This window comes from Anas acuta, chromosome Z (assembly GCF_963932015.1).
Source record: "Anas acuta chromosome Z, bAnaAcu1.1, whole genome shotgun sequence".
Taxonomy (NCBI): domain Eukaryota; kingdom Metazoa; phylum Chordata; class Aves; order Anseriformes; family Anatidae; genus Anas; species Anas acuta.
The window spans coordinates 30,781,678-30,925,856 of NC_089017.1; the positions used below are offsets into that span (position 1 = coordinate 30,781,678).

A 144,179-nucleotide genomic window follows, 5' to 3' on the forward strand; every position below is an offset into this window, starting at 1 on the left:
AGTGGGCAGGCCACTAGGGAGGACTATCAGGATGTTGCGAGGCTGTGCAGGGACAAAATTAGAAAGGCCAAAGCTCATCTGGAGCTCAATCTGGCTACTGCCGTTAAAGATAAAAAAAATGTTTTTATAAATACATCAACGTAAAATGGAGGACTAAGGAGAATATTCATCCTTTACTAGATGCGGGGGAAACTTAGGTACAAGAGAAGAGGAAAAGGCGGAGGTGCTTAATGCCTTCTTCGCCTCAGTCTTTAGCGGCAATACCGGTTGTTCTCTGGATACCCAGTACCCTGAGCTGGTGGAAGGGGATGGGGAGCAGGATGTGGCCCTCACTATCCATGAAGAAATGTTTGGCAACCTGCTACAGCACTTGGATGTGTGTAAGTCGATGGGGCCGGATGGGATCCACCCAAGGGTACTGAGAGAACTGACAGAGGAGCTGGCCAAGTCGCTTACCAACATTTATCAGCAGTCCTGGCTATCGGGGGAGGTCCCAGCTGACTGGTGGCTAGCAAACATGACGCCCATCTACAAGAAGGGCTGGAGGGCAGACCGGGGAAACTACAGGCCTGTCACTTTGACCTCAGTGCCAGGGAAGTTCATGGAGCAGATTATCTTGAGTGTCATCACGCGGCACTTGCAGGGCAAGCAGGCGATCAGGCCCAGCCAGCATGGGTTTATGAAAGGCAGGTCCTGCTTGACAAACCTGATCTCCTTCTATGACAGAGACACGCTTGGTGGATGCGGGATAGGCTGTGGATGTGGTCTACCTTGACTTCAGCAAGGCTTTTGACACCGTTTCCCACAGCATTCTCCTCAAGAAACTGGCTGCTCGTGGCTTGGACTGGCGCACGCTTCATTGGGTTAGAAACTGGCTGGATAGACGGGCCCAAAGAGTCGTGGTAAATGGAGTCAAATCCAGTTGGAGGCCGGTTACAAGTGGTATTCCCCAGGGCTCGGTGCTGGGGCTGGTCCTCTTTAATATCTTCATTGATGATCTCGATGAGGGGATTGAGTGCACCCTCAGTAAGTTTGCAGATGACACCAAGTTAGGTGCATGTGTCGATATGCTTGAGGGTAGGAGGGCTCTGCAGGAGGATCTGGATAGGCTGCACTGATGGGCTGAGGTCAACTGCATGAAGTTCAAGAAGGCCAAGTGCCGGGTCCTGCACCTGGGGCGCAATAACCCCAAGCAGAGCTACAGACTGGGAGATGAGTGGTTGGAAAGCTGCCAGGCAGAGAAGGACCTGGGAGTGATGGTTGATAGTCGGCTGAATATGAGCCAGCAGTGTGCTCAGGTGGCCAAGAAGGCCAACAGCATCCTGGCTTGTATAAGAAGCAGTGTGGCCAGCAGGGCTAGGGAGGTGATCGTCCCCCTGTACTCGGCTCTGGTGAGGCCGCACCTCGAGTACTGTGTTCAGTTTTGGGCCCCTCGCTACAAGAAGGACATCGAGGTGCTTGAGCGAGTCCAGAGAAGGGCAACAAAGCTGGTGAGGGGCCTGGAGAACAAGTCCTACGAGGAGCGGCTGAGGGAGCTGGGCTTGTTGAGCCTGGAGAAGAGGAGGCTCAGGGGCGACCTTATTGCTCTCTACAGGTACCTCAAAGGAGGCTGTAGCGAGGTGGGGGTTGGCCTGTTCTCCCACGTGCCTGGTGACAGGATGAGGGAGAATGGGCTTAAGTTGGGCCAGGGGAGTTTTAGGTTGGATGTTAGGAAGAACTTCTTTACCGAAAGGGTTGGAACAGGCTGCCCAGGGAAGTGGTGGAGTCACCATCCCTGGAAGTCTTTAAAAGACGTTTAGATGTAGAGCTTAGGGATATGGTTTAGTATGGACTGTTAGTGTTAGGTCAGAGGTTGGACTCGATGATCTTGAGGTCTCTTCCAACCTAGAAATTCTGTGATTCTGTGATTATTACTGCAAGTTTTTTATGGAAACTGATAATCTTTACATAAGCAGTGAAAATTAGAAACAAAACAAATGAACCAACGAGCCAACCAAATGAACACAACCAACCAAGAAAACAAACAAAAAACAACAAAGCTTGATAAGGAGAGAGAGAGATTTGGGAGCTTCATTCATATTAATAACTATCCAATGCGGCAGGTTAAAATCAAGACCAGGTCTTTTTTCAGATGAAGAGTTTGAATACTTCAATTACTCTTTTATTGCCTCTGCTGTCCCATGCATGACCTATCTGATCTACACAAAAATCTCAGAAGCAGTCTTTCTGTACAAAGACTAAAACATTGTAAAATTTGACGCTTGTGGAGTCTTATGTTTGCATGAATGTTGTAACATAATTCTTGCATTAAGAAGCTCATAGGAGAATAGGTCATAACATCTGTGAACTTCATGACTAATCTCGGTCATGAATGGCAGATAATTTTTCTCAGGGAACCAAACAGGCACAGATGGGATAGCCTCTGAAACTGTGGACAAAAATACAAACAGTTGGACAAAAAATGCTATCTGATCACAGTTATTATTAGACATTCAACAGGACAGAATGACCAGTCTGTACCCAAACCTCACATGGTAATGCTATGAAACATAAATATATGGGTAAAAAGTTGTGCATTTTGTTCTGATGGAGGTTAAGAGCTAATGGCACCTTACTGCACCAGAATTTACTGATTCAGCTGTGGCTGCAAAGCTGGAACTGCTGTTTGTTCTTTAAAGTGCGTGTTCTTATATCAATTGATATGAAACTGTGGTTGTTTCATGCTGACTGCAATGGTAATTTGAATCCCTGAAGATGTTTTCACCTTAACAATGTCTGCCAAAAAATTACCTTGGATGTTCTGCAGTTTCATCTTGTATTTCTATATCTCTCTCTCACTTCACCTGTCTGGAACATTTTGTTCTCTATTAGCCAACCCATGCTTCCACAAAATAAATTTTAAAGGTGAGCAGAAAGTCAAGAAAAACTGGGTAGTCATTGATTCTCAGGCCTTGAAGTTTGAAAATCTAGACATTTCTTTGGATGGCTTACGTTAGTTTGTATCAGCTCCATGTGTGACACAGGGACACAAAGATAATATGATGACAGTTTCTAAAGATTAAAATATTAAAAACATCCACAATGCAATAAAAGCATGAGCAAAAATAGAATGGTCACTTAGGTAAAACAGAATTATAGCACAGGAATGAAAAACTGAGTAAGAATTTTGCAACATAAGTATGCACGCAGTCTGATGAGTTCCCACTTTGCACTCTGATCAAATTTTATTTATCTACATGTAATGTAATCTGTAATGCACCAAGCGATGGAATAGCTCACTGTATAGATTAAATTAATATAAATTATCAGAAATAAGACTATGCTGGCTGCAGAGCTTTATTTATGGCAGGCCTGCTGATACAGTACAGTGAGGGGCTGCCCACAAGCACACAGATGAAAAGGAACACTCATTAGTTTTGGCAAGAACAAATGATGCTTACCTTTTTGCTGTTCTCTGCCTCCTGGGAGCTGGTGATGTGGACATGCTAACATCTGCTCCATGTAGTAGCTGATAGCATGCTACAAATAGGCGAGGGAGAGAATCTGAGAAATTAAGCCACGCTACTCTGCTGATTAAATTTTGGAATGCAACAGCAGTCATTTAAAAACCCAAGCTAGCTGCACACCTAAAGCAGGTGTCTTGTTCTACTACACACACATAAATGCATGCATATTTATGCCTCTTGGCTGCAGGAGAAACATCTTGAAGATATCCAAAATGCTAATCCCGGGACTTCTGGACTACTAAGACACCTTTATCTAGGCAATGCAGCAAGTACATGAGAAGAGCTCCAGCATCTCTGTAGTTGATCTAGGTTACTCTGTGCTGCTAGCTGTCCTAGCTATGACTAAGTTATAATGTTGGATCTAAGCTATTACGTTAGATCAAACAGGAAAAAGGGCTGTTGGTGGGCAAAGGACTCTGTCTTCTCTGCATGCATTCTTCTGGTATTCCATAGCTGCTATGGTGGAATACATACATGGCGGCTGCTACAAAGCATGGCTAAAAAAATGCTAGTCAGTGATGTTAGATGGTGACTGACAATTAATTTTATTTGTGTGTCTTAAAGATCTATTTATTATCCAGACTAGCCAGCATCCTGTGAATGAGGGGTCTAACTACTTATTTAAGTTCTGGCTAAACTGGCATTAACGGAGACTTGAAGCTTGAGAAGAACACATCTTTCTCTTAATAACCAGTGGAGCAGTTCACACAAACGTATTAGCTTATTGCTGGAGGTAAACCACAATGACAAGATTCATGATTGCTTGAGCCTGCATTTTTCCAGTATAGGATTAAAATGGATAAGGGAAGACATGCAGAATAGCAGGAGTAAGAGCAGACCTCATTTAACACGGCAGAGAACTATTTAAGTATCTTTGGGAAAAGCACAGTGCTCTGCAATAGCTTTATAAGAAACATGCTGTCATAAAAGGCTCTCATCACCTAAGAGAAGCAAAAAATGCTTGCTTGCAAGGTATTATGGAAAAGATACATACCTTGTTTTCTGTTGAGCATGGTGACAAAAAAAAATCTGCAGTGGTTTGATAAACACATGTCGAAGAAGTGTCATATCAGAGTATTGTGTTCAATTAAGCTTTGTACCCTTTTATAAATAAGAAATCTTTATAGGAAACATCATCTGTCAATCATGTACCAAGAAAGAAAATTGAAGTTTTAAATCCATAAGACTGGAATTGGAGGATTTGAAAGGGTAGATCTGTTGGGACTAAATCTGGATAATTTATATAATGCTTGAAACAAACACCAAAATTCAGATATTTACTTTCTCTACAATGTTGTTAGGAAGAATAATAACACTTCAATGATAGAAAAAAAACCCTGCTAATCCTGTTTTATTTTTTGTTTGTTTTCTGAAAAATGAAATGGCTGCTGTAATTCCAAAAAGAGGATGTGGTTTATGGACATTTTTCTGTCCTGCTTCTTTTGTTCTTAGATGTTTCCATCTTCCTTCCTTGGGACTAGCTGCCTACATCTTGTGTACCATCTTAGCTGCCAAGATATTTCCCAATCAATGTAGGAATACATTTTTTTAAGAGATTAGGGGATAATGGAATTTCTTTTTGTTTCCTTTATGTCTTACTTACATGCTTACATGCTCAATTGCTGTGATGATGGACACAGTAACACAATGTATTTGTATCTATTTTTTTCACTCTTTTGATAAACTGACCAATTAAATAATTGGTTTTATTTTCATAAGATCATTCAGTTCCTGCTGATTTACCTTCTTTGAATTCACCTGTCTTTGCTAGCTGATTTATAGAAGAGTAGCTGAATGGATTAGGTTTTGAACAAGGACTTTGATATGCAAGGTAGAGTTTCTTGTTTAATTTCTGGTTGACCTACACAGTTTCTGAGCAACTGTGGGTAATTGACTGAACCTTCCCTGGAGTTTGGATTCCCATTTGTAAGGTTGTTTTATACTTTTCTGTCTTACACAAGCAAAGTGAGTATAATATCAACAAAGTTTTCATATAAGATCATCAACGGGACACTGTAAGTACCTTTATAAATATCCAGATATTTCCCCAGTGAAGTGTGAGTGAACTGCAAGTACATTCTGGTGTTTCCATGTTATCTATTTTGAAAGAGTTGAGTTCATAATGCTTGATGGTTTCATCGTGTTTGATTACATTGACCTGTGGTCTTTCAATGTGCCTTTATTACTTTGTAACTGCTGGAACGGAGTGAATTGCTTCCAATGCACATTCTTCAAGAACCTCTAATATGTAGCCACAACATTCTCTCCTGGAATTTATTTTTGAATTCTTTGGCTCAAGTAACTCTTCCTAATGTTTTTCTTTTATTCTTAGCATTTTATTTCATTTTGGTGGGCAAACTGTCAAGGGATTTTATTATACTTTACATCCCCTTGTGCTGTTGGAAATACTAGTTAACTGAGTTAAACAAACAAACAAACAAACAAACAAACAAAAAATGGGATCAGATTCTTCAGGGTCTATTGAAATGAATCATGTTTTTTCCACTTTTCTCACATAATGACTTTCAGAATGAAAATAGCTGTTTGATCGTTACTGGCTTTAGAGCTGTGCAGTAAATTGCATCTTTAAAACATCTTGCTTATAAAAGGAGCATGGGGGCTGTCTCATACCGCTGCTAGAAGATGCCTAGACTTCTGTTGCAGTAGAGGCTGAAGTCTTCTGGAGCTCTGCTATGCATCTTGATCTCCTGACAATGGGAATTATATCAAACTCCAATTCCCTGAAAGTGATCTACTTGTGCTTCCCCTTTAATCTCTCTGTAAAATGAATTTCAGTTCCTTGGAGTAAAATACGAGGCATAATTTGAGAATTAAGCTAAGAATGGCCAAACAACATAAGTGAAACACCACTGCAAAATAATTAAATGAGGATTTTGAGAAAAAATGGGCATGTTAGTGTGTTTGTGCCCAAAAGAATTAAGAAAAACTTAAAACTGAAATCAAGGTGCAGAGTAAATGGGAACAAGCCTTTTACGTGTGTTAAGGAAGATCATGTTCAAACATTAATGGAAAACTCTTTCTGCCATCAGGCTTTAGCTTATTACTGTACTGATCTGGACATTGCTATATTTTATAAAGAATTCATGCTACTATCTAGGTAGCCGCAAAAGACATTTCCACCTTATTTTTCTGAATAATGCAGTTTAAATTACTTATATTTTGAAAAAGATTATGAGATTTTGTTCACTCTTCTAGAAAAAGAGAGGGTATTTTTTTCAGCAATGTTCTGTCCCAATTAGTCTGACAATGTTTACTTGTAAGGGTTCCAAAAATCATACAACTTGAGTCAGGAGCTTAACATACCAACTACCTCAAATTAATTCCTGCTTTAATCATCCAGATTTTATTTTAAATTAATTTAATTCAATTTTATTTTATTTTATTTTATTATTTTATTGTCTTCTTCTTTGCCTTCTTTACAAAAAAAGAAAAAAGCTATTTATTAATTTATTAATTAATGTGTGGGCAAATGGTGAAATAGGGAAGATTCTTGCCATTCTAAATTCTCTGAAATGAAATTATCATATAGATAAGTAAAAGTGTTTCTTGCATGATCTTTACCATACTATCAGTGCTTACAAGTTCACAATACAGCTCTTGGGTAGTTGAAAACTCAATTTTTCCTGTGATATATGAAATACTTTCTAAGTATTACTATCAATTATACTTGCATAGCATTTTTAAGTTAGTAGTCATCAAAGTCATCACATAATGCAAATATTGCTAGAAGTAGCACGCAGTTCTAAATCTACAAAATCAACAACGTGTTATATGAGAAAACATATGAGAAAACATATGAGAAAAAACAACATGAGAAAAAAGTTGTAACAGTGTGAACGAAAGACAGGATTAGGGTTGCCTGTAACAAAGTACTTACTGCATTTGGTTATTGCTTGGGTATGCAACAATGATATTTTCTTAATTCATTTTGCCTGCATATATATATATATATATATTTCAGAATGAGATGTGATGTTATAAGCAAACACCTTGTTATTGTTCATTACAGTTTATTATCTATGATTCTATGATTCTATTGGAAAAATCTAGGTGAATAATGCTCTGAAGTCCACTTCAGTGCAATGACTTATGTTTTTAATAAACTGTAAAGAATAATAAAAAGAGCCACAGATGATGTGATATACTGAAAAGCGCATACCAATCAAAGTTTTCTTTTGCCGACAAACTTCACCATTTAATTTAGTCAAAGTAGTTGTAAGTCCATCGATGCTGACAGGCATGAATTGTATTTTAGTAAAGGAAATACTTCCAGCTTCCAGGAATAAAGGTGTTCTTTGAAATAGAGCAGCATTGGTTTGCCATTCTTCATTATGAACAATGTTGGTAATGCTTCAGAAAGCAGAGATGTGACTTGTAATCATGATCCTTTCCCTCATTGCAAGTCCCTTTGTAGAACTATGCTTCTGGGTCAGCGGCATGGGGTCTTGGTGCTTTTCCATGCTTCAGAGAGCTGAGATGTATCATAAGGTATCATAGAGTCACTGAATGGCTTGGGTTAGAAGGCACCTTCTAATTCCAATCGCCCTGCCATGTGCAGGGACACCTCCCACCAGACAAGGCTGCCCAAAGCCCCATCCAGCCTGGCCTTGAGCACCTCCAGGGATGGGGCACCCACAGCTTCTCTGGGCAGCCTGTGCCAGCGGTGGGATGTGGGCCTGCACAGGGCAGCGCTGCAGCTTTGCTGGGTGCACCAAGCATCTGTGGTACACCACGGCAAGTCCATGTGCAGTTTAGAAACATCTTCAGGTAGTTCTGAAAATATTTTCATCCCATCTAGTGTGAATCATCCTATCTAGTTTGTGTTGAGTGTTTGTTGTGACGGTGTTACAAAGCCAACGTAGCATGGCTGCTTCCAGCCAGCTGGCTGAGCCTTGTGTGAACACACATCTCGGCTGTGCTAACTCGCGGCACACATGCACAGCGATGGGTCCAGCCTGCAGAGAAGGATCATCACGCCTGGATCACTCACGCTGCTCTCACATTGCTTAGGCTTTTGCTGGCAGCGCCAAATAATCGTTAATTACTTTTCCGCGGGTGTTTAAAACCCATCTGACTGAGCTGCGAGAGAACTTGCTATCGACGTTTATCGATACCAAGCGCAGTAAAAAGCCCAGATACCAACCGAGGCTTTTTACCTTGAAGCCAACAGCCCTGCCCGCAGGACTTGGCTTCCCACCGGTGTCACTGGCACATGGACTGGGGGGGGGGGGGCGGAGAACAGAGCTGCGCGTCGGGGGAACCCCTGAGGCAAACCGGGGGCCTGAGCGCACCTCAAGGGCTGCAGGGGTCCCTCAGGCACCGGGACTGCCCCGCTGGGGCTGCGACCCGGGGGGCTGCGTGCGGGCACAGGGCGCTGCGTGAGGCGGGGGAGCCCCTTAGCGCCCAGCGTTGTGGCGGCTGGCGGAGGGGGGGGCAGGGGGCGGTGCGACCGGCCCTGACGTCACGGCGCCCCCGCAGCGCCGCGCGGCCGCCGCCTGGCGCCTCCTCCCCGTCCGGCAGCGCGGGGCTGCGGGCAGCGGCAGCGGCAGCGGCACGCGCGCACCCCTCGGCCCCGCTCGGCTCCGCTCGGCCCCGCTCGGCCCCGCTCGGCCGCCTGGCGCCATGTCGGTGGCCGGCCTGAAGAAGCAGTTCCACAAAGCCACCCAGGTGCCCGCGCCGCAGGGGGCGTGCGGGGACGTGCGGGGCGCTCGCCGGGGTGTGCGTGTGCGTGTGTGTGTGCGTGTGTGTGTGTGTGTGTGTGTGTGCGTGCGTGTGTGTGTGTGTGTGTGTGCACGGGGAGGGGGCGCGAGGGGAGCGGGTTTGCACGGGTGTGCGTGGTGCACGGATCTGTGAGTGTGCACGGGTGTGCATGGGCATGCACGGGTGTGCATAGTGCACGGGTGTGTGAGTGTGTACAGATCTGTGAGGATGCACTGGTGTGCATGGTGCACGGGTGTACATGGTGCACAGGTGTGTGAGCGTGCACAGGTATGCGTGGGCATGCACGGGTGTGCATGGTGCACGGGTGTGCGTGGTGCATGGGTGTGTGTGAGTATGCACGGGTGTGCATGGTGCACGGGTGTGCGTGGTGCACGGGTGTGCATGGTGCACGGGTGTGTGTGAGTATGCACGGGTGTGCATGGTGCACAGGTGTGTGAGTGTGCACAGGCGTGTGTAGGCATGCACAGGTGTGCACGGTGCACGGGTGTGTGGGTATGCATGGCTGTGCATAGTGCACAGCTGTGTGAGCGTGCACAGGTGTGTGAGTATTCGCAGGCATGTGTAGGCATGCATGGGTGTGCATGGTGCACAGGCGTGCATGGGTGTGCACAGGCATGGATGGTGCATGAGTGGGTGAGCATGCACAGGTGTGTGAGTGTGCAAGGGTTCACACAGTGTCTGAGTGTGCAGGGCTGTTCATGGGCATGCACAGGTGTCCATGGGTCTGTGGGGCTCATGTGTGTGCAGGGGCAGGGGCTGCCTCCCCCTGTGTGGACCTTGGAGCTCCCGTTCCGAGGACTGGGGTTCTGCCGGCATTTGCTTGGTCTGACTTTCTAAATCCGTGGTACAGTGACCTTTTTTTTCAATTTTCTTTACCCCCTCTCCCCCTTCCCCCGAGTACAGCCAAAATCTGAATAATGAGATTTGGCCGCGTTGCTCTAGGCACGGTGTGTTATTGCGGAAGGTCAGGGTGGCCGTTTCACCAGGCTTCGATCCGTTTCATAATACAAAATCCTGCATGTTGTGCTCTGTAAGGGTGCAGTTCCTGAACCAAGGGCTGACTTAACATGCTTCAGGGATAAATGTAAAATGCTTTCACAGAAGTCAGGGGAATTTCCTTGGATTTAGAGATTTGAGACTGAGACCTGTGTTGATGCTCCTTCATTTTATGTGCAACTCTGTGCAAAACTCCTGGTTACAACCCACTAATTGTCCTTGCAGGCGTCTTCAGGTAGCAGTTTAGGTCGCTGTAAGCAATTTGTAGGTGCAAACACGCAAGATGCAGCAGCCGTTAGGCTTCTCAGCACCTGTGCTTTTCCCTTTCTCATTTGTCTTATCTTTTCATCTCATCTCTTGTTGCACTGTGGAGAAATTTGCCCAGAAGGAGGATTTCTAATACGGGTAGTCCCAGTTCTCATTCTTGCAGTCTTTATACCATACCCATTTTGACTACAAGTGCAGTGGGGTATGTCAAGTCCTGCATAGGCCCACGCAGGAACGGGGTGACATTGTGTCTCACCTTTCTTACCAAATTATGCTGCATCACTGGTAAAACAGCCCTCACAGAAACCTGCTGTACTCTGGCAGATGCGGCAAGGAGTAGTTCAGCGTTACTGAGCCCATGCTGCAGTGTCCATCTGCTGCTGCTACTTCGTTTTATCCCCCTCCTGCTACCTACGGCGCTGGCAGGAGCCCGGAGAACCATCAAGCCGTCACCGCTGCACTGTGTTCTGGTGCCAAAACATGCAAATTGCAGTGTCTGTCTCACCTGGGCAAGCTGCAGTTCACTTTTGAATAATGTGTCTTGATTCACCATTACTGTAAGTTAATGAGTGTGCCTCTGCATCAGCAGGGGTAAACATCTTTTTCGTAAACATCTTTTTCGTGGGGAGCGTGGTGTGAAAGGTCTGTGAACACTGCTCTGTCCTTCAGATGACACTCTCACACTGATTGTCAGCAGTACTTGTCATTTGGGAGGAAGGAAGAGTTTTAGCTGGCTGGAACCAAAATAGTAAATTTCTGATGCCAGATTTAGCAGCCTGATATCAGATGACCCAGGGATTTTTTGGGCCCAGCCTTGACTTTCACAGATAGTATGCAGGGCATGAAGACACATTCATGTGTGAGAATGACTCACAAGTAGATTGCAAGACAGATCTATTTATTGTCTTTCTTTCAGTAGGAGTGAGAAATCCAGGACTTGGTCATGCTGACCTTACTCCTGGGAGTAATCCTTTTGATCAGGGATTAATCCCCAGGTGGAATATGGGTTGGCATTGCCACTATGAATAAAGCTTCCCAGACATGATCAAAAAACAATTTTGAAGTTTTAAAGTTTCTGACTCATTTCCTTGGTTCTTATTCACGTAAGATCCTGTGTATGGTATGCAGTCATATTAGAGTTCTAAATCATACCAGGAACGATTTCAAGTTATTTCTGAGGTTGCGGTGTCCTTTAATCCCGTTAAGCATTTTCAAGTCTTTGGTTTAGTTTCTTTCTATCTTTAATGTTGTAAAATTAGTAGCCTTTATACACACAGGTGCATTATGACCATACAATGTTATTATTACAAAATACAGTTCCAATTGCAAGTATAAAGATTTGTGGCACAATTTATTATAAAAATATTTTTCTTTCATCAGTAACATTCTAGCAGAACTTGCAGTCGTGCAATTTCCATGTTTTTTTTTTTCTAAGTATTTTTGTTTTCATTCATCATTTTTTGACTTGTGAAAGATTAAACTCACCTGTATTAAATACTGACACTCTGTTTTTTTAACAAGAAGTCATGCTGAAGAACTTCAGGTCTGTCAAATTCCTTGCACCAGCTGCAGCAACAGTAAGTCATTAAAAAGCAGGTGGGAACTTTACTCCTTTTAGAATGAATGTAGAGTTCACCCTTTTGCCTTTCAGAAAAAAAAAAAAAATAATAACGGTTTTACCTCTGGCAGCATCATAAAGTTCAGAAGAAGTATTCTTGAGTTTGTAAAAACCAGGTTGAGTCTGGAACTCTTGACATTTATTCAGAATTACAAGAAGTTAAATTGATGGGTGGAGAGCAGGCTAGACTATTCATTTATGTCAATTATCCACAGAGTGCTGAAGGAAGAAAAATAAACACATTTGGATGTTAACTGTGCTGCTGCAGATCTGTTGGACATCCTGGAGCTAAGAAGATTGCTCCAAGTCCTTTTTTTTTTTTTTTCCCCAGAAATAGGTAACTAAATGCTTTGCCACTAAATGGTCTCCTTTCATTTAGACGTGCAGACTCCGCTGCCATTAGCACTATCCCAGCACGAGGGAGAGACTATTGTGGCCTGCAGGTTTCTGTATGGCTTTAAAACCACCAGCATGGATTTGGCACGTAGGTTCATCCGCAAGAAGACCACATTAGAGATGAGGCAGTGTTAGGAAACACTGAACATCTGCATTGAATGTGTCCTGGAAGAATGTCTGCTTATTAGGAAAGATCGAGTGTCTGCTTATTATGCAGAATCCAGCAAAAGTGAGTGTGTGTAACCCCATAAACTTGTAAGAGGTTCCATTGAAATCAGTGGGAATATGAGAATGACAAAAATTTATCTTTTCAAGTGCTTTCTATGTTGTGGTTCATCTAGCTAATTTATTTGTTTATTTTTAGTTCCTTGGTCAGGAATGTGTGAAATATTTTTCACTGCAGTGGGTAAAGCAATCTTTCTTTAGACACAACGTGTTTTCTACACTTGCTTTGCTCTCAAACTTCAACTAATTTTTAGTGTTTCTTTTGTACTGATACAGGACATGGAAAGTGACATACTGATAGCAGTATTTTCCTAAATACCCATCCAGCCCCATCTTCTGTAATATACATGTGACTGTCCCACTGTGTTCAGTGGAACCTATGCGTGCTTGCCAACCTCAACCTTTCCAGGCAAAGCACTTCACCTGCCTTTTCCTGACTTTGACTGAAACTGCACTCAAACGGTGTCTGCTGATCTCCCTCCATGTTTGCTCTCAGCACTACCCACCAAATTCTTGTCCGTTCCCATAGATGTAGAGGTATGTGGGCTAGTTTGGGAGGTTGAACAATTCTATATCGTTCCTAGTGGGGCTGTTGCACTTTGGATTGCTTACGTTGGACTTAGGAAGCCTCCACCTCCCATGGCGTGGAAGGTTCTGAGCAGGTGGAGGTAAGACAAAAAGGGCCATTTGCAAGGTGGCTGGCTGAGGACAGTGCCCGAACTAGCTGTTAAAAACCTCTCTGAGGGCTGTGTGCCACCATCAGTCTGTTGTTTTCTCTCCGTGCAGAGTGTTATAATTTTAGGTCAGGGAAAGGGAGCAAATTTTTGATCTGTGAGTAAAGACAGTTTTTGAGAAAGTTATTTACTTGAATGTGGAGGGAATATTTTCAGCCTCAGGTAGGGAAATTCCTTCTATTTGTGCACTTTAGTTTGTGTGCCAGATACAGTATTCATAGTTGGCATCATTCCCATATGTCCTTTTATCAATATTACATAATTGAAAGGGTGAAAAAATTGACCTTAATCTGAATAGCCCATTACTTGGATATTGTGTAACCCTTCTGAATTGTTGATGGCTTAAACAATCTGCTCCAATTTCCATCTGTTTCTAAATCTAACAAAAAGAACAACTGCTTAGTATGTAAGAAAGATAATGGCTCCTTTTTTTTTCTTATTTTTGCAGTATTTCTTAGGCATTTATCACTTCACTATGTTTCCACCTGATATATGCAGTTCCCATTCTTTGTATGTATGTATGCAAATAAAAATAAAGCTGAACTATTGATTGACACACATTTGCAATTTTTCTCCCAGTGATCTTTGGAGGCAAAGGACATCTGTGGTTGCTATGTTCAAAGCACAACTAGGATCAGAGTTTTGTTTTTTGTCTTGATTTCATCACCATTTCACAGCAAAAAAATAGGAAGAATGAGGTGCTCCTGGTCATTCCTGTACAACAGTGTCTAAGATTTAAACATGCCCTCATGACTGTCACGCTAATGGCATTTCTAAATGAAGCGGCATACACGGATTTAGCAGAAACGGACTCTGCAGAGGTTACTCTGCAGAATATTATGCTGTGTAACTGTGAAGTGCACATTTAAATGAGGTGCTGGGATGACTATACACATTTGTTGTGGAGGCTGAAGGAGCTTGAACACTGACTGTTTGACCTAGTAATCTGCTGGTGACATCTTTGTCTTTAAAAGATGAAAAGGACAGACAGCATTGAAAATATGTTTTGGAGGCCATGGGGAACTGTTTTAGCTCTGTGAGTAAATCTGAAGAGAAGTAGTGAATGGACAGCACGTGGTGGGAAGTGAGAGGAATTATGTAGACCCATGGCCCTCTTCTTAGTGGGGGTCTGTAGTACCCTCATAGGCAACCAGAGCTGCCTTCCAACACCCTTTTCTACAAGTTCTTGCTTTGTGCTGCCTTCTGGCAACTTCTTGGACTCTGGTCCTCATTGTCTTTGTACTGGTCCCTGGTGGACAACCATGGTGCTGACACTCTTTTAATATGTCTTTGCAGAGGAAGGAGCACCAATCTAAAGCACAGTATTCCTATGATGGTCTTTGCCACAGCAGAATTGCCTAGAACTGCCTCACCTTCCAGTGTTTATCTAATCTTGCACTTAATCTTGGACTTAATCTTGGAGAAGAAAGAGTACGTTTTTTAAATCTGAGGTTATAGCAGATGTTAGAGGAATCTATCTGACCTGTCACAGAAATGACAGAAATTAACTTTTTGTTTTGTTTTGTTTTTGTCCTGAAGAAGGGAAAAAAAAAGAAAAGAATTGTACTTTTCCTGTACTAATGTTTATCATAAGCTTTCCCTTTATGGAATCCCTGTAGACTTTTCATGGAAGAAAATAAAAAATAAGTGGCTATTTTGAAGTTCAGGGTAATTCTAATTTGTCTGAAAATGGAAACTGCCGTGGCAGTCTCAGACGGGATGATTTGTGGGTTTGTCATAATAATTGATGTGATGCTGTTTTGCCCATGCTGGAGGCCATGTCTTTATAATTAAATAGCATTTGAAAAAGAATCCTCTTACTTAGACTGAAACTGGCTGAAGTAGTTGCTGTAGCATTGTATGGGTCACAGCAAGCGGCAATGGTTTGCCTCGTCTCCATTCACCCACCAGTGAAGGGGTGTTATTTGATCCCAGCAGAGGTGCTGCTGAGGCAGCAGCAAGTGTAACCTTACTAGCAGCAGCCTGTAAAGGTGGCTTGACATTTTGCCAGAGGGCCTCCTGAAAGAATGAGAAATTAAAGCACTGGTTCTGGTTCAGGTAACAGGCACGCCACTTGGGAGAGGGCTGGTGAAGTGAATCCATGCATATTTCAAAACAGATAGGTGCCACTCATTGAGTTCATGGGACACAAAACAGCTGGAATTGTACTTCTGTAATTTCAGTTGGGCTCTGTTTTGGTCATATCTACCTTGGATTTGTAACCTGTCTGTCCAAGTGGGAAATTATACTGAATTCTTGCAAGCTGAAGTTCTAAACAGAGAAAAATGTTGACTTTCTCCACCATTTCCCCCTACTCTGGTGACAGAAAAGCTACTTATACCCCATTTTAGTAAAATGCTGATACTGTTCTGTCTTCCTCATCTTTTTATGGGTTGCAGTTTGATTTTTGAACATACATGTTATTTATTTATATAGATTGCCTAGTTATTCTACTGGCTGAGAAAAATCTTTAAATGTGAAACCTAAACATTTAGAAATAGGGCTTACTTTTCACTTTTGTGTTAATAAATTTAGGTAGTGTTAAAATTCACTAGCACTGAGGACACACTTCATTTTTCTTTGACTCTAAAATATCAACACTGAGCATCACTTCTGTTCTGCTTCTGTGGGCAAAAGTGCCACAACAACAAAATAGGGTGATGCAAAACACATTCCAAAATAGATGCTCTGTGGATGCATCAAGCATGGTGCTGCTTGCTGATTGAGGGAAGGGACTGTCCTGCTGGGGTCCCTTGCTTTGCTCAGCCCCGAGCAGAGCAGGCTGAGGGGAGGCCTCATGGCGGCCTGCAGCTCCCTCACGAGGGGAGCGGAGGGGCAGGTGCTGAGCTCTGCTCTCTGGGGACAGCGACAGGACCTGAGGGAACGGCATGGAGCTGGGACAGGGGAGGGTCAGGCTGGGGGTTAGGGAAAGGTTCTGCACCCAGGGAGGGGTTGGGCACTGGGACAGGCTGCCCAGGGCAGTGGTCATAGCAGTGAGCCTATGGGAGTTCAAGAAGTGTTTGGACAACACTGTCAGATACACAGTCTGATTTTCGGGTGGTTCTGGGTGGAGCCTGGAGTTAGACTCGATGATCCTTGTGGGTACTTTCCAACTCAGTATACTCTATGGTTCTGTGATTCTGTGAAATTAAAGTTGGTGGTTTGTTGGTTTGTTTGTTGGGGGGGTTGTTTGTTTTTCCCTAGAGAGAATGTTTCCCTGAAAACTGTTCTTGATTTCATCTTTTATGACTTTATGTAAACTAACAGGACTTTGAAACAGCAGTAGCTGATTATATAATTTTTGCTGAGTTCTTTTGTAGTCTGCAATTTTCAGCCTGCAAGAATGTGCCAAGAATTCCTTTTCATGCAAAATCAATGTAGATGCAGTAAACCAGTTAATAATTCAAAAGACGTAAATGTCAAAGATAGTGTTTGTCTTACCAGATGAGTCACTTAGAGCTTGTCTGTCTTGGAAAGTTATGGCATCATAATCGGAGGACTGAATTTAAAGTGCTGCAATTTTTAGAAGTATAACTCTAGGATGGATGGAGTTCCTTCTGTCAGTATAGCTTTTCAAGTAGCTTTTCCACTTAATTGATATTGTTTGAAAAAGTATCTGAGGACAGTGAATGAAGCACCGTCCTTTCCACTGGAATCAGAGTATTTGCACAGAACTGTTCATGGCATTAGAGATGATCAGTTGGTATATTTTTCTCAGTGAATTCACTGGCTGAATTTTTTTTTTTTTTTTTTCTCTAGGATGCTATTTTTGACACTGAAACAGAGTTAGTTAAAGGTCTCTATTTCTCCAGTTGGAGTAAGAGGAGATTTTAGTACTTAGGAGCAGGTCTTAACTGAGTTTTCTGGTGGTTGCTTCATCCCATTTCTTGCTGTGGCGAAGAACAGAAAGGATTTGATTTTACTTCCTACAGTTATTAAAGGAAGTAAGAACTTTTAAAACAGCTCCAGCATGAGGAACGTTCAGCGATATGCAAATATTTTTTAGGAACCAAAAAGTTTGAATGTAGAAGTGTACTTTGAAATGCAGAACAAGCATATATGCACATGGTTGACTGACTAGAATGGAGTCTAATCCAGGGAGCCTTGTGCTAACACTAAAAAATAAAAGTTTGTCTTTCAGGAAGAGTGGCTGTATCTTATGGTACTTTTATGGTCTCTATTATATATGTTCTAAATTTGTTTCTAAAATAGGACTATTTGTTTCTGAGACTGAGGGGAAATCTCCTTCCCTTTCCACAAAAGTGCTGAAAAACATTTTACTGTATATTGGGCATATTCATTGCTGTCAGAATGCGACTGTTGCAGGCAGTAGGCATAATGTGCTGTACATCTTGCCTGTCTTAAGTATAGACAGGGAAAATGTGAATTTCTGGAGGAGAGGAAGACTTAATTATTGAAAAATACACAAGCTTAGAAACTTCTGAAATAAGTAATGTAGATCTTTAACTTTTGTTTTCATACAGAAAAATACCTTTTCCTCTGTTAGTTTTGACCAGTTTGTCTTGCCTCTGTAAACAAAGGGCGCATGAAAGCAAAAGTTAAGCTTTGGTGAGAACTGGATTCTTGTATTAAAGTAAGAAACACAAATGCCTGATATCAAAAGGCAGATAACTTCACTTTGTTTTGCAATGTCTTAATTCAAAATAATTTCATTTTGGAACCTGTGATTTTCACAATTGTCAAATCTGTCTGCAAAGGCCTGGTTGGCTTGTTTCAGAATGGCTGCATTTTTATAGACAAAACAAAACAAACAACAACAACAACAACAAAACTACTCTGTGATAAGTGAAATAGATTGTAGAGCTTTTGGTGTTCTCTTCAGAGTACTGTAGTTTTTATTTAACTGTAAAGGTGGGTGGGAGTAAGATTTACTAAAATGAAGATGAATGAGGATGAAAGAGTAGGAAAGTTCTCAGAAGAAAGCCTCAGAACCAGAACAGAGGCAAATTCTGTGCTCATGTTTGTATGGATAACTCTGATTATCAGAGCCAGGAGAAATGGCAGGCATTGGTGAATGAAGCTCCCGCTTCGTATTTTCTGCTCCATTAGTGCACTGTATCCAGGATCCTCAATTCCTGATCTGGACACTATTACAGTATGTGTAGGTCCAGCAGAGGAGACAAGATGGCCAGCATTCCCAAAATACACAGAACCTCAATAAAACCAGTGGTTATAGAGGTCAATGTGCATTTAGCGGTATCCATCAGTGTACGTGGAATCGAACATGACTAAGGAGGAAAAAGCTGACATTATTTCTGTGATGATAAGCCCATCTGTTGCAAATTTCCTGTCTCACTGGGGAGAAAGAATAAGGAAAAGGGAAAAGAGTCAGCTGATCTAACTCATGAACAATCTTTTAACAAAAGTTTCCAGACGGTGTCTGCAAAATAAGCCACTTGTGACTTGGGTGCTTGTGCCTTCCCATAGTTTGAGCTTGGGTAGCAAACAGGGTGGCAGTCCTTAAGTATGTGAAAATTTTCCTCAACATTGACTGCCAAAAGCTCTGCAAGCTTGTGATGAACAAAGCACCTATTTTAAATCTTTTACTCATTCTAATAGGTAACAGTGAAGTTCAGAAGTGTTCTGGGCAGAAGCTGAACTCTGCATTAGCATATTCCTGCGTCTCTGAAATGCCGTGGCATCTGTGCTGGGTCCGCTGGTACAGCCAGTGACGGAAAGTATCTGGATAAGTTGCAAACATGAGATGCAGTATCTTGTTTGCTAACTATACTGCTGCATGGCTTCATGTGATTCAAGACAAGACAGTCTCAGTTTTTCATGCTTCTTCCTAACTAGGGAGAAAACTGTGTTATTTTAATGCAAAGAAGTGCTGGTGCAACTCTAGGACAAAAGTTGTAGAGTGTCTTCAGAAAATGAGTTATCCTTCTGTTTTGTGCTGATAAGTGTGTAGCAAAAATGACTGAATTTGTTTGCCTCCTTGCTCATATTCCTGTTTAATCTTTGGACCTATGAGAGGTTGTGATGCTAAGGTCTAGAAAACCTCAACTCCAGGAGCTAGGGTTTTGTCTTTCCTGATGCGCATTGCCAATGTACTGACCAAGAAAGCAGCTGGGCATGCTTGGGTTCAGTTTCTGATTGATACCTATGAGTACCGTAGAATACATTTTAATAATAAAATAAATTCCTAAGTTAAAAACAAAGTAGAATGTAGGTGGTCTTAAATCTAAAAATACTGCCGTTGTGCAGGAGAAAATTCAGTGCTGTCTCATTTCTTTTGCTTTAATTATGGGCTCTGTAAAGGTAATTGCTGATTTACTCCTCTCATCTTGAGAACAAGACCACTACCAAAATCATACATTAAAATCAGTTATGTGGGATTTGTAGCAACTTTTATAAAAAACAGACAGTCTTCTGAGCAGATTTGGAAAGTTCTCTAGAGACATGCTGCCATGGTGCTGTTATATCTTGTTCACTTTCATTCTGTGAAGGACTTTTTTCTCTCTTCTCATTTAGGGCACTGGAGAATTGAAAATTTAATGAAGCCGCAATAAAACAGACTATTCTAGTTTCATATTTTGCTCATTTGTGTTTGCAGATTAACTATGCTTGTGTCCAGGGGAACTTCTTCATCTACATGAATTTAAGCAGATTCACTGCTGTAGACTTTTTTCCCCGGATTTCCTCCTGATATTTCTTTCAAACGTTTGTAAAATATTATTACTGAGAATTGTATTTCCTTTAATTGCTTAATTCATTTTCTTGCAATAAAATTAAATTTAAGAAGGTAAATTAAGCACCTGGGAGAGAAGCCACACATATCAAATGAGTTCTTTTGTTAAAGAGTGAAGACCAGATAGGAGCGTGAGAAACAAACCTGTGCCATGTCTGAGCCAGCGGCAAAGCCTCCTTGAATCCTAGAGCTTTTGAGAGGATGCGAAGGAGCAGGTGGCAGTGGGCCAGCAAGATGGGAGAGTGGGACCAGGCCTTGCCTTTGTTTTCTGTGCTTGAGGAAGTTTGTTAGCACTACACTGTTGGAGAAGAGCTTATGAGGAAGGCTATGACCCTTCTACTGGGTTTTCTGTTCTCTAGTGCACCATCATGCAAGTAGTCGTGGTAAGGCAGCAGAGTGTGGCTGTATCTCTGTAAGAAGTAGCAGTAGCTTGCGTGCCCATTTTCTGGCTCAAGGTCTCTCCTGTTGCCCTAGAGAGTGACTGTGCTTTTGTGGTTATAAGACATGCAATGTTGAAACAGCATGGTTGAGGTAATGCCACAGTATTGAGATATATGAGACAATTGACCCACGGTATTCCCAGCTGAGGGTTAGGAGTGCTTCGAAGTGTTGTTGCCCCTTTTTCAGTTGCATGGGCTGCCCTTGGAGGTTATCTTCTGTATGATGAGGAAAAGAGTAGCAGCCATTTCTGGCTGCCCTGTGCTCTGCTGTGGGCAGCCTTGAGGGAAGGAGACAGGGACTTGGTCTTGACCCACCTCCCTGGCTCAAAAGGCCAGGGATGAGCGGGGAGAAAAACAAGAAACAAAAAAGAAACCGAAATATAGTTAGATCAAATTTCTTTCCTGCAGCAACTCTCATCAGCCTCAACCAACAGGGAAAACTTCTCTGCAGTGCACTATTCTGCCCCCGTTTCCCTTCCCAAGTGATCCATTTCATCCAGGTCTTTGCTGCAAAGTGACCAGCAGGGAGGGAAGAGTTGCTTTTGTCTCTTTCTCAGTACCATCCTTTGAAATTTAAAGAATTTTTGGCAGGGTTTATGGACCTGTTTTCCTCTACAACCATCTCAGTGTCACCAAGGAGCTGGAACTTAAGCAATTAATTCATTGTATCCCCTTGGCTCTTCTGAAATCGTGTGTTTGGTTTGCAGGCTGGAAAGGTTGGAGTTTGTTCTGATACCTTATTTATTATTTAAAAGCAAGGGTTCTGTCTTTAACAACTGCTCTAAGTTATAAAACAGAATAGTATCGCTCTTAATTTTTAAATACTATATTTAAAAGATAGATAAATCAGTTCACAGAAGCAGGTGATGTTGTAACTTCAAAGAACATGGGAGCAAACATTACATACTGAAAAAGTTCAGAAATGTTACCATAATTTTGTCTCTTAAGACTCAGAAGTGAACAATGGAGTTGACCAGGTAGGTGAGAGCTAATCACTAATGTTTGTGCTATATACCTTTACTCAGCAGCAAAAAAACAAACAAAAAGCCAAAACATTCTGCTGACTGTTCTGCTAATTTGGATTATTTTGCTTATTTTACATAAGTGTTTGCTTATTTTACATAGGTGTTCAGTGGTCACTTTTAGCATAACTTTTTTTTTTTTGAATCACGTTTTTTTTCAGCATATATTCCCAAACCGTAAGAAATCGTTAGAGAATCAAGACATTTTAAAATTAATAGTGCTAAATTAATAGTGCTGTCTTCTATCTCTTTTCTAGATTCCCTTGATTTCAGGGTTTAAGTTAATTCTTTTTAGTTCAGTTTAGTTCTTCTTAGTTCAGTTCTTTCAAGGGTAAGAGATTTTCATATAATCATATGATTATAAGACTTAAGACTTTTGAAGCAGATGACAGCTTTTGCAAAGACCTGGCAATAATTCCTTTGAGTCATTTTGTCTTCTAGCAACCTGTCTCCTCTGGGAGCTGTTCTAGTTCAGAATGCATGCCAGATCTTTGACTGTGAGGCGTGGTTATACCCCTCCCTCTTGTTTTTTTTTCATATTGAGTGATGTATCAGCTGATCTGAAATTCTGAGGCTATGTCTGTGTTGGAAAGTCACACAGTGCAATAGGCACGGGTCTGCAGAACAGAACAACCGGTGCAGATGACCCAGTGTTACCCAGCAGAGGTCACATTTTGGGCATATTGATGAGATAAAAGTAATGCAAAAGAGGGAGGGGAACTCACAGCAAAGCTTGCACTGCCACTGGGCATCCCTTAGGAGTGTCTACAGCCCATCTTGTATCTAGTTGTACAGAAAAGGAGTGATTAAACATCCTTTACTTAGTCCAACTAAGGCAGGTATCAGTGCTCATGCACATCTGCCAGACCTGTGACACTGAAAGATCAAGTGAAAGCCAGTGAAAACACTCTGTGAATTCTTGGTGTGCCAGGAAGGATTGCTATTGTAAATAAGGCCCTAAGGACAAATGCCTGTATCCTGACTTTTACTCCTGTTACACATCTCCGTGTTTATCTCTGTTTGGAGCCATTGCACATACACAACCGCAGTATTCGCCCAGTGAGTACAGTGGAGTATGATCTTGCTGTATACTGCTCTGTCTGCAGAGGGCTGGCATGTAATTCCTGATTTGCTAAATTGCTCAAATGTGCAATGTTAATGGGCAATAATACTGCCATTCCTGTCTCTTGCCAGTGGTTTGAAATATATTGCTGTAAAAATAAGGGTTATCAGCCAGAGGTTAGCCTACTATTTCTCCATGAGATGTTAGGTGAGATTTTGCCATTGATGAAGTATTCAGTGGGGCTGGAAGACCTGGTGGATTTAATCTATGCTAGATAGGCAAAGTTCCTTATGAAACAGGAGTATCTCAGGTAAGTATAGGAAGTCCCTGGACTCCACGTCCCTCTGAGGAGTGGAGAGTGTGCCTCTTAGAAGCTGTGTAGCTCTTAGGAGCCTTATAAATACATTACTTGCATTTGTTTTTTTAATCTACAAATGTATTTGTTTTTATACCAATTCTACTGCATATATACTCATTGTCTTCCCAGCTAATTCCACCTCTGTGTGCTCTGCGGAAATGCCTGTGAGTCAGTCTTTGCTTCTCTGCATTTGGAGATGGATTTAAAATTCTGGGATCCAATTAGTGTCTCCCTGTAGTCATACAAGTCTTTTTGATTTCAAGTTCCTCTACTTCACTTGTCCTTGTGGAACTAGCAGTGAAATGACTGCAATGCATCCCCTGTTTGTAGAACTTTATATGATTATGTATCAAGCACTCCCAGCCATGAGGATGAACACATTGTTTATACATACTCAAGTTTATCGATGACACTAAGCTGTTTGGTGCGGTCAGCATGCTGAAGGGAAGGGATGTCATCCAGAGGGACTGTGATGGGACTGAGAGGTGGGCCTGTGCAAACCTCATGAGGTTCAACAAGGCCAAATGCAAGGTCCTGCACCTGGGCCAGGGCAATCCCAAGCACAGATACAAGCTAGGTGGAGAATGGATTGAAAGCAGCCCTGAGGAATAAATTCTTCACTCAGAGGGTGGTGAGGCCCTGGCACAGGTTGCCCAGAGAAACTGTGGATGCCCCATCCCTGGAGGTGCTCAAGGCCAGGCTGGATGGGGCTTTGAGCAACCTGGTCTGGTGGGAGGTGTCCCTGCCCATGGCAGGGGGTTGGAACTGGATAGTCTGTAAGGTCCCTTCCAACCAAACCATTCTGTGATTCCATGATTATACTCAGACAAAGGAGATACATTATTTTGTGTATGTTTCAAATTTTTCACATGCGGCATAGGAGATCTTTAGATATATATTTCCCACCTCTGGCAATCGGCAGACTGCAAATTGAGCAGACTTTAGAATTAAGAGGTAGGTCAGGGGAAATTTCAAGCTACTGCCACTATCTGACCATCACAAAATATCTGAGATGTAACGCATTATTCAGATATTTAGTGGAAGAGTGGTGTTTCCATTGTAAATGTGTCCACTGCAAACACAAAAAGAAAAAGCGTGGATAGTGACTGAAAGGACATTAGCAGGCTTTTTGAAGCAGATTTAAGGAGAACATTATCCTATTACAAATTAATGGATGAAAGTGGCTTCTGCAGTGGTGATTAATATTTTATGTCGCATATCCAGGTTGTTAATTATGGCCATTTAATGAGACAAACAGTGTTATTTTGGTATAGCATAGACAACTGTGAACATTTTAAAATCATGAAGTGTGCCGTTATAATAGAGAGAGGTTGCATTAAAAGATTAAAAAAATACTTCTGGACTTATTTTGCATTACTCTTGATTTGAACCTTTACATTTTCATGTTTAAAAACCTTTTTATGAGTTCAGGCATCGAAGGCTTACTTCATAGGTGTATGAAGCAGGTATTTCCAAACCATCATTTGCATTCAGGATCTGGAGCTTTTAGGAAAATACTAAATAAAATTGCAAGATTTAAAAGTAGTGAAAGCTCAGAACTTACAGTAAAGTAAATTCCCCGTAGTGTAACTATACTGTATGGCCTTTTCTTTCCACTGTTGTTGTTGGGATAATACTCTTCCAAATATAAACAGGTTTTGCTTTGCTGTGAAAAAGTGATGGATAGTGGATGCCTTAACTAAGTGTTAGACAACCCTCCATGGCATACTACATTTTTATTTATAATATTTTTATTTATATATATTTACATTTATACACCAGCAATGCTTCAAACTTCTTTAACGAATCCTTACGACTGTCATGAAAATTCTTACTGGGTCTCCTCACTTTAGTTCTCACCTCATCTCCTCCAGTTCCCCTTTGTGCATTGATTCACCGTGTATACAACTACAGTGGTGACTCATTTATGCTGGGTGATATATTGACCCCAGTGGAGTAGTTCTATAACAACAGCAGGATTGCAACTCAGTTCTGTAGAGTGTAGAGGGAGTCAGCTCCAGGTAAATTTCACAAAATGAGCTTTGTGTGCTAGAGATCCTGCCCGTAGGGTGCTGTTCAGTGGCAGTGGGAAAGGAAAGCTCTACCTGAATGAGGATTACTGTACCAATATACAAATAATAGTATACTCATAGTGTGATTGTTGTATTAACAGTACTATCATGACAAGCTATAAAGTCAATAAAGCCACTATAAATCCCATTCAAGTAAAACAAACTACAGCAGAGAAATGGCTTTGGCACTTTGCAAATGGCTTCTCTTGGCACTGCTGGTCTTGTTCTCAGTCCACTTCTCTTGGCCAGCAGGTTGGGAGTCAAGTGAGTGATAACTGCACTGGGGCAAATGCAGTCTAGATCTGCGTGGGATGGTGTGTGTGAAAATGGAAGGACAGGAGGGTGGTTGTGCAGTATCACTCACTGACCACAGAGTCCGAAACAGTAATGAGCTGTGGCTAGCCTGGGAGACAGGCCAGGATGCAGAAAGCCACACAGGAATACAGATACAGGGTGCTTCTTAGAGGTCAACCCAAATCTCCAGATTCTCTGAGGATGTAGAGCCTGGTTTGCAGGCACTGTGCAGATCCTGAAAATGTGATGCATCTTGAAACATTCAGTTGTACTTTCAGATCCTCTATTTAGGCTCAAAGTTTCAGTTTAAGACTATGAGGACAGATGCTTGAAGTAAACAGGAGCTTGTGATAGATAGATAGATGGATGGATGGATGGATGTAACATATGAAACATTTTTGTGTAGGTAGTTTCTGTAACTTACTCCATTCCAACTACTGAAGCTGCATGGAAATTTGTAAGCTCTTAAAATCCTAATGCTTAGCATTACATTTTAATTTATTATAGGTTTCTTGCTTTGTATTTTGGGAAGAAAATAGATCATTTTTCTATTTCAAGTCCTGCACAGTGATTTTTTTTTAACCTGAATTCTCAAGTAAATTGTTTTTTGAGCTACTCCTAGTGTATTGAAGAATACTGAAAACACAAATGCCGTAAAAGTCTGGTGTGGACATAAATAATACACCCAGGGGTGATGCCTGCTACTGTGGTGGTAGTGGGAAAAGCTGTCTGTATTTCTGAGGTAAGAGGCAAGTCAAACTGTGAGAGTTACAGCATCTTCTTTTACAAGTAAACAATAACACCAATTAGAGCCCAGTTTGGCTTGTGATACACTGGAAGTGGAAATACTTACTTGGGAATAAGAATTCACTGTATGAGTAAATGAAGTAAAAGGAGATACACGGTGCTTTGGACCTTGCAATAACCTCTTTATAATTTTCCTTCCTGATTCTCACTGATAAGTTCCAAATCTAGTATTTCTGTGGTGAGGCTGCTGGTCTTAATGCTGCCCCAGTCAGTAAAGTCAGTTTAGAGTCAGATGACTGAGTGTTGGTTCTTCAGCATCAGGGATGCAAGTGGTTCCAGAGTTAGTGTTGCAAGAAAAAAAGCAGAAGGATTATGTGAAGCATCAGTCTGGAAAACACTGTATCCAGGAAAAAAATAACAGGTTGTAGATGAGCACAGCAGTGAAGATTAGTGGGGGAGACTGGTAGAAGCAGCCTCACGGGTGTTTTAAATCAAATAGGAGTATTTATTATACTTTTTTTTTTCAGGCCTTCTGTGAAAACTCTCTGGTTGTGTGGGTATGAAAGGGGATTTAATTTTCCTAAGTAAGGGATATTAAGTCCTTTCACTTAAATAATGGCTTTTTCATTGGAAGAGGAAAAAAGAACTGTTGCACATTTAAGTTTCCATTGTAAGTAGTCTAAGAGGAAAAAATACAAATGTTCAAACCACAAATGCTGGGGTTAAAAATACTTGTTTTTAGAATTGGTCCGAGGGAGGAAAAATGCTGATGCATGCTTCCAGATGGAGATGCAGTCTGTATAATATAGGCTGAAACAGCACAGTAATCCCCTTAATGTTCACACACACACACACACACACACACACACACACACAAAACAACAACTGTAGAAAATGGTGATAATTGCTTAGTTAAGAAATTATTCATGCATGGTAGTACATAAATATGTTTGACCATACTGTCCAGATGATAGTAGCAACCACTGGTGTTTTAGTCCATTTTGTGCAGATGGAAGCATCTTTGTCACATGACGATGCCTAAAGTTCTGACACATCTCAGGATCTGACGTATTTTGTAATGTTCATTACAAAAGTGCCACAGCACAACAAAGCCATATTAACTATTGTATTGAATGCTTTTAGTCTGCAGCAAGCACAAATGCAACTTCTCCCACTATATTTAGAGCTTTGCCTTGAGCATTACATGCAGGTCTGTGCCCCAGAGCACAGAAAGGGTGTTCAGGCACTTGAAGGCACGTGGAGGAGTGCAGCAGGGCCGGCAGGAGGCCTGAAGGGCATGCCCCCTGAGGAGAGGCTGCACACACTCGGGCTGTCCAGCCTGGAGAAGAGAAGGCCGAGAGGCAACCCCACGGCTCCCTGCAGCTCCCTGGGGAGGGAAAGCAGCAGGGAGGTGCCGGTCTCTGCTCCTGGTCACCCATGGCAGGGTGCACAGGCACAGCACAGAGCTGCACCAGGGGAGCTCTGGTTTCCTAATGTTTCCTAATGCCCAGGCTGGGCATTAGGAAACATTTCTGTGCTGTGAGGGTGGTCAGGCACTGGCACAGGCTTCCTAGCAGGGTGGTTGGTGCCCTGTGCCTCTCAGTGTTCACGAGGCATTTGGACAATGCCCTCAATAACATGTTTTGGCTGTTGGAGAGCCCTGTGGAGGTCAGGCAGTTGGACTCCGTGGTCTTTGAGGGCTTCTTCCAACTGAACTATTCTGTTATGTTCCGTTCTGTTCTATTATTCTTTAGTAAATAATGTTAAACTCCTTTTGAGTGTTAACCTTTACAGAGTCAAGGACTATCACAGGGATTATTCATTGTTCAAGGATTTTAAGCCTATTGTCTTTTTTTTTCTCCCCAAATATATATATATATTGCTACATAGGCCACCTGAAGAAATCTGATTTCTGTGTAAGAATCAAGATAACTGTGTTTTATAGGAACAACATATCTGATCAAAACAAAAGAGAAACAACTGGAAGGATGTTGTGTAAGTTCAACATTGTGTAAGTTCAACATAATTTAAAAAAAAAAAAAACAACAACCCACACAGTGTTGCCATTTAACTTTATATAGAAATACATATTTCTATATAGAAAAATATATATATATTATGTAATATATGTATATATTTCTATATAATTCTATACAGAAATATATATTTCTATATAAATTTAATGTTCAGAATACTGAAATCTTGGTACAAGTGCTTCAGATGTTGTTACTTGCTATGCACAGTGGATGAATTATTAGTGAACTAAGGGTTAAATGAGTTCTGATTTAATCACTCCTTAGCTGGAGAAAGAAGTTTACTACATTTGTCAAGAGTGTTTTCAAATGAGACAGTAAAAATAGATACATTGATTTGTTGGCTTTATGGATGACGCTACGTAAATGCATTTATTTTGAGCTTTGGCATTCAGGAATCACAGAAGATACTCAGCTGAAAGCCAGTACTGACCTGAAATTCACATCAGGATGTTAATGATGCCTGTCTGTCGGATGTTACAAGGTCACATTTCTTTTCAGCATTCCCAGAACACTGCTGATATGAAAACTGAGTCTTCCACTGCTCTTTCCTTTGTGCTTATTTGTGCAGAGACCAGTGAAATTGGAACAGTGATGCCTGTTTTGGCTTGGAGCACTTTTATTCAAGTTTGTGGTTTCCAGCATAGGGCAAGCTATGTGGCAGTGTCCGATAGCATAATGCTCCTGTGTGACCTCCCCTTAAGGGGAAGCTGCCTATATTCTCAGCTCTGGCTTTTGTTTTATTTCAGCCTAAGGAAAATCTGTCTGGGGGGTATTTTGTCTGCTCTTATGTTTCTTCCACCAGAACTTTTTTTCCATTCAGAAGTGTATTAAATGTCTACTGCAAGATAGAGACTGGAAGAACTGGTCTTATATTTCTGTGTTCTCTTTCCTGTGTAACTCTCTTGACATTGGTCTTGCACAGCTACTGAAAAAAAAAAGGTAGGAACTAACAGCACTTGCAAAGAAAGAAAAGAAGTTCAGACTTTTTGGGAAGTCTGTCTTGGCTTACAAACACTGCAGTAAGCTGTTGGAATACAAATCTGATTCTGTTTGTGTAGCCAGTTTCATGGTGTGTGAAGACACAAGCATACGTGAAAGTATGGTTTTTGCAGAAGTAACAACATAAAATCCATAAAATCATAGAATGGTTAGAGCTGGAAGGGATTCTAAAGATCATCTAATTCCACCCGCCTGCTATGGGCATGGATGCCTCCCACTAGAACGAAGGTTCAACTTTCTTCTTACTCAAAGCCCCATCCAGCCTGGCCTTGAACACCTCCAGGGATGGGGCACATCCACAGCTTCTGTGGGCAGCCTGTTCCAGTGCCTCACCACCCTCACAGTGCAGAATTTCTTTCTAATGTCAAATCTAAATCTACTCTTCTCTAGTTTGAAGCTGTTCCACCTTGTCTTATCACTACACTTCCTGACAAAGAGTCCCTCCCCAGCTTTCCTGTAGGCCCCATTTAGGTACTGGAAGGCTGGTCTAAGGTCTTCATGAAGCCTTTTATTCTGTAGGATTAGCAGCCCCAACTCAGTCTGCCTTCACAGGAGAGGTGCTCTGGCCCTCTGACAACATTCGTGGCCCTCCTCTGGACATGCTGTAATAGGCCCACATCTTGCTTGTGCTGGGGGCCCCTGAGCTGGACACAGTACTCCAGATGGACCCTATGACATCAGCTTGTCTCTGAAAACATGTAATAGTAACCTTGTTGAAATAAGCTGGTCGTGGTAACAGTTTGCAGTATTAGTATTGCCATTTTAGATTAATTCTTGCCGTGGTGGTGAAGTCCAGCGAAATTTAATGGGAACCAGAATTCCTTCTATCAACTTGGCATTCGCTGTTCGGTTCTTCAGTCTTTTTATAGTACCTTCTGTAGAGCTAATTTTCACTTCTGATGGAGTCATAAATTCTCATAAACCAAGTACTTGGATGTATCGTTTAATTTTAACAACAAAACAGGCCAACTCAGCTAATTTGTACTGTTGAACTAGTGGAAAATAGTCATCATTTTCATCAGACGATTAAAAAAAGATTATTTTTTTACTACAAGATTTATTTTTTAAAAATAGCACTATTGGTTGTCTACAAAATGATCTATGTTTCCAAAGATGACAAACACTTGTTTCAGTGGGGAAAACGATAGCTTCAGCCAAGTGCTTGTGGGTTTAATTTTTACTTTTGCAGATTAAACAGGGAACAGAATTGAAACAAAAATTTGCTTAATTGTTTATCCTTTGTTTCTGGTCTGGAATGTGATCACAGGCAGATTTGGAAGCTAGGAAGGACATTGTCATAGCCAGACCAAAGGCCTGACAGAGTTCAAATAACAGCAGTGTTCTTTAGCTTTTAGCATCTTTCGCTAGGAAGGAGGTGAAACTGCTGTTACAGCAAAGGACCTGCTAAATTACTTTGACAAAGATAAGTTGTCATTAGGACTTACAAAGTACTTAGAGCCAGGAATGGTGTGCTGCTGAAACGGATTTTAGACTGTTGATGGGTTGAAGTGGAAGGAGAGAGCAGTGAGAATTTCTTACTTGTGGAATTCACAGAATCACAGAACTGTAGGGGTTGGAAGGGACCTCGAAAGATCATCGGGTCCAACCCCCCTGCCAAAGCAGGTTCCTCAGAGCAGGCTGCCCAGGTAGGCATCCAGACAGGCCTTGAATATCTCCAGAGAAGGAGACTCCACAGCCTCCCTGGGCAGCCTGTTCCAGTGCTCCGTCACCCTCACCGTGAAGAAGTTCCTTCACATGTCAGTGCGGAACTTCCTGTGCTCTAACTTGCAGCCATTGCCCCTTGTCCTATCCCCACAAACCACTGAGAAGAGGTTGGCTACATCCTTCTGTCCCCCACCCCTCAGATATTTATATACATTGAGGAGATCCCCTCTCAGTCTTCTTTTCTCCAGGCTGAACAGACCCAGGTCTCTCAGCCTTTCTTCATAGGGAAAATGCTCCAGGCCCCGTATCATCTTTGTGGCCCTCCGCTGGACTCTTTCCAGGAGGTGCCTGTCTTTCTTGTACCGGGGAGCCCAGAACTGGACACAGTACTCCAGGTGAGGCCTGACCAGGGCAGAGTAGAGGGGGAGGATCACCTCCCTTGACGTGCTGGCCACGCTCCTTTTAATGCACGCCAAGATCCCATTAGCCCTCTTGGCCACAAGGGCACAGTGCTGGTTCATGGTCAACCTGTCATCCACCAGGACCCTCAGGTCCTTTTCATCAGAGAAGTTCAGTGAGCACAGATTTCTGTGCTCACTGAACAGATTCCTGTGCTCACACACGCTGTGCAAGTTATCGGAACAGGTTTTTGTAGGTGGCCCTGAGAAAGGTGTTCATTTGGCTCAGCATAATCACATATGGTACCTTAGAATAATTTATACTTAAGCTTGTGCTGTGATTCTGAAAGACTTTGAGTTATCAGCCCTCTTTGCTCATAAACTTTACTTCTTTTTGAGATGTCAGTAGTATGATTGCTGTCATTTCAGTGTGTTCTTGGAACAAAGTAACCTAGGATCATCAGCTGACTTCTTGAAGGTCACAATAGCCAGGAAATTGAAATGACTTTGTTTCTGTCATCTAGGGCTTCTGTAGTTGAAAGCAGTGTGGAAAATTGCATTTGACTTGAGTGACAGGGAGATCAATCTTAAACTGAGTATGAAATGGTTAGAAATGAAGGAATTTCTGTTTCAGTACCAGCTTTCCAAACATCTCATGGTACAGTCTGTTTCTGTTGTAACTTGAGAGCTTGGTAACAGACACATGTTGTGGAGATCGGAATATCCACTGGTAGCTGGAAAATGGCTCTCACGTCTATATAAACTCTCACGTCTATATAAAATAATAAAATATTAATAATACTGTCCTGTTCTGCCGTGGCATTTTGGGGGTACAATGTTTCTTATGCATGCAATTCCTTCACCTTCTCACTATTAATAGCTTGGAAGCAGAAGTCCTTGGGAATTTACAGTCAGGAGAAGACTGGCTCCTGCAAGTCCATGTTCTTCCTTCACCAAGGAAAATGGGGATGTCTGTGGTACTACTTTGCTCCTCATTGCACTTCTGGCTATGAATGAATGCCCTTCCCATTCAAGACTGTCTCTTAAAATGAAAACTTCACTTTTTCATTGTAAAGAAATTAATTCAATTTTTACATGCACATGAAAGTAGGAACAAAGTCTCACTTATTACAGTCTCAGTCAGAGACTCTGGTCCCTGCTTGATGGTGATTGCTATTGTGGCTGACTGTTCAGTGCTAAATGAGGAACATCCATGACTAAAAATGCAGGATGGTTCAGGTTAATCTTGGATCCCAGTCCACCCTGGCTGGGGTTATGGCAGGTTTATATTCTACAGAGATAGAGGATAGAAAGAAACTGTTGTTAGTGAATCAGAGCTGAATCATTATGTCCATCCCTGTGAAAAAAAGTCATACTCTTTATCGGTAGTTAGTTCAAACTGGGATAATGGATAAAATCCTCCACTGTTTTTCTAAGAGACACAAGTCAATCAATATGTGATGAGCTGTATTTAGAACATGCTTTTGCTGTAGAGGTTTTGTCCTCATCCTCATCTACAAATAATCAAATACACTGCAGGAGCTGCATTGGCTGCACAGGTTAATACCTTCTTTCCTGGTAGGATTGTAAGCAGCCATGCCAACCTCTTTTATCCTCGTTCTTCAAAGAACCGCATTGGTTGTTTGCAGGGGCCTCTCTCCAGGCTGTAGAGTGGTCAGAGCAATACTCCCACTTGAGAAGCGGTTACAGAGTTATGAAGCCCACCATTGATGCTCGCAGCAGTGGGAGGCCCGAGGGAACCCAAGCCCAGGCAGCCTGCTGGGGGCTGAAGCATGGCCTGAGGCCAGGCCCTCACGCGGCACATCTCAGATAAGGGAGCACGATATCCGTGCTTTGCCCTGTGCCCGGCCCTCTCCCGTTGATTTAAGAGCATTAGGTGCTTACATAACGCCGTTATTAAAGTGTCTCAAGATCTCATGTCTGAGGCCAACTGATCGGAGAAATTATGGTTTACTGCGCCTGGTTGGACCTCCTTGCCCCCTACCCTCCTAAACTGATTATTGCCAGCTAATAAAGTGGTACAACCTACTTGCGTTCTGTTTGCCTGATACAAAGTAAAGCTGTGTTTAGTCACAGGGACTGATAATCTGTATGGCTTATGTGTACGTTACATAACATCTCACGAATGCAGGCTGGGGGCTCACTTTGTCTTGGGCTGGCTCTTCACTGCTAGGCAGGAAACATTTTGCTGTGGTGCTATTGTCAGGACCCATATTTATGCATTTATTTAGAAATGGGTCTTCCTTTTCATGTGGCCTTTTATAAAGGATGTTGTGGTCAACTCTTACCAGGATAAAGCATCTAGGAAAAGGTCTTAAGCAATAATAAAAGTCATAAGCAATGATAGAGCAGTGGTCCTCCTATAACCATTTATGGTTGATGGTGAATAAAATGTCAAAAGCTTCAAAAGTATAAATTATGTTCATCATGTTTTGACATAAAAACTTTTGATGTCTGTAATACTAACGTGCATTGGGAGAGCAAAATATTTAAGTGGATATGGGCTACTTATCTTTAAGGGCTTACCTTCAGGCTTTAACTGGTATAAAATTAAGTGCTTATTTACATCAGGGATATTCTTGCTGCCGTATAGAAGATTTTATTGTTGTTGTTTTGGAAAGCTAGGAATTTGTTACTTTAGTGACACAAAGGCTATTAAACATGTTGCATTTCTAGGGGAATGCCACTAGAGCTCAATCATGAAAATTAAGAATATACTACAAAAAATCGCTATCACACTGATTTAAATTAAGTTCAGACCCAGAAACTAACCAATGCTGAAAAAAGTATTTGTTTCGATCCTTGAATATGCAGAAACTTTGTAAGTCACAGTGTTGCATTGAAGTTTTTTAACTTTTGAAGACATTTAACTTGTCTTGGATACTTATGGCACACAGATTCTCAGGGTATTGATACTCTTTGATGCTCAAGGTTATTGATACTCTTAATACATTTCATAAGCATGGAGATACATAGTTTACAGATAAGATATTCCAAAAGTGACTATTGCAATTGCATGAAGAAATAAAAGATGAGTAGTAAATGAGTGGAGATTTGCCATGAATAGGATTAGTCAGACACTCCAAAATTCATTAATGTTTTCTTTAAATAAATAAATCATAGACAGCAGTTGGATACTCTTGCAGCAGTATTGGTCATTTTCATCTCTGCCTTGTCAAGAGTTTCTGAAGACATACCTTTGAAAAGATGAAGTCTATACCCTAAAATAGATTATAGAAAAATTAAGTAGTGAGGTTGTGTTAGCCACATGGGAAGTTCTTGTGGTCAAATGTGAGTGTTCAACAATTACATTTCACCATAATCTGTCTTCAAATACTTCAACAGAAATTAGTATCACATTTACCATATGTGGATGGAAAAAATATATCAGTAAAACCAGAAATTAATTTGTGCTAAAAAATAGGTAGCGATTTTGCCTTTGAGCCTATGTGGAATCATATGAAATCCTAGGCCATGTGTTTTGAATACATATTTTTCCAAAGATCCTATGGAAAATACGACAGAGAATATTTTAGTGCCTTTGTTTATGTAGGCCAGTGTATAACCAACAGAGAATTTTGTCAGAAAATGAGTAGATAGAAATTGAAATTGAGATAGTTGGAAAATGAAGGTAGGTAGACTGAGATATTACACACACACTTGATTCACTGCACTACCTCCTATAAGGTATTTATGAGCTGAATAGTAAAAATGAATTTTACCATTATCTGTAACAATAGTTCTTCTCCAGAGTCTTTCCCCCTGTACAAAGATTATAGGCAGAAAATGACAAATCAATTGCACAGTAAAATACAGCACATGATTGTTCTCAAATAAGCTGAAAATTTCAAATACCTATGTTTATAATCTCTTCAGTTTATACTGATTTGGGGTGTTAAGAATAGTAGTTATTTTAAGAAGAAATAATTATTGTTTAGAAATGAAATGCACGTCTTTTTTTTTTTTTGTAAAAAAAAAAATAAAAAAAAGAAAAAATGTAGTATTTTAGAAATATTTCCTTAATGTACTAAGTAGAAAAAAGCTGGACATTGCAACTGAGTTCATTAATAGCAGTGCTGGCTTTACTGGCGTAACAGCATTTATCTTTTTGACTCAATGAGTAATCCTCAACCTAAATTGAACCCAGCTGTCTTAGCCTGTTATTTAACTGATGCAGCTTCTGGAATAAGCATGTGTTCAGCAGAAGCTTCCTGGAGATTATCCATTCCAGTGAACAGGACATTGTAAAACTCTGATGTGTGTAACTGTACTGGAAGTATTCATTTGTAGTCTGATGATCTGGGACAGATATCTAAAGTTGATTCAACTGCATTCTAATTTTGGTGTATTATGATAATGTCATTAGTCTTAAGACCTTTTTGTTGCAGGTCATATTAGAATTTTGATCAGTCTCTTTGAGAAAGTAAACATTCATGACTCTTTGTGAAGAAGATGGAAAGTGACAGAAATACTGGTCAGTATTTCTGAACCTTTAGCAAAGTTTATGCAAATCCATCCTTCTGAAACCGATGTTTACTTCTGAAATAATAATGTATGTTAATTTTCATGTCTCTGGGGCTAAATGAAATGAACAATCCCCAGAAAACTGACATGGCTCTGTTACTGCTCTGGTTTTCTGTGTAAACTTGTATAAAAATGGCAAAACACCAGTAGCATCCATTCTGAAGGATCTCTGTGAAATGGTTTTAAATTAATTTAGTTCTGGGGAACTGTGGTGGTTTCAACCAGATGGCCAACTGAATTCCATGACATGTCTGAGGAGGGGCAAATATGAGGAAAAAGAGCTCAAATATTGAGATGAGGACAGGAACATTGCTCACCAATTACCATTATGGGCAAACAAACTTCATTTGTGAAAAATAATATAATATGTTGTCAATTAATAATAGCATAGAGTAGTGAGAACTAAAAGCAAACAAAAAAAAACATTCCCCCATCCACCTTCTTCCACCTCCTCTCCCCGAGGCGTGCAGGGCAATGGGGAATGGGGACTGCGGTCAGTCTCTATCATTTCATCACCGCTCCCTCACGGTCTCTCTCTGCCCCTGCTCCACGTGCGGTCCCTCCCACGGGATGCCGTCCTTCCCAAACTGAACCTGCGGGGGCTGCCCACAGGCAGCAGCTCTCCAGGCACTGCTCCCACACGGGTCCGTCCCACGGGGTCCATCCATCCCCCAGGAGCAAACTGCTCCAGCACGGGTCCCCCACGGGTGGGCGGCAGCTCCCCCCAGACCCCCTGCTCCTGCGTGGGCTCCTCTCCACGGGCTGCAGCTCCGGCCCGGGGCCTGCTCCTGCAGGGGCTCTCCATGGGCCGCAGCCTCCTCCAGGCCACATCCACCTGCTCCACCGGGGGCTCCTCCACCCATGGGGGGGCTGCAGTGTGGAGATCTGCTCCATGTGGGACCCATGGGCTGCAGGGGGACAGCCTGCTCCACTGGGGACCTCTCCACAGGCCGCAGGGGAACTGCTGCTGTGCCTGGAGCACCTCCTGCCCTCCTGCTGGATTGACCCTGGGGGCTGCAGGGTTGCTTCTCTCACATTTTCTCACTCCTCTCTCCCAGCTGCTGTTGCACAGCAGTTTTTTCCCCCTTTCTTTAATCCTTTAATCTACTGTCACAGGGGCCCAACCAGCATCTCTCACAGCCTTGGCTCTGGCCAGTGACAGGTCTGTTTTGGAGCCATCTGGAGCTCGCTCTGGTCTGACATGGGGCAGCTGCTGGGCTCTGCTCACAGAGGCTAACCCCCTCTAGCCTACCCCCTATCTAAACCTTGACAGGTAAATCCAATAGAGAAACATGAGAAGGTCCATACTTGGAATAAGTTGATGTGCTTTGTAGATTTTTAGAGGTCTAAGCTGTGTTTTTTTTTTTTTTTTTAATTTGTTTTTTTGTTTTTTTTTTTTAATTTGCAAATTTGTGAAAAATCTAATTATTTTTCTACTTATTGAATGAGATATGCAATTATATGATTATTTGAATGACTTTGATATGAGATTATTTGAATGACTTTTGTATTCCTGCAAGCCTTTATATATTTATTTCCTAAAGCAAAATTATTCCCAATGGTTACTCTCCTTACTAAATAATTTCTCTATGCAGCTTCATTCTGAATTTTATTTTATTTAACTTATTTATATGGCAGAAACTAGATGGATGAATCCCTTATCAGTTACTGATTACTTCTTAACAAAAGTCTTATTTTTCCATTCTCCTATTTAATTTACAGCTTGCATATGATTCAGAGCCCCAAGAGAATGATTTTCCTTCTCATTTTTTTGGATCCTGAGGGGATTTTCATCTTAATTAAAACCATAATAAAAGGAAGAGTTTGGAGAAGGAGACTCATACAGGGTTGTCACTTCACACTGATACACTCCAGTGCTTTCTCCTATGGCAGTAGTTGTCACTTTTTACTTGATGAAAATATATAATTATGATGAAGCTTGGTATATGTCTCTTGTCCAATCACAATGAACTGCATCCAAGAGAGCCTGAGTTTTTTTTTATTTTTTTTCTTTCAAATTTGGGAGGGGGTTGTAGTTTTGCTTTTTTTTAATTAATTAATTAATTTATTTATTTTTTTCTCCAAGTGCATGTTATTCACTGAAAACTAATTCACAGATCTTGCCAAACCCATCTTTAGTCTCTGCCTGGCAGAGAAGGACCTGGGAGTATTGGTTGATAGTCAGCTGAATATGAGCCAGCAGTGTGCTCAGGTGGCCAAGATGGCCAACAGCATCCTGGCTTGTATAAGAAGCAGTGTGGCCAGCAGGTCTAGGGAAGTGATTGTCCCCCCTGTACTTGGCTCTGTTGAGGCCACACCTCGAGTACTGTGTTCAGTTTTGGGCCCCTTGCTACAAGAAGGACATCGAGGTGCTCGAGCGAGTCCAGAAGGGCGACGAAGCTGGTGAGGGGCCTGGAGAACAAGTCCTATGAGGAGCGGCTGAGGGAGCTGGGCTTGTTCAGCCTGGAGAAAAGGAGGCTCAGGGGTGACCTTATCACTCTCTATAGATATCTTAAAGGAGGCTGTAGTGAGGTGGGGGTTGGTCTGTTCTCCCATGTGCCTGGTGACAGGACGAGGGGGAATGGGCTAAAGTTGCGCCAGGGGAGTTTTATGTTGGATGTTAGGAAGAACTTCTTTACCAAGAGGGTTGTGAGGCATTGGAATGGGTTGCCCAGCGAAGTGGTGGAGTCACCATCCCTGGAGGTCTTTAAAAGATGTTTAGATGTTGAATTTAGTGATATGGTTTAGTGGAGGATGAGTTAGTGTTAGGTCAGATGTTGGAATCAATGATCTTGAGGTCTCTTCCAACCTAGACAATTCTGTGATTCTGTAGTGGAGCCTGTACATGGAAAGTAGGCAGGCAGGGTTAAAGTGTTTTCAGTAACATTTCAGTTCAGCTTATGTTTTTTCTTTTCATAAAAATCAATCTTTCAGGTAAACTTCACTTTCACAAGAATTATCAGTTGATTGAATTTTAGACTTATGTTAAATCCAGAAAAGTATAATTAGGGGATGTATTTTGGGTGTCTTTTCCCTTTTATGGGCTGAGCTTTAAAGGCGGCTTTCAGATGCGCAAAAAGTGTGATGGTCTATTATCTATGAGTTACGTTATTTATAAAGACTTCTACAGAAGGTTTGACTTCAGGAGGATCATAGATTTTTATGCTTAAAAGGAATGCAATACCATTTCTGAGTCCTAGTTTTCAATCCAGTAAAGCTTGGCGGATGGGTAAAGATAATATATTTTGACTGTATTTAATTTTTTGTATGCTGTTAAGAACAGTTCAACATGACTATCAGGTAATAAAACTAGCTTCATTCAGCAATTCTGCTAGCTCTGTTGAATTCAAGAAAGATGAAAATGATACTTTGAAAATTGAATGTGTAAATGTTATTTCTTAAAGTAGTCCTTTGAGTTTAAGTATTAATGAAATATTTGAATTTTTCTGTGTAGTGCAAATTCTGATGCTTATATTCAGTCCTAACACAAGGAATATATCCACAGTCTTCATTAAGGCTTCACTTGACTAGTAACAGTAAAAGTGTGGACATTTTACTCAGATGATGGTAGGCAGCTCCAAGTTTAAATCAGCTGGTGAAGTGAAGGAGACAGCACTTTTGTGACATGGCATTTTACCTATATTTTTCTTTTCTAACTGCTGATTTGTTTCTCAACATATACAGAGAGAAAAGGATGATCTTGTCAGCTGTGCTTTTCCACAGCATAATAGCTGCTAAATTAGTATGTGTTGTAGACATATTTAGTGACAGCCACTCTAATATTTCTGCCCTTATCTTTTTTTTTTTTTTTTTTTCCCCATAAACAGGAACAGAGATTGAAAAAAAGACTCACCAGCCCACTTTATTCCATGGTGGTTTTAGATCTCCCACCTAAAGCCACAAAGTCAATTTGTGTCATTGTCATCTTGCTGGCTTCATAGTTAGGTCAGTGGTGTTCCAGTACTTTAAAATATGTTTGTCGGAACTGGGATATTTTGAAGTAATTGTTATTTTTGAACACAGAATTACGTAAAGTGCCCAAATTCCAGAGACTTAAAATCTACTCATATTCCACATTTTACACAGTCTACATATCTCTATTGCTTGGGTGGCACATTTAACCAAGAAACCTAGCTAAGGCAAAAGATTTTAATTTAACAGATGAATGAGAATCTGTTAATGGCATGCTGATGACTTTTATGTCCAAACACAAAACAAATAATCTCTTTCCCCACTTTCACCACTTGGAAAAAGTATCATGCCAATTGCATATCTTGGATTTGCTCTGCTATTTTGATGTCTTCCACTGTGCCCTTAAAATGAGCCTATTGCCACTCTTGCAGAGAAAAACACAGCCAGAAAAAATACTAATGAAATACCACTCTTTACATAATGTAGTGTAGTGATGCTGTGAAACCACCAGGGTGTATGCAGTAAGGAGTAGTCAGTAAGTAAGTAAGCAGTAAGGTAAGTCATTTTATTTACTGGCTCATACATCTAAGTGTACTCATCCTGGGCTTGCTCATAGTTCTCATGAGCTACAGAAGAGCCTTTTACTTTATGTGTTGGTTTGTTTTCTACGGAGTTTTTAAGTTCTGTGATTTTTTTAAGAGTTTGTACGAGATGTCTTCCATAGGCTTTTTATTCAACCCTCAAAGGTGACAAGAAAGGCAAGACACATTTTTGTTGTGTTGGTGTGAAGTTTACAGATACATTGTATTCTGGCATAATCTGATACAGTCTTTTCTAGGCTTCTCTGAGATTTGGACTTTTTGGACTTTTCCTCCTTTTCTTCGAATGATATGGCTAATTTTTTATTGCTTTTATTTTATTTATTTATTTATTTATTTATTGTAATTAAGAACAAGGAGGAGAGAATTTAAACCACTGTGGATATAGAGAACAGATGTTGGTGCTCCAGAATGAGAAACCTTTTGCAATAGCTACTCTATTAGCTGGTGTCATGGCTTACAATAAATTTTAGCTCTACCACAGGATCCATTCTGCATTATGTAATGTTAAAAATTTTGTGGAGTAAGACAAAGTGGATTTTAAGTTGTATCAATCAAAATAAAAATAGGATATGGAGAAAGTGGTATGGATTTCATTGCTTGGCTGATTGCAATAGGTCAGTGAATGCAAAGAAAATGTAATAAAAGGTTGAAAACCACAATGAAACATCTCACTACAGACTATTGAGTTTTCTTGTCAGCTGCTAAATTAAGCAATCTTAAGTTAGGTGTTCTTAATGAATCATTATGATTATGCTTTCTTTTGTATAACCTAAAATCTGTTTCACCTAGTCATCACTATATATGACCTTCTTATTGCTATTATACCATATATTTCTTCATTTTGAGTTTCTTGCTTGAAGATACATTATCTTGGCCTCTTAGCAATTAAACTTCTTAAGCTGTTAAGGTTGTCATTTTAAATGGCAAGTAGAGACAGTGTAAAGAGTGCTTTTGAATGATTTAAAAGGGTTCTGCTTTGGGGTGGAGACCTGTGACTTTTACTGCCTTTGGACTGTACGGTCAGCAACAGTTCCCTGTCAGTTGACTTTAAGTAGTTCACTGAGCCTGCCCTAATTTCTTTCACTGAAGAGCTTTGTGCTCAGGTGTAGATAGTAAAACCAGTAAGAAATGGCCATCTGATTGGTATTTTTGTGTTAGGGCACATCAGGGAAAGCAAATTATTAATTATTAATTAATAAGCCACTCTTATCTCCGCATAGGTGTACTATTTTCTGAGTCTAGTGGAAGATCTTGACATTCTCTGTATAATACGATTTCTTGGCTAACAAACTCGTGTGAAGGTGCTGCATTTAAATGTAATATTTACCTTACAGTTGTGTAGTTTTACTTTGGAAGGTGGCCAAAATTGCCTTTTATGAGTTGTTGTTGGGTTTGTGCTTTTATTCATTTACATTTATTTTCATCCTAAAATCAATGATTTTCTATTTAGCAACATTAGGCTTCAAATTTATCTGGAGAAGTAAAAATTAGGCAGATTCCTTTCTCCAATGCAAACAATAATAGTATATGTTTTAAAGGCTATTTATCCTTACAGCTGGATTTGAAAGTGGATTTAGCTGAAATCTGTCCCTGAAATTACGAACTAGAAATTCTGAGAGAAAAAAAAAAAAGTTTCCTATAACCCTGAATGCATGCAGAATTTTGCTGACTTTTAAAATTTACCCGTTTTTAGTTTTGTTTCTGTGGATAACCAGCTGAATTGTCTTTAGGCAATTTAGTAGCTTAGCACCTTGGTCATAGGTAAGGAGAACTGGGGTTAAGAAACTTGATGTTCATTTGTCTGCTCTCCCTAAAGAGACTAGTGCTTCATGCCTTCCTTGTGGTAAGACTTGATTTCATACTCAGTGTAGGTCATCTCTCTTTCTGTGGTGCATTCATTGTACCATTTCTTTCACCAGGCATTAAGACACTTGTTCAAAAAATGGGAGATTTCTTTTTAAGGCTTTCAAGACTCAAGACTCTCATCTCCCATTTTTCTTAACAGTTTCACAGTCACCAAAATGTGTCTGTTATACCTTATTTCTTAAGCAGATGTAACAAATGAAGGTGTGATCTTTTAAATAAATCATGGCTGTAAGATATAATTTTCCTGTACCTGGCTTGACCATATAGGATTTGGAAGATTTCTGTCTGGAGAACAAGGGGCGGGCAGAGAGGCAACCCTTGTGACACCTCGTGCTTGAATAATTGTACTGTTATATCATTTTTATTATACCAAATTGTTATTTAATGCTAACCAGGATTCTCCAAAGAGTCTTACATGTTAGCATTGTAATAAAAACCTAACTGAAGCCGTAGAAAAGTGCAGTTACTGAAAGTATTTTTCTCTACTTCTTTCCCTTAACCATTCTCTGAGGGCTTGGAAAACTGCTAGTGGGACAGAACTCTGCATGTGAAGGAAAGGTGAAACACATGAAGAGCAAACAAGACTGAAAATTGAACTCACTGTGGTGCATGTGTATGTTAGTGGAACTTTAAATGGTCTCCGAAGTAGATGATTGGCACATTTTCATTTTCAGCAAATCATCATGAACATTCATTCCACGTGACACCAGAACCTGCTGGCATCTGTAAGACAAAGATGTGTTGTAGTAGTAGTGGCAGTAAGAAAAGAGAAGGGGAGAGAAATAAAAATTGTCTAATGTTCTGGCTTCCTCACAAAGTATTTAAATGCCTACTGTGCCAGCTGGTTACAATTAACCCTGTGCATTTAGAGTCAAATAGGTTTTGGATACATCTGGTGAAATACAGAAGGAGGAGAGTGGGACTGGGAGGGAAATCAGTTTACAGAATATGCATCGATGTGTCCAGGTATTGTGACCAAAAAGATACCCTGTCTGTTTTTCATACGCAGTCAAGTGAGAAGTTTGTATGTCTGTTGCTGTGCTCTTTATCATTCTGGAGTAGTTAGGCCCCACAAAGCAGAACTCACCAGCTGTTCATCTTTTTCTGAGAGGAATGTCTGTAGCATAGCATCTGTTGAGTCTAACTTCACCCACGTTTCGCTTTATGCTAAGAAGCTGCCTATAATTTCCACTGCTTCCATGAATATTTGTGGATGCAAAGCTCTTCTAAAAATCAGATGCAATCATTTCTGTAAAAGCTGCTTTCAAAAAGGAGAAAAACATGCAGAAAGAGAAGGGCCTCACAGGAGACAGAGAGATTTAGCTGAACAAATTCTGATCCGCACACTAATTAGCACTTTCCACTTACCATGCCTCCCATGACATCCTGGAGATCTTTGTCTCGTTTTCACAGAGGAGGAAACTGAGGCAATGGTCTAGGCAACTTGTCTGAAATTCTAAGACAGCTGTCCTTTGCAAGTATCATTTTTATGGCATGTACTTCCTATATTAGCGAAATCTAAGGCTGTTTTGATTACAGTGGGAGAATGGATCATCCTCCTCGGGATTCTGGACACAGCATTACTCAGATTCATCTATGCGAGTAGAAATCATCTATTGTTGTAATCATACAGATGCCTGCAGATTTATTACAGTTTCAGTTGAATTGTGTGGACTTAACACCAGCCAGGATTACTCTTACATAAATTTCCTTAAAAACCTCTTGACCACATGATAAAATCTACTTGAGGAGGAGCGAGGCAAAGATGTAAGGATAAAAATGGAGGTGTGATTGTGTTACAGTTACTTGTATCTGTGTTAAAATCCCCAGTAAACTGTCCAGATGCACTTGCTCCCCTTCCAGATAAACAGACACTGTATGTAATTGAACAGCTTGTGTTGAAAACATCAGTCTGCTAATTAAACTATGCATTAGTTTTCAAATTGTTGTCATTTAATCACTTGATGAATAGAATACCTATAAGTAGAAAGCAAGCAGAAGCAATAAATCATGTCCAATTCTGATATCTTTTGTAATAATACTTACAGCTTAAGAACTAGGTTTCTATCTTAAAACTTCCTAAAAATAGTCATTCATCAAGTAATAGAAGGAACTGTGTTCATTTTCTTTTGTTTTCCAACTGTGACCATCAACTGTGACAGATAATCTGAAATTAACTACTTGATGGCACTGAGAACTCATTAATAAAGCAGTCAGTTAGAAATTAGACATACATAATGTTCTCCTCTAAAGAGATTACATTGCGCTTGTTAAACATGGCAAAGACAAGCATATGATCTTGTCTAATGATCATAGGAATTTATGATGGAGATGCGGTACTATGTAACTGAAGACTATGGATTTCTTGACAGGACTGAGTAGTATCAGCACTTGTCAACAGAAATTAACTCATTTTTACTTTTTTTTTTTTTTAATTTAAGACTGAATATTTGCTCCACCAAAAAAATTCTGTAAAGTAACTTCAGCACATGGAATGGAATATGTTATACAGGTAGGAAAACTTGTCAACTGCTCTGTTTCTTTTGGAGCTGTCTTCAGAAAGAAAGTTTGCATCTGCTGTGTTGTGTTGTTGTTTTTTTTTTGTTTGTTTTTTGGTAAAAAAGTCTGTAAGAATATAAAACACAGGAAATGACTGGTAGAACAAAGTAAGAAGAGAACAGAGAAACTGCATCCAGACACTCCATGGGAACAGTGAGATGAGAAGTCAGACTTCCAGCCTTTAAGTTTGTCCAGCCTTTAAGTTTTTGGTAAAAAAAAAAAAAAAAAAAAAAAATAATTATCTTCTAAAAAAAATTGGGGACTAGTACATGATGCTTTTTCTGCTTTTTCACCTCATGCTTTAAGTCTCTGCTTCCTTAGAGACACTCCTTTTTCTTCTAATGCACTACTTTCTGATCACGTTACTCCAGAGTAAAAGAAATTTTGAAAAAATAAAATTCAAAAGAAATAAAAATTGAACATTGTGTGGGAAACTTTAAGGATGCATTTTACCCTATCCTTTAAATGCAGATGTACAAGTACAGAAAGAATGTATCAATCACAAGATGGTTCAGGCTGGAAGGGACCTTGCATCCAGTTCCAACCCCCCTGCCATGGGCAGGGACACCTCCCACCAGATCAGGTTGCCTAAAGCCCCATCCAGCCTGGCCTTGAACACCTCCAGGGATGGGGCATCCATAGCTTCTCTGGGTAGCCTGTGCCAGTGACTCACTACTCTCTGAGTGAAGGATTTCCTCCTAGCATCTAATCTAAATCTATCTTCTTTCTGTTTAAAACCATTGTCCCTTGTCCTATCACTACACTCCTTGATAAAGAGTCCCTCTCTGGAAAAGAGTCCCTCTCCAGCTTTCCTGTAGGGCACCCTTTAAGTACTGCTTTGCACAAGCATGTGTTTGTATCATACAGTTAAGAATTGCATTTTCTTACAAAGCAGAGGAGTTCACTACTTTGTACTTTGGCTTTCATTACTGCTGACTACTCCGGTGGATGGCATATTTCCTTATGGACCCACTAAGGATTGGGTAATTTTGTATTTGACCACTAGTCCTTCATGAAAGAGGTGATGACCTCAGATATCCTTCAATTCAAGCTGAGTGAGACATCCCAGGGAGCTAAATTATGCCAGTGTAAGTGAAATGTCCCTCTGCGTCTGCAAGGCACAGCGCCCTGGACCTGCAGACTGCAGAAGTCACACTTGGATGGCCAGGAAACATTTCAGTATATATTACAAATGGCTGACTGTGTGAAAACTCAGCTGAATAGTAGTCAGTGTCCTTGAAACTGACTCTGTGTTTAAATTTGGAGGACAGCAGTTTGCCTGGGCTGCAAGTTGCTAGATGACCCTTCACAGAAGCCTCCCTGCTTGTGGCAGTGAGTGCAACTGCTGTTCTGCTTTGCTTTAGGGTAGCATTTTTCTTTTAATGAGGAACCATTAAAACCATCATTAACCAAAATCATCTTTTTCTGAGACAGTTCCACCTAAGTGGCATCTTTTGGCATTTGTAATGGAAAATCCTGTAATAGGATCCTGTATATAGCAGGAAAATGTACATTTCATAGGCGAAATCCAGACACCACCACAATCCCCTGCTTCCCTCTTGCCTGCTTTGGAGTGATCCTAGGAAGTATGATCATTGTCATGATCGTTATAGTTGATCAACTACATCTGTAAAGAAAAACTACCTTGTTAGTGGTGCTTCCTCTTCAGAGCTTTCATGGCTAATAAAGATCCAAGCTCCTAGTATCTGTTACATGACGCTTTTAAATTTCTGAGAGGCCACAGAAGAGTGATGTCTTCTAGAATCAGAGTTTGAAGGAATTGTTTAACAGATAGCCTCTGGGAGTCAGAAATAGCCAGGTGCTGGTGAAACTGGTTGTGTGAGTGTGTAAAATATACATGTGGAATATATCTGCAATGTCCCTCATTGGTGTGGAAGCCATGCCCTGTAAACACTATAATAAACATGCAGGCATTAAATAAGGCAGTTTGCTAACCTATATGTAGTTCTGCATCTGTGGTAGCAAAAATCATAGTGCAAGTAAAGCAAAGCAGGTAACTTGTAGATAAAATTGTTGGTTTATTTAAGAACCTTGGCAACGTTGAAATATGGCATGGTCCATCTTTTAAGACGTTTGAAATGAAGTAATTTGAGTCCAAAACAACTGCAGTGCCGGCTTCTTTGAATACTGGGGGAAGGAGAAAGTGTGTGAGAAAGAAATTTAAAATAATGTTTTGGATTCTTTTTTTTTTCTCTTCCATTTTCCAGGTTTACCCAGAAGGCATGCTCACATGACTGATCTTTGTCATGAATCACAAGCATTGATCTCCATTACAGAATTACCATGTAAATTCCCTGTATTCAATTTGTATACAGAAACTTTACCCCAAAATTGTTAGTGTTACACATCTGGGTTATCTTCTGGGTCCCAAAGATGTAGGTTTGGTTTTGAGTACTTTGCTCATGCATATATGCGTCATGCTCTTGACACTTCATGCTAGAACTGTAGGCCAGAGACTCATTAAATCCTGAGAATCATAATTTGTCCATGGTGATACGTTTTTGCCAGCTTTGTAAAGCAGCTAGTATTTACTGCTGCAGTAAAACATACAGCATCTTACAGTACCATCAGGCCAGACAGGACTTTGTAATGCTGATACTCTCATTAGAGCCTAGTGAAGCCAAATAGTCATACTGCAAGTGCCAAGGGTAACTGCAGTAAAGACAAACTTAAAGGCTGGAAGTCTGACTTCTCATCTCACTGTTCCCGTGGAGTGTCTGGATGCAGTTTTTCTGTTCTCTTCTTACTTTGTTCTACCACTCATTTCCTGTGTTTTATATTCTTACAGACTTAACACTTCAATATTTTGAGCAGCAAATGCCAATTGGTCATTCAGGATAATGGTTTATCATCAGTTCCTTCCATTAAAAATCAATCATGTAAGTAGGAAGGGTGCTATGGATTGTTCTGAGCATGCTTGAATTAACCTAGGTTTTGAAAGGATATAGAACTGGTGCAGATCTTGAAAACAGTTGAGCACTTAATGTAATGTACTTCTAATTTTTGTATGGGCACTTCTGTAAAAACATTCAATATTCTGTTTTATCAAGGAGTGCCATTTTTCAGGAATACCTGGTACATGCAATTATGTAATTCTTGATATTACATTAGTTTCTTATATTAGTTTCTCTATTTACCAGGAGCATGTAGGTGTAAGGCATTTTCCCTGTTGTAGCCTATTGGCCAGGTAACAGGTGAATTTCCAAGAAACCAAGCCCCTGTAGGAATTTATGCATACATCGATTTTGTTAAGAAACACTTAGGCTTAGCCTGTAATTGTCTTTTTCTACTAATACTGTTCTTCATTTTGGATTGATAACTGACAAAGATGATTGTATAAAGAATTATTTGGAACCCAAAGATAATTTAGAAAATGAAATACTAGAATACTCTCCATATACAGAGGAACAGCAGATTCTACTTCTGCTGGCATAAGTATCTTAGAAAGTCATCTCTTAAGATTTCAATTAAAATAGCACATCTCTTCTACTCCTAAAAAGCCATACTTCTGGATGCACATTGAAGAGAAAAATTCTGAATACTACACTTCAGAGAGATACCTTCAAAATACAACAGCCTTTTCCTTTTTCACATTAAGGTTTCCAGAGATAAAATGATGTTTTCAAGAGTTGTTTTTGTTTTTTTTTTTTGAGGGGTGGGGGTAGGTGGATCTTAGTTGATGTTCTGTGGTAAGTATGGTGTTGAAATTGTGCAGAACATTAAAAGTTTTGTTTGTACCCTTTACATCCACCCAAAGCCAGAAGTGACAGCTGAAGTAAGCCCTTAGGATTCTCCTTTGCTATTAGTATCAGTAGCATTTAGAAGTTTAGCCTACATTAAAGCTAATCAATGAGAAGGTAGATTGTTACTGAGTATTTTCCCTTTGACATACTCAGTAGCTTTTGAATCCTGATCAGAAGTGCAGATGTGTAAACACTACTGTTCATTGAGATGGAAGATGCCATAAGTCATAAACCACTGCACCTTTATTTAACATGTCTCTGATTCTCTGCTCTGTGGCATTTTCCCCTAATCTATGATCACATAACAAGAAAGGAAATATTCACCCTGAACAAAATAGCATTAAACCCTTTCTGCTTAAAAATTACATTTCTTCTCTACAGAAGCATTTCTAAGAAGCATATTACATCAACAGATTACTTCTTGCATATTCAGAAGGTGTAGCTGACCTTTCAGCCTTTTAACTGTGAAGTTAGACAGTTCTTATAAGACTTTCTTTAAAGTGCAGTACTTCACAATAAGTCTTACTTGCTTGAGAGACCCTCTGACTGAATCTGGCTTTACCATCAGATAAATGCAGCTGGGCAAAAATGCACCTAGCACATTTTCCAAAATCTTAACCTAGTGTTTTAAGCCTAAAGTGTATATCTTCTTCCTCTGATGCTTTGCATTTTGCCATTAATATCTTCCTAAAACCCAGGATTTTGTTGCAGATTTCTCGCTGCCACTGTATCCTAATTATTTCCGGGGTACATAGTTTTGTGTTGTAGCACCATTAGGTAAAAAAATATCTTTATAATATTTGCTGCAAATTATATTTTATTAATTAATTTGTTTGTTTATTTTAAGAATATTTCATAACTTTTCACAGAGCCAAAATGTTTCTGGATACATTCTTGCTTAAGCAAGATGTGTTTCATTTTGGTTTAATTAATTGTAATTAAGTCAACTTGAAATTACATTACATTGTGATGATGGTTAACCTTGGCTGATCACCAGGTGCCAACCAAGCTGCTTTTCCACTCCCTTTTCACAGCAGGACCAGGGGAGAAATTAAGATGAAAAGCTTGTGGGCTGAGGAGAGGGAGATTGCTCACCAGTTGCCATCATGGCAGAACAGGTTCACCTTGGCAAAGATTAATGTGATTTATTGGCAATTATTAACAGAGTAGGATAGTGACTAATTAAAACAAAGCAAAACAAACTTCCTTCACTCCCTTCTCCTCCAGAGCTCAACTACACTCCTGACTCTTCTACCTTCTCCCCTCTGAGTGGCACAGAGTGATGAGGTATGGGAGTTGTGGTCAGTCCATAACACTTCATCTCTGCTGCTCTTTCCCTCTGCAAGCTCCTCTGTAACCAAAACCTTGCCACATAAACCCAATAAATACATCTTAGAGTAGTCCATCTGTTTATCATAGACAGACTCTTCTTATAGCTAGATAATCCATTTGATATTAGTATGGAAAGCTCACTGCAGACAGTGAAGAAGAGAAAAAAGGTCTTTATCTTCCATTCATGCTCAAGAATTAAAACAAAACAAACAAACAAAGATGGACAGAATTCCACACAGCTCTTGTCCCGCAAGCCACGTATCAGCAGGTAGGAAAAAGGGTGTCTGCATCAATGAACAAGAACAAATGTAGCATATATATTATCCTAGCCAAATATACTTAATTACCGTCCTAACCAAAGAGTGGGTTTAGGTGCTCTCTCCGTGTCAGATTTCACCTGATGCAGAAATGGTATAGGTTAATTGATTTCACTGGAAATAATATTCACATTGATTTTCAACAGGGAATTGAAATTTCAGATTCTAAATTCTTCTACTGATTGTGTATGCTCTATGAACATCATTAAGAGGAAGAAATTGACAGAAGAGTTGAAGGTAAATTCAAGTTGGGTCCAAGGATGGAGTAATGTACCTCATTTGCTGTACAGAGGAACACACTTCTACGTTCTTCATTAAAAGATAATGAAAGCTCTGATGCTGGCAATTTCAGCAGGGAAAAATCCCCATGATATGTCTTGCACAAGTAGAGCTGAGTCACTGTGCCCAAAATAGAAGAAAATATTTCCATTCCTTAAAGCAACATAGCTGTAGAAAAGTAATAAAATAAATAGAATAGAATAGAATAGAATAGTTCATTTGGAAGGGACCTACCAAGATCATCTGACCTCCTCAGGGCTAACCAAAAGCTAAAGCATGGTACTGAGGGCATTGTCCAAACGCCTCATGGACACTGTGAATGCTTGCACACAACGTCCAAGACGAGGCTGCATCAACACTAAATATAGCAGGAGAAGTTGATTGTCCAATGCACCAGTCTACCTGGATCCCTCTGCAACGCCTCTCATCTCTCCAGAGAGTTAGCCACACCTCCCAGCTTAGTACATCAGCAAACTTGCCAAGAATGCATTCAACTCCTGCATCCAGACCATTGATAAAATGTTGAACAGAACTGGCACTACAGTAGGGCCCTGAGAACACCACTAGCTGCCAGATGTAGCCCTATTCGCTAGAGCCCTACCATTCAGCTAGCTGATCAGCTGGTGTAGCGTGAACTTGTTCCTCTCAGAGGAGGACTATTTGACCAGAAGGGTGCTGTGAGGGACAGCAGGTCCCTCACAGGTCTTACTAAAATCTGGAGAGGTTCCATCTACTGCATTACCTTCATCTACAAAGGGGGTGGCGTTATCATAGAAGACCAAATTACTAATTGACTTTCCCTCAATGAATCCATGTTGTCTATGCCTGATAATAGCCTTTGTTCTTTAAATGCCTTTCAGTATCCTCCAGAATATTTTCCATAACTTGTCCAGTCAGCGAGGTTAGACCAACAGGTTTGTAGTTGCAGTTCCTGCATCTTCTCTCATGCCCTTATTGTAGGTGTAGGATGTAACACTGGCTAGCTTCCAGTCAGCAAGGACCTCTCCAGACTACCATGACCTTTGGTAAATTGGTTGTGAGTGTTAAAGCTATAATACCCGTTAACGCCTTCAGTACTCGGGTGAATCCTGTCATGGATTCATGAATCCATGAATCCTGTGTGTTGACTTAGAAACGTTCAACTGTTCCCTTACAGTTTTGGTGACCATAGATGGAAAGTCACAGCTCCCTGAGTCATGGTCTTACAACACAGGGCAGCTCAAAATTTGTCACTAATGTTAAAAATGGAGGCAAAAAGGTATTAAATGCCTCATTTTCCTCCTCTTTGCTTGTGTTACCACCTGCATCGTATGTATTAGTCCAATGTTTTCCGTAGACATCCTCTTGCTGTTGATGTATTTGACATACTTGAAGAAAGCTTGTTTTGTTGTTTAACACGACACAAGGCCAGTGTCAACTCAAGTTGAGCTTTGGCTTTTCATGTTTTCTACTTACAGATGCAAACTGCATCTCTGTACTCTCCCTGTGAAGCCTGACTTTCCTTCCAGATATCATGTATTTTCTTTTTCTTCCCTGTATTTTATTTCAGTAATGTGATTTTGTGGCTCTTAATTGAGCAAGACTTCGAAAAATTTGTGGAGATAAAAGAAGTCTCCTCATGGCATAAAAATATCACAATACTTGCACATGTAACAAATTGTTAGTACAATGAGATCATACAGGAATAACTAAACTATTTGAATTGTGACAATTTATTTAATGCATTTTATTAAAGATGGACTTTATCCTGAGTTCCATTGTGCTTTTAGAAACAGTGTCTTTTTAGAGACATTAAAGAGCACTTTTGCTAAATGCGTGGAAAAGCAATCCAAAGTTGCTTTGCTTTCATATAGGGTGATCTTAAATGGTGTAGAGAAAGGGGCATTTTTACTGTGCTTGCATAGCACTATGCCCAGAGAAGTGTTTTTTGTCTTTCATGTCTTGTAATACTATTTTTAAACATAAAATGTTAGTCATAAAAAGTCAGGACTTTTGAAGTAATAGTTGTCATGACAACCTTCACTCCTGGGGGCACAGTACAAGGTCTTTCACTATGCGACTGGACAGCATATGCTGCAGGGAGCTAGATAAAATGTGACTCTATATAATAAAAATAATTATGATTTCATTAAAAGATTGGCTTTTTTCAAGTTATGCAACAAATAAGCACCAAGCTGCAATTCAGGAAATAAATTGTAAGCACTATGCTTATTCCATCAATCACATGTAAGAATGTTAAGTAGACTGCTGTGCAAGAAAGGACTACTGGTGGAAGGGACACATTTTGTGGGGTCTTCCATCCAGATTTCTCTTTTCTCCTTCTCATACTCTGCTTTCTTTTCTTCTCTCTTTCTCTTCACCCCCTCTCCTACTTTTTTTTTCTTTTCTTTTTTTTTTTCTTTTTACCCATTCTTTGCTCTTAATCATCCTGTGAACTTGGTGCACACTTCATGGCAGAAATGAAGGAGGTGATATTGTGAGTGTTTAGTTAAGCCTAGGGAAAAGGGTTGTGAATCACCCAACATGGCACTTCTGTTGCTGCCCTCTTGAAGTTGTAAATATTAATAAAATTATAAATGTTAGTGTATTTCTTTATTTCCAAAAAGAGAATAAATAACTTCAGTTTATAATAGTTGCCTGAGTAGTTCTTTGAAGTTTAAGGAATTTTTACTTTTCAGTTGAACAGTAAGAATAAAGTTAACCTGGATTTTTTAGAGTCATTTGGGAATTAAATAGAAAAAATTGTATCCAGGCAACAGCACTTTAATAATTTTTATAGGTTCTTAGGTCTGCTTGCTCAATATGAGGCTGTTTTCTGAGCAAAAAACATCTTACATAAACCATTTTTCTTTGTACTCTTATTGTATGTCTGTGTTTCTAGTAGATGGGAGAACATCCTTGGATGTTAAGGTACAGCAAGCAAGTAACAGTTAACTTGTCCTTGCAAAGGTGTAATCACCAAGTGTCACTGACAGCAGTGAAAAGCACGGTGGTTGAATGTCAAAGTACAGGTTCCTCTGTAACTGAATGCAAATACTCATCTCTGGCTTTCAAATCAGAAGGAGATTAATGTGAAAAAAAGCTCTTCCCTTTTATAAGGAACTGGTGACAGCTGCTTCTGGGGGGAGACTGGTGTGAAAACCTGATTTTCTTTATCTAGGAGGGGGTAGCATGTCTCTGGGGACTGCCTTCCCTGAGCCCACACCTGGTGTCTCTGTCTGGTGGTGGGGAGGCAGCGGCAGGCTGGTGATACACCCTGGACTATGCCAGTTCAAGTGTGTGCCGCGTGAAACACCTGGGAAATTCAAGGATGGGCTTGGGAGGAACTTGGAGAGAAGCAGGGTTCACTGGGGTATTTGGAGTGATTTTTAGGTCATGAGCCCAGGCCTGGCAGCCTTTCCTCAGGGAAAAGAAGGGACCTGTGGTGCTGCATGAAAGCTGCCAGTACCAGCTTCTCTGCAAGCCAGAGTAAATCACATTATCATTTCTGAAACATTCAGGTAAAATTGTCTAATTGTGTAATTATGACTTACCTAAAAATTAAGGAAAAATTGTTGTTGAAATAAAGCTAACTGTCTTCTGGTTGTCTCTGCCTGCTTCATACAGAATTTGAACATATGAAGCATCTGTTGTTGGATGGTATTTGCTTCAGAGACTCCTGATGGCTAGCTGCCCTCTTTAGTTAATCATTTGTGGGGTGCTGCACTTCAAGGGGGATGCATCATATGCTCAGGTCTGAGGTATTTTTTTGACATTGGTTGGCCCCATTCCTTTTTCACCGTACACAGAGTTCCAGAGCATGAGCTGTTATGGCTTGTTAGGATTGTGTTATGTTTCTTCAGATAACATTGTTGTCCTACATCATGTTTGACACATACGATCCATCCAAAGTTATAAAGGAGGTCTGGGACATGTACCATTAATAATCTTACAAAACAGTAATTTAATCTTAAAGCTAATTTTGAACAGCAAAAGTAAGAGAAGAGCAGGCATGATAATGCAAATAGCCTGTATTTAAAGTAGAGTGTTTTTTATTTTATTTTTTATTTTTTACAGTTTATAGCTGCTTGGCAATGCCACATTTTATAACTCTGGAGGAATTTGCACATGTTTTAACTCAAATACTTTTTTCAGCTTCTACCTCACTGAAGGCTTGTGGCAAAGCCACAAAGTGAACATAAACCACAGATTGTTTATCAGCGACTATGTAACAACCTCATTTTAAAAGTTAGTAAAGTCATGTCAGAATTGATAATGTTGGAATTACATATCCTTACAGAGATATACAATGTGGTACACAGAGCTGACCTGCAGGTCTTGTTGAGAAACTGATGAGCTGTATTCTGTAAAACTGGAACTTATGGAAGTCATTCTGAGGCTTGCAAATAATGAATCACAGTAGTAAAGCTGAGAAATAGCAAAACTGTTCAATCACTGTCTCAGGACTTTCCTCTCAGATAGGCATCTCAGCTTGAAAGCACTCCACAATTGATTAAAGTGCTTTGCTCAGTGCTGTTAGAGAGGCTATGAAAAAAACACTCAATTTTTCCACAAAACAAAGCAGAATATAAAGCCTCTTCAAGGCTGAGAATCCAGTGTTACTGTTAGCCTCTCAAAAAGATTTTTTAAGTAAGAACATGAACTCATAGTTTCCTGAAGGAGAACTCTATTTGTACAAAGAAAAGAGGCTTTAAGACGAAAAGTAACTGTCTAGACTATTAAAAAATAATAAAAAAGAAGATTTTCTTGTCTTGTTTTTTTTTTTTTTTTTTTTTTTTTTTTTTTTTGTCATCAGCTATCAGGGTGGGTCTCTGTGACAGAGGCCTTTCTGCATAGAATGTGATTGTAAAGTTGTTTGTGTTTTGCAGGTCATGGTAAGAACAAGTTTGAGTTGAGTTTTTGATTTCCTACTTTAAGATAACACAATTGCTCTAATTCTTACATTGCTGCAAATCCAACCTGAAGTAATATAAACTATACACAGAAAAAGCATGGAAATTTGGTCCTGTAAGTTGAGCTGATGGTTATGCACTTGAAGAAATTATGTCAGAAAACACATGTTTAAAGGATGATTTGGGATTTGAAGAGGCAACAGGTGAATACATGTATATAACAAACTGAATAAGGTTACTTTAACACAGGATATGTTAATATGTTTTCACATGATCTATTAAGGTCATTAAATGACCTGTCTGAAGGTCGTTAAATAACAAAGGTAGTGAGGTTAATGGAGTTTGAACTTGAGGTGACCATCTAGTGTCAAGGTGATCTGGGTAGGTAGAGATGAAAGATGAAAGTAATGATGTGCTTAGTCCGCTTCAAGGTATTCTTTCTGCTGTCCTGCTTAGAACTACTCAGGGAACTGGTAAAACAAAACTGATCATTACATCGCCAGACCATTGCTGTTGATACAGGGTGAGACAGCAGCTTATTTTCAATCTTCTGCTGTTACCAGTCTGGACATATCTGGGCTATTGTGAGGGGTTTGTCCCCACAATAAAGTAGTCTGTGTGACAGGTTATCTCAGTCTTTGATTGGAAAGAAAAAAGTGCCATTTCTAATGGGCCTGTTTGATAGCACCCTTGGAGCTCTGTGTTCTCATCATGGAGAATGATGTAGGGAAGGTTTTTTAGGGTAGTGACTTTGAGTTGATGTTTTTTCAGTTTTACTTACAAATTGTGTTCAGTGCTGTTCATTTGGGAGAAAATGTAGCTATTTCTCTTACCTAAAGTCTTCCTATCCATTGCGTGTAAGAATAACAATTATGAACAAAATTACTTATTTTGCGGGAGGTCTGTGAAACAAAACCAGGTAGAATGTGTTGCTAAGATCATTGACACATGCTTAGATGAAGGTGAGACTGCAGATGTTGAAATGCTTTTCTAGATCAAGATCTTGCAGAATTTTAGACATTTGTTGTTGTTGTTGCCACAAAGACCTCTTCAAACCTAAAAATATATATAGCAAGCATTTTGGCTGGTGCAGAAGGGCTAAATGGATGATTAAAAAAAAAACAAAACAAACAAACAAACAAACAAAAAAAAACAACCAAACAAAAAAACTGTAGTGTTTCAGATTTCAAATGTTGCTATCTATTTCATTTCATATTCACAGGAGAAATGTCTTACCTATTGTTATATTTGAATTTAATACTTCTGCAATTATACGAAACAGTGTGCTAATTTCTCTTCACACAGCTGCTACCATTATTACTGCAGAAAAAGAGACTGTTATAATGACACACGTCTTCTTACTGTTACATAGCCAGCCAGTACACAGAGAGACTAATTTAAAGCAAGAACAAAAGTTGGGTCCACTCAAAATAATGAATATCTGCTTCCAAAGTAATCCTTGTTCAGTAGCTTTAGCTGCTGCTCAGACAAAAAAAATAATAATAATTAAAAAATGTTTTGTGTCCGTGTGAGACAGAAAAAATAATTACTTGAAACTTTATTTAAGTGGTTATCATAGGGAGGGAATCAAAGAGAGAAAAATTTAAGTTAAAGCCATGGATAAAGCATTTTGTAGCAGTGTTTACTCCTTTTAGGTCCAAGTTAAGAAACAAATGGTTGCTACTCTTTTTACAAAACTACTTTGTTGCACTTGTGGCAATACATCCTTTTCTTACTTCATTCCTATTTAACATAGTTATTTTAATTCAGCTTGTGTCTGTCTGGGAAATTTGGTCACAAAATGGAAACTGGAGTCTGGAGCATGTGGAGGACTCAACTCTGCAGAAGACCCTAACAAAGCTTTGAGAGGGCTGCGTCACCAGTATTAGTCACAAAGATCCTTCTGAAAGGATGAGTAAGCAACACATCTTTTAGACAGCAGGTGTGACTGGGTGCTGCAAAGGACTGGGTCCTTGGTGCTGCAAAGCTCAGGGAATACAGGCAGTCAGGTTAGACCTAGTGCTTTGTTTGAGCAAGCCAAATTCAAAATAATCCTGTCTCTGTACTTGAGACATTTTGATGCCTGTTGCAAAGCTCTGTATTCAGCTCTATATTGAACTTTACGTGCAATACAGATAGTTTGCAGTGAGAGAAAAAATCCATCCCAAGAAGAAATTGTTCCAGTGTTTTTCAAATAAAAGTACTAGAACTTCTCCCTCCTGTTCAGGTTAGCTGAACTGTAGACCACAGGGTAAGGATAATTGTGCACATTCTCTTCATCTATTAGAAGCTTTGCTTGTATTCCCTTCTTACCTGAAAACCACCTGTTGCTGGCTTTCATATTTAACTCCCCATGGTTCCCTCCTCCCTTGTGTGCAAACCATCTGTCATGGCATTTCTCATGCTGGTGAGTATGAGCCAGGCAGCTCCAAGCATACAATGCTGTTTTCAGTATCTTTTTCTTTTTCCATTTTAGATTTGTGTAACTCAAAAATCTCTGCTTGCATTGCCATTCCTTGTAGTCAAGTGTTCAGCTGGTTTTATTCTTGCTTCTAGCAATTTCTCTTCAGTTCTGTTTACAAAGTTTCAACTTCATCATTCATTAGTTTGATACTAGGTGCTTTCCTTTTTTTTTTTTCTTTTCTTTTTTTTTTTTTCCTGCACCTGTGAATATTGTTTTTATTGTCTTTGCAGTTATTCTGTTTTATGTGTTTTTCAATAGTTTTCTTTCATTTGAGAAGCCAGAAAAAGTAAAATTTTAACCTGGAAATTATAACCTTTGAAACACTATTGGCAACTTTACTGTCAGTTTGAGCTTTGTAAAATGACATTACAGTTTTCAGAAGTATTGTAAAACTGTCCTTGAGTCGAACTTGAGACATTGTGTACAGAACCACAAAAGACAATACTTAGCAAAGTTTTATATCATCTGAAAAGAGAGACTGTTACAGAGAGCTTTTCAGAACTGTTAGTTTTCTTCAAGAGTGAGCCTGAAGTGCAATTATAATCCATAGTGGAGAAGAAAGGGGAAAGGGAGGAAATAGCAGTAAATCTTGTACAAAGGAATGTATGCTTTGTTTCATTCTGACACGTGTAACTTCCTGATCCTCTTCAGCTCCTTAGTTGGCTTTGTACCTTGTGCACCTTCAAGATAACTTCCTGCTTTTCTGTTTCTGTCTGTCTACCTCTCTCTCTCTTTAGGCTTTGTATTGTGTTTATGTGGCAAGGTGTTCGTAGTGGAGGGGTTGCAGGGGTGGCCTGTGTGAGCAGAGCTCAGCAGCTGTTCCATGTCAGACCAGAGCCAGCTCCAGACAGCTCCAAAAGGGATCTGCTGCTGGCCAGAGCCGAGCCTGTGAGAGATGTTGGTTGGGCCTCTGGGAGAGCAGATTGAAGGAAGGGAAAAATAACCTGCTTCTCAACAGCAGCTGGGAGAGAGGAGTGTGAACCAGCCCTGTAGACCCCCAGGTCAATGCAGCAGGAGGGCAGGAGGTGCTCCAGGCACAGCAGCAGTTCCCCTGCAGGCTGTGGAGAGGGCCCTGGTGGAGCAGGCTGTCCCCCTGCAGCCCATGGGTCCCACATAGAGCAGATCTCCACACTGCAGCCCCCCCGTGGGTGGAGGAGCCCCCGGTGGAGCAGGTGGATGTGGCCTGGAGGAGGCTGTGCCCCATGGAGAGCCCCCGCAGGAGCAGGCCCCAGGCCGGAGCTGCAGCCCGTGGTGAGGAGCCCACGCAGGAGCAGGGGTCTGGGGGGAGCTGCTGCCTGTGGGGGACCCGTGCTGGAGCAGTTTGCCTGGGGGATGGATGAACCCCATGGTACGGAGCCATGTGGGAGCAGGTCTTGAAGAGCTGCTGCCTGTGGGCAGCCCCTGAAGGCTCAGTTCGGGAAGGGCGGCATCCCGTGGGAGAGAGTGACCGTGAAGGAGTGGCAGAGATGAAGTGCTATAGACTGACCGCAACCCCCATTCCCCATTGCCCTGCACCCCTCGGGGGAGGGACATAGAATAGGGTGGATGGGTGAAGGTATTTTTAGTTTGCTTTTAGTTTCTCACTGCTTGACCTTGTTAGTAAGAAGTAATAAATTACATTAATTTCCCTTATGTTGAGTCTGTTTTACCAGTGACGATAATTGATGAGTGATCACCCTGTCCCTATCTCAACCCTTGAGCTCTTTTCATTGTATGTTCTCCCTCTTTCCCTTTAAGGAGTTGGAGCAAGAGAGTGGTTGTGGAACTTGGCTGCACAGCTGAGTAAAACCACAACAGGCTCCCATGTGGGAAAAGCTTAATGATATCTGGCAGCTCAGCTATTAGTTACAGTGACCTGGAAATCTCTAATCCTGTGGACTTTTAGATCATGACATCTCTGCTACGTCAAGGGCAATACAGATATTAATCCAAGTATGGGATGTCTTTGTTTAAAATGTCATGTGGGTGGTAGCACTGGATCATGACCCCAGCTAATGTATTTCAACCATTCTGGGTCCTTTACTAAAAAAAAGATTATTGACCCTGAATAATGGTTTCATGGTACAAGTGTGTGGTCTCTAACAGTAAGCTTGAAATCAATCACATTTTCTTTTATAGGGTAAAACAGGATATGAAATTAAACACTGAAGTGAAACTGGCATACAAACACCTAAGCTCTGAAAAAGCTGAATCCAGGGAGAAGTCTTTTCATGCACAAAGTCTTCAGATGCTCTCTAGTTGTCTTATTACAGATGCTACAGGATAAAATTTAAGCAACTGTTGCTGGTTTAAATTATGTTCTGCAGCTGATCTCTGAAAAGTCTTTACATAGGCCTTAAAGTTCTAAAAAACCTTTCAGTTTAGTAGCGTTATATGTTAGCAGCGTGATGAACTTGCAATAAATCAGTGTCATGTCCAAGAGAAAAAAAAAAAGAAAAAAACACAACACCATCTGTAATGAGCAGAGAGCTGTGTCCTGGTTATGAAACACAGCTCAAAGATAGCATGCACTGAGTCATAGCTCTACCACTGCTCATATAGCTGATGTAGGTGAAGCTTAACTGCCTTCAGAGATGCATTTTATGATTTTTTCAAGGGAAACATTAGCTCAAGTACAAATACAGCATCTTGCAAAATGAAACTGGGACATGGTTCATTCTGAAATATCTTCAGACAAATGTAGTAACATTTAAAATGTCTCTAATATCTGCAGCGGACAATAGCATAGTGCAATGTGTTTCTAAAAATAGCAATATCTAACATAATGGTAGATACCTTTGAGAAAGCAGGTCTTCAGTATCATCACCTTCAATATCAAAGAACATTTAAGAGATACCCCAGTAGATAGTAATTGGCTAAAATGACAACATCAGTTACAGACTGCACACTTTAATTATGTGATTTAGAGTTTAATCAACATAGATTTATTTTGAGGAACTGTCCATAATGCAATGATGCCTTTGTGAAAAAGAGAGGAAGTGACTAATTCCAGTGTAAAAAGGAAAGATTCCACTGGAAACTTTTTTTCCTCATTAAGTAGTTAAGTTAGGAAGAATTCTGAATATACATAGAATACTTTTAATCTCGATGTGTAAATAGGAATCCTTGGATTAAAGAAACGCACTATATATATGTATGCTTTGCAAAGGAGAGTAGTATTATTTCCCTTTTGAGGACAAATGGGTACAGGCAGGTAGAATGATACGTGAAGAGCAGTGCAGCACAGGTGACTGCCTGAGACTAGAAATAAGTATTCAGATTTTTTATTGTCATGCTACAGTAGCTTGCCTGAATTTCCTCTATGTGCACATTATAAGTTTAAGGCAAAACAACTATAGTTAGTTAAATATAGTTATATTGTTAGCTAAGGTTGCTGATTACAGTATGTTTTTATTGCCTCTTGTACATACAAGAGTTTCAGACATAATACGTATTCCATGTGTTTGGATATTAGTTTATTCTTCCTTCTCTCTGAAAGGTCTCTCTCACTTTTGTGCTCTGATTTGGCAAAAAGCACTATCTCTTATGTGTTTGCAACTGTGATGCAACTTGTGACGCAAATCATGTCTAAATATGATAAAGCTGTGCAGCCAAATGATCTGAGGCTTTCAGGGCATCCTTTTCCTCACATTTCATCAGACTAGTAGGTAACATATTTTATGTCCAGGAACCTGAATTTGTTTCCTGTTGAGCTTCAGTGTTTGTAATTTTTCTTTCTATAATGTTACTTCTGCCACACACAGATTGTTTATGAAAGGTGTAGCTGGTAAAACATTTCAGCAGATTTCTGATTGCTGTCAGATAGTTCTTTTTATATAGATACTTAAGGGATGGAAACCTGTGAAAGGGCTGGGGGAGAAGCATCTGAAGTACAGAGAAGTGAAGATGTTGGGATTTGAAGAAGGGACATGGAAAGATGTGCAATGGCTGAAAAGAGCACTTGGATAATAACCAAGCTGTGGGAGAAACTCAAGGAATAATGGAGTTCAGCAGTCACTGGATGATGGATTATTATTTTACTCTAGGTTGGCGGTACAGTCTGGCCAGAACAGGGCTCTGCCTATGGCTGATTTTTTTTAGGCATGAACAGGACTGCATGTCAAATGCTCTTACACTACCTTATATCTTGCATCTTCCATTTTACACAGACACTTTTTAAAAGTATTCTGTGCCTGCTAGTTGGAATATGAAGAGGTTGGACAGCAATTACTTTCAACAGTGGGGAAGTTAGTGTACAAAAACCATGTCAGGATCCATTTTGTATCAGGGCTGGGGCTGTACCAAGATGCTTCAAAAGTTATCCACAAAGAGGTTGAGCCTTTTTTCCTTGTTTTCTTTCTCCTTGCATCTTGTTATTTTTGTTCATGGCATTGTGTAATGTCTCTCTTGTGACTTGTGGCTCATCTGATGTCTTCCTAAATAAAACTAAAACAGCGGTGGCAGAACTGATAATAAATTGGATAAGCTAGTAATAAATGAAAGTTGTGTGGGAAGTGAGAGCTAGACTGTCTAAGGCTGAAGTATGACACCTCAGAGAATGCCCTCTCAAAGTCCAAACAGTGGGCAGAAATCCACATCAGAGTGGTAAATGGCTGATAGCACACTTCGAAATTTTCTGCTTTTAAGCTGCCATTGGGAGTGCTTGCAAAACAAAGTAGAACAAACAAAACCAGAAAACAAATGAACAACAAAAAAATCAGTTTTAATGTGGGCTGTGGTTTCAAACCTTTCTACTGATTTTTTGGTAGTATATTTCTTTTCTGAGAAAATTTTAAGGATGTAATTGTAATGAAAAGTAAAACAAATTTTGAATGAAGAGAAATTTTACTTCTAAAATGTTGCAATGAACAATCTATGCCAATGTCTTTGCAGCAATAGTTATTAAAGGTACAAACCTCTAAATGATGAACATTATTTCCTCTCTGTGGAATTCTAATTTAGGTCTAACACTGAAGCATTTTCTATATGTGAAATCAGTGGCACAGAGAGTTTCACAGTAAAGCATACATCGACTGCTTTGCCTGAATAAGTGAATTTACATGACTTAGTGACCGTAGTTCATGAGTTAACCGTTTCTTGAAATAGTTATTGCTCTTTTGAGAAAAACAAAAGTTCATTCTTCAGTAATTTGAGGGACCTGTCTTATCTCCCAGTATTTTCAGCAGACATCACTGTTGGAGAGTGCAGCTTTAAAAAAGTATTAGTTTTGCTTTTGTCTTCTCTTCCTGTAAATTTGCTTAATTTAGAATTCTGGCATCCCTTTGATTTTTTTTTAAAGATATATATTCATAATTTATAAATCAATACAAGATGTTGCACTGTGTTCCTGAATCTTTATATTAACCTATGGTGCTTGGTGATTATCCCCCTTGCAGCCAGCAGATTGCTTTTTCTGCATGCATTTTGAGATGACACTTCAGTACCTCTGCATGCCAGTTGTGGCCTAATGATGCCCTGCTGCCTTAAAAGCTTTTCTTCTCTAAATATTTAATTTGAGCTGAGCTAATTTAGGAAACCTGTGCCACTAGCATTGCTACTGAAATTGGCCTAGTGTGGAAGTCAGTTTAATGAGGCTGAAGACAAGAAATTAGATTTTTTGGCATTACTTTCATGCAACAGCTGCTTACCTCTCAGGAAATACCTTATATTCAAGTCAGTGAGACTAGCCAATTTCTTTGTAGCAGAAAGCAATTAAAAGTTAATTTAGTATTAAAAGTTAATTTAGTAATGATCAATACAATGAAAAAGTTACCCTTTATCTCTTTATGGATCATCCAGTCTGGTAGGGTGTACAAAACCAGGACTTACCATACCTGTATTATAAATACAGTTTCTTCTACTGATTAGTGGAAACTAGTCTTAGATTACAAAATTTTCATAGTCCTAAGAACAGGGCTGTAGTCCATAAACACCATTAGAGGTATAGAAAAAGGACATATGATGACCATTATGGCACAAAATTGGAAGCACAGATTTCAGCAGAATATAAGCACAGTTATACTTGCTGTAGCAAAACCTGTTTGACTTGGAGAACCCAAATCTTAGCTCCCAAAATGACATCAGCACAAGTCGTAGGTCTTTTGAGGAACAAAATTCAAACTTTTGAAGATCTGGGTTTAGACAACTACTGCTCGGAGGGACTGCTCAGAGGGATCTCTGTCACTGTAGTGGAATTTTTATAATGCTAATCACAAATTTTGCAGCTTTGCCAGCTTCCTTAATATCAGCAAGTTTTGTTGCCTCTGTTGATCAAAGTATTTCCCTGAGGTAATGAGGCATGTAGAACTGAAGGTTAAGCATGAGAGCAGGATGTCCTGTCACCAGTAGAGGTTTCACTTGCCGGCTCGGTTCTTGAAAGGTTTTACACATACCACTTGGGCTAAAATCCAGCAACCCTGCATGCCGCATTGCTGCATTTGTCTAAGATCTCATCAAAGTAGCAAAGCCTGTCTGAAAACTCTGACCATTTTCTATGTTGGAAAGACTTGACAAATCTAAAGGAAAATGATCATTCTGCTGTGAATAATTGGCACTTGCATTATCCTTTGGGAAAGCTGATACAGTAAAACCTTTTATTACGTGCAGCAGGCTACCATGAAATGATACAAACAACTCGTTACTGTGCAATAGAAATATATAGATTATAACTTGTGCTTACATACAAAAGAAAGGAGGATTTACTGCTTCTTAGTAGCAGTTAGCTCAGTAATGAGTACCTTTGCCTGAGTAAGCAGGATTGATCATATCCCTTTTCAAGAGCTATAGATAAATTGATTTTAATGGGTTATTAAATTAAGAAATGTTATATAATTAGGTTTACAAGTCACAAATAATTTTCCTTTGTATTTTTGCTGTGCAAAAAATGTTTTTCTCTTGTGCATGTAGTTTCTGTAGCTCTTTCTGGCACTTTCTAAAGCAGGAATCACCTAAAAGAAGTTTCAGTGATGCCACAGCAGTGCAAACCAGGGCTGTTGTTTTTGTGATTTGAACATACGGAAAGATTCACACATTCTGCATTTATTGTGCTATCTTCTTCGCTTCTTACCTTACTTCGTAATGAACACATACTAGCTGCTGACGATGTTCTTAATAATATCCTGACAGAAATGGGGTTAGCAAACTAACTTGTCATTGACCTCCAGAGCAAGATATTTTCCACAACATTTGCTGAAAACACAACATACCTGGAATTTGTATGAAACAAGTCTGATGAAACAAACTCATCAGATTAGGAGAAGGATGATTTCTTAGCCTATACATCTGTTTGAGATTACAGAAAATCTGCTAACATGCATGGCGCTGGAGAAAGTTCTGAGATAGCAGAGGAATTTTTTATGTAAAAGCTGAGAGTGGCCTACCTAAGTATATACTGTTCACTCAGTTTTTTCCTGTGAATTGTATGGTCTATATTGTGAGTTCCTTCTCCACTTCCCTTGCATGTTAATGGGGCCAGCATAACTTTTGTCAGAGAAAGGTAAGGCTGTGTGATGTCAGAAACCGATGTTTTAGTCTCTTCGGTGGGAAAGGTACCCAGAGGGAAGTTACAGAGTCACTTGTTCTGTATGATTTTGAACAGAATAGCTATCTAGGCATGGAGAAAACATTTCTCAAGTCATCCTGAAACTACTGAAGTCCTGCCAAAAGTTTTTTTGGCCAATTGACATTAACTGTCCAACAGCTAATGTGAAATACTCTGCATCTCTGAAGTTACTCTATAGCATACAGGCAGAGTTACCATTTGTGTTTACTATTTGCATGCGCTAAACTATAAAAATACTTTCTCAATTGTTTAACATGCTGATCTTTTGTGTTCCCAACCATCTTTACAAAGGATATCTGAATCATCACAATCTATTACATAGCAGAGTTCTCAAGGAAGAGCAAGAGATCCTCATATGGTGTCATCCGAAGTGTTTAAACAGAGCTTGGATCAGTTATCTCCTTGACTGCCCAGTGATGCCCAGTGCTGTAATACCTTCAGTTTTAGTGCTTTTTTTTTTTGTGTGTGTAGTTTGCAGGAGGCTATAAGGCTCGTGTAAATGAGGAATGTGAAAGGTTTTAGACTTTTCCACTATCAAAATGCCCAAGGATAATTTTCACTTAATTTTGCATGTCAAAATGAAGACAGATCTCCTCAGCAGTAGTGCCTAGGGAGTGTCAAACCTCTGGTCTTGATAGATTGAACCAGATTGATGATGTATACTCTGCATACAAATAGTCTCGACTTTACCCAGGCAGACTTACAGCTCAAATACGCAAGAAAGATAAAAGTAGAGGAAGAAGGAGATATTACTCTTACACAAAAATCAGTGACATAGAAACATTGCCAAGTTCATTTTGAGACATGACTAGCTCTGTTGGCTTTTATGAGTAGTGCATCTGTTCCTGCAGTATTTTAGAGGTAACATTTCTCTGGTTTTAAATAGGATTTTTTTTCTCGTGTCAGAACAGCAAAATTGGAACCTTTAATTCTTTTGATTTGATTTATTTTTCCAGTTTCAAATTTAAAGATGATTGTAAAATGTTTGATAAAATATCCATGGCATATTATCTTCTAAAATGTTATTTTTTTTTTCCTTTTTTTTTTTCTTTTTTCTTTTTTTGCACTGATAATCACACAACAGAAGGAAATACTAATTTTCAATTCTAAATGTTCATTTTTCTCTCTTTGACATTAGCAACTTCATATGTTAAGGGAAGAGTGAACTGGAAAAATACCAACTTCACAAAGCAATGTTATATGGCAAAAAAAAAAAGTAGAAACTTATCAGCTACTCAAAAGATAAGGACAGTGTCTCTTACAAGAGCAAATTACATGCTGTTTTGCATTAAGCACAGTAATTCTTTCTTCAATTTCCTCGGTAATTTAAAGTACCATTATCCCTCAGACTGGCTGTGCTCTGGTAAGATGAGCTTGAAGCTGAGATGGAAACTGCACAGCAGCAACGACTTCTTGTTCCCCCACTTTTTGCTGACTGAAATAGGTCAGCAGCTGTGAGAGTTGTTCACTGCTGGGTTATCTTAGCAAAGGACGCTGGTTGTACTGATGCTGGGACCATACAAATACTAAGTCGGGGTGGCTGATGGCAGAACTGATGCAGAGACACATTCTTGTGTGGTACCTAGTGACTGGAAATGGTCAGGAGTTCATGTTTATAATCATTTTTCTCACAGCTCCACCACTAGATGCTGCCTTGGTGAAGAGCAGGAGATGGTGTACAGCTGGGGCTAAACTTTCTTTCCTTAGAAAGAAGGTAGTGTTGGCCTGTGCATTTCTGGTGTCTTTAGAAAGACCTGCTGTTGTTGTTGGCTTTGTTGTGGTTAAGCCCCAGTGGGCAGCTCAGCCCCACACAGCCGCTTGCTCACTTTCTCCGGGTGGGATGGGGGAGAGAATCAGAGAGGTGAAAGTGGGAGAACTCATGGGCTGAGATAAGGACAGTTCACCAGGCAAAGCAAAGGCTGTACACAAGCAAAACCAAACCAATTTGCTACTTCTCACAGCAGGCAGGTGTTCAGCCACTTCCATGAAAGCAGGGCTCAGCACGTGAACAGCTTCTTGGGGGGACAAACGCCATCACTCTGAACATCCCCCCCTTGCTCCTCCTTTACCCCAGCTGTTCTTGCTGAGCATGATGCCACATGGTGTGGGACATCCCTGTGGTCAGCTTGGGCCAGCTGTCCTGGCTGTGTACTCCCCCAGGTCCTCCTGGAGCACCCCCAGGCTGCTTGCTGGCAGGGCAGCATGAGGAGCTGGAAGGGCCTTGGCTCTGTGTAAGCACTGCTCTGCAGCAACTAAAACATCTATGTGTTAGCACCTCTATTTTCATCAAAAATCTAAACCACAGCATCATATGAGCCTCTATGAAAAAAAATTATTCCAGGCAAAACCATGTCATGCCTACGTGCTCTCCACTTTCAGAAGCATGCTGGTACTGGCAATACCGGTTGCCTTACTAAACATTTCTGTGGTGCTGGAAGGCAGCCTTTTCCAGGCTGTTTCCTCACCACTGCTAGAGCTATATGGCTCTTTAGAAAGCCCTAACACAGAATGGATTCAAGTGATCATGGCCCACATATCATCAATGAGGCAATGAACGTGAGGCTTGAAGAATAGGAAGTCTTAAGACAGTATCGCCAGTATATGTACCCGTGTTTTTTTTTTTTTTGTTTTGTTTTGGTTTTTTGATCTACCTAATTTGTCAGAGTTGCTGTCTGGACATAGTCTTGGGCAAAAAGCTCGAGGTTTCTCTGCTTGAGCAGGGTTGTTGGACCAGATGGCCTTCAGAGGTAACTTCTAACCTCAGCTGTTCTGGAATTCTGTGATTGCATGTACCAAGCTCATTTTCTCACTCTTATTAGTGTGTGGAGTTCTTCTGGCTTTTGAAAAGTGCTGCTAAATTTATGTTTAAAGAATATTACCTTTTTATAGTTCTCTTCTACCATCTGTTGATGCTTACGTAGGCATAGGGTGGCTAGCATATGAGTTAATAGGATCGTAACTAGATGGTAGAACGCAACTGATTTGTGGATGCCGTCACAGCTGAGGCACACTTTAAGGAGAAGATATAGAAATGGTTTATTCTGGGTATCATTTCACGCAGAAGCCTAGGAACTAGGACACAGAAAATGTTATTCACAGTTTCATGCATATTCACAACATGACTTATTTACTGTCCACCAGACTACGCAACTTCAAAGTGAGTGACATATTCTGCATAAATAAAGTATGAGAAATGAGATATTGCAAAACCAGTGTGATTTCTCTATCTCTGTACACCCTAACTTCAGTTTTAGATACTTTTCTACCACTAAAATCCTCAGTTTTGCATCACCATTACCTAATGGTGAGAGAGAAATACTTGCATATTTGCTTTTGCCTAGAGACTTCCAAAATCCTATATAACTTAACACCTCACCTATATTCATATGTCTTGCAATGCCTGTATGTGACTTCATGATGAACAGGTATACTACAAATTTAACACTAAATAATTATTGGCAATAAAGAAGCTTAAGATGCAGATAGTTCTTTATTTTTAAGGAGAAAGAGCAGATATTCTTTTTTTTTGGATGCTGCAGTGTCTATATCCTGTAGCTAAGTATTAAGGGTGAATCACCTAGGAAACAGGGGTGGCATGCTGTTATGGTGCTTGCTAATGCTGCCATTTGTGTACACAATTTCTGACCTTCCACATTTGTATTTAATTTACAGGACCAAAATGCTCTATTTATACTTAGGAAGTTCATAGTTAGAATGTAGCTGTATGTTCACTCATTCCTTCTTGCCCACCTTCCATGTGTGCACCAGTAGGTGTAATTCAGCATGCTGCTACACTACAGTGTATTTACGCTTTTTGAATTCCAGCAGCCATCTTCAAGTCTCAGTTGTCCGTACCATAGCACATCTGGCAGTGAAGTGCTAACCTGATTGAGTTCCACCTTTGCTGACTGTATTGGGAGTCCAGGTGTGGGTAGGTCACCTGGCTTTGCATAGGGAAAACCTATGCAGGTTTAGAAGTAGCAGTGTTCGGATTGCCAGCAGCATGTGAAGTCCTGCTGGAGCCAGGGTACTTCTTGCCGTGGAGGAGGTTCTTTTGCAAAAGACTCCCCAGAGTACACAAAGCTTTTATGTATTCTTATAAATCAATTAAAATGGTGCTTAAAACCAAGAGAATAATGGATTTAACTGTAGACTGTCACATTACAGTTGTTAAATATTGATTGTTTTATATTGTTTCGAACAACAGCAGTTAAATACTAATAAAGTGTGAAACCATTAAAAGGTCAAAGTTTTTGTAAAAGTTTCTCTTTAAAAATGTCTAACATTGGTGTTCCGCTTTGTGCCAGTATTTCTGAAATCTGGCTAGTACAATGTTATCTACTCCAGTCATTTCTTGTTAATAGAAGAGACTCAAGAAATCATAGAAGTATTTGGATGATCAGAGGCATATGAGGAAAATCTTGACCTTGGTAAGACTAACTTAAAAATGAGATTACAGGTAAGCAGACTGCAGCATTTTGCATCTCTTCTGCTTTGCTTGATCCTATAGCAATAAGGTCAGTGGGAATTTTTCTACCTCCTCTCTGTAGGTAGAAGAGGTCATCTCTGGAAGCTATCATTTGCTAAGAAACAAGGTTTGCTGCCTGCCCATTAAGAAAATTTATGATTTGCAAACATTCTGGCTCCAAGATGTTGTGGAAACTGGGATCACAGTTAATTAAATGACCCTTGTACTGACTTTGTGTAGGGAAAAGTGCATGTGTGCTGAAATCTGACCACAGGTAGATTAAATGACTAGGCATAGGCTACACTCAGTCAATGAGATACCTCAATTGAAGAAAGTTATATGCCATTAAAAAGATACACATGAGTGCAAATGGTGTCTGAAGCTGTCTGTGGGGATGCAGTATCAGTTGCAATACAGGCCTTCCTTGTTTGCTTCCTTTCTGTGAGAATAAATTAGTTTAAAATATATTTTTAAGATAGATAAATGTCAGGCACCATCATAAGTAGGTGACAGTGAAAAATCTGTGTTTTCAGTGACTCCATAAAGTGCAGGTGGTACTGTGATGAATGCCAGGAATTTCTGCCTGTCGCTGACCTTTTTGTCCTGGCTAATCTAGGATCTTCTCCAGATTTGAAGTTGTATTAAGATGTCTGAAGTCTAGCATAGTATATTTATGTATTTCAAACCAACCATTTTTGTCCATGATTTCTGCTTGTATGTTGCCTTTGGAAACTAATTTAAACACAGTGTTATAAAGCAAGAAATGACAGTGTAAAAGATTCAGATTTCTCAGGAATTATTTTAAGTGCTAAGCATGTTAATGCAGAATAAGGCATTCTGTCTGTCTCCGCGTTTCTTCTTTCACAACCCACTACTGATCTGAAGGCTGTGAAAGAACACAGAGCCCAAGTTGTCCTCCCTACCCCCAAAAGATAAAGCAATGTGCATATAATGAACAAGTTACTGTGGTAATTGTGCAATGGACACTAACTTTGAATATGTGGGTACATCAGCTAATAAGGCTGATTAAATAATGACATAAAGAGGTTAATGCTTTATTTTTAATTGTGTTTGTGAGGTTCAAATTTAGACATTTGAAAATCTCACCTGCTCTGTATTTGTTGCCATGTGTTTGATTTTACACCACCACAGAATAATTTACAGTAGATTTAGTATTGAATATAAATGTTCTACTAAATCTAATTAGCAGATTGACATAAAGGATCATATATGCTTTAAAATTCCATGCAGACTGCAAGATATTTAAATCTTAAAATTCAAGACAAATTTTAAGACTGGCCAGTATGGAAAATTCAACAAGAAAGGAGGGAAGAGAAAGTGTTATTTTCCCTTGCAATGTAAGGCAATTATCCTTAAAAATGTTTTGCATTAGGTTATTTCAAATGGAAGAGAAATGCTACAAATACAGCTTTATTTTTTTTATTTGCCTAACAACTCATTCTGCAAAGTACGTTAATACCTTTTGTTGAAATGTGTTGCCTCTTGAATAGAACCTGGCAAAAATAAAACAAAACAAAACCACAGAGATCAGCGTGAGACAACATGATATAAATATTTTCAGGAAAACAGAAGAAAGAAGATGATATGGGTGTTCTGCAGGGGGAAGATGCTAGCCCCCAGTTGTTCTACAGCAGCTGGAAAGCCTCTGTACATGTGGCAAGGACTGTGTAGTGTGGCTGATGTCAGCCATGTACTGCTGAATAGATACAGTCCAGAGAAAACAGGCATCAGTGAGATGGCTGTGGATGTGTAGGCAGGCAGCTTCTGTGGCATTAGGCCACTGGGGCTGGCTTCTTTCACCCGTCAGAGACAGACGTGGTCCCTAAGTGCGATAAGAATGGTTTAAACCATGGCTCTGTAACCATACCTGTTAAATGTATGCAGCCATTTTTAAGCATGCAGGACATGCTTAGCATGACTCTTCACCTGCATGAACCTGCTGAGAGGATCAGGTGGACTTTTATAGTACTAAGTATATTCCCATGCATACATTTTTGCACTCTAAACTGTGAATATTACTCCCTTCATATAGCTATGGTTTTATTTCATAGTGCAGTTTAAAAGGTAATTGCCCTCCTTTGTGATGGGACATGCCTACGGTGGAATTTAGGAAGGATGGAATTTGGAATTACAGCACCCATGGTCTTCCCTTTATGTTTTATGGAGACTTCACTATTTTTTAGTCTTAATTATTCTCTGAAAGTAGTCTGCCTTTGAAAGTAGTCTACCTGCAAGTTCATGGGCATCTAACTTGCCTTTTTTTCCTGTATGGGCCAGTGCAGTGGGCACATAATTTTCATTGCGGATAGTGAACTTACAGAGGAATTCCAGATGCTGAGGGCAAGTGGAGAAGTAAGAGTGGATTAATTGACACAGAAAGTAGTTCAGAAGAGTATGTTATAAATCATCACACTTGTGTATTGAGCAGGAAATGTGAACAGTTCCACTTTTGTATCTTCCTAACTTGTTTTAAAATTCAGGAGTTGTAAATGAAGCTGCACAGCCAGTGCAATCTTCATGAATATTCCATAACATTTTTAGGAAAAGTCAATAAATCTAATAGCTTTATAAAGCTGAACTTGTTGACGGAATATATATATATATATCATTTGAAATTAAAATTGCAGGGAATATAACTAGGCAAAAAGTAGCAACTGAATTTGCTCTTTCAGCGAATCATTTCTCCCTTTCTTTTCTATGAAACTTAGTGTGTGTGAATTATATACACACCTTGTTGTCAGCTTCAGATGCTGTAAAAGACTGAAAAACTGACTGAAAGTACTTTATGCTAATATCTTGAAATAGATAAAGGTGTAAATATTTCCAGTTTTTGAGTTGGCCATAGGTCCTTTTACCAAGCCCAGCATTCCTTTTTATTTTATTTTCATCTGCATCCTTCATTCAAATGAATTCCAGGATAACATTAGCAAAAACTGCCTGTCTCATTATTATATCTAAAAAATCTTTATATTCCTCTTGCTAGGAAGAAACTGTGTTGTAAATTAGGTAAAAACCTAATGAAAGGTTTTCGTTGCAAGGCAGACTTCTTCGAGTATCTTTATCTTTAACACCAGCTAGAACCGTAGACATAAATTGTTTATACATGTAAAGCACGGTTTGTTGTATTGATTTGTGTTGTCTTATGATCAGTCTTGGTGGTGGTAATGAACCAGTTAGTGAGATCATCTGCCTCTGGGGGGATTTTGTGGTCATTTTCCCCTTTTCTTTGGTATCTCTTAGAATTCCCGAATAAGTATCACAGAACAGCATAGGTGGCTCTGCTGTAGCTTAGTGCAGGTATGTCTTGTTTAACTGCCTGGACTCAGAGGTGTTTTTTGTGAATTGCAATAGTGTTTAGGTCAGAACTGAGGTCTTGGGGCTCTTGTTTATTGTACAGGTTTTGGTTCCTTACCTACCATGATCTCCTGTGCCCCTGGTAACTGATACACACAGTGATGAGAGAAGGAAAGAATATGATCATCTTCAAATTTAAATAATAATTCCTGAGGGCTGTGGCTAAGTATTACTGTTAGCAAGGAAGGGCTGACCTTCCCTCTGTCTCTGACTGACAGAATCCCCTCGCCGAGCTCTGCTGCAGCCGCAGAAGAGAAGCTGCATCTGCTCCCTGCGTCTGCTGCCTAGTGCAGCACAGCAGCAGGCTCAGTGATGCCACACAGCGTCTCCACCCTTTGTTTGTACTTACCTCTTGACATGTTTCATCCAGTCCCAGCCCACCCAGTCCCCTCTTTCTTCTCTGGGCTTGTCGGTGTACATCCCAGGAGTGCAAAAAGGCAGTCTGCCTTTTTGGTCAAGGGCGTTCCCCCAGGAATGTCCAGGGCCTGGTGCTGTGCCCCTCTGCCCCTCGCTGCAAGGCGGTGCTTTGGGCCACGCTGCTTGTGCACAGTGAGTGTGAGAGCATGTGCAGGGGGGATGCGAATTTCAGGAAAGGGCATTCAGCTTAATTTATGTAGTGCTCATGTGAGAAACTTAACGCAATTGTCAGCAGAGTCTACATATGCCGTTATTAACTGAAGATGGTGGATGGCTTTGGAGTTTTGGTTTCTTTGTCCGTAGTGAATAAACTCCCATTGCTGCAAATAGGTTATGGAGATACACGAACAGTTTGGACTGGCACTCTGATGTGCTGTGCAGAGTCTGCAGCCTTTTATACCAAGAGAAACAGTAGAAATAAATGTGCTTCCCTATCAGCAACAGCTTATAGACATGCTTTTCCGTGCAAACTACCCCTAACTTCAAGTCTTTGTCAGATAACAGTTAATTCACTGACAGAGTCTAGCAAATGAACTTTCAAATGTAGAAAGATTGACTTCACGATGCAGCTGTTAAAATGATGAATCATATTTAAGCCATGTTTTGTTCTTTCAGTCTGCAGTAGCTTCCGAATGTTCCTAGCATTCCCACATTTCCAGATGTTAAGGACAACTGACTTTCACCCAGGAAAAGGACTGCAGACTGGCATACGTTCTGAAGAGTTATAAAATATGCCTTAAATGGTATTTAATTGCGATAAATTTCTACTGCTGTTATTTTGCTTTGTTAGGCCTGAGTATGCCCTGTTCATTTCTGCTAAAACTTAATTAATTTTCCTGTACCAAGAGAGAAATTATGTCACTCCAAAGCTTTAATACCGTGTAAAATGGGTGGTTGATTTTCCTGACAGAGTCACATGTAGCAGACTGTACTTTACTGATGAACAGCACGTGGTTGCATCATTGCTTGTGTGGTGCTGGTTGGGTATTTAGGCTCCACATGCTGTGCAGACCTGAGTGGTGGACAGAATGTGTCCTTGTGCTCTCCAAGTGTTATGCCTGCATGTGAAACACCCAACTTTTCAAAGCTGAAGTTTGATGCAAACATTATTTGTCACGAGGGGTGAAGGTGAACTCTGCTTCTCAGCTGGCAGATTAAACCACAGCTACAGGAAACTTCCTCACACAGCTTTATGCCGAAATGGACCGGATGAGCTCAGGCAGCCTGGTGACAAAAACTATGGGATGGTTTAAGTCACCAGTTGCCTGTGCCCAGAGCAGGTTTGCTAGGTGGTGAGGTTAGCATGTGGCAGCTGAAGCAGTGGGAAGGAGATCATTGCTTCTGCTGAAGTCAGAAGCTGTGTGGTTGGGGCATGCTTGTGGTGATGTATGCAGATGAGATAAGATGGATCATGATACATAAACATGCTGTACCTGAGCTCCAGATAGGATGCTAACTGGATGGATACGTAGTCTGTGTTCTGTTTGCCTTTTTTGCACTCAGTGTGCTGTTATATACCTGTGTATACAGTTTTAATATCTACAACTCCTATGACAAAGGGCAGCAACAAAATTTAAAGCTACAATTCTAGGTTCTACCTACAAAGGAATTTTGTAAGAAGCATCTTCCCTCTTAAAAATTCATACCAATTGCTTTGGAGACATGAAAAAAGATACGGAAGATGGAATGAATATATAATTTTGTGGTTCACGCTCTCCATCTAAAATAAAAAAAAAAATAAATTATTTATTTATGGTAATAGAGCAACTGACAACTGATCGCATTTCAGATGGTACTGCTCACCACTCCAGGCAACAGACATGAGAACCCCCCAAAACTACTGGTAGTATTCTCGTATTGTTTTTGCCTTTCCCACAGTGTTGTCTTATCACCATCTAGCTGAGTGAGCCACTTACTTTGAAAAAAGCACTGAGGCTGCCACCACACTTTTTTTACACTCTGGGAAATAAAGCACAGATGTTAGCTTTCATTGTGGCAGTACAGTATAGGGCAGAGCTCCCAGTGCTGCTATGTGGGGAGCTCTTAAGGATTGTCAGTCTGAATCCATAGTCCTTTTTGCACAGGTGTGAAAAGCTTGTGAATGTGTTATTTATTGCCTGCTGGTTTACTACAGGGACTGGATCATGGTACTGTTGTCATCAGAAGTGGAAATACCATATGGGAGTAGATTCTCTGTCCTCCTCCTTACTGCAAAAACAAACAACAACAAAAAAATAGAGATTGGCACATCTTCTAGCTGATACAGGCACCTTTTTTATAACAATTTTTTCTCTGCTGCTAGTATTGGTGGCCTGCTGAGAACAGAGAGGTAGTGTTGAAAAAGCACACAGTGTTCTGATTGTCCTCAGATCCCTGGTAGCTTTTGCCAGCTTCTCTCTGCCAACTCCTGAGCCCACTCTAAACAGCAAGGTGCTGGCATTCTGGCTGAACACAAACTTTGCAGAGAACAGAACTCTGCAAAGAACAAGAACAAGTCTGCATTTGGCAAACATGCAATTTCGGTAATAAATGTAAACATATGAAATAGATTCCCTTGCTCACTGTGGATGCACTGCAGTGTCTCAGTTATCAGCACACCTCTGTCACTAGATTGTGTAATACCCATTTAATTTTGTGTCTTCCCTGTGGTACTGCCTACAGTCGCCCGTTGGGATGGGTGCTCCTGTGCAGGGAGTTTATGTGGGGGTACAGCCCAGGCTACTAGTACAGCAGTGCTTCCTTCTGTCCCTGCTCTCACCCTTCCCTATTTCTCTCACCAGTGGACAGTCTCTGGTGTAATGCAGTGGCATTGCAGCAGTGGCTCTGCAGTCACTGCTGTCAGTGCAGAAGCTTGTGCAGAGGCAGGCATACTTTTATGTTGTGCGCTTGTGCTGAGTGTGGACTCCCTCTGCAATGCTGGTGAAGCAGGAGTTTTGTGGTGTGGTCCTTGCTGGCAGGCAGGGAGCAAAATGCTGGACCAGAATGGCAAAGTTATGAGTGGTCCAGACAACCCCTTTTCTGTTCAGCTTCTGCTGAAAATTAAAAAAGGGCAAATTCGTGATTTATTCTAAATGATGAAAGTAGGAGCATGGGACAGGTTTACTATAGATATTTGCTACATTGGATTTCTTGAGATTTCTTGAAATGTTCCACTGAACCATTTTGCCTTGGTCCATATTATCAGTGGAGACACTGGAGAGTCTGTCCCATGAAGATTTTTGCTTTTGACTTGACAAGCTTTGTCAGTGGGTTGTCTTTAGGATTGCCAAGTCCTGTGTCTTCTGTATGCCACATTGTTTCTAATTATCACATTCTGTATGCTACATTATTATTAATTTTCTTCGACTTCTGACCTGCCTCCAAGACAAGGCTGTAGGTACTGCTACTAGCAACTGCAGGAACTATCATGGCCAAGCTATCGCACATGTATAAAGAAGACATCTTCAAGAAGATGCTTTTAGAGAGGTGAAGCAAGCCTTTTGTAGGCCAGTCTCAGCCTTCGCTTTTCTTCTTGAGTTTCCTGAATTCAGTTCACTTACTGATCTTTGAATAGTGCACTTTTTGTTGTAATTCTGCATCCAACATCATCAGAGTCAAGGGAACTTTTAAGAAAGGACAGAAGTACCCAGTTGTGGTTGGTGTACTCCCAAGGTGGAACAGATCAGTGAAAAAAGACTAGCAGGGAGAAAGTGATTGGAGTGCTGTCAGGGGAAGCAGTGTATTATTTCCTGATTAAGTATATCTGCCAAGTGACAGAAGGGGACAGAAAAGATAATCTCAGACTTGGCTGCAGATGCTTACCTTAACTGTATCACTAACATTTCTGTTAGATGTGCTCATGCTTACAAGCAGTAGCAGGTGCAAATTAATGCTCACAATTTTCCCATGTGGTAGGCAAGTGTATTTCTTCATTTTGCCAGGGAGAAAGCAAAGCTTCAATGGCATAATCAAAGTGTAAGTGCAAACAGAAAGGAAACAGTGAAGTTCCCTGGAGATTCTTGGACGTCTGTTTTTTCCCTTTTGCCTTTCACACTGTTTTCATGACTCCTTACGGTTTCTGTTGTAGCAGCACAGTCACTGTGCTTCTCAGTTTTGTAAGGGGAGGATCCTGTGCTGACGAACCCCAGCTGGCATTGTGCACTGCTCTTCTAGCTGTCACAAGAGAGGAGGAGAAATTTAATAATGGAAAGTAAATGAGCATTACCGTCCTTGTGAATCTTCCATGTATGTAAAATTGTTTGTGTTTTGCCACTGAAGTGGCTTGTCCTGCATTCTCTTGCCATATCCTATTGGCAGTCCCTACTTTATACACAGTGTGTTTACAAATTAAAAGAAAAATAGAATAAAGTAAATAGACTATTAAGTGCAAGGGAAAGGGTGATAAACTTTCTTGTCCTGTGAAATCTTCTCTGTTTAATGAAAACATGTTTTTTGCTCAGTTTTTCCAATAAATGAGTGGAATACTTTGTAAGGTAAGTGAGTGGAATAGTTTGTGAGGTAAATCAGATGTTTCTGGTGAGCTATGTCAGACCTGTTGAATTTTCTGAAGCTTTCCAAAGCTAATGGTTTTGGATCATTTGGCTTGTAAATTGGGAATTCCTGTATCTAGATGTCTGTTTCTGAAAAACTTGAGTGAGATCACTCTACCTTAGTTAAAATAAAATGTAAATTTCCTTTTCATTAAGGTTCTTTGAACCAACAGTGATATTTTCTACAGCCTCTTAAGATTTCTGAAGATGCGCTATCTCCATATTATATGAGATAAGTAGCCTCGAAAAGGTGTCTTTTTTATTTTCTATTCTAATGTTATTTGGAGAAGTAGAAGTATCAAATACAGCTAATTTACTTATGCTTCTGAGGTGGGTTCTTTCTTTTAGTCTATTTTCTAGTTTATCTGAAATTACCAAAGAATCTCCTCTCTTGCTTACTGCTAGTGCTGAGAGTATGATTTGCCACATGATGTATGCCTCATTGGACCAGGGCCATGATCATAAATTGGAATTTCAGGTGTCACGTTTACTGTGGTAATGAATTCTGATACCCAAAGTGGCAAAATGTGCAGGAATCAAACAGGCAGAAAAAATAGCCTGCAAGTGTGAAGTGACAGAATGGGAAGCGACAGAATAAATAAATAAAAAAATCTTCATTAGAGACTGTGCTTTTTATAAATGTTCTTTTTTCTCCTTCTGAGAAGCCTGCAGTGTTGGCAAACCTTCACCATGTGTACACAGACTTCTTCCCATTAAAATGTGTATTTTTCACTACTTTCTTTTGCAAGCCAGCTATGTCTTTTATCTATTTGCAATGCTAACAAAGCATCACAACATATTAGAGCCTGTTTGAAAATCCTTAACAAACTTGAATATACTTCTGTCACTGTGCTCCCAGAACATGAAACCTTGTAGAGACAGGTAAAAGAGGCAAAAATGGCATGGAGGAACCTGTAGAACATGTACTAAGGAGTGAGACATCAACAGTGTGACTTGTATTTAATAAGCATGAACTACAGAGGGTATTGTTGTTTTTTGTCTTGCATTTCTAACCTCCTTTCATTACTGTATTTCACAAAACTAGGAGAGCTGCAGACTCAGGTGACTACTCTTGTGGTTTGATGCTGATTTTGCTACATTGTCAAGTTTGTATAGTGACATACACTGCCATGCAAGATTTTCTTGTAGCATCTGTTTGAATTGCTCCGAAAGCACTCTAATAGGATGCAGCGTCATGCTATTGAAGAACATAATTCTCATGGAATAGCAACCTAATGCACATTTGATTTAAGTTAAAAGCTTGTGAGTAGTGAGAGATGACTGTCAGATTTGTATCATTACTAGTTAAAAAATGGCTTTATGGGATGTTGTACAAGTAATTGTCAGTGTATTCTAGAAAAGATAATGGGAATTCTCAGGATATTCATAGAGACTGCACAATATTTTTTTTTGCCCTGTACAACGTACTGCATGTGACACAGCAATACAAAACAGGTGATTTGCATAGCTGTATGAAAACAAAATCAATGGTTCCATAGCCAAGACCTGTTTTCCTGTTTCACGAGAACTCCATATACCAAATCTACCAAACCACACTGCTGTTACAATGGCTCATATTCCAAGTCCTGTCAGCATCTACCACAAAACTGCCTTAAAAAATTATCTATTGGGAAAAAAAAAAAAGGCTTAATATTGTCATGCCACCTTTGCTGTATGTATCAAAACCATTCTTACCATCGGATGTAAACTTAATATTCTACCTGAGTGGAGATGGGATCTTCAAACAATTGGACTGTGCACACAGCACTTTTTTTTTTTCAGTTATGTAAAATCTAAAGATCCTGACTTTAAAACATGACACTTTTAGATGTAGGAAAGTTAGAATCATAGAATCATAGAATATCCTGAGTTGGAAGGGACCCTCAAGGATCATCAAGTCCAACTCTTGACACCGCACAGGTCTACCCAAGTTCAGACCATGTGACTAAGTGCACAGTCCAATCTCTTCTTAAATTCAGTCAGGCTCGGTGCAGTGACCACTTCCCTGGGGAGCCTGTTCCAGTGTGCAACCACTCTCTCTGTGAAGAACCCCTTCCTGATGTCCAGGTTCTGCAAGTTCTCCAGGTTCTCCAAGTTCTGCATATCTTCAATGCATAAAAAAAAAAAAAAAAACAAAAAACAAAAAAAACTTCATATTTTCCCCACACTTAGATAATGCTTGTTTGTTGAACCTGCCTTTTTTCACAAAAATAAATTTATATTTTTATGATAGTCTTATTGCAAAGGTTTTTTGGAGACAAGATGGAATAAGTAATCAAAATTAGAAAGAGACAGCATGATCAGAAAATAACTAAACACTATTGCCCTGATATCAGATTAGGTCTTGTTTCTTCCATAGGATGACTGGTTTAGGAGGAAATGTGGTAAAGACAACTTCAAGGGCCTACTCTTCATTCCATTGTAAATAAGAAACAAAGTGTTGAAATCTTGACTTAAATGACAGAGCAAAAGAGAATTTAGTTTTCTTGCTGTTTGTAGCTGGGGATTTTTCTGACTGCTTCTGAATCTTTGGCACAAGCAGATCCTCAGCTGATGTAAGCTGCTCTAGATTTCTGACCTATGATAATCAAATCTGATGATCTTAGAGAACAGTGGAAGGACCAGCCACAATTAAATGCCTTAACAATGCTTTAACAATTGATTAGAAGGATGGATATAAACAGGCTAAGGAATATCTCTAAATTAATCAATACAGTGATGACATAGATGTGGTTTAAGTTGGAAATGTTTCAGTTTCCTTTCTCAGGCCCACAGCTGCCACAGGACCACCTTTGATGATGCCCTTGAAATGGGGTCTTAATATTCTCCTCTGAGTAGATTGCCCCCTTCTGCCCTAAGGGGAAAAAAAAAAAAATATTTTTTTTTCCTTTAAATTTGAATCCTTAATTTGATTGCTTATCTCTGGCTGCTGAGTGCCTGTAGCCTTTCAAGAATAAGTAGCATTTAAGTCTTCAGATATGATGGTGGTTCAGTTGTTCTTTTCCTGTGGACTGTCAGCACTTCTGCAAATTAGATTTTTGTCTGGATAATGGAGGTGAAGGTACTTTCTGAAGGTTTGTGATGTAACTTGCCATGAGAGAAGAGTCACACCACTCCAGAAAGACTAAAGGCTCAATGTTTTGTCTCCCTCCTGTGACTCATCCCTGTTGTCTGTAACAGCGCTTGACCCAGAACTGTACAAATACATTTTGATGTGTAGAACATGGTTCTTTTGTTTGTCACCTTAAATGAGTGACTCTTAATGCTGATTGTGAAACTAATATTGACAGAGTGACCAAAAATGTAAAGCATGCTGAGAATAGAAGAGTGAACTGCCTTTTTAACTTGACCCGACAGTGGTCACTTCAGCTGACTACAGGGCTGCATGGTTAAGTGTCATGTATTCCCCAGCTAGAGTAATGATGAATATGAAGGGAAAGAGCAATTGCTAAGGTTTGTAGATGTGAGATGAGATCTTCAGGGAATCTTTGGGGATGATAAGACATGTCTGCAAAACCTCATCAGCTATGAAGAGAACCTAAGGTGTTAGAAGTACAAGAAGAGCTGCAACTAGAAGAGGCTGGAATAATTACCTTTGTTTACTTTGTATCCTTAAGAGATGGACCTCATTTATTCAAAATTTGCTTTGAATATTTAAGTGCTAGCATCTTTGCAGTTGTTTCCAGGGACCTGAAATCTTTGTTGTTAGACAGCTCCTATGCAGATTTTGCCATCTTAGCTGTAGTAGGAGGTCAATTTGCAGAAGATTCATTCATGGATTGATGAAGAAAACTTGTGGCATTTATTCTTTCTTTGTTACATTTTTTCACAGAATCTGCATATGAATAGTATCTTTTAGGACGTTGAATCAACCTACTGTCCACAGTATAACTATTCCTAACAGCACAGACTTTGAAATCTGTGACTTTTTGTGGTGCCTCACTGATCTCTTTAAAGTATAAATTCAGTAATACAGACCATACAAACTCATCTTCTACATTCAAATTAATGACAGGAAAGTGTCTGTGTGATTTGGACATCTATTTTGTATGGGAAGAAATGGATAACTCTCTTTTTCTTTCTTTTTCTTTCTTTTTTTTTTTTTTTAAGCTCTGTGTAGTGTTGATGTATCATTAATCATTAATGCACAATTTTTGATACTTACTTCCAAAGAGCTGTCAGAAAACAAACAGAACTGATAGCTAGTTAGCTAGTTTCTATTCCAGACCTAATAGTCTCCATTAATAAGTGCTTGGCTGTGCTGCGCTTGCAGCTTTGTAGGAGTGAACTGTGGTGAATATGAAATCAGATGCCTGGATTTTATTAGTAGCAGGTATTTGGCAGGCTGTGGGTTGTCCTTCTCTATATTGTGAAAGAAAGATAATGGATGAGTTAACATGGGTTGAAACTAAGAGGGAAAAAAAGGTGCAATTTTTCTTTAATTTCTGCTTGTTTATTGCAGGAGTCACTGAAATCAGTACTTATACATAGTTAAAACAGTCTAACGAAGACTACATCTACAAACTCTCTGGGCAAACCTGTGTCAGTGCCTCTCCACCCTCTGACTGAAGAATTTCCTCATAACCTCTAATCTAAATCTTCCCTCTTCTGGTTTAAAACTTGCCATTATCTGACTGAGAAAAAAATTTGCTCTCCATTTTTTATATAAGACCCCTTTAAGTATTGAAAAGCTGCAATGAGGTCACCCCAGAGCCTTCTCTTTAGGCCGAACATCCCCAGCTCTCTCAGCGTTTCCTCACAGGAGAGGTGCTCCAGCCCTCTGATAACCTTCGTGGCCCTCCTCTGGACGCACTCTAACAGACCTACATTTTTGTTGTGCTGGGGGCCCCCGACCTGGATGCAGCACTCCAGGTGGGGAGAGCAGAGGGGGATAATCACCTCCCTCCACCTGCTGACCACCCCTCTACTGATGCAACCCAGGATGCAGTTGGCCTTCTGGGCTGCAAGTGCACACTGCTGGCTCATGCTGAGCATTTCGTCTACTAGAACACTAAACGAGGGACCCAAAACTGAACACAGTGCAGCCTCACCAGAGCCAAGTACAGAGTGACAATCGCTTCCCTAGTACTGTTCGCTCCACTGTTTCTGATACAAGCCAGGGTGCTGTTGGTAGCATCATGTCATTTTCCAATTTGCTTTCCAAATGAGACTTTTATATAAAAAAAGAATATTTGCTAAAAACATGACACCAGCATTCACTTTTTTGTTTGGTTTTTAATTCCTAATTGTTCTGTCAGCTAGGTATTCTACATAGAATGATAGAGAACAGCCCAGGTTGGAAGGGAACTTGAAAAATTATCAAGTCAGATCTTCTGTGGGAAAAGGGAGCCCTGTCCAGTTGCATCTTGAAAACCTCCAGTAATGGGGATTCATTCTGCCAAGTCCCTGGGGAGGTTTTTACAGTGATTGAGTGTTCTCACTGTAAAAAAAATATTTTATTTGAACATGAAACCTTTACAAGTGCAACCTGTACCCGCTGTGCTTTGTCTTCTCCTTGTGGCTTCTTGTGAAGGCTGAGTTGTTGTCCAGATTTCCTGGAGTCCACTTTGAGTACTGGAATACTTCCCTGAGGTCCCCTTGATCCTTCTTCAGGGTTAAATTCATGTGATCCTCAAGCTATTGTATGTTGTGAATACGTATGTATATTTATGTATTTTAACATATTTATAATATTTATATTTTTTTATAAACTTTTATTTATAAACTTGAATTTTAATGTAGAAGGTCTAGTTGTGGCTTTAGTCAATATGTTTCTGAGAGCTCAAGGGCGTGGAGGCCTGTTGCCTTCTGTGTGGCTGGAGTCGTGGCTTGGGAGCTTCTTGCTATGTGCTTATATGTGATTATTATCCTTGGTGTTGAATTGATATGTACTGGACATTTTTCATCTCTGATGAGAAAGTTTTTCATACTGTGATTCCTGTGATTCTGTCAAGTCACTTCCTTTTTCACCAGCACACATGACCACGGATATTTGTCTGCTGAATACAGTTTTGTCATTGATTAGTTGCTAGATAAGTTGAAGATACGGACCTCCATCCCAGAGAAGAATAAGGGTGTGATAGTGCAAAGATGTGATGGTATGGATGTCTTCTGTTAGCAGCAGAAGACTGGGTCTGCGAGACTTATGCAATAGGGTTTTTTTGTTTGTTTGTTTGTTTGAATGTTTTACCAACTTGTGGAAAAAAAAAAAACAACAACGCTTCCCCAGAGAAACATGGTGGCCAAAATTGATGTTATTGCTGAATGTTTTTTTTCTTTTTTTTTTTAAAAAACTGCAGAAAGTGAGTGAAAAAGTAGGAGGTGCAGAAGGAACCAAGCTAGATGATGACTTCAAAGAAATGGAAAGGGTAAGTCTAAATGCAGCTATGTACATTCACTGTTACCATTCTTTTTTCCTTTCTAGGACAGGATTTTCAAAGCTTTTGTCCCCATTTGAGTAATTTTGAAAGACTGGACTTTTATTTGTCAGGATTAAATTTTTGGATTCTTATCCTATTTTATCTTGTGACTGAGGAATAAGTAATGTATGGCACTCTTTATACTGCCAATATTTCATTCAGGGATTAAGGCTGATGCCAGCTACAAATTACCTTCAGTTAAATTACTGTGGAAGATCCCTGTAAGCTGAGGGAGTCTGTCTACAAGTATGTCTCCAGTGGCAGAGGGTGCCTGTAATTCTCAGGTCCTTGAGCATCAGTTGAGAGGAACAAGAGCTGTCTGAGGAAGGGGGGTAACTTGGTTATTCACTCACAGGTTCAGAGTTAGGCAGCCTCCAATGACAAAATGCTTCAGGAAAATGGGGAATAATTTCCCCCAATGGACTGCTCAGTGAGGCTGGCAGTGGTAGCACCAAGTGTTTTCATGGAAAGAAGAGCCCAAGATATGTGTAGTAGTATGAATATGTTAGCTGAAAAAGAATGTGGTGGCAGGTTTTTTCTAACTTCAGCTTTTAAAGTTACCATCAAGTGTTTTAACATTAGTTACTGCTAGGTGATTTGTAGGATGTGTATCTGATACCAGCCAAGAGAACCAGAAGCTATTTATTTGCACAGTTTTGTAGGGAAATGGGAAATAAACATTGGATGGAAAATAATGGAGAAGGGCGTATCCTTTGCACTTCTTCACGCAGTGGAGATATTACAGAAGTGATTTCTCACTTCTGATTTCTCACTTCCCCCAGTTTCCCTTTGAATGTGCCACAGGTTTAAGCAGTGCCATCCAAACTGGAAATTGTTAAAGAAAATTCAGAAAACTGATTCTAGGTTTAGAGCTGGAAGTAGGACAGAGCAACAGCCACGGCTGGGTCCCACATATGCTTGTGGGTGGCATGGGTTGGCAGCCCAGAAGATGAGCGCATTGAGAGCTGAGAAGAGAACAGAAAGCTCATCAGCTGCCTCCCTGCTCTCCTCCTGGCCCTATGTTGATTGCCAGCTTTTCTGTAGGCAGAGGACACGCTCCTTCTGCCTGCCCATGGCCTTCTGTTCCCTCGCCCCCACTCTCTGCAACCTTCTAGCCATTTCTGGGCTCCCTACCAGGCAGTTCAGCTACTTGGTTCACCCAGGGCAGGCAGACCTCTACTGCTTCTTTGTGTAAAGAGTAGAGCAAGGCCTGGCAGATGGCAATGGCCATACAAAACAGGAAAGAGGTCAGTCACAGCATGTTGCAAACAACTTATCTCAGGTGTTCTTTTTTAAAATAGGAACTTGCCATTATGGTAAAGAAGTTCACTCTGTGGGACACAAGCTACCTGCAGAGATAAGCAATGTGTCTTCGTAAATGCAGAGTACAGAACACATTACAGGGATCCCCAAATCTGCCAAAGCAGCATTTTTTAATTTGAGTTCTGATTCTAAGAGATAGAATAGTTGTATATTTCACTATAAGCAATTTAGGAAGACGATACAGAATACTTCTTAAGAAAGCAAGAATTCCTACTACAGTAAAAGAGAGTAATAATAGTTCTGAATTGTTGCTTTATTTTAAATTCGTAAATACAAAATACTTCTTCATGGAGTGATCCAGAGGAAATAAATGGCCAATGCCTTCAAGCTGATAATTTTCTTGAAATCAGATGGCAAGGAATACTTTGGCTTCCCTATCTGAATTTTACCAGAATTCGCTCTGAAAAATGTAGTCAGTGCATTTTATTACTGGTGTTTGGTTTTGATTGGCATCTGCTTTTCTCTTGGTTTGCCAGCTACGAAGGAACCAAAGGTTACTAATTCTTCAAACAGGTTTCAATGACATTTGTATCAAAAAGATATCCCTGTTGTGGACACTTCCTGGGGTGATGCAGAACATCAGTCAATTGCAATGAATTGTATCAAATTCCCTATACATCCTGAGGTATTCTGTACTAATGGCCTCACTTAAGAGTGATTCTGCTACAAGCAGTAATGATGGACTCGTGTTTTGGTATTTTTCCAGGCATTATCACCATGCTGGAAGCAGAGCTGGATTTACTCAACAGCTATGCTCAGGCACACAAAATTAAAATAAGAATAGTTAATTCATAAGAACAAAAAGAAGACTGAAACACATATTGCGCATGTCTGACATCTCTTTTCATGTTTCTTTTTGTTTAACTTCCTGTCCTTTAGAAAGTGGATGTTACCAGCAGGGCAGTTATGGAAATAATGGCGAAGACAATAGAATATCTTCAGCCCAATCCAGGTAATATAATTGCACAATCTCACAGTACTTGGAGCACTTTTTGAAAATACTCTTTTTCTCACCAGTGTTGTCTGACAGATCACATCCTTACTGATGCAGCTGAGATTAATGCAGAGTCAGTGAAGTGACTGTGGAGTGAAAAGGCAGAAATGAATACAGGCTTCTGTGTTAGGCTATCGGTGAGAATGAAAGATGGTTTTGAGTGACTTGTTTTATTTTTGGTGTTCTTCTTTCAGGTAAAAATAAAAGGCAGCATGTGCTTAGAAATTGTGTGTTTGCACGCAAGCATCTGCATGGTGGCGGTGTGAGGGTGGGGGCTCCCTGGGGGCTGGAGGTGGCTGCAGGTTCTGCACAGGGATAGCAGAGCAGGGCCTCTCACTCAGAGCCATCCCACCACCCCTGCCAGCTGGGGGCACTGGGGCAGCCCCAGCCCTTGCTGTCTCCCTGGGAGGGAGACAGGCAGAGGCTGGCCATCACCCGTGGGTGGGAATCAGGATCAGGCACGGCAGGGGTGCCTGCGTGTGGCACTTCTTTCTTCTGTGGTCCCAGTCATTCTATTGTGTGAAGGAAAAGGGTTGGGCAGTCCTTTCAGACCTTGGGAAGACAGACGAAGGTGTGAAGCAGCTTCCTCCAGAGCACAGGAAAAGAAATAACATTCTTTACCTGCTCCTCTAGCAATTTCACATCCTCATAACTACAAATGGAGGGATGCAAAAGAGCTGCTCATGCTGAACTGGTGAAAAACGCAGGTTAACAGACCTAATGAAAGATCACTAAATTGGACCTTCAGAACATAAATGAATGGCTGGTTTCCATGGCGAGAGGAAAGAAAGTCTTTTAGAGTGGGCTGATGGAGAGCTGCATGCAACTCTCTTGCTGAAGGATTCTGACAAGGAGGGGTGATCTGGAGCTGTTGTGGTCACTGGTATACCATAAAATTCAATTACTTAAATATTTCCATAGTGATCTAGGAATGTAAGGGTTTTGAGTCAATGCCAGCTTCACTGGTGGCATCAATGGAGTTATGCAAGTGAAGAGTTAACGTGAAAGTAAAATTAGTCTGTGTACCTACTATTAGTGCCTTAGAGTTTTATGGAAGTACAGAGAAAATTCATTCATTCAGTGTCTCTTTATAGCTGGAAAAAAATTCAAACTAGTGTGAAATATTGTATTGCCAGTGTGGTAGACTGAAGGACCATTGCTGGTATAGCTTAATTGGTGACATTTGTATGTTAGATCACAGAAAAAAGAAGGATAATCAGATGATGCTGCCAGTGGATTGATAAAAGGAGGAAGAATATTTACAAGAACTGTTAAAGAGAAAATAATGACTAAAACGGTTTCTATGCCAACAGATGGAATAATGTTTATGACTTGAGTCCACAGCTACATTGCTCATCATCAACAAGCACTCTGCAGGAAAAGCAATAGGATTGACAAACATTATGGGGCTAGTGATAAAATTGTTAACTACAGTCAAGCTGCTGTTGTGCAACATCATATAGACTGAGTAATAAGTTTTGGCTCTTCTGTGCTTCTCTAGTTTGCCTTCCTGACACATCTGAGTGATTATGATTGCTGTGAATCACAAAAGAGGCTCGCTGTAACAGCAGAGAGCAAAATGTCTGGAAGTAGCTCAGGGTGTGATTTCAGGCACCTGAGGCTGTTTTAAGATTGCACTGCTCCAGGAAGGAGCAGTTCCCATACCCCAGCTGCACATTTTTTTCATTTGCTTGTGGAGTATGTGAGTAACATCTGAAGATTAAAATGGTAATAGACACTGAAGGATTTACTTTTTTTCTTTTTTTTTTTTTTTTGCATAACAAATGAGATCACATTATTTGCCAGCTGGGCAGAGGTAGCAGATGGAGTAAGCGCAAAGGAGGACTACCTCTTGTAGCTCTCACCTAATCTTGGATTGGTTTATGCTGATTGCAAAAGGGCTTCTTTATAGTGATACGAATTACATGGAAAAATGACATTGTTCTTAATAAAAGAAAAAAGATTATTTCCATATAACTATATTACTATTTGCCAAAATAGTATTTGAGGCACCCAAACTACCTATTTCCATCATTTCATTTGTTGTTGTTGTTGTTTTTAATAAGAAACAGGGACATTAAATTCAAAAGTGGAGGGAAAATTAATGAAAAAAAAAATTGAAATCAATATGCTTTTCTATAGAAGTTTACCTGATTTTCATAGGTTTGGAGTGCACTGCACACTCCTTGATAAGTAGGATATGCCCTGAAAACAGCCTTATCTTTGTATGACAACATACAGCAGTATGAGGGGGCGACTACCTTCATGGTATTTTGTGTGATCGACAAATGAAGGAAGCGCTGTTGACCAACTTCAATAAACAGTTAGTGAACTGATAGTAGAAGGAAAAGAGGGGAAAAGAAATTAAACGGAAAAAGAAGAATTTTAATGACAAAGGTGAAATTATTGAAAGGGATGTTGGGCTGAGGTTACTGTAAAGGAAAAAGCTTTGTAGACTTCCCAATTATGACAAAAACAAAAAAAAAAAAAGGAAGGCCACTTGAAAAATGACTAAAATTAAATATGATGAAGGCTTGGAGACTTTCCATGAAGATGTACATGTAATTTGAAGAAAGAGATGAAAGATGAACATGATTTAAAGTAGAAATAATGAGCATAAAGACAGAATAAAGAATTATTTTTCACCATGGGTCTGTTAACACTTGCTATTAAGGTGAATCATAAGTGACAGCAGGGAAATCAATGCAAATGAGGAAACTGGGAAAAGAATCAAGCATTCAGATCACCACCATGTGGTGCTTTGTACGTCTCGGCCTGTCTTCACTCAGGTTGAGACATAACTTAGAAAAGAAAATACGTGGCACTAGCACAGCAAAAGCAATAGAATTGAAATGGGTCAGGATGGGATTTTCAGACTGACTGAGCACAAGCCTACCTCAGCTCCCCTGGAAGTTACTGGAATCAACTTTAAAAGAAGGAAAGTGGAAAGAAGACACTGGTAGATGTATTCTAAGATTTTATACTAAAGCAGTATGATTTGGTAATTTAAATTTCCGATAAAGTTAACTGTAGAAAACAAATCTAACACTTACAATAAATAGATGAATCACTGAAGCATGAATATTTCATGCTTGCTTCTCTCCTCTTCTTAATCCTTCCCTTATTGTTCTTTCATCTATTACATTCTTTCCTATACTTTTTTCTTTTTACTCTTGCCAGCCTTTCTAGAATATAACCACAGTTGTTTTTTTTTAAAATTCCCTCTTTTGTTTTTGTTTTAATTTCTGAAAGTATTCCCATTTGTTCCTGTTTTAATTCAGCTTGCTGCCTCTATTTCTCTGTTTCCATTTCTTGGCCTACTGATTTTGTTTGTGCCTGGGTTTCCTTTTGTGCTTCTGTATTTTCCCTTTTCAACCATGCTTTCAATGCCATTTTTAAAGGCCACACACTTCATTAAAATGCAGATTCTTATACAGAACAGTCAGCTAGTCAGCTGAATGTAGTTTTGTAATGGGTAGCAACACACGGCATCAAAAAATTCCAAGTGCAGAAAGGCATGATCTGATGGCACTGAAGGGCAGTGAGAAAGCTTACAAAAATATGGTTACTATAGATTAAAAACATGTTACCTTTTCATAGCTGCTTCCCAGGCAAAATAAGTACAATGACATTTGCCTGAGTTTCCTTTGTTTGGACATCTATGTCTGTGCATATGCCACAAAGTGAAATATATTCAGCAACGAAAAACATCTCTTGATATATACTATTCAGCAGTAAATTAAGAGCAAACACTTGTTGACTGCAACATGCTGATGTTTTCTTCTTACAGAAACGTGTGCAAGGCTGCGTGTTGAACAATGATGTTAGCTACTGATGTTTTGTCCACAGAAATGCTAACTCATACGAGCAACTGCCAAAATTGAATCTTTGCATGGAGGAAGGTAGAGGCATTCACAGCTGCCGTCCTGTAGCACATGCAATAGTGGAGGTAGAGACACATACTCTGAGTCAGCTGTGCTGGCAAAATTAGAAGTAAAATGCAATTACTTAATTCAATCTCTGCAGGCCATTCACATATTGTAGTTGCAAAAAAATCACTTTAAAGCACATCATCAAGAAAATTATTTAGTTTATTTTTGCTGGCTTTGTTTTCATCAATTATGATAATTATGTGCTTTCTTCTGATCTGCAATTGTGTATTTGAACTAAACTAAGTACAGTCAAAAACATATTGAAGTAGGAGTTTTCCAAAATTCTCTTTAAAAAATAATTTTTTTTTCAAAGATTGTTGATCATTTGAGAACAAAGTTTTTATTTCATACTCCACAGGTGAAAAACTGTCAAACGTAAACATTTGAGGTTTCAAAAGTTTAATCTTGAGAGTCTCGACTTGTCCTTGATAGGAAGGCTGACTCAGTCTGCTATCTGTCTGCTAGCCAGGGATTCTAAGTTTAATAATTTGGGGATAGCTTAAAGATTTTTCTCCTGAGTTGTAGCACATCAAACATTGTGTCTTGAAAATGTTCATGGCCTTTCTTCTGTCTGAGTCATTTCAAGGGAGGTTTTGATTTGAAGTTCAGAACAGAGGCTGCATACTCAAACTGTTTTGTGTTTGTAACCTCTGTCACTTTCCTTTTTCAGCTTCCAGAGCTAAACTCAGCATGATCAACACTATGTCAAAAATTCGAGGCCAGGAAAAGGGACCAGGTTACCCACAGGCTGAAGCCTTGCTGGCAGATGCAATGCTGAAATTTGGCCGCGAACTTGGAGAAGAATGCAACTTTGGTAATTTGATTAATTCCTTTTCTATTATACTGAAATAAAAATGGTAACAAAATTTAATATTTCTTTCATTATCGGAGTCTTGTGCTCTTATAAAGAAATAAATTCTGCAAAAAATGTGAGAGTTCGGCTTCATCAGTCTTAACCCTTGAGGTCAGTTTAGGGCTGCTGAGATGATGTAGATCCAGTATCTTTTGCAGATTTGAACAAGAGACTTTTCTCTCAGAGCTGGAAGTCAAATTGTTTTAATTTGGAACCATACCCATATAGGCTTTAGACTCTGTCATTGATTATGCTAAAGGGACTTTGTTGTGGTGGAAGATATACGTGTTCAGAAATGGTATTATTATCTATCTGTGCATACAATAAGAACCTTTTAACCTCAGAATTAATGTTACTGTCTTTATTACAGGCAAGGAATTAAGGATAATCAATTTTTTAAAAGCCGTTACTGAAAATCTTCATTCCTTGCATTTTGGCCTTTTTTCTGGCCAGCTTATGCATTTAAGGCACTAGTGCATACTCCTGTTTTGCCTGTAAAATCCTTCTCCCCACCAAGCCCCAGATGAATTTACAACTTCCTGAGTTAGAAATGTTAAACCAAGATTTTACATTACATTCTTTAACGCTGGAGGTCTAAGTAAAAGAGGTAACATTCATAGCAGGATCCTTTGTGTCCTAATTGTGTGAGCTGCTCTGTTGGCTATTTTTATATGTCAACACCCCAAACATTCAAATAAGACCCTGAAAATTCTGTTTCTTTTTTGAATCTTCATAGCATGTTGTTCCTTTGTTCCTGGCATAAAGACGTGAGCAATGGAGAAGGTACTTGTTTGTTGACTAGTAATTGACTAGCTTGGCAAATGTAGGCTGGTTTGTACTAAACACTATTGAATTATTTTTTTATTTGTTGCCTCTCACTTGCTGAATTTCAAATATATTTTCAAAGTGAAAATGAAGAACTAATAGAATTTAATTTGTGCAAATTGCTCTGTATTCTCTGATGATTGCATTAGTACACAGCAGAATAGATATGGCAATTATTTTCACATTCTTAACTAATAGGAGCTATTATGGCTGTTTGTCATCCAGGTCTGGCAGGCTCTCTAATTTTGCCTTGCATTGCTGGCATCCCCTGTTTGGGAGACAAAGCTCCTTCTGATCCCTTTCATTTTTAAGTTTTCAGACCCTTTCTGTTCTTGAAAGGAAAGTAGATTTTCTTCCACCATTCTACATCTCAAACCAGAGAATATTTTTGAGCTTCTTTTGTTTCCATATAGAGGACATAAAATAGAACAGTAACTTTTTTGGACATCAAGTGATCTTGGAGGAGATCTCAGAAATTCAGGCAGCTAGTTCTCACTAAGTTATAAGAACTTGTTTAAGGGTAGGAACTAGAGAGTTTCTTCAAAAGAATCTTTTATTCCTTTCTCCCACCGGCTCCCCCAACAAAAAACATTGTAAATGTTTACTATTTTTACATTCTCTGATACAAATAGGAAGACCTAGACTTGCATTAAAACTATTTTTATATACAATCTAATATCTGGCAGCAACACTGGAGCAAATGAAGATAATTATTTTTTTAACATATTTTCTTCACCAGATTGAGGAATGAATGGACAATGAGATATGGGTAGGGGCAGGCTGTCCTTATGCAGTATGAATTCTCAAGTTCAGATATATTGCAGGGTTGGAGGCTGCAGAAATGTAAAATACGTGTTGCCCTTTCATGTGGTTTGCCAATCTCTGTTTCTTTCCTAAACTTGAGGCTGAAAACTTAATATTAACTAAAATTTCCATGAGTCATTCTACAGTGCTTGGAACTAAGTTATTTTAAGTTAAACTGGGCATCTTCTTTTTCAGGACCAGCACTTGTAGATGTGGGAGAAGCTATGAAGGAGCTTTCTGAGGTCAAAGACTCTTTAGACATGGAAGTTAAGCAAAACTTCATTGACCCACTTCAGAATCTCCATGACAAAGACCTGAGAGAAATACAGGTATTGTCCTCAATGTGGTATTTGTACTCTGTACGTGTATACAAAATATGTAAATGTTCAAAATGCTTTTGTTGTCTAATTAAAAGCTGGCTTTTCGTCTACAGAGGATCTGATTTGAGTTTTACTTTTCAGTCCTGTCTCTCTCATTGATGGTTTAGAAGGGGAAGGATCAAAATTCTAACATTGATTCTTCCAAAGGAAAGTAAATACCTGAAGTGTTCATTCTGGGGCTGGTAGCATTAACTTTTTGGAGGTTTGACCTGGCAACTGCTAAATAGAATGACACGTATGTTCTGTCAGTTAATAAACTGGAAAATCTTTAATAAAAGATAACATTAAGATCCTTTGGTGATCTGATGAAATTGATTAAAAATATTTTCTCTGTTGTTTTGTTCATGAAAACTACTACACAAGCAAAAATGTACAACCTTTTGATTTTGTTTCAATCTTCTCTTAAATTTCTAGGGGAAAATAATAGTATTCAGATAATTCTACATCAGAGTTAAATGTCAGAAACTCTTGTATCTTTTATACAGGTATCAACTGCAGTTACCCATTCTGTGTGGAGTCTGTGTGGCCTTTTTAAATGCTGAATGTCTGTCATATTTAGAGGGCAGAGCATCTTAAAAGAGATGTAAAACCACATCATTGTTTTTCCCCTCTCAGGAAGGAATGATATGCAGCAAACAGCACATACTTGAAAATCTGCATGGACTATCTGATTACAATGCAGATGGCCTTTGGCTAAAGAGAGCTGGGAAACACCCTTTATTCTGTGCTTACTTTTTCCTTTTTGCTCTTCAGCATCACCTAAAGAAAATGGAGGGTCGGCGCCTGGATTTTGACTACAAGAAGAAAAGACAGGGCAAGCTCCCTGATGAAGAGCTTCGCCAAGCACTGGAGAAATTTGATGAATCAAAAGAAATTGCTGAGTCAAGCATGTTCAACCTTCTGGAGATGGATGTGAGATATCCCTCATTTATGCTTTGAGCTGAATCTTAACAACAAAAGAAAAATGCTTGTTCAGCAGTGAAGGCAATCTAAAGCAGTCTAGAACTTGAAAACCTGTATAAGTCTATGATGCCACAGTTTCCTATAACTTTAAAATGGGGAAGCACTTCCTACCTCGCTAGACTCAGTGAGACAGTGAGAAGCTGTATTAACGTACAGCATGCACATGCAGGACTAGTTTAGCAGGTGTTTGATAAATAAGTGAGATAAAGAATATCAATTCTCTATAACAGCATTGTACTTCCTTACTGAACAGTGTTACTTACAAAGACATAATACCTTCCTATTCAGAATTACATTAATGTAAATCATGATTTTGACTTTCTGTTGTTTCGGGGTATGATCTATTGCTTTTGTTCAAGGATGTATGCTGCTGATATGATTGGTAAACGTCAGAGATGATACGCTCACAACCTCTATGGTCTCTGCCCTAATCGTATGCAGTAATGAATAGAAAAGCCAAAATTAATGTGACTGCTGAAACATGACTTTACAGCGTAGTTTTCACTTACACACTAGTTGAGGAATGAGCGTCTATTAGTTTTCTTTATTTTCTATTTGTAAGTAATGTTGAAACTGTAAAGTGAGAAGAAAAAGTTGCTACTTCTGGATGAGAACAAACAAACAAACATTACAGATGAAGTCTGTCTTACAGGGTATCTTGTCAACTGATACTCTATTTAAATATTCCAGTTGAATGAAATGACTGGATTTAAGTTTAAATTCATGTGTAACTTAATACCTCATTTTGTTGCCAGAGTGCTTTAGAGGGGACATAACAAAAATGAAAACATTTGCGTATCATAAATGACATATAGCTGTGCTAAAATGAAAGTATAATGAATTTGTAGTTTTAATCTGTACTAAAATACAACCCCATATAACTAGATAGTCCTGGCCTGCATGACACCATTGAGAGGTATGTTGTATGAACTGCTGGGCATGTATGAACTGAACAGCATCCTCAGAAGAGCTTTGGATGATTTTTCCCTCACAAAGTAGAATTCTATCTGCCTTCACTACAAATACCCTACATACAAAAGGATGTAACATCTTCCTGTTTCTGTCTATTGCACAGCCCAGAATGCATAAGAAACATGACTGTACTCTGTACCATTTTGTGTCCATCTAAGGGTGGGGCAGAGAAGGTGTACTATGTTTTCATTACAGTCTGATTTTTACTTTCACAGTGTTTCTTGAATGAAGTAGGTCTGTAGGCTACTGTTCGTGCAAACAGGCTATGGAGGTGATCAACAGAGAAAAGTTGCAGTCACCATTCCATATCCGATCATAAACAGACATGGTAATACATGAAGGCTGATATGTAGCTATTTATGAACTACAAAGATGGATGATTTTTTTTGAGTGAAAAGTAAAGGTCTTTGCAGTGTCAGCCTGAAAGTGGTCTTTACTTTCTACTGCTGATGTGTTGGTACTGACCTAAGATACAATGTTTTAATGTCAATCCTCAGATCGAACAAGTGAGCCAGCTTTCTGCTCTTGTACAAGCCCAGCTGGAGTACCACAAGCAGGCCACACAGATCCTTCAACGAGTTACTTCTAAGCTGGAAGACAGGTAATACACTTCCTTTAAATTTGTTGAATTGCTTTTTATGTTTTACAGAGTCAGAAAACCTATGAGTAGAATGCAAAATGTATGTAACACTGACTTAGAATGTTTATAAAAACATGCTTTCAATTAAATCACATTTGACAGCTTTGGTGAGCTGAGATGCTTTCCTCAACTCAGTCATACTTAGAATTATCTATATGTCTAAAACACATAAACCGTAATTTGCAGTTGCCTGGTGAGACAGTCTCTGTTTTCATAATCACATAATTAGCAAGTTCCAAAAGATAACCTTTTTGCATTCTACAGATTAATGGAAGGCTTAAACTTCCTTAAAATACTCTTGATTCTAGGAAACGAGACTTGGCAAGCATTGGAAGACTTAGAGTAAAATTCATAAAATCTAGAAGGTCAGCAAAGATTTTTCCTTTTAAATTCTCTTTTTCATCAAGTAGAAGGAGTAGCATGACAGTGCATCTGGGAAGCAAGAACAGTTTCCTTGGAGATATTTCTTTTCTGAAGAAACAAGGCTCATGCTGAGCTTTTGGAGAGATTTTAGGAAGTCACTAAAACTGTCACCTTCAAGTTCATAATCTGTGAAAAATGGTATCTCCTTCACAGAAATATTATGAGTTATAGAATTAAGTGTTTTTTTATTCAAAGCTTTACTGTTTTGAAAAAAAAAGAACTGTAATTGAATGAAACACAACAAAGCCTTTTTGTTTATTTTGACAACGTCATTACTTTTGTTTTAAATATATTTCTGTTTTATATTTCTGAAGAAGAAAATCAATTTTGGGGGAGTGACTAATACAGATAATATTTTAGATGGTGAAGAGACTCTTGTTATCAGGTCCAAAACTGGTTAAGTTTGAAGCAGTTTTTTTCAATGCATAAATCATGGTGCAGCCAACAGCAGCTGTGGGGCCAGACTAGGGAAGGTTAGAGAAACCAACCTGCACTTTAAATGCAAAGGTCTTGACTCAAATATTCTTCCCTGAGTGGTATTAGAATTTCTTTTGTAAGTTCTTCTGCATAAATTGCTCTCATTCTGTCAACATTAACTATGAATCTGAAAATGTACCCTTTCCTAGAAATTCTCGACTTCTCAATTAAAAGAATACATTAACATGAATGATGCATAATATTTTTATTTTGAGAATCCAGGAAAACTGGAGCTGTGCATCTCTATGAAGCAAGTATTCTAAATTACAGATGAATGCAGTCAATACAGCAAAAGTCAATACATTCCCACACAGTCTCCTCACAAAAGGACAAGAGTTGGCATCAACCAGCTGAATAGTTAAGGCTTGCCAAAAGTAGCAGCAAAATAACAGGTTTCAGTCAAGCTAAAAATGAAGGTAGAGTTATTTGTACAGTCCTTCTTTAAGCATTGCTAGATCATATCACAGGTTTTTCTCCATTATAAACTCTTTGTTATTCTTAGACAAAAGGAAGTTGGCCAAAACACTATTTCTTAAGGGAAAAGAAAAATGAATAACTTAATAGCACAGTTGCATCAAGTCGTTATTGGTAATTTGAACTAACATGTTAAATAAAAATTACTCCAAATCCCAAAACTTTTAAGACAGGCTGATTCATGGATGTTAACTTTAGCGTTGGAATTAAAGATACTTGCATCTCATCCATTGACAAGACAGTAACTCTTGACATTCAACTGATATGTTTTGGCAGAATAAAAGAGGCATCATCTCAGCCCAAAAGAGAATACCAGCCCAAACCTCGTATGAGCCTGGATTTCACAACTGGTGACAATACTCAGCACAATGGAGGAATATCCCATGCCACCACTCCCAAACCAGCAGGTAATGGCAGTAACAATGTGAGGGGGGAAAAGCCAAATTTGGATGAATTTTTCTACAATGCAGAAGTTCCATGCTTCCTCCTAGAGAGTAGTTCTTTGGTGAGGGAAAATGAGAATGGTGATAGTATAGGTGAACTGCTTGAACTAGCTATACCAATTCCACCAAAGGACATGGTCCAGTTGCAAAACAATATTCTTTCTGAAATATTCACATCCTCAGGCATGTGAACATGGATCCACTGCTTTAAATCTTCCGTTGGGTCAAAAGTTTCCTTAGTACTAGAAACACAAAGAGATGCTGCCATACTAAATTCACCTCAAAATACAGATCTTAACAAAACGCTCATTTAGAAAACCCAAAGACCAACTGTAAGTTTTCCATGAGCATCTAAAATCCTAAAACCCTACAAAACTCCATAATCTTATCCTGCTCTATAAAGACAGGTATTATATGCAGCCTGAAATTAAAAATCACTAAAAACAAGAACAAAGTCAAGTGAGTTTTCCATCCAGCTGGGAGCAGGATGAAACATTTATGTGACCATGCATCATTATTGTCTTAACAATGTACTTTATTTCATATCAGCACATATTAAGCCTTGTCACTTGTTTCTCACAGTGATGGTCTGTTAATTCCATGTTACAGTGATGGTTGTCCTCTTTCTGGTCCCTGACATCAGCTGTTCTGGTTGATCTCAATGACAATTGCTAGCACTTCCTGTATTGCAAGACAGTTGTTTTTCGTTAGATCTTTAGTCAGGATTTCCTTCCTTCCTGTTGTATCCTGATGAGAATATTTACTGTTCTCCCAAGTATAGGCAGCAACAGTATCTCCATTTGGCACCTGCAACTGGAAATAGTCTTGCATAGCCTTCTAAAGCAGTAATTTTCTCATTATGCTGGCAAGACATGGGGGGTTATACTGAGGACTATGGATGGGGGTTTACATGTATACTGGGGATTCCTCATTGACAAGTGTGGCTTGAGTCTCGCATAGTAAAGGTCTTCCTGTCTTGTCACCAGAATTTTCTTCTTCCTTTGTGTTTTTGTGGTGTCATGAACACTTGTCTGTGCAAAGGTAGTACTGATATTCCTGTATCTCTTAAGCATTTGCCTTTTCCTTTTCAGAGAGCAATATTTAGCGTTTTCTTCAATGGGTATGCTTTCTTTTGAGGTTCTCATCAGTTTCAGAGAACTGCCTTCTTCTCTGACAATTCTTTAATGTAGATTTGGGATGGTTCATTCAAAGCACAGAGCTTCAATGTTCGTTTGAATTTTAGTTCTAGTTTAACTTTCATAGCTAGGTCTTTTATGTTTCAGCTGCTAGAGACGAGGATACCAAACAGGCATCATAAGGCTTGTTAATGCCAGCAAAATAGACTTCACGAAAAATAAAAGATGTGTGCTGTCTTATCTTTAACTTTACCTCTCCAGCAAAATAAACAGTCAGCAGTATGTAAAGAAATGAAAGGTTTCACTACAGAATTTCATGAATTAAATCTTCTATTTGAAAAACTTACTGTATTGACATCTATAAAAATGTAGCTGAAGCATAGATCTTCTAGCTACAGAGTGGTTGAAATGAGTATGTAAAAAGTCTGAATTTGAAACCCATTCATCATGAAGCCACTACATATGAAAAAGCTGGAATATATATTCCTAGAAATGTCATTATAGGGTAATGGCATGTATCACTTTGCTCTGACCACTGGAAGCACATGAACTTTTACTATGGGAAGGCAGGTTCCATACATTTTAGTTCTGATAAATTCTAATTATTTTGACCAGGAACAGTTACGCTTTTGGTAGGCTTGAAGCTATAGGAACTTGGGAGGCTGGAGGGTGGGGCAAGAAGAAAAGAATATTTCTTAATTTAGTACAAATTAAAAATCTATAAAAATCTAAACTAACTAATAACTTACAGTAATATCTATCAGCCATTCTAAAGGGTGTACATGATGTTTATCAACTACCATATTTGAAAACTTTCCATTTCAAACCTGTTCCAAATCTATCCTGGTGGTCATGCAATCTTCAATGGGGGGAAAATGTCTTTGGAAACCTCACTTTTAAATTCGGAAAATTATAAGCATATATGATTGTTTTAAGTATATCTGTACCAGTGAAGATTCCAAATAAAGGCATAGTTAAATCTTCACTCTCATTTCAAGATACCCCTTTCACTGCTTACCTGAGACACAGACAAAGCCTCTGTGCCAGTGAGGATGGAAACGTATTTGGGCTTTTGTTTCATTTTGCATGTTTTGTAAACAGATAAAAATCAGATCCCAAACTGGTAGTAGCCTCTCTTTTAGGGCTGGGCTTGACTGTAGTTAGTTATTTTAGTAGTCTCATTTACTAAAGGAACCACATATGAAAAGTCAAGGCTGCCAAAAGCTTTAAACTACCTTCTAATGCAGTTTAGCAGTCCAAATTTAGATGCTGTCAAAGGACTGTTATCACCATATGAATTACATCAGAACAGCAAAATTTGTAGAAAGTATGAGGGTTAGATGGATACTGTAACAGTTGAGAGTTTAAACATGCTGTTTCTTTCTGTTTCTTCTCCACAGGTGCTCACATGGATCAGCCATGCTGCCGAGCTCTGTATGACTTTGAACCTGAAAATGAGGGGGAGCTGGGATTTAAAGAGGGTGATATTATTACCCTTACTAACCAGATTGATGAAAACTGGTATGAAGGGATGCTTCATGGCCAGTCAGGCTTCTTCCCTATCAATTATGTCGATATTCTAGTTCCTTTACCCAATTAGAATGGCTGATTCACCACCTCTGACCCAGATAGTAATGTCAGTACCACTGCTTTCCAAATGCTGCTTCTTACACCTTACAAGTGCAAATTGCAGTGGTTAGAGTCATCAAGTCCCACCGAGCATCTTTGGTTTATGTGTTGTCATACTACGTAGTGGTGATGCGTGGTATCTTCTGAGCCAACACAGTGTTGTGAGCCAAAACCGTGTTAGGTCACTTGGCCATGCTGGCCTGGTGGTAACCAGAGCTATTGCTGAGACAGAGTTGGGAAGGCAGTGGCAAGCCAGACAGATGACTCATGGTGAAGTAGCAGGAAGTGAAGGCGGTATTGGGAAGATAATGCCTATCACCACTGTATTACTTTTCAATCTTAGTTCTCTACAAAAAGAGGGAAGAGTTCTTGCCATTCCATCTTTCCCTTCCTTATGGTACAGTTCACACAGGTCTAACCTTGTCTAACCAGAATTGTGTCTTCTGACCAAAATGGCTTGCTATTCTCACAGAGACAGTATAAATGTAGACCCTCTGGTTTCTCAGAAAGTGAACCACTGTACTGTGTGCCCTTCTGATCTATGCTCATTTTTGTATTCTTGATTGTTATTAAAAGCCTATTTCCATCCAGAAGTAAACTGTAAACCATAAAAAGGGGATTCCTATAATAAAAAGCTTGAACCACAAACCACATGAATTTGCCCTTCAGAAACATTGAGCATGCTCAACAAGATGCCAGTAGGAGGGCAAGATAGGGGATAAAACTGCTTAAGTGTTAACTGTTTCTTGTCAATTTTTGGCACAAAATCATGCTGCTTAAGAACCAGATATTCTTTGTAAATGCATTCACTGGGGAAGAAATCCAACCAAACACAACCCTCCCTTCTTTTATTTCTGTCTATCATGTGTTCTTCGAACATCATTTGTGCATATTCTGCCCTCAATGAGGACTAAATAAACCTTACTTCTTTTTGTGTTGAGCAATTAAAGACATGTGGCTGTATATGCAAAAACACTTCCCCATATGTTTAGTTCATTTTTTTTTTCCTCCTTACTGCACTTGGTGTGTACAGTGCTGTGCCTAGCTTCTCAGCGTTCTTTTGGTAACAATTGCAAAAGTTCTGTAAGTTTAGTTATCCAGAGTTCTATTTATCTAAACTATACAGACTCTTTCAGAGGTTTAATGTACTGCTTCGAATGTGCCACTTCAGTACTGGATGATGTGAAATGATGACATTCCCTACTGCTTTATGTATAAACTGTATCATGGAAATATTGATATTTCAAATAAATGCTGAGAGAATAACTGGAATAATGTTGTGTATTATTATTTTATTGCTCATGAATCTGTTGTACTAGAGCTAATAAGAATTTTGTTTCGGAAAGCATTTTCTTCAAACCTGACCTGCAAATGTTTATATATATATAGGTTACTTTTTGCATTATTATATTGCTTCTCTGAATTGCAACCCATATGTATAATAGCTCTCATAAACAGGGTACGCTGAACACTGAGCACATCATAAAGACCAGCATGTAATCTTGTGGAGATATGGTATTTCCCATTAAAGATGGATGGTTTTCAAAAAAAAAAAAACACCTAGTAGCATTTACTACAATGCTAGTAGTTTGTAGTAATATTATGTTTGTTTTATATAATTCAGCGTTTAATTTCATTTTATACTTTTTATTGTACACATAGAGCCAGACACCCATCCAACCACTTCCTCACGGTCCCTAAGTGGGTTGGGAGAGAAAACAGTGAGAAAGCTTGTGAGTTGAGATAAAGATGGGGAGATTGCTTACTGGTTACTGTCACAGGCAAACAGATTCAACCTGGAGAAAATCAGTTTATTACCACTTAAAATTGGGCAGTGAGAAATGAAAATGACTAATATTAAAATATCAGCTTTCCTGCCCTGTTTCCCAAGCTCAAATTCACTCTCTCTCCGGTCTCCACTTTCCCCAAACAGCCCATGGGGCTAAGGAGCTGGGACTGTCGTCAGTCCAGAGCAGTTCCTCTCTGCTTCCCATTCCTCCTTGCACTTTTGCCCTGCTCTTTGTGAGGCCTCTCTGTGTGCTGCAGTGAGCGTATCTGCTCAGGTGTCATGGAGCACCTTCAGATGATTATTACTGGCTTATTATTTTGTACTGTTTTTGTAGGGTGGGCAAGTATACTGCAACTATCTTAGAGAAAATTATGTGTGATTTAGAGCAAAAGATGATTGGTATGCAGTGCTGCCCCACTCCCACCCTGCTGAGGAGCTGTTTTTTAGAACATAGGGAAACCACGGAATTACAGAATCATCTAGGTTGGAAGAGACCTCCAAGATCAGCGAGTCCAACCTCTGACCAAACACTAACAAGTCCTCCACTAAACCATATCACTAAGATCGACATCTAAATGTCTATTAAAGACCTCCAGGGATGGTGACTCAACCACTTCCCTGGGCAGCCTATTCCAGTGCCTAACAACCTTTTTGGTAGAGAAGTTCTTCCTAATATCCAACCTAAACCTCCCTTGGCACAACTTTAGCCCATTCCCCCTTGTCCTCTCACCAGGCACATGGGAGAATAGACCAATCCCACCTCGCTACAGTCTCCTTTAAGGTACTTATAGAGAGCAATAAGGTCGCCCCTAAACCTCCTCCTCTCCAGGCTGAACATTCCCCAGCTCCCTCAGCCACTCCTCTCCAGACCCCTCACAAGCTTCATTGCCCTTCTCTGGACTTGCCTGAGCACCTCAATGTCCTTCTTGTAGCAAGGGGCCCATATGTGAACACAGTACTCGAGGTGCGGCCTCACCAAAGCTGAGTACAGGGGGAAAATGCATCTTTCCACAAATAGGGCCAGAAAGAATGCACAAAGAGTCAAAAAAAATCTGTTAAATGCCATCACTTTGTGACTTGGGAACAGACCTTGTATTCTTGGTGCTTCTGTGTTCTGTCTCATCCAGGTGATCCCTGAAGAACACTCTATTCTTTAAATGGGAAGATCAAAACCTTATTTGGCCAAGACAAATGGCTGACAAAAATTTGCATCTAAAGCTCCAGTGATAGGATTAGGGAAAGAAGAAAACTGGAGACTGTTTTTACATCCCAGGTAGTTCAAAGCTTTGTCTACAGAGCTCTGACTCCATTCCCTTCTAACATTTTATTGATGGAAGGCAACATTCTGTTTTACAGACAATACATTCTGTAATGTCACTGGCAGACATAACTTTTGAAATCCTGCTTCCTAAGGTGTATAATTTCAGAAACATTTTAAAAATTCTGTATGGGTGCATAATTATCAAGCTTCTCTGTAAAATAAAAAATAAAAAAATATTAGAAAGTCTCCCAGCACAAACTATCATCTGCTGAATACAGCTAAATATATATGTTTATATATTTGCCTTCTTTCTTGTTTATTTCAAAGTCAGACTGTGAAAAACAGAAATGGGAAAAGAACACAAAGGTTGTGGATGACAAAACAAAATAATAAATAAATAAATAAATAAATAAATAATAATAATAATAATAAATCCCTTTTGAAATATCCCCTTCCTTGCTAGGGGGACTTCTTTCCTGGGCTCACGTTTTTAGGTCTTTCTAGATGGCACCATCTAAGCTGAGCAATAGTTCTACCCCAAGATGTGCCCTATGCTTGTCATATCAATAGGCTGTGAAAACATCGTCGATTTTGTAAAAGCAGGGAGCAGGGTATATGGGGGTCTATGTACATATAGGTCCCTTCCCAGCACAAAAACAGGTTGTGTTCAAGCTGGGCATATTAAGCAGTGAATTAGGGCACATTCCCAGGAAGCACTATATAAATCTGACTCCATTTTTATTGAAATGAACCTAGTCTTAATTATCTGTAATGCACCAGCAGGTTGGTTGTGCAATTAGCCTACTAACTAGCCTGCTATGCAACTAAGAAAATTAGAATTTAAGTTCAGATTTTCTGCTCTGTAGGCATTATTTTATTAATCTGTAAACTGATAGTCCAAATGCAGAGCTGAAATTTCCAAAAGGTATTACAATCTTGCCTCACTGTTTGGCCCAAAGTATTGTGGAAGATGGGAACAGCTTTGTGAAAAAATCTTTCTGTGCACTGTAAAGTACAGATCAATTCTATGCTATGTACCTTTAATAGTAATATCTAACTATTGATATATGAAGACAGTCAAGACTGATGGGCTAAAGTGAAATAGTGAAGGAGCTTAAGGTAATAAGATTTTGACTAAACATCCACTTAAGTTAACGGATTTGATCAATAATGAACAGATATAAAGGAATAACTTAGCCAAGTTTTGTAAAAAATTGCAAGTCGCATCTAAGTGTACATAGTACAATTTTAGTTATGACCCATGTGTGTTGGACTTTTTTTCTTGAACCAGGTCATTTATAGAAAACACATTACTAATCAATTTCACATCTGCATATAAACCCAGCACACTGCCATTAGCCTGTGAGTGGTGGCAAGTGAAAGAAACAAGAAAGTAGACCCCTGAGCTCTGTTTAGAAAATATCAGGTGAAGTTAACAAGGGTGCATGCCTTGAAAAGATCAGTAAGAGCATCCAACAGCAAAAGTTGTACTTTGCACATTTTTATGCAAAAATCTCTAACAATAGAGCACGATTGAGTAGCATTTTAGACAGTTGTCCTTTATAATGTGTACTATATGCAGTGATGCAGCGTGGAATTTAAAGTCAAATTTTTAGCTCAAAAAAAAAATCTGCTATGCATCTAAAATGTTTTACTAATACTATTACATCTTCTCTACTCAAATTCTGGAGCTAAACACACTTTTGAGATCTCACCTTTCTAATATCTAAATCACTCCTCCTCCTCCTCCTCCTCCTCCTCATCATCATCATCATATTACTATTATTATTATTATTATTAAGAGACTGTGAGACATCATGGAATCACAGTATGGCTGAGGCTGTCTGGAACTTTCTAGTCCCATACCTGTTCAAGCAGAGCCAGCTAGAGTAGGTTGTTCAGGTCCCAGTTGTTCTGGTTCCAGTTGTTCAGGTTGTCCATTCAGGTTTAAATATCTCCACAGACATTTGTGCTGGCTCCACAGCCAATCTGGGCACCCTCTGCCACCAGGTTTGACCAATCTCACCTACAGGCAATGCTTCCAGTATATCCATGCCTCTCCTAGACTCGGGAACCAAGGATGTACCCAGGACTCCAAATTTGGCTTACCAGTGCTGATGAAAGGGGAAGGATTACTTCCCTCAACCTCCCAGCAATGCTGCCTAAAGGAGCCTGGAACTTGTTGGCCTTCTCCACAAGGGCACACAGCTGGCTTGTGGTCAACTTGGCATCCACTGGGTCCCCCATGTCCTTCACATCAGAGCTGTGCAAACTGCTCTGTCTGTCAGCTGCCTCTAAAATTTAACCAACTGTAAAATTTAACTGTTATATGTTATGCATCAAGTACTCAAATGTCCACAGGCCTTTTCCAAAGCTTGTATGTTGTGCACAGTGAGATCAAGACTAGTTATGGCTTTGTGTAACCGTTAAGGCTATAATGGTTGACAACACAAAGTACTTGAGGACTAGTGAGGCATCTAATGGTGGAAATGACAACGCACAGTTTGCGTGATTACAGTGAATTAATTGCATAAGGAGAATTCCATGAATACCTTGGCTAGGTTTCAAGGATTTAACATCTATTGTAAGTGCCTATGTATAAAGTTTAGTTTCTTAAAGTGCTCATTGAGTTGCCACTTAGGCTGGTGGTGATTACAGGTTTTGTTTGCAAAGTTCCTCAAGTGTCTGCATGTCTTACGCAGAAGCATTGAAGCCTTGGCAAAACTCAACCACGGCCCTTTGCAACTGACAGGCTAGGTAATACTCTGCCAATATTGTAAGTAGAACTCAGTCCACTATGCAGTCTCATATTTTCTTAATTTATATCAAGGCCTGCTGGGTGATTTTATCTTAAAGCACTCTCAGCAAATTTATAGCACTACCTGTAATTAGGCAGTCCCTGACAGACATTTTATATATCACCTTCTGCCTGAGCCCTCCAGAGATCAGAAGGGTATAAAAACCACAAGCTCCTGTAGTAATGCAAAAAGTGTCATGTCTGAAGTTTCAGCCTGTGTATGGGGTTGCATGATGAAGAAGGCGATTCAAGGAGAGGCACAAAAGATGTTTGGTCTGCTGGAAGGAAGTTTCAGAGCTAGAGCTATTCTCTCCTATCACTAACTTTTCAGGTGGTGTAGGGGAATAAATACTTACTAAATCAAAACAACCTTGCAAGCATACTTTAATTTCTCAGAGTGAAAGGAGCTGGCCTTTGACCATATCTCTTGTGCAGAGACAGAACAAGCTTGTTAACAGCTCACAGTTACCATAGTGCAAATTTGAACCATGAGGAAAAGATATGGTATGATGATGGACATTGGCATATATTGGTTCAAAGTAAACTGCAGATGCATCCAATATTACAGCAATTTTCTGATCCAATATTGTACTCTGTTTCTGTGTGATGAGTGGAGTAGAGGAAAGGGTAATGCTAAGGCAGCTCATCAGCCCCTGTAAGCCAGCAGGTGCAGTAAAGCTTGCTCTTCAAAGACCATAATGAATTACAGAGATTAAGTAAATAGAAGGCATCTGGACTGTGTGTGCCATCATTTTAACACTTGTCAGAAAAAGGATAAAATGCCAGACACATTAGATGAAAATAATTTAGACTCATAACATTAACTGCAAAAGAACAGCAGTAGTTGTGTTCAGCTGTGTGTGAAGTTGAAATAACTGTGTTAAATGAGGAAGCCTCTAGAGGAATAGGACAGTATAGACAATTTCACAGCTTCTTCGGCATTTCTTCTCCCAGAAACAGCTCCCTGCTTTCACTCTAGATCATCAAGAAATTAGTATTTGTTTTGGCCTGGAAGTCTAACAGGGCCTCATGGGGATCCCCAAGTTACTGAGGTCACATAATACTCATTTCCAAAGCACACAGAGATCTGTTTAAGGTCCTAGGATGTGTCTCAGCATAGATTTGCTTTCCAGTGCTGTCAGGGAACCTGACAATTGGAACCTGAAATTGGTCCGTGTGTTTAGTTTTAGACTTCCAGTTGTACAATAAGGACTGAAAATAATTCCATGCTTCACAGAGCTGTTGAGAATGTGTGTTAATGTGCATGAAGCTCTCAGACTTAACACTGTAGACTTGAGGAAAAATCTGCTCAGTTTCCTCTGTGCAATTATTGCTCTAATCCAACCAAATAAAAATTTCTGCATTTACCCATGGACAAAATTACAACTCTGAAGTGTTACCTTTGGCTATTTTAGAATAGTTGCTAAGCTTTCATACCCTAAACTTCAGCTAAGAGACTGAAAATGGTATTAAGCTGAAGGTATCCTCCAGTGTATATTAGGGTGATGTTTGGCACATACTGGTATTAATGTGCTGCAATTTAATAGACAAATATCTGGAGACCACAACTTTAGCATTTCACTAGGCTGTGACCTTAACAGCAGATGTGCTCCTCCACACCTCTGTGTCAGAGTGCCTATGAAATAATAGCACTAACAACACGAACAGTTCTTTTTCTATTCTTCAAAGCCTGCAAAGGTGAAAAATAGTCCCAATAGCGGATATGCTTTTCACTTCTTTATGTCTAAATGAAGTTCTTGGAATTCTCCAACTCTTTATACCCCAAGAAAAGGACCTAGTAAGGTCTCACTTATCAGTTGCTTCTTTGTAATTTTGTAGTATGAAGACGTATGAAGAAACAGGTCTGCTGATCTGACTTGTAGCACTTGATACGCAGTTTTAGAGATTGCTAGGAGGTGAAGCTGGGAGCAAAGTCAGGTGTTAAAATGCCTCATATTCCTCCTATGTGGGGCAGTACTTCCTGAAGATCAACAGTCACCTCTATGCAAGTATTTCCAGTTTGTGCAAGAAGCCTCTTATTTGATCTCTGAGGTAAAGAGATTCCTCTTGATAGTGTGTGACATAATACAGCCTAGCAGCTCACTTTTGTCGTTGGTCCCTGGGAAGCCACAGCAGGGAAGGACTGCGCAAGAGCAGGAATCTCACAATTCCTGCTGAATTTATAGGCTCCCACCAGCTGTAGAAAATGTAATAGGGCATGCTTTGTTTCTATTTTCATACCCTGCAAAGAGTTTTTTGATTGGTGATGTAGAACAACGAAGCCTCTTTGTTGCAATATGAATGTGGTTTCTCTTCCAGTAAGGCATCAGCAGCCACTGGATAAGACAGTCATTTTCTTCAAGCTGCATACCACATATGCTGCCACCACCTTCTCAAGACAACGGAGGGACACAAATCTGTCTTTAACAAGCCCAGCATGTTCTAATTAAATACAGCTGGCAAACTTCTCATAAATTTTGTATCATAGTTTTTGCCAGGTTACAAGTATTTGCGTTTTATTAGTTTGCTGTTAATATTGGAAGCCAGTAGAGGGCACTCTGGCATTTAATTTTAATATTATTAACTAGTAGATGCTTTTTATTTATTTATTTGTTTGTTTGTTTGTTTGTTTTCTCAGTCAAATTTAAAGTTTTAAAAGATACTTTTAACAAACGTAAAGGTTCCTACAGATAATGGCCACTGTATAGAAGTTATTGTGAAAACTTGCATTTTCAATATCACCCAAACATGAAAATTGAAATTAAAAAATAAAACAAACAAACAAACAAAAAACCTGAAACAAACAAAGAAAAATGCCCCAAAACTGTGGAATTTGCCAAAGCTCACCCTACATACATCCATTTATCGTCTTGGCATACTTTGTCTTTGCATAATACAGGAAATCTTTCATGCAGATCTTCAGAATGGGTTAATGAAAGACATCTAAGTACTGGAAAGTCCAGTAAACAACTGAATAGCACCCATATATTCAAATCACCCATCTGCCCTGAATAAAATAATTTTAGCTGTCTCCTACCTACAGATCCTCCCAGCATAAAGCTTTATAATTTCTGTCAGGTACATACATGCCTGGATATAATTTGTTCTCCCTTCCCCCCTTATAATAATAGAATTGTAGATGCTTACCTTCAGAAAACATTAAAAAAAATCAGAATCACTTCTGGAATTGTTCATTCAAGCACAAACTATTCATCATGAAATACATCTTGTCAGCCTCTAGCTGGAAGGAGAGTTATGTTTTCTCTGGGCCAAACTGTCTCAGGGAAGATATTAGAATATGAATGTTTTGACAGTTCATAGCACCTTTCATCTGGAGTTCTCCAAATAATTCATGCATATTAATTGAGGTGCCTTGTAGCAAAATCTTTTTTATTATACCCATTTTACATATGGGCCCTTGAGGGATATGTGAGTAAGACCAACTTTTTCCAAAACATATCTTGAAGTATTGTTTCAGTGCCAGGTTGTACTTCACTGTAAGCTTAGGGTAATTTCAGATGTGTTTTGGTTGTTTCTCTAGTGATGTATTGCTAGTAAGGGGACATGAGTGGACTAATTATGCAATGGAATTTAATTAATCAGTAACTTGACCCTAATGAGTAAAGATGGGTTCTCCAAAGACTTTCCAAAAGTTATTCATATTGGTAAACAGCTAAGCCAAAAGGCACCTCTTAAAGTGCTGAAACAACTACTCATCACTGTGAAATCAGCCTCAAAAACAGCTTTTAAGACTATACACCTCATGAACACACGTGTAAGAGGAGACAATGTGTGGGGCAAAAGGATAATAACGTGAGGCATTATGGGGTTGGTTTAGTCAAGGCATACTTTGGATGTCAAAGGGACAGGAGCAATGAAGGCAAAGCATTACCATGTGTGCTCCTGCATGACACCACTGGAGAGCTAGACTGATGTCATCAGCAATGCCAGAGCTTTGTAAGATGCATTTCTTGCATTTCTGCCTAGTATAATAGAAACCCTTTTTCCTGACATTTTCATTTTGACCATTGATAGCTATCATTTTGACTATTTAGAAGAAGTTAAAAAAAAAAAAAAAAACTACTTTTTTCTTTTCTTTTTTTTTTTTTTTTCTCCTGTCATTGCTATAGAAATACAAGAACACAATCATGAGGATAAAACTTCATGGGTTTATGTTGCTAATTCCACTTATGTACCACTGTCCTAGGAAAGACATACATGCTGTGCTGCAGGAAGGACGGTATCAACACATTTCTTGCAAGCTTCTTGAAGTTGCAAAGTAGAAAGCTTTCATTGATGAGCTCTGGAAAATCCCTTCCAGTCTTTGCTGTCTTTATTCTTGTGTCCTTTCAAAGCATCATTAGTGACAGCACTTGCTTTAGCAGGTACTTTGTTTCTGAAGACCTAAGGGAATTCCCTTGTGATTACAAATCACAGGGCTTCTGAAGACAAGATTGAAATTAATTCATGTTCTGTGTTGTAGTAAATTTCCAAGATTTCTGTGATGATGGTAAAATATCTTGTGATGGCTGAAAGTAAATCATTTTCATAGAGTATTTTAGTCTTTATCCCTTTCCAACCTTTTTTATTTATTTTTTATTATTTTTTTTGTTTATATACCATGGAAGCATAAGAAGCGGGTGACTAAGCATAACAAGCCATAGCCAACACAGTCGTGCAGGCAAGAGCTGAGTGTGATGACCCTTGGTGTGGGCCATGGATCAACAAGTGACAGGAGAACAACACCTGAAACTGCTGAAAAGGCAGAGTGTGATATCATCATGCACCAATATGGGACAACACTTGTCTACAAAACACTCATGTTACAGGAATTGGGGAAAACTGGTATGTGGACATCTGGCAGCACATAGAAGCAGAAGACCCGAGATGCAACTGTTAAAACATTGGTGACAAGCCCTTACACAGAGCCCATCATACAATGGGTGAAGAAAGTAGCATTTTTTTCTGCAGCTTCAAATATCTGACATGAAATATCTGACTTGGAAGGAATCATGCACACAACTATGTATGTTAACTCTGTGTGTGTGTGAGTGCGTGTACATATGAATGCAATACTTTTATTTGACACAGCCTATACCACTATTTTAGTCCTTTTAATAAAGTCAACTCAGCCATGTCATGCTATCTAGCTTTCCTTTTCCCTCTATGATATCGTTTTTATTATCAAACAACAACAACAAAACCACCAAACCAAACAAACAAGAAACACCACAGAAGTGTCATCTTGCTTCGACATATTTGGGGAAGGCCACAACTTTCTTTTACTAAAACATTTTCTCATTTTCTGTAAAAATCTCATTGTTAGAGGAAAAAAAAAAAAAAAAAAAAGAAAAAAGGTACATTCTTGCTTTTGAACCAGTATGGAAACTGTGCAGTTAGTATCCCTGTGGTTTGTACTCCTGAAGACAAGGAGAAGGTCGTGGGAGCTCTGCACACAGAGGGAGACAGAAAAAGATGCCAGGAGCTAGGAATCTCATGAGTAATTCTGGAGATAGAAAGGATAATTAGAAATTCCTGGAAGTGTAGTAGCAAGCAGGATGCCATCCATCCAAGATCAGTGAAGTTTGACACAAATCAAGGAAGCAAGAAGGTTCTGACCAAATGCTCTCTCCTCAGAGTGATATGAGAAAAAGCTTCAGGCTATGTTTTTTTTTTCTCCTATCAAGTTTGAAGACATTTTCTTGTATGAGCATTTCAGTTTCTATTATTTCCACGTAAGAACAAGAAAACAAAACCTTCCCACAAAATACATTCCCAAACTGTTGATTTACATGTTGAAATATTCTGTGAAAGCTTTCCATATAACTTTGCTTAAGATGGTTTCTGACACCTTGAAAATGACTCAAGGATAGATAACCACATTGATGAAATACTATGGATGCTTTTATTTTGTAAAACTTTATCTTTAAAAAGAAAAGACTGGCTACATCTTCTGATCAGTTTCCCTTGAGACATAGGTGCATAAATCTTGATATCTTTCCCAACAGGAATTGTGCAGGTGGTCTGATTTTTAAATGAATTAATAGTGAGTACGTATGGTTATTCTTTATTAACTGATCAAAATTCTACACCTACGTATCTCAGAAGGCTATCAGAGAGGTCTGAAGATTTATACAGTTTTCTTCCCCATGTAGTAATATTTATGTTCTTACTTCACATGCAACAATGCAACAATGATTTGTTGGTGCATGAACAGAGATATGGAGTTTGCCCCATTCTTTGCTTTTCATTCTGCATTACAAGGGAAAAGCTTTGGAGAATAGCCAAATATTATTAGTACTCAATCTGTATTTTCTTACATGTATATCTGTACCTAACAGTAACTATGCAACATTCATGACCTGAGAGAACTTTGTTCTGATTAATAAAAGTTAACTTTCACTAAAAATCAAACAGAAATACATGGATTATTTGGATTTAGACTCCGACTCCTCCTCCCCCTCCCCCTCCCCCCCCCCCCCCCGGAAACTTACAATGAGTTCGTTCTCCCTCATACTTGGCTTTTTCTAGTATTCGTAGAAGTTGAAGATTCGCACTTATTTATTTTAGAAACAGAATATAATAAAAGAATCTTTCTAGTGGACAGCTGTGTAAATTTTTTCATCAGCATTATAGAGTCAAACATTTCAGTACTTCACCTACATAATTCCTGCACTGTAAATTTGCCTGACTCTACCTATTTCAGTTTAAAGGTGTATGGATGTTTCTATAATACATGAAGAGCAAGGCAATTTACATTCACGAAAGGTGATTTTAAAGTTTTAATGCCTGCTTTAGCCCCAGTGAGACCTGAAGAATGTTCATCTACTCTATTTGGACACTTATAACTGCATGCTAGAATGGCACAGTGCAATAGAAATGTTATCACATTTAAGATCTCCACCTAGGTTGCAAACAAGTGCTTTTTCTTTTATTTTCTCTGTTATGGAAAACATTCCTAATGTCAAGCATTATTAGCACACCTCTGGATTCCCTGCATATTTTCATTTTACAAAAGGAGCTATATTGTACCAGTTCCCTTTTTTTTTTTTTTTTTTTTTTTTTTTTTGATGTAATAGGGGAAGAAATGAATTCATTGTACAGTAAAATATTATAATAAGTGAATAACCATTGAAATATGTCAAACAACTTCTTCAGATAACAGAAGTGGGTAAAGTATAACATGTAAGGCTCACACAAGCTTTTGGCTAGAGATACACAAAACAAACTGATATATGTCAAGAACAAATCTTTTAACAAATGATCTGTGGGCTCTTTTTCATGCAAAACTAGGAAGGCTTTGTACTACTTTCAGCTCTCCAACAACTTTAAGCAATAGGCACAAGGCCAAGACAGAAAGAAATGGATACCTGCAAATACTTTTAATACAGTGGGAAAGGCTTGCATACCATCCAGGCAAACTGTCTTAGAAGAATCTTGGTGATGAAGAGGGAAACAATGTTTGCATTTGGAAGTGTTCAATAGGTTGCTTCATTTTTTTGTTTGCTCTCAGAAAGCACCTCTTATGGAGTTTTGTTTACTTTATCATTAATATGTTGAACTCAGTGCTTCTTTCCCAACGGTCTCAAAAGTGGCTCATGAAAAGGTAAAGGTGAGTCTTAAAGGTTGGGGTTGTAGAGACACTAATAGAGTTGGGGAGGAAAATAAAATCCAGAGACTGACTTAATGGCTGCACGAAACTGCTAGAGCTGACACAGGATCTGGTATACAGTTGTTCAAATTTTCATTACTGTCAATCTTTTTGAAAGATTTTTAAACTGTTCCACATTTTCAGTTCATCTTAGAAACAGAACTATAATTCATTGAAGGTAAGCAGTAAAAATCCAGACTTCATGTTAGTGCTATATTTTAAGTTTCATATAAAGCAAAATCAATTAGAATCATCTCAGTGATTCTAATTCAGTCCAATGCTGCAAAGTACTGAACACTGAATTTTTATTTGGCCCAATTATTTGATATTATGAGGTAGAAGATTGTGATTTGTACTGAGATTTGATGATTCATTCTGTGCACCTCAGCAGCAACTGTTCATCAAACTCTTTAATATTACCCAATCTAGTGAAAAATTGCTGCCTACACTGACTGTTAGAGTAGCATTTATTGGAATCACACTAAGTACTAGTTTGTTGTGCAGTGTGTAAAATGATTTTTTGTGGCTGCAAGACCACAAAATTTGCTATGTGTTCCCTAATAAACTCAGTTGGATGATAACAAAGAGTGAATTTTCACTGTTTAAGGCAAATATCCTATACTTATGACTGATTATATTGGCATGATCTAAACTAAAAACTAAAGTAGTGTTACTGTTGGCTCAGTGAGCTTTTTATCAGGACATAAGTCCTGTATGTATATTTAGTATGTATATACACAGTATATAATACGCTATGTATAATAGTACATAAATACATAGAATCATAGAAACATTCAGGGTGGAAAAGACCTCTAGATCATCTAGTCCAACCCTTAACCTAGCACTAAAGTCCACCACTAAACCACACTACTAAGATCTAAATCTACACATTTCTTGAAGACCTCCAAGGATGGTGACTCAACCATTTCCCTGGGCAGCCTACTCCAATGCCATACATCCCTTTCAGTAAAGAAATCTCTCCTAATGTTCAACCTAAACCTCCTCTGGTGCAACTTGAGGCCATTTCCCCTCATCTTATCACTTGGTGTTTGGACATGATCTAAGAGCCTCTTTTTTTTTTTTTTTTTTACTTTTCTGTGAGATACCTGTGCATACATCACTGCTTTTCAGCTTTAGCACAAGATTACTGGCAAAACTTTAATCATATGCGAAATGTTGTGTTAAGGATGGAAAATGTGGCATTACCAGTCTCAGCAAATGTGCCTGTTTTATGGCAATGGTGACCTTGTACTACAAATGGTGAATCAACTTACTCTTTTCAGCTAATCAGCTAATGATCTGTTTTGTTTTCCATATTTCCACCTATAAAAATGAAAATACCACATGAAAGATCCTTATTTTCTGAGGCCTCAAGGGGTCTATAGAAAAGTTTGGGGAAAAAAAAAAAAAAAAAAAAAAAAAGACAGGCATGAATTTTAAAAAGACAGGCAGACATTACCCTAAGAAAGAAACAATTTATAAGCCTTTCATGGAGTTAGAAGAAATGGGGTGAATTCAGGAAAAGATAAGACAAGCTAAAGCTACTAAGTCTCAGTGCTCTGTAATGTTACTTCCCTTAAAAATGGACAGTTCGTGTGAAAGATTTTCAAACAAGTTCCTGAAATCAATGGAGAGTGTTTCAAGGAGGAGTGTTGCATCTAGTGATGCAATCTGTTGCAAAATATTTAGGAAAATCTCACACCTGTATAGGCATATCCCAAAGCAATTAGGAAGTGTTCATCTGAAAAGGTGATGTGACTGATAGCCCAGCTATGTGTCTGCACCAACGCATGCAGCATGGGAAACAAGCAGAAGGAATTGGAAACAATGGTGCAATTAGAAAGATTCAACCTGATTGCTATCATGGAAACACGGTGGGATAGAGCACACAGCTAGAACACTGGAATAGAGGGCTACAAGCTCTCAGCTTGTAGCACGGAAAGAGTGGCAGGTGTGTTGCTCTCTGTTAGAGAAGGGATTGTGAAGAGATGCCTCTAAGAAACAGCCACAGAGAGGTTGAGAGCTTGTGGGTGAAAGTTAAGGACCACACCAATAAAGGACATCTTGTGATTGGAGTCTACTACAGGCCACCTGAACAAAGGAGATTGTTGATGAGGCCTTCCTGCTTCAACTACAAGAACTGTCATGCATGCATGGTCTACTCCTGATTAAATACTTCAACCACCTGGATGTCTGCTGGAAAAACTACACAGCAGACTGTAAGCAATCCAGGAGATTCCTGGAGTACATAACTTCCTCATCCAGGTATTAGGCAAGCCAACCAGAAGACAAGTATTACTGGGCCTGGGCTTCACCATGGTGGCTGAACTCATTAAAGAGGTGAAGACTGGAGGCAGTCTGGGCTGCAGTGACCATGTCCTGCTTGAGTTAGTGATTTTGAGAAATATAGGCCTGGAAAAGAGGAAAGCGAGGAAGGACCCTGAACTTCTGAAAAGCAGACTTTTAAAGACCAAGGGGACAAGATCCTCTGTGACATTGTTCTTAGAGACAAAAGAGCTGATCAGAGATGACAACTCAGGGGTGACATCTCAAGAATGACATCTCAGATGACATCTCAAGGATGTTTACCTAGAACACAAGAACTCTCCAACCCCATGTGGAAGAAAGTGGACAGGGAGGGCAGAAAAACAGGATGGTGCAGCAATGACCTGATGGTCAAATTGAGGTGCAAGAAGGAAATGCACAGGCAGTGGAAGCAGGGACATGTGGCCTGGGAATTGCTCAGGGATGTCGTCTGGATGTGCAGGGATGGGATCAGGAAAGCCAAGGCACAGATGGAACTGAGATGCAATAGATTCCACAGATGGAACTGAGCAAGAGATGCGAAAAATATCAAGAAGGGATTCTATGGGTGCACTGGCAAGAAAAGAAAGACCAAGAAGAGTATAACCCATCTGACAGATGAGAAAGGAGGACTGGTAACTGCAGACATGGAGAAGGCTGAGGTGATCAACAGCTTTTTTTGCCTCAGTCTTTGCTCCCAGTCAGGCTTTTCATGATTCTCGTTTCCCTGAACCTGAAGATGAGGGCTGGGGTTGCAAAGCCTCTCCACTATAAGGAAAGAGCAGGCTTGAGACCACCTGATGAAACTGAACAGGTTTATGGGTCCCAATGACATGCATCCCAGGGTCCTGAGTGAACCAACTGATGGAGTTGCTAAGCCTCTCTCCATCATATATGAAAAGTCCTGGCAGTCAGGCAAAGATCCTGGTAACTGGAAACAGGGAAACATCATTCCCATTTTTAAAAGGGATAGGAAAGATAGAAAGGAGGACCCAAGGAACTACAGACCAGTGAGCCTTACCTCTGTGCCTGGCAAAATCATGGAACAGGTCCTCCTGGAAGCAACATCAAGGCATATGCAAGACAAAGAGTTGATCTGAGACAGCTAGGATGGCTTTACCAAGGGCAAATCATGCCTGATCATTCTGGTGGCCTTCTATGATGGAGTAACTGCATCGGTTGACAAGGGAAGTCTGACCGATGTCATCTACCTGGATTTCTGTAAGGCCTTTGGCATGGTCCCACATGACATCCTGATCTCCAAATTTGAGATATGGATTTGAAGGGTGTACCATTCTGTGGATAAGGAATTGGCTTGAAGGTCACATCCAGAGAGTGGTGGTCAATGGCTCTATGTCAAGGTGGAGGCTGGTGGTGACTGGTGTCCTGCAGGGGTCTGTTTTGGGTCTGGTACTGTTTAATATCTTTATCAATGACATAGACAATCGGATTGAGTGCACCCTCGGCAAGTTTGCAGATAACACCAAGCTGAGTGATGTAGTTGTTACAACAGAAGGAAGGGAAGCCATCCAAAGGGACTTGGACAAGCTTGAGAAGTGGGTCCATGTGAGCCTGTTGAGGTTCAACAAGTCTACGTGCCAGGTGGTACACCTGGGTCAGGGCAATCCCAGACATGAGCACAGACTGGGAACTCAATGAGAGCTGCCCTGCAGAGAAGGACTTGGTGGTTCTGGTGGATGAAACACTCAACATCAGCCAGCAGTGCACACCTGCAACCAAGAAGGCCAACTGTGTCCTGGGCTGCATCAACAGAGGAACGGTCAGCAGGTTGAGGAAGGGAATTGTGACTCTCTGCTCTGCCCTTGTGAGGCCCCACCAGGAGTGCTGCATCTAGGTCTGGGGCCCCCAGCACCAGAAGGATGTGGGTTTGTTAGAGCAATTCCAGAGGGCCACAAAGATGCTCAGAGGGCTGGAAAACCTCTCCTATGAAGAAAGACTTAGAGAAATGGGGATGTTCAGCCTGGAGAAGGCTCCAGGGAGGCCTCATTGCAGCATTTCAATACCTAAAGGGGGCTTATAAAAAAAATGAAGAACAAGTTTTTGCTTGGACAGATAATGATAGGACAAGAGGGGATGGTTTTAAATTAAAAGAGGAGAAATTTAGATTAGAGGTGAGGAGGAAATTCTTCACTCAGGGGGCCCTGGAACAGGTTGCACAGAGAAGTTCTGGTTGTCCCATTCCTGGGGGTATTTAAGAGCAGGTTGGATGAGGCTTTGGGCAACCTGATCCAGTGGAAGGTGTCCCTGCCCATGACAGAAATATGAAACTAGTTGATCTTTAAAATTCTTTTCAACTCAAGCCATTGTATGATTCCATGATTTCCGAAGTTTGTGTTTGTTTGTTTGTTGTTGGTATATAATAGTGAATTTGTTCTCACAGGTCATTAGTACATCATTGATTACTTCTTGTTAGAACTAATGTTAATATGATTTTTTTAGGACCTTTCACCGCACATGTAATATCAGGTCAACCTTTTTGCATTGTTGAATTTCAAAGTACCATACATTTTGGCAAAGAAGAAGTGTTCTTAGTATGACTTCCTAGATTTAAACAGCTTTCACTAGCTCTGGCTGGTAACATCTAGGAAAAGACCTCAACATGTTACAGTTATTTCAGAAATGATTGTGGAGTGCAGATCTCATGATAGGATACAATTTTGTTTTGGAACAAAAAAAAAGTTTAATACATATTTTGTTATGAATGGGACACAGATTTTAATACTTGATTCAAGAATATTTGTAAAATCATGAAAAGATATCTTTATTTCATGCCAGTGTGTTACAAGCATAAAATAGATTTTCTTTTTGTTCATAGAAAACTCTCTATGCTGCTAATAGCCCTGTTTAAATTTTCCACCCTCACAAATTTCCTTGTTAAAAATATGCCACTTGCTCACTGTAAAGACAGAAAAATACAGTTGCTTATAAGCCTTATTTCTATTTTTCCCTTCACATCTCCTGCAAATTAAACAATTTATTCTGTCCGACTGTTTGTGGTGTCTGTGTTTTTTCCTTGAAATCTAGCAAGATGTAAATGTTTTATACTCTTGCACTCTTTTAGCCTAGCTATTTTACAGTTTGTATTTCCTTTCCTTTGCATTTCCTTCACTCATCTGTCCTGGTGCACCTTTACACCCCTACCTAATGGTATATGCCCCAAAGAAATAATATTCCTGGGTCCCTGTGCTCCAAGAACCCAACTGGTCAAAACTCTTCATAATTTACAATACGTCAATTTTTTTAGGGCATGTTTGATTTTAACTCTTTAAGCTTAGAAAGCAAATTTTTTTGTGCAAAGTATATTGATTATGATTCGTTATCTGCTTAATATACAAATGACTTAGAAAGCCTACAAGTTTTCTTTCCAACTTTCTGCCCCTTAGACACTAGCTTCAGGATGATTCACTAGGGATGCATCAGACATATCTGAGTCATTTTCAACACAGGTACACTTTCAAACTGCATTGGGTTTATGTGGCAAGGTTTTGGTACTGGGGGCATCAGGGCTGGCCTCTTTGAGAATAGTCCACAAGCTGCCCCTTGTTAAATAAGGGCCAGGTTCAGTTGGCTTCAAAGGGACCCAAAGCTGCCCAGAGCTAGCCCAATAAGCAATGTTGTTTGTGCCTCTGGGAGAGCAGATTTAAGAAAGGGGAAAAAAATCATATTAATATATATATATTAAAACAAAAAAAAAAAACAGAACAAACAAACAAACAAAACAGCTGCACAACAACAGTTGGAAGAGAGAGGAGTGAGAAACAGCCCTGCAGACCCCCAGGTCAGTGCATCAGGAGGGCAGAAGGTGCTCAAGGCAGGCAGCAGCAGTTCCCCTACGGGCTGTGGAGAGGCTGCTGGTGGAGCAGGTGAATGTGGCCTGGAGGAGGCTGCAGCCCATGGAGAGCCCACACAGGAGCAGGCCCTGGGCCAGAGTTGCAGCCCATGGAGAGGAGCTGCAACCAGTGCTGGAGCAGTTTGCTCCTGGGGAATGGACCCCGTGGTATGGAGCCGTGTGGGAGCAGGTCTTGAAGAGCTGCTGCCTGTGGGCAGCCCCCGCAGGCTCAGTTCATGAAGGACGGCATCCTGTGGGAGGGACCCCACGGGGAGCAGGGGCTGAGTGACCATGAAGGAGTGGTGAAGATGAAGTGCTACAGACTGACCGCAGTCCCCATTCCCTGTTCCCCTGCACCCCTTGGGGGGAAGAGGCAGAAGTGGGTGGCTGGGGAGAAGGTGTTTTTAGTTTGCTTTTGGTGTCTCGCTGTGCTAGTCTGCTAGTGATAGGCAATAAATTATATTAATCTCCTCATGCTGAGCTTGTTTTGCCCATGATGATAATTGGTGAGCAATCTTCCTGTTTTTATCTCAACCCTTGAGCCTTTATCATCCCATTTTCTCGCCCTTTCCCTTTGAGGAAAGGGAGTGAGAGAACAGTTATGGTGGAGTTCAGCTGCCCAGCTGAGTAAAACCACATAAACACACTGCTTCTGAAGTAAACAGATTCTAAGAAGTTTCTAAGAAAAAGTCTTCTGTAATTGTTGCCATTAAGTGCCCCACAGCTCACTGTCTTCCCAGCCCCTTTTTCATTTTATGTTAGGAAATTTTATTGTTTGGCCTGTATTCTACCTTTTATAAATTATTAGGAGGTTTTGCCATAAGATGAACAGAAGAAATAGGAGCCAAATTACAAATTTTTAAATTTCAAGAAAAATTTGTGTACAACCTTACTAATCATTTCTTGAAAGACTTTTTGCTCTCTTCAGCCATTACTGCACTTAAAATACTTTGCTTTTTTTCAGGTTTATAGCATCCTTCAATTTGATCCAGCAGTGTAGGTCATAATAATGCTAGATTTGTGACGCTGTATTCATTTCCATGGCAACAAAATGTGAAGTCACAAATACAGGATTATGTCTGTCAGCAAAATTATTCTTATCCAAGTACAAATATGCCAGATAATAAATAACAAAGGAAATGTAAAAAATGATAGGCCAACTAAGTTGTTCTACATAGCTATATAAAGGAGTTAACCTTAAGAGACTGGTAAAAACTGATTGCCTAGCACTGATTATTTTAATTAGAGTTCAAGTAAGAATTCAATTAGAAAAATTGGGAACATTTTGAGTGTCACTTTAGGTGGTAATTTTCCTACTGGAAATGGGATCCTCGGTATAAACATTATTATATTTTATTAAAAGGTCTTGATGGGAAAAAGAATTCTCTCACTTTTACCTCTCTGATTCTCTCTACCATCCCACCCAGGGAGAGTGAGCGAGCAGCTGTGTGGGGCTGAGCTGCCTACCAGGGTTAAAGAACAGGTCTATAGACCTCTATAGAGGTCAATGTATTGTAAATACAGAAAATTACAATTCTATAAATAGATATTTTTATAAAGTTGAGGAGGTACCGGGAATATTAGATATCATACATTTGTTGTCATCTGTACTGAAGAAAGACAGCATGAAATTAGAGCAGATGCACAGAATGGCTACTATGAAATTTCACAAAATAGAGTATCTGAGGCAGAGGAAAAGCTTTTGAAGTTAATGGATGACAAGAGTGCATATTCAAATGGTTATACATTAGTTAGGATGAAATTCATACTAACTGAACATGAACATACCAGCTGAAATATTGTTACAATGGTATCTCCAGATATCTAAGGAGATGTTCTGTAATATTCTCCAAAATAGAATAGAGGGTCAAGAAGTCCAAGCTCTTTTAACATGAAGCTTAAGAAACTTATGAACATGGTTTTAAGTTTAAAATAAGATTATAGCTAGGAGATCAAGAATGAAATTTTGGATATATCAATACGTCATGTTCCAAAAGGAGTTTGAAAGGAGGCTTGATTACTCTTTGTTTGGAGTCTGTCTTTGCTATGTTAATCCATGCTTTGATTCTTCTGTTAGCTGCTTTGGGTTTTATTTCCATGCCAAGGATCTTTCTTCTCCCTCCCTCTCTTCCTCCCTCCTTTAGCCCCACCATTAGCACTTAAGAGATTGGATGATGGACATTGTTATCTTTCTCTGAAGCACTGAATTAAAAATAAATTTAGATAAATTGTGGTTATGGCCTATGGATTTATTATTATTATTTATTATTATTACTTTTAATTATTTTTTTGGCAGGTGTCTGACTGGTGTGACCAATGAATATACTCAGGATTTAACCAGCTGTCAGCTTTGGCAGAAATAAATAAATTTACTTTAGATCAAATTGGAAAGAAAAAAAAATCCCCTCTCATCAGTAATGTGAGGCATGGTTTCCTCTTGAGGACTAACTAGGAGGTTCATCAAAGGGGACCCTGGAATCAGGAAGCTATGATCAGTAAGAGCTTCAGTCCTTTCTGATCTCTTCCTGTGTTTCTTTATAGTTGTGGAATTTCTTCATTTAGCTTTAATGTTTTTAAAGGGTATTTAAAAGTGCTATGTTTGAATACAGAATAGAAATTGTGTAGACAGTAATCTAAGCTGAGTATTTTTAAAGTACTTTTTACATTTCAAGAACAGGACTTGGCTAACTCTCTGATTCTATCCAATCTTATTTTTCTAAACCAAGCTTATTATCATGATTGCTGGAACCATGGACTCTAGGCTTATACCTAAAAGTATCATTAAATCTTCATTTACTCAGCTTAAATTGCCAGTAAGAGTGTTGATTAATTTTTATTGTTATAATAGCTGCAGAACAGGACTTTTGTTTGGCTACAGAAAACATTGTTTATTATTACCAGGCCTGTGAGATTTGAATCTTTCATATGACACAAACTAAAGAATTCATTCCTGCTGATTTCCTAAGGGTTATCTGTGATATGTGTTCTAATATCATGTATTCCTCTTGCAAATTAAATGACTGCAGAAATCAAAGACATCATCATCCTTCTCTTTCCCATGTTTCCTATGAAGCATGGATAGGTAGAAGTGTAGGGCAAATTAACCACTAGTTATAACACTTTAACTATATGTTTTACCTATGTTTTCTGTGGGTGAATAAGAGGTGATACCTGCCAATGTAGATGCCTGCTACCCTCTTACTTGAATCAGGATCACTGATGATCTGGATTTCACTTATCTAACTAGAACTTATGAGCAAAATGTGCCAGTTATGCCCCATCTCCATTTCAGTATGGATATCATCCAATATTTGTGATAAATGACTGAAAATCCTTGGAAGTTAAATAGCCAGTTCATGGCTGTTTCCTACGTCACAGGACTTCAATTTAATTTACTCTCCTTAGTTCACATCAAAACTTCAGTCAATATACATGTAAGCAAAATTCTGTGCTGATACTGAACTCCTTAATGCTGCTTTAACTACAGTTCACAAATGGGTGAGGAAGGATATATGAAGGTGAAGGCAATAGTGTGTTTAACACCCTATTTTAAATCATTGTTCAAGGCTTGATCTCTGTCTAATTACTCTGGTAGTAGACACAGAGGTATGAAAACAATAACTGGATTATGTTTGCGGCTCATTAAATAGTCATACATGTATTGTGGCTCTCTTGACCACTACAGTCAATTTTCAAAGTTCATTATTTCTTGCAATATGTCCAGTTTAATTTAAGAACCTCTAACACTTAGAAATTAATGGATACTGAGAAACCTTTCAAGTATGTTTCTTGCTCATGTAGAAGCTGAGAATGTTTATAAACCTTCAAAATGCTTCCTAAAGTCTCAGAGAAAAAGGATTCTTCTTTACAAGAATTTAATGATTTTAAGTACTTTTCAATACTCAGTACTTTGCAACTCATACATTTCAATAGCAGCTTGTGATTGTAATCTACATGATATTAGAAGTGCTGTTTGATCCACGTCTCTGAAAACATATGAAAAGCAAAAATACATCCTGAAGGAAAAGGAAATTTTTCTTCCCCAAACTCTCTCTCTGAAGAAAAATGTTGCCTTTTAACGGTGTTTTTGTTATCTTGCTGCTGTTTTAATCTTCTGCGTGAAGAAAACTAAAAACACAGCTATTCTGCGCTGCTAAGTACAGCTGACAAGTCTTTGCAATCCTCAGCAAAGCTGTAATTCAGTTCCCCACAGAGAGATAGATAAAGGTGAAATTTCACTTCCACTTCTGCTAGGCTTTCAGGCATACTGGTTCTGTAACCTGTCTTCTGGCTGAGGTGAGGCTTTCATACAGTGTGAGTGTTGCCTAAGGAAACTGCAGCCCAACCATTTTCCAGAAGTAGTTGGCAGCTATAAGGCTTTTGACAGGATTTTTTTCTTTACAAAGTCCGCATCAGAGAATGGTTTCATCAGTGAATGGTTTCAGTCAGAGAAAGATTTCAACATGGGGCATAGGGTGGGAGGAAGGAAAGAGGGACAGAAGCAATATCTACTGGCATCAAGAGATAGTGAATGCTGTTCGGTGGCAAAACTTTAACCTTTTCAAACAGTTATTTGGCCGGCCAGGTATTTAAATCAACTCTCCCAACTATGTGCACCTACAGGGCTTACAGTTACTACAGTGGGGTTCAGGCTTTGCTTCTGGATCACAGTAATTTTTCTCTGAGAAACTGCTGTCAGTTGCTCTTTGTGTAAGCATTTATATGTCACAAGATATATATGAAATAGTTAAGTAACTAGATTTAATAGGAATGGTATTTGAAAAAGCCACAGTTCATCTCTCTGTGGTACAGAATCAATGAATCTGTATGATGGCAAACCAGGAAATAAAGAAGTGGGTTTTTTTTGCTCACATTTCTGTTCTAATGAACAAACAAAAAAGCTTCTTATCTTGCAAGAGAAAATATTCTAGTGAATACCAAAGATCTTCAAGATTTCTAAATGACTTAGGAAAAATGTTAAATATTCTGACTGATATGTGAAAAACCATACTATAAAGAAGTGATCAGTTTGACAGATGGTGCTTTGTGCTTACTAAGCTAAGTAATACTGCCCACTGGCAAGAGTGATAAGAAACTTTTAGAAGCCTCTAAAATTCTTAGTACTTCTTTGTAATGTAAAGGTTGAAACTTATGGACACATAACAGACTTACATTCAGTGTAACTTGTAGAGCATATAAAGTTAAAATTTTACCTAAATGAATACATGAAAATGATCTAAATAAAAAAGTTTAATTAATCCAATTACTTAATAGGGTAAAACAGCATCTCTTAAAATACATTTCAAAATATGGATTTTGTTTGTTTATTTGCTTGTTTGTTTTACAAATCTCAATCATTTTAGTGTCTCAGAAACATCTAAAATGCATGTTTTTTAACTGAGCCAGAGCTAAAAAACTAAGGTTCAAATGCAAACATCTTTAAAACTCAGATATGAACAGATCCAAGGTTTTGGATTAGCTCGTTACAAAACAGCTGCAAAATCTGGACTCTGATGCAGTAACTTCCTCAGAGTTTGCAGTGACCAGATGTTTGGTGGGGAGCGTTCATTGCTTGGACCATTCTGCTCATTTTTTGTCTTATATTGTTTCATATAATTACATTTTCAGTTTTGTCTTATATCTGACACATCTCTTTTGAGACAGTAAACTTTATACTGATTGTATTTGAAATTCTGAGATTCCTTTAATTCTGACTTTTTAATATTTAATTGAAGCAGAGGATAGCATGATACTGTATGGAGGCTAAGCTGCATTCATTTGTTGTGAGATACTACTGTTGAATTTTGGAATAATCCCATGTATCACCTCAGGGGCTGGAAATCTTCAAGTGATTGCTACTGCTTTATAAGCAAACTACTGAAAATGTAAAATATGGAGCTCAGAAGTTTTTCAAGTGTGAGGTTGAAGCTTTATCTCACTACATAACTGTGTTAGGTTCATACTGAGGTATAAAAGGTGTCATTTGGATAAAAGAATTGAAGATATGTTGTTGTCAAAACCAAAAACATATAGATAACGAAGACCACACAGTTTGCCATACACTGGAAGATTTAGCATTTTCAAATATTGTTATGAAGTTATTGTTCCTGCTTTGGGAATTTCTTAACTCAACATGTCAACTCCACTCGACATTTGTGACCAATTTGTTGCTTCCTTTACACATGATAATCATTTCAATGAGTTGAAAAGTGCCATTGTTCTTGAATGAGTGTACTTTCTCTGAACTGTTTATGGAAATAAGCCTAGAAGGGTAAAGCCTCATGATTTAAGCTAATGATATCACTGATACCTTCATCATTGCAGAGTACAGTTCAAGGAACTTTATTTTTCTGATGAAACTAAGCCCAGAGGCCAATAACATGGATAGACTTTTATGTCAACTTACCTAATACAGAAAAAAAAGCATTCTGTGACAGTAAGTACCTTTCACTAAAGAGAGTGAATATTCTACTAACTTTGTATTGTAGACTGCGTAGTATGCATATTAAATCTTCATCTAGGAGGGGCTATAATTTGTTCTGTGGCATCTATATAAAAAGAAAAACTGAACTCCCTGCCTCATAAACACACTTCTATTTTGCAGAAGCATACTGCAGGTGGGGAGCAGCCGGAGGTAAAGCTAGGAGCACCTCACAGAAGAACTGGAAGATGTGACACTTCTGCATTTTCTCTCTGCTAGAAATCCGTGGGCTGTAAAATGGTGTGTGTTGGGGTGGGGAGGGCAGGGCTGTTCTTTGTGTGTCTCCCGTGCCCTGCGATCAGTGTTCTCTTGGAGCAAGCTATGTGCAGTCAGTATGACTTCATTAACAGGGGACAGTTTCAACATGTGAGGCTAGGAGGAGCAGTGCCTTCTAAGTCACAGGGATGTTGACAAAGCTGAGCCTGAGCTGCACAGGAACAGTGTGCAGAGAAATGTTTGGCATCAGGATAGCAACTGAGCTCCAACAGCTTAGCTGCTCAAGTCCAGTGAGGCTCCGCAGCCAAAATCACAGTGCTCTGACTTCTTACTTTATAGACCCCACTGTTATATTAGACATCAGTCTGTGTTCATTTTGACCTATTTCACAGTATATTAGTAGGAGCTACTTGTAGCATTCTGCAGAGGTGTAAATATCTGCTTACAAAGATCTGTTAGAAGAGAGCATGAGATGCATACTTTTGTTAGAATAAGAACATGTAAATTACTGTGTCAGGAGCTGAGAAGGACTTCCATCTTCTGCAACTCAGGATACTCTGAAAGTATGTATACTGGCTAAACTCCTACTGAGCTGTCTAATGACAGGATTTTTAAAAGAAGGGCTCAGGGGCCATTTCATGTGCCATCTTTACTAGCAATGGAATACTATTTTGTTTCATAAGTAGTCTTATTGAGCTCTGAGGGGATACAAACATAGTAAATTACTATTCAACATACATAAGCAAAGCAAAATTAGACCACAAAGCAGAATCTTCACAGTCTTGGAGAACCCAAAGTAAGTGGTCTCACAATGGGCCAAAGGGTTGCTGGCTTTTTTTTTTTTTAAAAAAAAAAAAAAAAAAACTCTGCTAGTCTAATCCTTCTCAACGAGTAGGGTTCAATCTCTGGCATTGAACAGCAGTGTCAGGGAGTGTACAGAGTGTACTTCCAGCTCTAGATGAGAAGTAGGAGGCTCCTCTTCTGCTTTCTTTCTGGTTCCCCTTTAAAGACTGCCTCTGGTGCATCTGGCAGTCTTCATTCACCTACATGTAAGGGCAGAAGCATACTATATTTCTTCACATCGTTTTTCCTGGCAACCTGCTCAGTAAGAATTTTTGTACTCCCTTTAGCACATAAAGAAGATCAAAGGTGACATTTTGCTTATTTTTAAATTAACTTTTAACTCTTGTAATAATAAATGTTGAACATTTTGCAGAACAATCAGATATGCATAAGTTTGTGCTATGAAAAGAGGATCCTTCCTTTTCCTGAAACACGAGACTTACACACAAAGAAAGGATGGAGAATTGCTTTGGGTGGTACCATGGGGTAGAACTGGGAGTAGTGGAGTCAGATGGTAATAAAGAGAAATCAGCATAAGCTGAGCAATCAGAAAAAGTTCTTAATGAGTTAGCATCCCAAGAGGCAGACAGAGGGAAAACCCTGTCATATGGAATGTTGAAGATTTCATGTTTAATGTTAGACTGCAAAATGCATTGAATGAGGGAATAATCCTGCTCTGGCAGAGGGAGGTACACATAATGCAACTAATAATTTTAGGGCCAAATTCTCTGCTAGCATAAATAAGTCAAACTTTGTGGAAGTCAAAAGGGACCCACCCTTTCATCCCAAAAAAGGCATGAAAAGTCTTCCCTGCTTCCCTGAACATAGCACAGTTTTGAATGGGGATCATTAATTCCCATGAAGCAGAGGACTGTGTGAGTACTTGGCTTCCTCTCCTCTCCTCTCCTCTCCTCTCCTCTCCTCTCCTCTCCTCTCCTCTCCTCTCCTCTCCTCTCCTCTCCTCTCCTCTCCTCTCCTCTCCTCTCCTCTCCTCTCCTCTCCTCTCCTCTCCTCTCCTCTCCTCTCCTCTCCTCTCCTCTCCTCTCCTCTCCTCTCCTCTCCTCTCCTCTCCTCTCCTCTCCTCTCCTCTCCTCTCCTCTCCTCTCCTCTCCTCTCCTCTCCTCTCCTCTCCTCTCCTCTCCTCTCCTCTCCTCTCCTCTCCTCTCCTCTCCTCTCCTCTCCTCTCCTCTCCTCTCCTCTCCTCTCCTCTCCTCTCCTCTCCTCTCCTCTCCTCTCCTCTCCTCTCCTCTCCTCTCCTCTCCTCTCCTCTCCTCTCCTCTCCTCTCCTCTCCTCTCCTCTCCTCTCCTCTCCTCTCCTCTCCTCTCCTCTCCTCTCCTCTCCTCTCCTCTCCTCTCCTCTCCTCTCCTCTCCTCTCCTCTCCTCTCCTCTCCTCTCCTCTCCTCTCCTCTCCTCTCCTCTCCTCGTGTCACCCCACCTGTGTCTCATACGGCTGTATGTTTTTTTTCAAATCATTAACTTTCAAAAATAATTGAAATCAATTACATCTTTAATTTTTTAATGAAAAGACCTGACACAGTTAAGGGCATAAAACCAAGAAACCAGCCTTCTAACTGTGTACATGTTTCTAAACTCTGGGTTTTGTTTGTTTTTGATTTCTTTCTTTCTTTCTTTCTTTCTTTCTTTCTTTCTTTCTTTCTTTCTTTCTTTCTTTCTTTCTTTCTTTCTTTCTTTCTTTCTTTCTTTCTTTCTTTCTTTCTTTCTTCTTTCCCTCTTTCCCTCTTCCCTCTTTCCCTCTTTCCCTCTTTCCCTCTTTCCCTCTTTCCCTCTTTCCCTCTTTCCCTCTTTCCCTCTTTCCCTCTTTCCCTCTTTCCCTCTTTCCCTCTTTCCCTCTTTCCCTCTTTCTCTCTCTATTCCTCCCTCCCTCCCTCCCTTCCTTCCTTCCTTCCTTCCTTCCTTCCATGTGGCCTTCTCCCATACTATTAACTATTTAGTTTAAAAAGCTAAATCTTTCTTCCCTCTTTCTCCCCTCTGCTTCCAACAGCTTCATTCCAATAAATAATAGGCTCAAATGTGGGTTTAAGATGTATCCTGGGAGATCATCTAACCTTGCACTTTCAGACCTCCAAGTTTCACATGCCTAGCAGCAATTCACAATTTATTTGTTCTTCTTGCTAGCTCCTTTGCAAGGCTTGAGGGAATTATCAAGACTTACAAGCAATTGCAGTGGAGAACTTTGCAGCCAGGAATAAAAATTGCTGTCACCAGGTAAACAAAATCTGATTTGATTTAGTCAGAAATAAAAATTAAGCCAGCATAAACCTTCTGGACTGTGACCCTGATCTTTTCACATTGCCCATAGGAATTTGGTTGAGTAGGCCCAGGCGGAACATTGTCCAAAACCCCAAAGGGAAAGAGCTGAGTGTGATTCAGTGCATTATGCAGGCAGAGGCAGCACACAATTTTTATATGCATATTAAAGTAACTTTAACTCCAGTTTTGGGATCTGAATAGGCTTGAATCTTCTGCCTTCAGTCTCAATCAGATCACCTTGCTTAAGAGATTAACAGAAACCTTGGCACCAACACCACTGGAAATAGGCATAAGTGCCCTGCAGAAATAACATCCTAGGTGATCTGGTCTAATCCTTATCCTGAGTCTATGACTTATCATGACTAATTGTAAGCCCATGTCATGTTAACACAATTAATTTTATTTAGTTATTTATTTTAGGAAAATTATTCCTGTCTCTTCACAAATGGTATGAAGTGCATTGTATCCATTCAACCTATCCAGAACCCACCCTGCCCACTAAACTAAAGCTTCATTTCTGATTTTGAGTTGATGTTTGATAGATTGTACATTTAATCCAATTCAAATGACAGAGTAAATGCCTCATCTGGAACTCTCCTTTAAGGAAATACTGGCATGATATGTAGACTTGGATTGAGATAGGCCTACAGTAGCCTTGCAGGAAACAGGATTTTGACTTTTGGTTACTGCTCAGACTTTCCATGAATCCGCAAACTTGTTTCAAAACTTGTATCTAGTGGGGTGTTTATGCAGTGCTTCCCTTCACGGTATACAGGACAGTTTCAGAAATTACCTTTATCAGATCATCAGAAGCAGTGCAGAGTATTGCTTTCCCCTGCCAAGGAGGCAGATGAGATCAACAGGTCCAGAAGGGACAGACAGTGGGACAATGCATTCCCAAGTCAGCACTGATAGCAACAAGGGTTGTCACTGATTGTCTCTGTCTTCACTGTTTACTCCTTAAACCAGCCATTTTTATTTTCAATATGTAAATGTAGTTGATGTGGCAAAGTTTGGACAGTAGGGAAGGGGAGTGGTGGCTGCAGGGGTGACCTCTGTGAGAAGAGTCCAGAAGCTGCCCTGTATCAGATAAGAGAGAGTTCCATACAGCTAGAAAGCAAAACCACTGCTGGACAATGGGTGACAATGGTCATACTTCAATAACAGCGTGTTTGAGAAAGTTAAAAAACACTGCAGCAACATCTGTGTTAAGAGTGAGAAAATGTTGAGAGAAACAACCCTGTAGATACTGGATCAGAAGTTCCCTGCGGCCTGTGGAGAGGCCCTAGTGGAGCAGGCTGTCCCCCTGCAGCCCGTGGGTCCCACATGGAGCAGATCTCCACGCTGCAGCCCCCCCGTGGGTGGAGGAGCCCCCGGTGGAGCAGGTGGATGTGGCCTAGAGGAGGCTGAGGCCCATGGAGAGCCCCCACAGGAGCAGGCCCCGGGCCGGAGCTGCAGCCCGTGGAGAGGAGCCCACGCAGGAGCAGGGGTCTGGGGGGAGCTGCTGCCCACCTGTGGGGGACCCGTGCTGGAGCAGTTTGCTCCTGGGGGATGGATGGACCCCGTTGTACAGAGCCATGTGAGAGCAGTGCTTGAAGAGCTGCTGCCTGTGGGCAGCCCCTGCAGGCTCAGTTGGGGATGGATGGCATGGGAGGGACCCCACGGGGAGCAGGGGCAGGGAGTGACCATGAAGGAGTGGCAGAGACGAAGCATTAGGGACTGACCACATGGAAAAGGATGGATCTGGGTGGGGGAAGGTGTTTTCATTTTGTTTTGTGTTTTTTACTTCACTAGCTTGTTAGTAGTAGGTAATAAATTATATTAATCTCCTTTATGCTGATTCTTTTCTGCCCAGGATGGTTATTGTTGAGTGATCTTCCTGTGCTTACCTCAACCCTGGAGACCCTTCCGTCATATATATGGGGAGGGGGAAGGTGTTTTCAGTTTGTTTTGATTTTCTCACTACTCTGTGCTGTTATTAATTGACAATAAATTAAATCAATTTTCACAAATGCAGTCTATTTTGCCCACGATCATAATTGGTCAACATTCTTCCTGTCCTTATCTCAACCCATGAGTTTGTTTTCATCATACCTTCTGCTCCTGTTCTGTTGAGGAGGGGGAGTGAAAGAGCAGCTACATGGTTCTTAGCTGCTTATCAACATTAAACCACAATGAAGTGGCCATACACTCTGTCTGGAAATGACTGATTCTTAGCCAAATAATTCAGTTAGAAGTGTTTTAACTGACAAACAGCTATCCATGTATTACCTTCATAACCTCTCCAAATGCTTCTGAAAACAACAGAGCCTTGCCAGGGATGCAACCTAGAACTTGTCTTGGGGATTCTTACTATCACATACTTTATGTTGTGTGTGATTGTGCACCTCTTTTTATGATGGCAAAAACCTTTCTGGGTGTGTACAGGATGCAGAGACTCTTAGGATGCACATACTTAGAAAAAAAATCTCACTTTTTGTCACCCTCACTAACAGAATTCATCAGATCATTGATTAAAACCATGCTTACTTAATTTGGAGGAAAGAACTGGTTATCTTTAAGACTTTCAGGTAAGTCCCCACAAATTTTATAGAAGGATATTTAGAGAGAAGTCTCTGCCAACACTTGTCACACCACACAGCATTCCAAGTCATAATAGATAGCTGGCTACTGGTTGGCATTCTCCAAAATACTTTTACAAAATGGTATTTCCCACAGTTACCAGACTTTACCAGAAGAGTTAAAGAGGGGTGTTTCCAGTGCATGCTCATGATCAAAAAACATGGGGGAGGCTTTTAGAATTTGTATTTACGGACTATCTTGTATCCAGACTGCAAATATCCATATGTTTTGTGGCCTAAGGACAAAAGCTCTGTAATGTTCTCATCTGGTGGCAGCTCACCCATTAACTCATCTAAATTGTTGCCAGCTTGGGCCTTCCTGTCCCACAAGTGATTCACTAATATCACAGATACATGATAAAGGCAATGGTCTTGCAGAGTATCCAAAACATCATAAAACTCAAGGCACACATATGCCAAGGTGAAGTATGCTATAAAAATCTCAGCATTACTCTCCGGGTTCTCACTTCCTTTGGTGTCCAAAAAACAGTTGCCATGTCCCTATCAATAAAATCATAGGAGGCCATGTAAGCTGGAGAAAAGAAGTAACTATGCAACTCATCTGGTTCTCTTACAATGGTGATGCTGGGTTGGTTGGTTTTCAGTCTAAATTTTCCCCACAGAGAACTCAATAACAGTTCTACATTTTGGTATTTGGCAGGGTTTTTCCTAGTAGCTCAGGCCACAAAATGACGTCTTCTTTCTGCTTGTAATCTTCAACATATTTAGCTTTTTTTGTCATCATCTGTGAACCAGGCTGGTTAGCCTGAAGCTTCCCGCTTCTGGCAGAGGTGGAGTTTCATATAATCTGGGAAAAGATTCCTAACTCTCTGTTCAAAATACCAAACCTCAGAGATGTCACAAACCCTGTAACTCTTCTCTAGAGCATTGTTCAGTTCTTAGGAACACAAGGTGCTTACAAGGGCTCCTCTTTCTTTGATGTGAGTGCCAAAGGCCTGCCCGCTTTCAGCATGTGTACAGCACAAGGGAAACGGTAGCTTGCCAATAGGGCTTCACCCAAAAGGGTTGCATCAGGCAAGGCACTGCTAGCCGGTCTAAGGAAGGAATTGTCTTGCTCTGCTCTGCCCTGGTGCAGCTTCACCTCGAGCACTGTGTGCAATTTTGGGTGACACAGTATAAGAAGATCATAAAACTACTAAAGAGTGTCCAAAGTAGGGCAGTGAAGGGTCTATAGGGCAACACAAATGTGGAGTGGCTGAGGCCCATTGGTTTGTTCAGCCCAGAACAGGCTGAGGGGAGGCCTCATGGCGGCCTGCAGCTCCCTCACGAGGGGAGTGGAGGGGCAGGCGCTGAGCTCTGCTCTCTGGGGACAGTGACAGGACCCAAGGGACGGCATGGAGCTGGGACAGGGGAGGGTCAGGCTGGGGGATAGGGAAATGTTCTGCACCTGGAGGGTGGTTGGGCACTGGGACAGGCTCCCCAGGGCAGTGGTCATAGCACTGAGCCTGCTGGTGATCAGGAAACATTTAGACAATGGTCTCAAACATGTGATTTGATTTTTTGGTGGTCGTATGTGTAGCCAGGAGATGGACTTGATGATCCTTGTGGGTCCCTTCCAGCTTGGGATATTCTGTGATTCTATGATTCTATGATTGAATAGAGGGACCAGCATACCTCTTTTTCCACTGATGATAGCCGTCTGGAGAGAGGAATGCAACTGTGTTAGGTTTAAGAAACATAAATCAGTACCTGGATTTGCAAGTATAGGCCGGTGTAGTGTTCTGGAAGGGATCCGTACAGTGATAAACTTTCACATTTTCACTGTCCTTTTCCTCACGGAATGTGGAACAGGCAATCCTCATAATCTCCTTCCTGTATGACCAGCAGACTTCCCTCAGGAGTTTTACTTCCTTTTTTTTTGGCAATTGTAACATTTTTATTTTTGCAAGTCAAAACCTCTCCTGATTGCTGCTGTGTCATACTAAGAAATGACTTTTCTCTTTAAACATCATGCTGTCTACCCTATAATATTCTGCTGGTAAAAAAAGTCCACCACTTGATTTTTGGAAGAGTTGAAAAAATGGGAGAAATGACATTCACAGCTCTTAATATTCAAAGCTTTGTGCAGACTGCTTAATTTCATGGGTAAAAAATGTAGTCTATGAGATGTATACTCAGGCTGAGTACCTCTATGCACATGAGTTTACTACCTTAGGTGACTAATTGAACATTTTCCCTTCTCTTCATTTAGAAACTAACAACAAAGTAGACATCATAGCCTTTGGCATTTTGTGCTAGGGAAGTGTAACCCCTCAACAGTGTGTCCACAAATGACTGAATAAAGTCCACAAAACACATTATCTATTTGAACTCTCATTCTTGTACAATCTTCCTTTCTGCCCTTTCTTATACATCTGAAGGGGCATCCGGTGCTAATTCTGTGGCAGTAATGTAGTTTGGAATATGTGTGGTGGTTTCCTGCATACATTCCATGTCATTGATAATATTGCCTTACTCTTCCCCTAGATTTTAAATCATAAGCTTGAAACACTGGTACTGATTTACATCACAGGCCCATTTATAGCATTCTGTACTTCCAGCTTTTACATTTATGCTAGTTTTCTACATTAGCCAAAAAAATGATAGCCAAACTATCCATTTGTTTTTTAATAGCCAGGGCCTTGTGCCTCTCTGTAAGTGTTCCCCAGACCTGCAGAACAGCCTGCAATTAAGGCACTATATCCTTGTCCCCAGGCTAAAAGAGACAAGCAGAGCCATCAATATTTAATTATACGGTGTATGACAAAGCTCACAAAAGTTTCTTACCCCAAATACCTTCCAGACATGATACCACAACAATGTTTATCCTATAAATGCAAGAAACAGTTCTTGGAATATCTGAGGCTGGTGTTTGACTTAAATATCTGCCAACCCCTTCACCCCTCAAATAGGATAATAATATATATATATATTAACAGGTAGCAGGCCTCAATGAGATGTCACTTTGAATGATCTTCCTGTGCACTGACCACCACGAATCATCAGGTAGATCTTTTGCTGTGTCTAACAGTTCTAAATATCTCAGGTTCCTCTTGGCTGTAACCACTGTGAAGATCCCAGCAAAACAGAGATTATTGTCACTCTTACCCAGAGCAATTAAATAGCTCTGCTTTATATCTGTAATTTTGCACTGGTGGATAGACTGCAGTGTTGTGCATACCCTGCCATAAGGGGCTGTTACTGTCATGACAGTGAGGTAAAAAGTGTTCAAAACACATCTCTCTCTTACTTTGCAGAACAGTACTGACCCAATCAAAATTTTTTGTAGTGTTCACATTATTTATATTAATAGTGAGAGAATTTAAAGCATAAGGCTCACAGCTTCAAGATTCAGCTTGAATCTACAGCTTGAAGAACAGCTTCATACTTGCCAGGTTTGTGAATGGCATATATAATCAAAAATTTGCTCTACACTCTGAACAAATGTTTCATAACCTTCATGCAGTGATACCTGCTATAAATTAACAAATCTGCACATCAACTCACCTCAAACCTGAGTATTAGTCAGTCTCACTGCCAAACACTCTTCATGGGAGCCACAAGGCAGACTGATGCTTCCTCCATACCTGCTACACTGGGGAGGTAAAGCTGGGCTTTTAAATGTCCCCTCTTTTAGCTCTCCTAATTAGCATTTTTCCATTTAACAGCTTCCCCTGCTTTGCTGGCATGTAAGTCAATGCCCCAAGCCTAACAGCCTGACTAGCTCTTTTTTCACCACCATCCTGCCTACTACTCCTTGCTCAAAAATAATCATGGCCTTTGTGTCCTAAAACCATTTGTTTACTATTGCCTCTCCCAAGGCTTTGCTGAACTAATTAATGGTCTTGTTTGTAACGGTGTTTTCCTTCACTGTCCTTTGAACAATAGCCACAGACTTACCAGCACAGCCAGCACTTGTATGACCACTTCCCTGACTTCTGACAACCTCTGCCATTGTGCCACTGCCTGCCTTTTTATCAGCAGCATCCTGCTGGCTGCTTCTCTGTACCAAACAAAAAATCATGGTCCTGCAGCTCCGCAAAACCCCCATTGCTTTCACTGATCCTTTGCTCTTTGGGACTAAAAAAGCTTTTGTCTTGCTGCTTTTGCGGCGATCCAGACAATCTAACAGAACAGCCATACTCAGCTCTCAGCCTTTATTTGCAACATCAGCCTAAGGATATAGAGACACATACAGTATCAGCATGCCCTTTGTAATGGTGTTACAGGTAGCTGTAAGATTCCCTATGACCACTGGGAAACAGAGCTTCCTGCAACCCACCTCCCCCCTCTTTTTATATGACACTGACCTCAAAATGTAGTTTGTGATACAGAGTCCCATTGCTCAGTTCTTCTGGTTTGCCCAGTCTGTTTTGGACGATCCTCCTCAGGTCTCTTCCTTATTGCTCTCACATCCATGTTCTTCTGAAACTGGCACTGTTCTCTGTTTTTCGTCTTTTGCAGACAGTGTTACCTGTGTTTTGCAGCACTATGCAAAGCCCCAGGCCTGCTCCAGTAACCTCTCATGGCCAACCTGTTGTGCTGAGCAGGGTCGTGGGGGCCTCACCATGCAGTGCACTGGACTGGTCACTTCTCATGTCTTGAGGTCTGCACTATTGTCTTCTTGGTGGGCTTCCTAGGAGGGAGCTGTGGTCCTCAGGCATGGTCCCCCACCCTTCTGGTACCCCTCAGTCTTGTTGAAGTCATCCCCCCACCAGACATGTGGGCCTTCTGTAGCCAGGTCAAGGATGGAACATTGATTTGATCTTTTACTTCCACTTAATTACTTCCTATTCACATTTAAATGTTCATTATTCATTCTAATAGTTCTTATTAAATAATGCTTTATGCATTTCATATCTATGCTTTTGTGGATTTTATATATATATTTTTTTTCTGTATTTTTATAAATGTTTATATATATAGTTAGACATGAAATACTGCATGTACATATACATAAATGTTTAGATATATCTATACACTCCTTTATATATATATTTCTATATCTGAATATATTGTACGTAAATGAATCTGAGCAATTTCTCAAGCAATCAAGCTGTCCTAGAACAAGTGGGTATGACAGTTCAAGAAATGGCCTTTAAATGATCCTATTATTGTATGAAAATCCATGGATTATGTTTAACTAGATGTACCATAAAACGTATGAAAGTACATGATTTTCCTGTAACAGTTCAGTCACTTTCAGGTCATTTTGCATCATATGGTGTCCCTATCCCAATTCCTGGATTTAGGTGTTGATTTTGTAGAACTTTGCAGATACACACGTCCACACCTTTTTTTTTTTTTTTTTTTCCTTTTTAATTGTGCTTTAACTTGTTTATTTTTATTTTATTTTTAAGTTTACAATAAGCAGGGGAAAAAAAAGGAAATGAAGGAAAGAAGAAAAGAAGAAAAGGAAGGAAGGAAGGAAGGAAGGAAGGAAGGAAGGAAGGAAGAGGAAGGAAGGAAAGAAGGAAGGAAGGAAGGAAGGAAGGAAGGAAGGAAGGAAGGAAGGAAGGAAGGAAGGAAGGAAGGAAGGAAGGAAGGAAGGAAGGAAGGAAGGAAGGAAGGAAGGAAGGAAGGAAGGAAGGAAGGAAGGAAGGAAGGAAGGAAGGAAGGAAGGAAGGAAGGAAGGGAGAAAGGAAGGGAGAAAGAGAGAAAGAGAGAGAGAGAGAGAGAAAGAAAGAAAGAAAGAAAGAAAGAAAGAAAGAAAGAAAGAAAGAAAGAAAGAAAGAAAGAAAGAAAGAAAGAAAGAAAGAAAGAAAGAAAGAAAGAGAAAGAAAGGGCTGATATAAACAAGCAACTAACATCTCTACCAAATATTCTGTAGCCTTAGAAAAAATGGGGTGTATAGGTTGAAACTGCCTCCAGGCAGCTTCAAGTTTTAGGATTGACACTTACATAACTGATCATACTAGGCTTTACTGAATTTGGCAGCCATATAAGGGTTATGTTTTTCACATGGATGAACTGTTCTTGAACAATTTCTCCAATGTATTAAGCACAAACAGGCTTTTCTTCAACATCAAGCATGCAGGTCTCCTCTCTCTCTTTCTCACCCTTCCCTCCCCCCTCCCACCCTCCTAACAACAAACGAAGTTATTGTGGCCACGATGCTGGTGGAGTGGATTCTATCCAACAACAACAACAAAAGAATATTTCTGATAGTGTACTGCTATTAAGAATAGGGAAATGGAGAGAAGTAAAATCACTTTGGGCTGGGTTGCAACCTGCACTACGATGCCAGAGAGGGAGTGCACGAGGATATTGCCCTTGTGCTCTCACACTCTGCAGATCAGCAATATCTGTAGTCCCTGAGGATTAGCAATGCTCCAGTACAAACAGCTGAAATCCCTTACAGGGTGGAGGGAATATTGTGAGGCCCCAGCGTGCTTTGCACTGCATCCGCCATCAGGGTGCATGAAAACTTATTGCTCTGTGTCAGGGAATGCGGCAGGCAACACTGCACTCCCTGTGCAGCAGCATGGCTCAAACATTTGGACCCAAATCCCATTCTTTTCCTTACATCCTAGGATGCGATAGGCACAGAAGGGGGTAAAAAGACTGCGATGTGCTGTGAGTGGCTGTATGTTCTTGGCACTTCTTTTGACCATCTTTTGTTTTGTTTTCTAATTACTTCTGTAGTTCTCACTGTAAGAGCAGCTCAGGAATGAACAAAGATTTTCTGAAATTCTGCGAAAATGGAAACTAATTATTGTTATAGTTTGGGAGAGGAATCTTCTAATAAAAAAGTTATATAGTTATTATTAGTTGTAGTTACTGTAGGAAGAAAAGGAAAGGGGTACATTCATTTTCCAAAACCAGGGCAGCCGAGTAAATATTCCTTTTTTTAAAAAAAAAATATTTCATTTTAGATACTTACAGGAGTACAGATTAGTCAAGCAATGATATATAATCAATTAGACATTGTTTCTGAATTAATAGTTAATAAGAGCTAACAAAACCGATACATTAGTTGAGAGTTAATACAGGGAGTGAAAATCTGATAGTCCCACCTGGAATTTACTTTCAATTTTTTTTTTTTTTTTATTCTATTCTTTCATTACTCCAGTATGCATGAATGAAATTTTGGACCTATGGATGTTTTGTTTTGGTTATATTTGATCTTATTTTTCTCATTTATTAAATTCTTATATTCCCTACTAGGTTTATTATGGCTGCTTTCATTAAACCTTGTAGTTCAATGTAACACCTATTTAAATGTGATTGTTTTACTTCCTGTGCTCACGCTCACAACATTATTTACTTTGAGGGCACATTTTGCCCATGTTTTCTGATTCTGGGAGATTAAGGCACCCATCTAGTTTTTAATGTATGGAGAATCTATTTTACTGAACTGTGCAACCATTTTACATGGCTCTCTGTATTCCAGATTTCCCTAAAGCGATAGGGAATGGAGACTGCGATTGTTTATTAATTACAGATGAACTATGAACTATTTATTACAGATCCGTGAGGGGGAACATAAATATTATGGTAAGTCTTACACTGTGCCATCTGCTATTCTAAATGGTCTCTAAACTGCCTTTAAAGTGATGTAGGAGCTGGCACATTCAAACACATCCTGGCTTACCTTCAAACCTTGAACTAAGCTCATTTGCGACCACAAAGATAGCTCTGTAGTAAACTGTATCTTCAAGGCAATCTATATAGTGCTCTAATTCTATGTACCAAAGTAATGGGAGAGGTTTAGAAAGTAACAGTGGTGAATTAATTTGTTGATTGTCAGAGGTTCTGAGCTAGCTAGGCTACTTACAAGGAGTGTAACAGGTGTTTCTTTACTTTTGAAAATAGGACTATAAAAGGGGAAGCAATGAAGCACAAGCACCTTTAAAAAACATCTGAATGCAAAATGAATGCAGGAAGACACTTCCTAAAAAAAAAAAAAAAAAAAAAAAAAAAAAAACCACCATGCAGTTGTGCTTAAATAAAACAGTTCCTTGTTGAATAGTGGATATTCCCCATAGGACATACTAGCAGGATGATGTAAAGTAGTTCGGGTGTGGGAGGCCATACCATGAAGCACAGGAAATAGTTGAAATCTTTTGATATGTTTATAATGCTAAATAAATGGGAAATGGCTACAGCTGAGGTTGCCAACCACTTCACAGTCATTTTTACTGGCAGATGGTCACTTTTCATTGTCAACATTTCTCTGAAATTGCATATACAAGCAAGGTATGTGGGCACGTTCTGCTGCTAATGCTCAGGATATGCTTTTAAAACAAGTTGCTTTCTATTTAAGTTTTCCTTTGTCATTCCTCATCTCCTCTGTGAGGCTCCAGAATAGTTCACATATATTTCAAATGTGGTTTAAATATGGTAGCTTTTAGTTTCTACCAATGGTCTTGGATGCTCTTTATTGTACAGCACATTCTTTTAAAACAGTCTGCAACACCAGCCATGATAGTACTGGAGGGCACTTCTGTCCTCTCTTTCTGCTTTTGAAAAGATGATTTTCAAATCACTCAGAACACAGCAGATTTTTTTTTTTTTTCTTCCTCTCATCTTCTCTCTCTATGTCTCTCCCTCTTTTCCTTCTGCTCTCTTTCTCTCTGCTGCCCTCTCTCTCTCTCTCTCTCAAAAGTTGGCATTACCTCAGAGGATGCTTTTGTGGAAAGGTTTATGCCTACCTTTCCTGTACACTTGACAAGAGGGTTTTTTTATTATTTATTTTTTAATTTATTTTTTTTTTATTCAACAAAGAGCCAGTGAGGCTCTCTGAAGCCTCACTGTCAGGCAGAGTAAGTCGGAGATGTTTGAAATGTCTCAGAACATGACATCAGGAAGTTAAAAACAGAGGCCCTGATCTGGGAAAATCTTTTAGTACACTCTCATCTACTGCTGGAACCAGCAAAGCTGAATCCAAAGCTTAAAATTAAGGGTTGAGAATTCACAATTCAAATTGAAGCAAGAATCCATATTATGTTTTTAAAAACATTGCACATCACCTTATTTTCAACTGACCATAAAGCAAAGATCTAAAGAACAGAGCAAAATACGAAACCCTGAACAAAATTAATTATTATTATTATTACTATTTACACTATTTTTTTTTCCATTGCACTGTTAATTTGTACTTCTTGTGCATTATCATACAGGGAGCTGACAAATCCTAACCCTATACTGCATGGCTGGTGCGCTCTGTTGCCCTGAGACACTGGGAGTGCAAAATGGCCCACCTCTGCCTGTCCCTGCAGCTTTCTTTCCCAGGGTAATCAGAGCAAGCAGGGAAATGATGCAATTGCTGGTCTCAACAACTGCAGGGAAGCATGTATCTGGATCTAGGAGCCTGGGTGCTCTTCAGTCACTAACCAGAAATCAAACCTTAATCTGTCCTAACAGAAGTAATACACAGTGGGTATTCAGGCACTGTTTCCTGCTACTACATATGGAAATGTAAAAACCAGAAATTTATTTGGTACGTTTTAGTTTAAGAGATTTTAGGCAACATACAATTCAAGCTTAAAGCTGATATTGAGTACAAATAAAGAGTTCTTAAGTTGAATAACAAATAACTTTTTTATATTGAACAAGTATTTTGATATTACAAACTCTCAGTATATTTAAAGATCTCTGCAACCTCAGTTTATCATCTTTCTTGTCTCTTCCTAAATTTAAACTGCAATAAAGCCACTACTCATCACTTCTGATAAATATGCTTGTTGTGTGTTGAGAGATCAAATACAAATGTTTTGTGATCAAGTGAGAGGTGGTCTGTACCACATGTGTACTGAAAATATAAGTATGCATTAGATGAAGGTGGTTTCAGTCCCAGTTGATTACGCATCATAAAAGAATTATTTATCTGAGAAAACTTACTTATACTTTGGAAGAATGCATATCAAATCTGAAACATACTACATGACTTAAAAAATCTTTTATTTTTTTTTTTTTTCAATTTATTTTTAAGACCTATATCTGGCTTGCTGAAAACAAACCAAAATAAAAATTTAAACTACTTTACTATATTCTAAAGCCACTGCTCCAAACTTTAAAAACTAGAATCCAGACACTCCAAAGTAAGTATCTCTTAGTATTGTTGGAATGAGGCTTTGTAACAGAGGATCTGTCCCTATAGGTAGAATCATAGAATCATTAAGGTTAGAAAAGACCTCCAAGATTATCTGGTCCAACCATCCCCCTACCACCAATGTCACTCACTAAACCATGTCCCTAAGCACCACGTCCAACCTTTCCTTGAACACACCCAGGGACAGTGACTCCACCACCTCCCTGGGCAACCCGTTCCAATGGCTGACTACTCTTCCTGAGAAGAAATATCTCCAATGTCTCCTAATTTCCAACCCGAACCTCTGCTGGTGCAACTTGAGGCCATTCCCTCTACTGCTATCATTACTTACCTGGAAGAAGAAGCCAACCTCCAGCTCCCCACTACTTTCTTTCAGGTAGCTGTAGAGAGCAATGAGGTCTCCCCTGAGCCTCCTCTTCTCCAGACAAAACAACCCCAGTTCCCTCAGCTGCTCTTCACAGAACTTGTGTTCCAGGCCCTTTACCAGCTTTGTAGCCCTTCTCTGGACATGCTCCAGGGTCTCGGTATCCTTCTTGTATTGAGGGGCCCAAAGCTGAACACAGCACTTGAGGTACAACCTCACCAGAGCAGAGTACAGGGGGATGATCACCTCCCTGGTCCTGCTGGCTGCACTATTCCTGATACAAGCCAGGATGCTGTTGGACACACAGCTGGCTCATGTTCAAGTGAATATCAATCAGCACTGCCAGATCCTTTTCATAAAGGGCATAAAAATGTCATAAAACACAGCTTTCCAGCCACTCTGCCCCAGGTCTGTAGTGTTACATGGGGTTGTTGGGGCCAAAGTGCAGAACCCAGCACTTAGCCATGGTGAACCTCATCCCATTGACCCATCCTATCGACCCATCCTGTCCAGGTCCCTCTGCAGGGCTTTCTTACCCTCCAGCAGATTAACAATTCCCCCCATCTTGTCATCTTGTCCCATCATGTTGTTGTCTGCAAACTTATTGAGGGTGCCCTCAATTCCCTCACCCAAATCATCAATACAGATATTAAAGAGGATGGGCCCCAACACTGACCCCTGGGGAACACCGCTGGTGACCGGTTGCCAGCTGGATTTCACTCTATTCACCACTACTACTTGGGCTAGGCCGTCCAGTCAGTTTTTAACCCAGCAAAGATTGTACCAGTCCAAGCCATGGGCTGCCAGTTTCTTCAGGAGAATACTGTGGGAGACCATG

The 144,179-nt window shown here is 39.8% G+C and overlaps 1 protein-coding gene across 2 annotated transcripts; it reads left to right on the top strand.

The window, feature by feature from the left end:
* Positions 1-9,013: 9,013 nt before the first annotated feature.
* Positions 9,014-102,113, top strand: SH3GL2 (SH3 domain containing GRB2 like 2, endophilin A1). 2 transcript variants are annotated; one of them, XM_068667054.1, is made up of 9 exons: positions 9,014-9,194; positions 84,451-84,519; positions 86,773-86,845; positions 91,490-91,633; positions 93,497-93,630; positions 94,435-94,593; positions 96,114-96,217; positions 97,907-98,037; positions 100,610-102,113. In XM_068667054.1, the coding sequence occupies exons 1-9, from the start codon at positions 9,150-9,152 to the stop codon at positions 100,807-100,809; spliced, it is 1,059 nt and encodes a 352-aa protein (XP_068523155.1). In that variant the 5' UTR covers positions 9,014-9,149; the 3' UTR covers positions 100,810-102,113. The 2 variants fall into 2 exon arrangements, with proteins under 2 accessions (XP_068523155.1, XP_068523156.1); XM_068667055.1 differs by lacking the exon at positions 9,014-9,194 and adding an exon at positions 57,746-57,765.
* The last annotated feature ends 42,066 nt before the right edge of the window (positions 102,114-144,179 follow it).

Coding starts and splice junctions, on each gene's coding strand:
- SH3GL2 (XM_068667054.1), top strand. CDS start 9,150: ATGTCGGTGGCCGGCCTGAAGAAGCAGTTCCACAAAGCCACCCAG. Junction 86,846..91,489: donor ATATCTTCAGCCCAATCCAG/GTAATATAATTG, acceptor TTCCTTTTTCAG/CTTCCAGAGCTAAACTCAGC. Junction 98,038..100,609: donor CACCACTCCCAAACCAGCAG/GTAATGGCAGTA, acceptor TCTTCTCCACAG/GTGCTCACATGGATCAGCCA.